This window comes from Urocitellus parryii, chromosome 5 (genome assembly GCF_045843805.1).
Source record: "Urocitellus parryii isolate mUroPar1 chromosome 5, mUroPar1.hap1, whole genome shotgun sequence".
NCBI classification, from domain to species: domain Eukaryota; kingdom Metazoa; phylum Chordata; class Mammalia; order Rodentia; family Sciuridae; genus Urocitellus; species Urocitellus parryii.
In genome coordinates, this window is record NC_135535.1 from 31,940,238 (window position 1) to 32,084,416 (window position 144,179).

The 144,179-nt window shown below is 33.5% G+C and overlaps 1 pseudogene; it reads left to right on the forward strand.

Moving 5' to 3' along the window:
• The first annotated feature begins 118,003 nt into the window (after nucleotides 1-118,003).
• On the forward strand, nucleotides 118,004-119,569 carry LOC113189598 (succinyl-CoA:3-ketoacid coenzyme A transferase 1, mitochondrial pseudogene; annotated as a pseudogene).
• Nucleotides 119,570-144,179: the final 24,610 nt, after the last annotated feature.

The window sequence follows — 144,179 nt, forward strand, 5'->3', positions numbered from 1 at the left end:
CACTATATCTTGTTACTCAGGACAGTGAGTGGTCCATGGTTATAATATGAAAGTATTTATTATCATTATTATTAGAGATGAGGTCTTACCATACGTTTTCAATTAATGTTGAAAATAAATACTAGAAGGGGAAATGTGGAGCCTCTGAAAAGTCATGTGTACCTTCAGTGACACATTTTTTAGAATGTGAATAGGATCTGTTAGAGACTCTGAAATTCTAATTTCAATTGCAGCAAGAATGTTAAACATGATATCTACTCTGTTAACATATTTTTAAATGTATTTTATAGTATAGTGAACTACAGGTGCAATGTATTGATTGATTTTTACCATTTAATTCAAAACACTTTCAAATATGAAGTTATTTCTAAATAAATAAAAAACCCACTTATTCTCAATTAAATTAAACTTAAAACTAAAACTTTGTCTTGATTTTCTGACCATAGCCAGAATAATTATGTACATGTACATATTTTTAATAAGTTCCTTAGCTACCTCTGTCTGTAGGACTTCATCATGGTAATATTTCAAAGAATATGTATTTTAATATGGACTATTATTATTTAAGAAAAAATTCTTGCAACTTTGTTTGAAATATTATTTAATGGTTAGTGGATTTGAAATTGCTACCACCACATTTGATCCTTCTTGAACTATGACAGTGTTTTAAAGGACATTCTTTCTGTCTTGCTGAGGAAGTTCTGCTAAGTGAGTGACATTTTAATTCTATGTTATTATTAACTTTTATAAATAATTAAGCATAATTATCTACTATAAGCCAAATTTTCTAAAGTCCTCATCTTTAGAAGACTTTTAAATATTAAAAAAACATAGATGTTGCAAAATCACAATTTTTTTCAATTTACTTTTAGTTAAGTTCAATTAATAAGTTCATATAATAAGAGTTACTTCGTGCTATAGCTTTAAATATAAAAGACTAATTACAGAATTTTAATTATAGAAACTAAATCTTGCATAATGTATGAATTATCATTATTAATACCTTTAGTTTCATCTTTGTCTTTAAAAGAATACATTTCAATACCTTTCTTGTAAATAATTTCAGTAATTGCAATTCACAAAAAGCTTCAAAATCTGAAATTTTTAGGCTGTTTCATAGATTACTTTGATTAACACTTTTCAACTAATTAAACTGTGATTCAACCAACATTGGGTGGATGCTTTAAAAGTTTACTATCATTGTTATGATACTTGAATTCAAAAGTAGTTCTTCAGGGTTGAGGTTGTAGCTTAGCATGTGAGAGGCACTGGGTTCGATTCTCAGCACTGTGTATAAACAAATAAAATAAAGGTCCATTGACAATAAATTTTTTTAAAAAAAGTAGTTCTTCAGAAGATTAAGCATTTCCTTTTTAAATTTTTTATTAATTTTTTAAATAGATGACAGTGGAATGCATTAGAATTTGTATTACACATATAGAGCACAATTTTCATATCTCTGTATATAAAGTATATTCATGCAAATTCATGTCTTCATGCATGTACTTTGCATAATGATGTTCATTACATTCCACCATCATTTCTAACCCCCTGTCCCCTCCCTTCCCCTACCACACCTCTGCCCTATCTAGAGTTCATCTATTCCTCCCATGCTCTCCCTCCCTACTCCATTATGAGTCAGTCTCCTTATATCAGAGAAAGCATTCAGCATTTGTTTCTTTGGGATTGGCTAACTTCATTTAGCATTTAGAAGATTAAGCATTTCTAAAATTTACTTAAAGGTAGTGCAGTAAATAGAAAAGGCACTTCCCATGTTGTTTTATTTATTTTCTAATTTACAATCAGGTGTATAGCAAAAATTCTATAATGCAATCACTCTGTGACCATATTATAAAACTATAGATTTTCAAAATTTTATCTTTTATTCAGCTTGATAGAATAGCTCCTGTTAGATGATGTTAGCAGTCATATTTATGCATATACCATGGTTGATTCCAAGTACATTTCTGACCTATTTTTTCTAAATTAGTTTAAAAAAATGTTCCATGAAAATAAGTTCAACCAAAATGTGTATTCACAATATTAGAGGAAAACACATAAAATTGTATTCAATGCTGACCTATAAATTGCATTTTGAACACTCATAGAATGTCAAATATTTCTCCATTGAAAGATTGGACTTCAGAATCATTGCTTATATCTCCAAATTGGATGAAAAAAATCAAATCTTTATTGAATTTTTACTAATTTCTCTTTGAAGTATCTAATGACACTGACACAAAATTCCTTTCCAAATACTTCACCTAATGGAACCTACTCATGAATAGATACTGCTTCACTTTTCCTTTTATGTTTTATGTTAAAAATATAAATTAAATTTATTTTTAAGTGTTACACAAAACATACAAATTGTACATACTAATGGGGTACATGATTTTCAATACATGTGTACAATGTATAATATTTAAATCAGATCAAATAGACCTATCTCGTCAAACATTTGTCTTTTATTTATGATGAAGACTTTTAAAATCCTTATAGTTTTTTGCTGTACACAATACACGATTACTATCCATAATCACCCTACTGTGTGCACCAGTCTGTAACTTGTATCAAACCATAACTTTGTATGCATTGATTAACCCTGCCCCAACCCTTTCCCATTCCCCCAGCCTTTAGTAACCACCATTGTATTCTCAACTTCTTTGAGACCAACGTTCCTAGATTCCAAGGATGAGTGAGATCAAGTGGTACTTGTCTCCCTATGCCTGGTTTATTTCACTTAACATAATGATCTTCATTTTTATCCAAGTCATTGCAAATTACAAGATTTAATCAATTTTATGGATAAATAGTATTCCATTCTCATATATATATAACAGTACTTTATCTATTCATCAGTTGATGGACCCTTAGTTTGTTTCCATTTCTTGGCTAGTGAGAAAACAGCTGCAATATATGTGGAATTCAGATGTTTATTCAACATACTGATTTCCTTTCCATTGGATATACAGCCAGTAACATGATGGCAAATTATGTGGTAATTTTATTTTGAATTATTTTGAGGAACTGTTTTCCATAATGTTGTACAAATTTTCATTGCCGCCAACAGTGTATAAGTGTTCCTTTTTTCTCCACATTCTTGCCAGCACTTGTTATGTGATGGCTTCACTTTTTTATGTAAAGGAAATTATAAACAGACACAACTAATTTGGTGAATTTTCTTCACTTTTTACTAAATTCTCAGATATGCATATGTGCACAAAAGAATTTAAATGTTTCATAATGATTTCTATATCAGTCCTGCAAATTTTGAGATGTCATGAAAGTTAAAACTGTTTGTGGATTAAAGCCCACTTAAAATGGCATTAAGCAAGGTGCCTTTCCTTTTTGAGTGTTGATTTGTGAGAGTTACTTGGAACAGTATGCTGGCTAAAAGCCTACTTATCTGCTTGTGGAAACCTCTTCACATATAAGTGAATGCCAAAATTATTGATAGAATTTTGTTTTCTTTTCCTTTTATAGAAATTGGATTGCAGAAGTTTCATACTAAAAGAATCATCCACACTTTCTTTGAAAAAAAAGAAAAAAAAAATATATATATATATCCTCATGTATATAATTATCAATTCATTTGTCCTGGAAGATGGCCATTAAGAAATATTTCCTTATTTAGTTTTACAGAATGCCACAGACTGTTATCTAATCACCTTCTTATCTTTCTCTGAAAAAGGAAAGCACATTTAATCTTTGCAACACCCTGAAACCTATAATCAAATTCAAATGGTAGATGATTCAGCTCAACATTTATTTCTGAATGGCAGCTTTACTTATCTTTTTGTTTTTCTTCCCCTCCTTGGGTTGTCAATTCATTCTTTTCCCTCTGTGTTAATATTAAAATAAGTGTGACATATTTGGTTAAACTCTACGAAATATTTAATTTTGTAGCATCTTTCTATCCTTTCAGGTAGAAATTAGTGTCTCCTTCTACCCTGCCTGGGCAGGTGCCTTTTGACCATTTATTTTGTCTACTGAATGCGTACCTAGAAAATGTATCTATCAGTTCCCATCTGCTGTCTGGGAACCACTGTGGTCAGCTGTGCCATCTGGGTGGGATATTTTAAATCAATTTGGGACTTGTTTGAAACCTAATCCCATTTTTCCCCATAAGAACACTTGATGATCTTCTACTATCTTTCTCCCTGACCAGTCCAATACACGTTTGTTGATCTGATACATCAAAGATCTCAAAGTCTAGTGCCCCTGGGATCTCACAGGCCCTAAAACTGAACCTAAGTTTTGGGAGCAAGACTGGTATGGATGGTTCTTGTCAACTGGAACATATTTTTTTTTTTTTTCACTGACAGAATGGCACTGATTCCTTGACTCAGCATCTGTAATTCTCACTGGACTCAGGATGAATCAGTTTGAGTATGGCTGTCCACATTTTTTCTGTCAATTAGCCAGAACATATTGGGGGTACAATTCAAGTCAAGATGGCACCTGGCACATTGCCAGGAGGAGTGGTTTGTGAAGCAATGCCAGCGAGCCATTAAGATGATGAAGATTACTTATTGGCTGATTGCTGTATCTGGATGATGCAAATTGAGTCAAGCTGTGTGTAATTAGTTAGGTATATATACCCCTGCTGCCCCACAATAAAGCAGTTCCCACTTGAACCTTCAAGTTGCTTGTCACCTCCCGGTTATTTGCCCAGCCAGACTGCGGCAAGAACACTTGGAAATTTTCTTGCTGGTGGTTTGACTATGATGCTACCTGAGTTGTACAACATTCCTGGGCACAATTTTTTTTATCCTGTGTGCCCTCAGTCACTGGTACTCAGTGTTTTCACCCCTGAGACTCTATGGCCTTCACAGCCCCACTGTGTGAGGCAGTGTTCCCGGGATGCAACACTTACTTTGGCTTATAAAATACACCAAAGAACTCTTCCCATAGGTTTTCTGTCTTGACTCTCAGCTATGTGGTAACAACATGCTCTTCTAGGTAGGTCTATAAAATGCCAGACAATGATGAAACATTCATTTGCAAAGGGGAAAACATATTTTGGTTCTACATATAGGCCCTTACTTATTCTCTCTGCTAGTGGTGGTAGGTGGAAATAGAAATATAGTCACTACTGCAAATCATATTCCAAGAATGAAGTGATTACAGCCTAAAATGTTCAAGAGAAGAAGATATGATTGGAGAATTTTTTATACTGTGTATATATTACAAAATTCTCATTGATAAATTTAGCATAATAATGAAATGAATTGTCATTCACATTTTCCTGTACCACATGGGTAAGATTTGCATTTGTAATTATCAAAAATGGACCACAGTTACTATCTTTCAGTAACTGGAATCCAATATTCCTGGAAGCATAATGAATAGAGTAGTCCTTAAAAATGATGCAAGCAGTACTGAATAGATATATTAGGGCATAAAGATCTATTCTCTTTCAACAAAAACTGGACAGAGAATCACATCACTATTGACAATAGCAGCATCACCATCTTTTCTTCATTGCAGAGAAATGAAATTCACTAGAAATGGTACATTTATAAATAAAGTGGGTAAACAGATTTTAATGTGAAGAGTTGGTACCCAAACAGTATGAAGAACTTTCATATATACTTAATAAGTCAAAAAAGCAAATAGATAATTATCTTCTCTCTACCCGGTATGATCTTATTGTAACACATTCTCACTGATAAATTATTTTAGTACAAAAGAGATCATGAATTTTGTAATATTTTAAAATCAGTATTTTATGTGTCAATATTTTTAGAAATGAAATCATATGCATAATAGGAAGATTTATCTACTATGTTTACTATATATTCACTCTGTCTTTAAATATGCTTTATTTATTTATTTAGGATGGACTGGTAGGCTGAAATTTTAGCTGCTACTTAGTTTCATCATGGTCCTACCAATTCCAGTTAATTCTGATTGTTGAGAACAATCATACTAGACCTTACTACAATATCCCTGTTAGGAATCAATATCATTTTAAATTATTATTCATATCACTGGAAGGAAGAGAGCTGGAATTGCATTAGAAACTTCCACTTTCATTCACTTTCTCATATCTAGAAACTGTACCAACAGGCACTAGGAACTCAAAAGAATGGTCATGAATCTTATTGTGAACAAACTAAAAATAAAACTAAATGTGAGTAATGAATGAATTCTATCTTCATTATAATATAATGTTTATGCTGCCTAGTCATTATTTTAAGACACTTCTTTTAATAAAAATCAGAAAAAAATGAATGATTTCAATTCAAGCACGTAGTTATACTACCTAAAATCAGTATTATTCCTCTTCTTCTAATGTGCAAAGACTTAATGCTGAGGGGGTTTCAAGTACAAATTCTTTCTATTTGCTTGTTTTTATTACACCATTAATGGAATATTCATTTAAAAACATGTTTGATGTTAGCACTGTGAGAGAAAAGAGACAGAGAGACACAGGGGGAAGGAAATTGGGGAGCGAGAATTTTGAGATTCAAAATTAAGCTAGTTGTTCATGCATGGAATATAAAGAGGAACAAAGAAAGGTTCTAATGTTTGGTGGTATAAATTATAGTCTTTCAGACTTCAAGCACATGGGTCGATTCAAAGGAACCATCTGGCCCAATGCTCACTGTTAGTGTTGTGAAGAGTCTGAAACGATTGATTTTGTTACATTAATCTGACAACCAAAAGTTACCTTTGTTTTTGTATCTGCAACTCAAGCTATGAATACTTGTAGTGTGCATCCAATTTAAAGTTTGATCATGTTCCTCTTTGCTGCAGTTATCCATAGTACAGTATATACATTATCATCCCCAGAAGTTTGCAGCCTTCATTCTGGGAAGCAAGCAACAAAGGTGGCTGAGATTATTCTGCAGAGAATGAAGAATCACCCCCAAATGAAAATCTGAGAATTAAAAGAATTTGGGAGTAGGGTCTAGGCATAGGTTTTGATCAGCCAAAGCTATGATGCATATGCCATAGAAGGCAGTTTAGTCTAACTAAACTCTGGATTTAATTTTAGGAGACTTGAGTTCTATGCTCCATTCTGCCACTGACTTTGGAAACTTTCTTCATCTTTGCATTTTTTCATCCATAAAATAGGAGAGGGGTGGAAGAGTTGTATGAAATGCTCTTGAAGGTAAATTCCATTTCTAAATGGATTCTATTCTATGTCACCTCTTCAAATCTTAGCCTGACATTTTCCAGACCCATTCTTGTTTACCATTGACTGTCAACAAAAAGACCTGAGACTTTAATATTAAATTTATATAAAACAAGGGACACCATTCCAACTTTCATTAATGGTGAGATCTTGTTTGTACATGCTAATACAAGCAAAGAATGAATAAGGTCTGGGTCCAAACTAAAAGATATTTTTCCATCTTTATAGAAATGTTAAAATTCCATCAAAGTTTATTTATTTCATCTATATGTTATTTCAAAAAAGAAATCAAGAAATTTTGGTGTGCTAAGAAAAATTGAGAGATTGGAAATATTGTGCTCTTTAACAGCCACTGTAGACTCTTTACATATTTCTATATTTAGAGTACACTCTGGTAGATTGTATAATGAATGTACATTGGATACTTTTGATGTACAATGAATACTTTTTAGTTCTAGTATAGTGCATAGGATAGAAAGAGTAAATCAACAGGTAATTGAAACATTGATTTGATAATGTATTCTGAAGACATGGCCAAATGATCTTGAAAATATTTGTAGATTGATATTCTGAATGTAAATTTCAGAATGATTGCTATAAAACTGCTGCTCTTTAGACATTCATTAAGCAAAAGATTCGGCAAATACTTATTTAATAAGAATGTTATAGGCAACGGGGAAATGAAAAAAGTAATGCTCTTTTGCAGTAGAAATAGTATGAACTATGTTCAAGTTCCAGTCCCTAGAAATTATTCTGAGATTAAGAAGCACATCAAGGAAATCATTGGCAAACCCTGCAATTTCTTACTGAAAAGTTTGTCATTATGGACAGACCAAGCCAAGAAACATGAGAGCAGATGGTGAAATGCCAAGTATGAATAAATTCATGTCTCTCTCTAGTATCCTAAGCCTAAGGACTTGGAGATGAACCAACACATACTACTGTGGGCCCAGTGAGGAGCAAAAATTATTCGGCAATCATCACAGTCAGGAATAGAATCCTGGAGAGTAATAACAACACTTCAGCTAGCTCCATTACAAATCCTTCATGGTCTCTAGAAGGCCATTTGCAATGCCTGGGACATGCCAATGCACTTACTTAAAGTTAACTCCAACTACAGAAGAAGTCTCTGGCAAGGCCGCAGCAACTTTCGTTCCTTTTTTTCCTTTTTCAACTTCTTGCTAATCTATCCCCATAGATTATCATGAGGATTAAGTTAGGTTGTTAAATAAGATTACACTGAAAGATGTAAAATGTTATTATTCAAGGATCATTTTTGTACTACATTTATTTTCATAAATTCATCAATTAAACCCCATTTTTTCTTTGAGAAAATATTCCAAAAACTAGTGAAGACTTTCATAATAAAGTCTTTCATAATAAAGATTAGAGTACTGATATTTGCATAAGTGTTATTTGCTCTTTATCTGAAAAATATGGTTATATACATAAATACTTAAAATATTTTAATATAAAATAAAATATTTCACCAGATAACTAAATTAACTTTCAAGTAGATTAAATGTGCAAATTAAAACTATATTATGTGTAATCAGATCCTTGATTTGTTGGATTTCATGAGAGAAATACACGAAAATAACACAGGTTAAGAGGAAGCATAGTTTAAAATGATGCTGTAAATAATGATTATATAATCAGCTTTCACCTCATGAAAACTAGGCCCTTCTGTGCAAATTATATTAATGAAATAATGTTCCAAATTGGACCAATAATTCAATAATTAAATTGAAGCTGTCATATATATGTGAAAATAATAACTTACAAAGGTAGTTTTATCTAAAGAGACAGAGAACGTAGGCCTAAATACTTGTCATTAACTAATAAATTTAGTGATTTTTAGTCACTTAATTAACAAATGATCCATTTTTACTATTTTTCAGGTTCTGTGTTAGGGGACATTGGTACTGTAGCATAAAGGATAATTTCAAATAGGTTTTAAAACATTTGCATATATGAATACATATATGAAAAAATACTACTTTTTAATATTATAAAAGATCAAGAAATTAAATGTAAATAGGAAAATAGTTTCTGTAATCTATTATAGTTTTTAAAAAATATTATTCACAATCTTCAATTGGAAATTAATTTTAAAGATGACTTACTTTGGGGGTAATTTTGACAATATTAATTTTACCTTACCAAAGATAAACAAAACTTTTGAGAATAAACTCTTCATATATCTTTGTCAATTGCTGTACGTGGTTTATATATAAATTGCACTTACTTAGTCAACCCATTGAATAGTGGCATGTTCATTTAACAGCCCTTTATAAAAATACCTAGCATAGGCACTGTGCTTGGCATACACAAAGGTAATATAGTGTCCTCAAGGGGCTTACAGTTTCACTGGTAGATAAAGTTTAATATAGTAAAATGAAAAATTAAAAAAAAGTTAAGGATAGGAATTATGGAATATATAATTAGAGCAATTATTTGCTATTTGTGGTATTAATTCTTTAAATAATATGCTGATGCATCAGTATCTACATCAAATAAAATGTGCTGTGGTTAAAGGTTCTTATTAGGAATGCGTATAACTTAATGCAGAAATGATGGTTGTTTTCATCAGTGATTATATGTCCTGTGTATATTGGTATTTACATTAAGCTTCTTCATTTAATTTGATTTTCCACACAGGATCGGAAATACTTCCCTTAAAAGATCACAAGAAATTATTATTGAAAGATCTCAATTTGTTTTAAAGCACACATTAAATAGGTATTATGGTTTGAATATGAGGTGTTCTCCAAAAGCTTCTGTTAATGTAGAAATATTTAGGGATGAAATGATTAGAATATGAAGCTGTGACCTAATCAGTTAATTCTAGGCAGATAGGGCATGGCTGGAAGAAGTAGATCCCTGGGGCTATATCCTGATCAGGTGCATCTTCCCTATAGCTTCTCCCCACTTTAGGCCCCATCCCCCACCCTCTGCCTCATTCCTTATCTTGGTTAAGGAGAGTGGTTGAGCTATGAGCTGAATCACTTTCCTCCACTTGGCCCTTCCACCATGACTTTCTGCTTTACCTTGAGCTCAGAACAATAGAATCCATCATGTGTGTACTGAGACCTCTGAAACCATGAGCCCCCAATACACTTTTCCTCCTTTACACTGTTCTTGTTGGATATTTTGGTCATTGTATTTTAAAAATTGACTAAAACAACAGGTAATGCTGAATTTCAGAGCCAAATCTACAGTTTCTACTGAAAATATTTTAGCACCAGAAAACTTGTAAATTATGAAGCCAATAATTCCAATCAACAAAAATTTTTAAAAAGAAAATTGAAATAATAAAGACAAAGCAATCAATCAATGAAATAAAAAATGATGCAAAAATAGGGTAGAGTACATCAGATTCATAGAGCAACACTCTGACACAACAAAAACAAAAAGCTGATTCTTTAAAAAAATCCTTCTGAGAGTGACAAACCTTGAATTAAGTCAGTGTTATATATAGTCAAATCACACTCATAAACATAAAAGCAAATATCCTAAGCAAAATACTAGCAAAGTATATTCAAGAATGATTAAGGAATATGAATCATTATTAGAAATGATTTTAGACATAGTGCTCTACATCAGGGTTAAGACTATTTCCTGTTCAAATTTAGAAAATAAAAGCATATTACCAGATTATAATAGAAAATATAGTTGACAAAACCCTGGTTTGACAAGATTTACAAGTCATTAGCCATGAACACATTTAGCAAACTAAAAAGGGGAGTACACCTGAATTTCATAAGAACATGTGTAATAAACATTCAGGGAACTGTGGATTTGCCTCTAAATGATGCTAAATATCATCTCACAAATTATAATAGAATTATCTACTAAACTTCAAAAAAGTGCACCTATAAAAGAAATTGTTTTCATATCTTTGAGTTCTAAACAATAATAACTTCTGATTATATTATATTACTATTAATAATAACTTCTCTCTCTCCCTCTCCACCCCCCTCTGTCTCTTTAACTTTCATCTCTCTCTCTCTCTTTTGTTATACTGGAAATTGAACACAGGGTGCTCTACCACTGAACTACACAGTGAACTACATTCTCACATCCCCATCCTTTTGTAGTTTTTTTCATTTTGAGACAAGTTCTCACTAATTCACTCAAGCTGGCCTCAGACTTGATATCTTCCTGCCTCACCCTCCCAAGTCTCTGGAATTACAGGTTTGAACCACCATTCTTGGCTATTTCTTACTTTCCTCCATGAGCTGTTTTGAAGGTTATTTTTGGATTTTAACTAGAGATCTATTTTTCATCTATTTTGAGTTGAAGTGTATTATCTCATATATCACAGTAGATGGTAGCTATAGCACACCACAGTACATGGTGTTTCTACCTAATGCATCATAAAGGCATTCCACCTATTTGACTTTTAATAAAAAATACAGATAATCAAGAAAAAATAATTTATTATTAATGAACCTGGAATTCAGAAAACTAGGGAAGAAGTAAGTAGTGAGGTCGGTAACTCAATTCAATTTTTGTTACTTTAAATTTAAGATTTCTTCTTTTTTCTTTCCTGTGTGTATAACTTGCTCAGGTATACTCTTCACTCATAGAAGGGTAGATTCATTTTCAAACATGCAGCTTTGTGATGCATATGCCTATAAACATATTCATATTTCTGATCTTATGCTCAATTTTTAGAAATGCTCCCTCCAACTGCCTCATGGTTCTTTAATGTTCCTAGGCAAGAGAGCATGAATCTACATTATTAGAATCTCATGCTATATTGTGCTTATTATGAATTATACTTATTAAAATGTATTGAAGCATGAGAAGAGTTTTTATTTAGAAAACTATAATTGTTTCCAACTTTATAACTGTTAAGGTATTCTAAATACCCTTCAGAGTCTGGACACTTAAAAGTGATAGACTTTTAGGTTTGTTAAGCAGAATCTTTTAGAGCAAAAACATAAAAGCTTGTTTCTATATTATGTGAAAATATTAATGTCAGCGTTTTATTGGTTCTGTAATGTTCTAAAAGTATTAAAGCCAAATCATCTAAGAAAGGTAGAATAGTTTTGAGTTGGGAAAATTTTGTTCTATGGGTGCTGTGGGATTTTAGAAGCAAGAAAGTGTGTTGCAGTGAAATACACATGATTTTATGGTCCAGGTACTGGATTTAGCAGTTGGCTTTGGATGACCTTAGGGTTAACCTCTTTATACATCTTTTTTTTTTTAACAATAGATGATCTAAAGTAAATGAAAATTTAGAAAGCAGTATTAAAATAATAGCCAACAGAATTGATGATGCCTTTTGCTTCACATAGCTGTCATGATCTTGTCATTAGTATCTTGCAATCAAAGTATGGCTTAGGGGATGACAGTGATGAAGCATCACAAGTACCAGGAAATTTCTGATGCCAACCTACATATTCACCAGAGGTCACCCATTATCTGGCACTGATTACAGTTTCATCTTTTTGTGTGGACATGTTTCAGATATAAAATACAATTAAATAGAAAAGAATATGCTGTCTTAAGGCCTTTATGCTATTGTATGAAGGAAAGGAGACATTCTTTATGGGGAGAAAATAAGGAGACAAATTTTGGGATCTTAATGCACCAACTTGGAGAACTGGTGTAGTTTCCTGCCAATGCTGGCACCAAAGACTGTTTTTGGTCTTAAGTTATAAGAAAGAAACTTACTCAGAGAAAAACGTTGACAAGAATCATTACAGCTAATAATGATTCTGTAAGCCATCACTGAAAAATTTAACTTAATTTAAAGTTATTTTCTGTGTGTGTATTTTTCTATTTAAATACTGTCTAGCTGTCTCTCACAAGACTTGAAATTAAATAAATGACTTTATATCTTTCAGTTCTAATCATTTTGTCATTTTTGTGACTACTTCCTGAACTTTTTAGAAGTTTAATTCATTACAGAGAACACTACAACACACACACACACACACACACACACACACACTTATCTTACCATCATGTGGGAAAGGTTCCTCTCAAAGTTACATTTGCATGTCAAATCTCATGAGAGTTATCCTTTGGAATAAAGAATAATTATTACTCACACAGGCATCAGTGAATGGGTGTATTAAAGGTTGGAGGTTGGGTGTCCTGGGGCAAAGTCATGATAGAACAAGAAAACATGAATTATGCAGTCTTTTATAAAGGAAAAATCTTGCCAGTGGGAGATGTAACAGAAACTTCTGCCCAGCTCCAAATTTAAAGAGATAGTAACAGAACATAAATGTCTGTGTGTCTGCATGTGTGGTTGGCAGGAGAGGTGTTTTATCAGAATGTGGGAGAGATAATTGGCAGAAGTGAAAAAAGAGGATTAGAGGTTGTTTGCACTGAATTCAAATGTCATTAGGGGATCCAGATTTTTTTCTTTGATCTCCATATGTGTATTTTAATAATAACAATACTTACCGAATCATATTTATAGCAATAGTTACACGAATATAATAAAAAGAAAGCAAACCTTAATTGTGTCCCATTGAAATTAAGAATCCAATACCTAAGAAATATTGTATTTCGCTATCTAGTAATTAATAACTATTTTGAATTTTGTTGAAAACATTACTTTAGATGTCAACATTTACAATATATGCATATTTTCAATGTACAATGTGTTTATTGTAAATGTACTGTTTACTTTCATTTCTGTGGATTTTACATAATAACATAATACTGAATGAATTTTTGTGTGACTTACTCCTTTTCTTAACATTGTGTTTCCATGGTTCAACCATGTTGACACATGTAGCTATAGTTAATTTATCCTTTACATACTCTGCTGTTGAATTTATACATCACCATTTATTTTCCCATTCTAAACTTGAAAAGCTGGTGTGTACACTTGCACACTTCTGAGCTATTTCCGAAAAATGTACTTTTTATCATCAGTGATGGGAGACATGTTGTGTGAAAGAATTTCTCTGTGTTGTAATCCTAGCTGTGAAATTGCTTGGCATGGTGTATGCATGTTTGCATCTGGGGCTGAGGTGAGGAAAACATTATGGTAGAAGGGCATGGTGGAGGAAAGAAGCTCAGAACGTGGAAACCAAGAAGGAAGGGGGGGGGCTCTTCTCTCCAATGACATAAAAAATAAAAAAATAAACAATAAAATAAAATAAAAAATGCCCCATTTGATCTACTTCCTCAAGCCATACCCTATCTGCCTACAGTGAAAAGTGATATTATTTACTATTTGGGTTCCAGGGACCTTTAGGGTTATATGTACTGGGTAAGGGTAAATAGCTTTCCCTGACCTTCTTGTATAAGAAGCCATCGGTTTTAATTGAGAATCAGTCTCCTCAGGTATGGGGTTACAAATGGCCATAAAGAGTGTTTGAGGTTTGTATCCTCAGTAGATAAGTGCCTCTAGTTTTGCCATCATCTCTCATTCTAACAGTGGAACAAGAGAGCTAGGGATTATTAGAAATTCATTAGTAAAAATCAGATTTTCAAACTGGCAAGGTATGGGACAGTTAAAGTATCTTTTTTTTTTTTCTCTTCCCCTTCAAGTCCTATCACAAAATTGAACTGGAAGAAGGCTTTCCTGTTTTGATGGGATAAATCAAGTAGTAGGCTCCAGAAGTTGAATGTTGCCAGGATCTCTTCAGAGAAACTCACACTGATTCAAATAGAAATCTGGAATTCATCTATTCCTCCCATGTTCCCCCTCTCTACCTCACTATGAGTCAGCCTCCTTATACCAAATAGCCCCCGTATTAACAAGGAGTTGGATTTGCTTACCCATAACATCCCAGGTTATCTGAGGTTCCCCGAGAGAGAGTGATGTCACATGAGAGCTTCTGTGGCCACCTTGTGCACACTGAGTCAGCATTCTCTACCTCTAGGAGGGCCTGTGCAGCTAAAGTCTTGACTAACCTAGTCCTTCTTTTGGAACTGATAAAAACTACTTAGAGGAGGAAATGTTTATTTTGGCTAACAGTTTCAGAGGTTCAGTCCATAGTTGGCCAACTCTACAGTTCTGGGCTAGAGGTGAGGAAGAACATTATCCTGGAAGGATGTGGTGGAGGAAAGCAACTCAGAACAGGGAAGCAAGGGTAGAGAGAGGGAGGGAGAGAGGAGAGGAGAGGAGAGGAGAGGAGAGGAGAGGAGAGGAGAGAGAGAGAGAGAGAGAGAGAGAGAGAGAGAGAGAGAGAGAGAGAAGGAGCAGGAGCACACTCTACTCACCCAGGACAAAATATGAACCCCAAAGTTATGTCCCAAGTGACCTTCTTCCTTTGGCCATACCCTACTAGCCTATAGTGACAGGTGAAATAGAGTCAATCCATATCAGTGAATTAATCCACTGATTAGGCCCCACCTCCCATAATCTAATCATTCATCTCTGAATTTTTGTGCATTATCTCACATATGATCATTTGAGGGATATTTATTTCTAAACCATACAGACTACTTTAGTTAGATGAGGAAAAAAAGTTCAGGCCTATTGTAAAACATGGTGATTACAATCATTGTGATGCATACTCAGAAAATTTCTAAGAGAGATGATTTGAAATGTTCTCAACATGCACACACACAAAGTATGTAAAGTGATGGATATGCTAATTATTTTGATTCAACCACAGTGTATTAAAAATAAAAAAAAATGATGCAAGCATTTTTTGATTCTTATAAAAGGGACTAATGATAAATGGAAAACACAAATGATAAAATGAGAAAGGCAAAATCTGCCTTTTTTCCTAGCTCAGTTCTGAATTATTGGAGGGTACTTTTGGTGATATTGCTAACAACTGCTTGTTTGAAGAAAAAAGTAAAAGGAAATGTTTAAAAAAAGGGCTTATTATTCACAAAAGAGAAGGTAAAATTAATTATTCAGAACTAAACACTAAAATGATTTGCAGAGGAATGAAACACACATACAAATCAATTTGTAAAATGGTAAAATTGAATGTCAGTTTAAAAATTTGGTTATGAATCAGAAAACTCATATGTTGAAATGTAGATGTAAATATCAAATTTCATGGCATTAACCATTGGTAGTTAATATGGAAGATGAAATTAATATGTAACAATTTTCTTCTACCATCTTCCCAAACTCTGTTTTCCCCTGGCTTTAGTGTTGTGCTCCTTCTGTGGTAGCCTTTCTGTGCTTTCTGATTCCAAACTTCTCACTTGATATGGCCTTTGTCTAAAGTTTGTCCTTTCTGTGAATAGCTGGGTCTCCTCTTTTGTGTCTCAGAATAAATATCAATTTCCCATAGAGAACTCTTTTGACCAATATTATCTAAAGGGAATTTGAGCCCCCAATCCAGGTTGTCTCAATGTCCTTTCTTTCACAGCACTTCCTGTAATCAACCTTGTTTAGTTATAAGAACATCAGTTTTGATTGATTATTCCCAATAGAACTTAAAGTTATGATGAGAGTGTATTCATTTCTGTCCAGTAAATTCATGGCCAATGGAAAATATTCATCTCACAGTTGCTGAAAATTGTTTACATATTATTCAAGCATGCAATATGTAATGTTTTGATGGGATAAATCAAGTTGTAGGCTCCTGAAGTTGGATGTTGCCAGGATCTCTTCAGAGAAACTCACACTGATTCAAATAGAAATCTGGAATTCATCTATTCCTCCCATGTTCCCCCTCCCTACCCCACTATGAGTCAGCCTCCTTTTATCACAGAAAACATTCGGCAATTGTTTTTTGTGGATTGTTAATGTAATGGTGAAGTATTTTTTGTGAAGTATTTGTGTTTAAGAAATTATTGTAGGTTTTTTGTTTTTGTCTCTTTTTCTTTTGAGCTATCTCTAATATCATTCAATAAAATTGTGGATGTGTAACCAACGTGATTCTGCAATCTGCATTTGGGGTAAAAATTGGGAGTTCATAACCCACTTCAATCTAATGTATGAAATATGATATGTCAAGAGCTTTGTAATGTTGTGAACAACCAATAAAAAAAGGAAAAATAAATAAAGTTCCTTTTTTTCTGTAAGTTTTGTTAAAGTACATTTGTGTTGCTTTCAAATAAGAGTGTCATACAAAAACAAATGATTTGAAAATCTCTATATAGAAGTTTTATATAAATCTTTAAGTGAAGAATATTTCGAGATAAAGTAAATTCTGTAGCTAGCCCAAAAGGAGAAAGTAACTTAATATTTATGAATATTTAATACTGTTTTGAATATATTAAGTTTTATGAGAATAAAAGTATCAAAGGAGACAAGCTAAATGAATTTATAAATGTTTCTGAACTCCATTTGGAAGTGTTCTAGATGAAGTCTTTGAATTAGATGCTAGCCAATTTTTTGAACTTTTTATTAATTATTTAAAATGCTCCAATGCAATTTCATTGGGAATTCTTGCTAAGAAAGTTGGGAATCTAAAATATAGAGAAACTGAAGAAAATTTGATTAACTTGTGCAAATACAGGTTAATATGTCTAGGGCATTATAATGTTGAAGAGATTGCATGAAAGAGAATTGTTCAGCAAACAGTAATCCCCAAAGAGTTTCCCTCAAGGATGACAAGTAATAGGAACCTCTATACCTAAACATATTAGAATTTGTGCCATTAGTTGAAGAAATAGCAAAATAAATCATATCAAAGAGAACAGGGATACAGGTTGGTGTTTATGAAATAAGCAAGCAGTAGCAAATAAGAGAATTACTTGTTTTAATTTATATGGCATAATTCTCTGAGGTCATAAAAACAATCCATATTGTCTATTATAAGAAAACAGTGATCAGCTTCTTTGGTGTATATGAAAACTGAGTTTTCACATTTGTAAAAACACAAATGTGGTCTCTCATGTGCTAACAAAGTTAAATATATTAAATTACTTCCAACAACAATGTGCCAAACACCTACCAATAACAACTGTGAAATGGAAACATAAGCAAGTATTAAGTATGAAGTTAACCAAATTATGCATGTATGAATATATCAGAATGCACTACAATTTTATATATAATAATAATGCACCAATAGAAAAAAATAAGTAGAGGAAGACTAATAGATTAGAGGAAGGGAATCAGGGAGAGAAGAGGGAGGAAAAGAAGTACTGAGGATTGAAATGGAGTAAACTATGTTACATACATATATGAATATGTCAAAATGAACCCTACTATTGTGTATAACTATAATGCACTATAATGAATATTAGTAACAACAACAAAATCACAGAATCACTGTTTACTTGTGCATTATATAAGATCAAGAAAACAATTCGGGCTGGGGATGTGGCTCAAGCGGTAGTGCACTCGCCTGGCATGCGTGCGGCCCGGGTTCAATCCTCAGCACCACATACCAACAAAGATGTTGTGTCCCCCGAGAACTAAAAAAAAAATAAATATTAAAAAAAATTTAAAAGAAAACAATTCAATAATAAAATATAAAATGTAAATAGCAATTTGAGTCAAAGTGAAAATTCAAATGTGATATCTTCATTGCAAACAAAGATCTCTTAGCTATATTAAATTGCTTCCAATGACAACATGGCAAACGCCTCCTCATGTATCTGTATTGGTATAAATAAATACATAGTGTAATAGTATATTTGGGGAATATCTTTATATATAAATAATACAAGGGAAAATATTACTAAACTACTAGAGTAGCAACAGAAAGCTTAAGAGGTCTTTACCAGTAGAAACCTAAGGCTTTATGGGTAGAATGAGTATGCCTGAACCATGAACCTGATCTGTAAACAGTGGGTAAAAGGAATGAATAAATTTAATTTGATTCATATATGTATTTTTGAAACCCTTCACAAATTTGGGTGTCATCCTTGTTCAGCAGCCTGGCTAATCTCCTTGTCCTTCCAGTATTTAGTACATGTGCTACCGAAACAAGCACAGGAATTAATACATTTTAAAGAACTGGAAATATCTTTTGTTACAGACCTTGCTTGGCAGATCCTCCTGTGCCATGTTACTGGTGCCAAGAGAAAGAGCTAGGCTTTGGCAAAGCAGAGCAAAAACTTTATTCATCGATCCAACAATGAAAAAGGTATGGCTCATGATCCAAAGACACCTTCTCTCCAAGGTGAGTTGGCAAGGCATACAACCTGCGTTTAGGCACAGTGGGGATGCGGGAGGCGTGTGTAGATTCTCTCCTGAGCTGGTGCCTTGTGAAGCACCACCTTATCGCCATCTTGTCTTAGATATTCCTAGTTTGTGCTGGGTTTGCGGTTTGGTCTTTTTTCTCTTGAGTCCTGTTGAGCAAGCACAGCTGCTATCAAGTGAGGCATATGTGAAGATAGTAGAGAGGGTGTTGTCAGGGACTTTCTAGAGGCTCCTTAGGTGATACTTTCTGCTGAAAAGTAACAGTTTGTGAGCCATAAACATTGAGTTAAATACATTTTTTTTTAAATTTTGAGACAGACCCTCAATAAATTGCTGAGACAGACCTGGAACTTGTGATCTTCCTTCCTAAGCCTCTGGAGTTGTTGGTATTACAAAGCACACTTCCTCCTAGCTAAATGACTTTTAACAATTGAATGCTTTGCAGTTAAAAACAATAGGAAGTGTTTCTGAAATACCGATATAGACATTTGTAGATGTTTCATTCTCTCCCAGATGCCATGATATCAGGACTGTTTCCATGTCTGATATCCTCGTTTATTCTGACAACAGACCTATGTCTTTGTTTCTCTAGCAATTTAAAGAAGTTGTCTTGGCTCAGAATAGGGTTCAATAATTGCTGGTTTCCTGAATATAATTTTGTGCCTTCCTAACTAATTTTGTGTTAACATGTATATTCTTTCTTTGGTGTCATTTCTTCAATTGATTTTATATTGAGAGGTATTTCTCTACAAAAACATTTTCGTTTCTTTTTTCCTTTGGTATATTGTCTTACTCCAATTGGAATTTTGTTGTTGTTGTTGTATACAAACTAAAGTGAAGGTGCAGTGTGGCCCTGCTCTCCATCTCCTAATGCACCTGTCTACATTACTGTACTGCTTGCCTGGGCTGCCTCATCTCTGAATGTAGCCACAGTCATCACCATCTTGAGATGTGGCAGCCTCCATCTTGGGATACCAACCAGGGCTTGGAAGTCCACCATCAAAGTGCCTGCAGGATTCATTACACCTGAGGTCATCCTGCTAGGTGTACTCATAGCCACCATATTGTTGCTGAGGGTGGGGAGAGCCAGGTTTTCCCCAGCTCCTCAAGTTATGAAGTGCAGAGAGAGGGACAGGACTGGCTTCAGAGGGCAGGGATATTGAAAGAGGATGTGAAGGCATCTTGCTCTCAGCTTGCCCAGCCAAACAGTCTGGCACCCACCAGGTTCCTGGGGCCCACTTGGGCCAGCACTTGCTAGGACCCAACACCAGCCCCATCCCTGACTCCCTCCCCAGTCCTGCATCCCCCTAACTCCTGGTTCTACCTTCCAGCTTCAGAAATCAACAGGGCCCCTCTGGCTTGCCAATTCCCATTGTTGTAACCCTGCCTTAGCCACCAACCTAGCCCAGAGTGCTTGCATGTGTGTGGCTGGCCCACAGTTCTCGGCACCTGGTCCTGATTGACCCAATACAGAACAGCTCTCTGGGACAGGCGCACAGGTCACGGCACTCAGCCCTGGGTACCGCTGGGGATAAAGGTGTCTGACAGGGAAGTTGAAATGGCAGGGATGGGAGAAATTGAATTTTTAAAACTAAATCAGAGACCAGGAATTGGGCAGTCCACAGGCAACATAAGGGACTAAGATTAGGCTTTTACATCACATGAGTGGAACCAAAAGGAAATTCCTGGGCTGTAGTCTTCCATCATAAACAAGCAATTGCTATATCTCACCTTAGGTAGTTCCACCTCCCAGACCAACCCTCTACCCCAATAACCTTCACCTTGCTGAGGGTGGAGCTACCAAAATACTCCAGAAAACCTCATCTATCAGCTAAGAAGGGAGCTGATAAGCTTTTGAAGAGAAATAATTGTTTATTTTCCTCCAAGTTCTTTTTATTTTTCTTTTCTTTTCGTGCTCTCGAATCCCCACAAACTTTGAAACCTAGTATTATTTATGCATCATTGTTATTAAGGACTTGAAGGTCTGAATAGTATATTTCATTACTGTGTATTCTTTAATTTTTACTTTTTTAAAAATTTTATTTAACTTTGTATAATTTATATATTTTCCCTCTTATGTGTCTCTTTCCCTGGATTTTCCTTCTCTCTTTTCTCCTGATAACAGCCAACTTCTATTGATTCCTCTTTCATTCTTCCTATGTTATACTTCTACCTTCTCTCCTCCTTCCTCAGAAACATCACATCCTACACAATCCTGTTCTCCATTAAACCCTACTGTTTATATTGTAGACAATAATTGAACATATAATTTCTGTTTATCACAACTATAAATGACATAGTAGGAGCTATGAGGTTTAAGGCTGTGTATTATTTGTATACAGTTCTATTATTATTGACCTCCCCCTTAAAGATGAGGTATTGGAAACCTTCAGGGACACTATGGGTCTACAGGTTAGAAACTCTAAAACCTCAAATTTATTAGGATAGAGGAAGAAACAGAGATACAAACCAAAGGAATGCATAATCTTTTCAGTGAAATAATATCTGAATGTTTCCCAAACATGATGAATTAAATGGTTAATCATATAGGACACCAAATGTACAAAATTACAATAGACCCACACCAAGGCACATTATAATGAAAATGCCTAGCATACAGAATAAGGACGGAATTTTAAAGGCTACAAAAGAAAACTATCAGATTACATTTAGGGGGAAAACCAATCCGATTTCTGCTGATTTTTCAACCCAGAACCTCAAAGCTAGGAGGTCTTGGCACAACACCTACAAAACTACGAAAGAAAATTATGTTGACCAAGAATTTTATATCCTGAAAAATTAAGGTTCAGGTTTGAAAATGAAATATAATTTTTTTATGATGAAAAGAGATAAAAAACATACATTACAGAACATTCTCAGCAAAACATTCCATGTGGAGGAAATGGGAGGGGAAAAAAAGGTGAAAACCATCAAAGGTAAGAACTACAATAAAGAAAAATTCCATTGAAGAAGAAACTAAGAGTGGGGGCTGGAGCTCAGTAGCAGAGCGCTTGCCTAGCATGTGTGAGGCACTGGGTTCAATCCTTAGCACCACATAAAACTGAATAAAATAAAGGCATTTAAAAAAATTTAAAGAAGGAGAAACTAAGTCAAGTTAAAAAACAGAAATAAACCAAAATGACTGAGAATACAAATCATATCTCAATAATATCCCTAAATGTTAATGGCATAAAATCATCAATCAAAAGACATAGACTGGCAGATTGGATTAAATAAAAAGTTCCCACAATATTCTGTCTCCTAGAGACTCACCTCATAGGAAAAGACATCCAGAGACTTAAGGTGAAAGAATAGAGAAACAGATATCATGCACATGGACTGCATAAACAAGCAGAGGTTTCCATCCTCATATCAGATAAGGTAGTCAGAAGGATCAAAGAAGGACATTTCATGCTACTTAAGGAAAACATACATCAATAAGACCTAACAATCGTAAATATTTTTGCCCCAAACAATGAAGCATCTATATTTAAAAAATTTAAAGAATCAAATAGATCACAACACAATAATACCGGGAGACTTTAACACACCCCTCTCACTACTGGATAGATCTTTCAGACAAAATTTAAGCAAAGAAAATATAGACCTAAATAACACAATTAATAATTTAGACTTACTGGACATTTAATAAAATATTTCATCCTTCAATGAGCAAATTCATTTTTTTCTCAGCAGCACATGCATCCTTCTCTAAAATATACCATAGATTATGCCACAAAACAACTCTTTGCAAATACAAAAGGAGATAGAGAGAGAGAGAGAGAGGGAGAGACAGAGAGAGATATTACCCTGCATTCTATCATATTATAATAGAATGAAATTACAAATCAATGATAAAATAAAAAATAGAAGCTACTCCAACTCCTGGAGATTAAATAATACACTAGGAATGGATAGCAGAACAAATCAGGGATGAAATTAAAAAAATACTTAGAGGTAAATGAGAACACCAAAACAACATATCAAATTCTTAGGGCACCAAGAAGGCAGTGCTACGAGGAAAGTTCATTACATTGAGCTCATTTATTAATAGAATAAAAAGTCAACAAATGACCTAACATTATATCTCAAAGACCTTGAAAAATAAGAACAATTCAACACCAAAATCAGTAGAAGATAGGAAATAATTAAAATGAGAGTTGAAATCAATGAAATTGAAACAAAAGAAACAATTCAAAAAATTAACAAAATCAAAAGATAGTTCTTTGAGAAAGTCAATAAAATTGAAAAGCTCTTAGCCATTTAATGAAGCCAAAGAGAAAACTCACATCAATAAAATTCATGATGAAAGAGGGAATATCAAAATGGACCCTACTGAAACACAAAAAATAGTTAGAAACTATTTTGAAAATTTACACTCAAATAAATTTAAAAATCTTGAATACATCAACAAATTTCTAGAGACATATGATCTACCCAAACTGAATCAGGAGAACATAAACAATTTAAATAGATCAATTTCAAGCAATGAAATAGAAGATGCCATCAAAAGCCTACCAATGAAGAAAAACTCAGGCCCAAACAGATTCTCAGCAGAGTTCTACAAGAACTTCAAAGAATAATTAACACTAATATCCCTCAAATTATTTCGTGAAATATAAAAGGAGGGAACATTTCTAAAATCCTTCTATGAGGCTAGTATGACCCTGATATCAAAACCAGACAAGGAGACATTAAGGAAATAAAACTTGAGACCAACATGAACATAAACACAAAGACTTTCAATAAAATTCTGAAAAAAAATGCATAAAAAATATTAAAAAGATAGTGCATCATGATCAAGTAGGGTTCATTTCAGCAATGCAAAGTTGGATCAACATATTGATATCAATAAATGTAATTTATCACATCAATAGACTTAAAGACAAGTATCATATGATTATCTAAATAGATACAGAAAAAGCATTTGACCAAATATAGCACTCCTTCATGTTGAAAACACTAGAAAAACTAGGGACAGTAAGAACAAACCTCAACATTGTAAAATATATCGATACTAAGCCCAAAGCCAACATCATTCTAAATGGAGAAAAATTGGAAGCATTGCCTCTAAGAACTTGAACAAAATAGGATACCCTCTTTTTCTTCTTTCAACATAGCCCTGGACACTCTAACCAGAGCAATTAGAGATGAAAGAAATTAAAAGGATATGAATTGGAAAAGAAGAACTCAAACTATCACTATTTGGTGATGACATGATTCTATATTTAGAAGAGCCAAAAAAAAGTTTCTGAGAAAACTTCTGGAACAAATAAATGAATTTAGCAAAGTATCTGGTTGTAAAATCAACACCCATAAGTCAAGTCATTCTTATACATCAATGATGAATACACTGAAAGAGAAATTAGGAAAACTGTCCCATTCACAATAGCCTCAAAAACAAAACAACAAACAAACAAACAAAAACAGCTTAGAAGTCAATCTACAAAAGAGGTGAAAATCCTCGACAATGAAAACTACAGAACACTAATAGAAGAAATTGAAGAAGAACTTAGAAGATAAAAAGATCTCCCATTTTCTTGGATAGGCAGAATTAATATTGTCAAAAGGGCCACACTACCAAAAACATAATACAGATGTAATGTGATTCCTATTAAAATTCAAATGACATTCCTCATATAAAGAGAAAAAACAATCATAAAATTTATTTGAAAAATAGAGGACCACAATAGTCAAAGCAATCCGTAGCAAGAAGAATAAAGCAGGAGGCATCATAATACCAGACCTTTAAGTATACTAGAGCCATAGTAATAAAAATCGCATGGTATTGACCCCAAAGCAGACACCTAGACCAACGGTACAGAAGAGAAGACACAGAGACAAACCCACATAAATATAGTTATCTTATACTAGACAAAGGCGCCCAAAACATTCATTGAAGAAAAGATAGCCTCTTCAATAAATTGTGCTGGGAAAACTGGAAATCCATATGAGGCAAATTGAAATTAAATGCCTCTCACCCTTCAAAAGACTCAACTCAAAGTGGTTCAAAGACTTAGGCACTAAAATAGAGATCCTGCCCCAAATATACGAAAAAGTAGGCTCAAATCTTCACAAAGTTGGCACAAGACTCCTGAAACACAAGAAGTAAAATTAAGAATTAATATAAGGAATGAATTTAAACTAAAAAGCTGCTTCTCAGCAAAGGAAGCAATAACATGAAAAGAGAGCCTACAGAATGGGAGAAATCTTAACGACACACACCTCAGATAGAGCACTAACCTCTAATTTATATAGGAACTCAAAAACTTAACACCAAAAAAACAAATAACCCAATCAATCAATGGGCTACCGATCCGAACAGACACTTTCCAAAAGAGGAAACACAAATAGTCAACATATGAAAAAAGGTTCAACAGGGCTGGGATTGTGGCTCAGAGGTAGAGCGCTCGCCTAGCACAGGCGGTACCCATGTTGGGATCCTCAGCACCACATAAAAATAAAGGCATTGTGTTACAAAAACATATTTGTTTGTTTGTTTTTTAAAGTTCAACATTGCCAGCAACTGGATAAAAGCAAATCAAAACTACTCCAGAATTCATCTCTCTCCTATCAGAATGACAATTATCAAAAATACAAGCAACATAAAATGTTGGCAAGGAGGGGGTAAAAGATACACTCATTCATTGCTGACGGGCCTGCAAATTGGTGCAACCACTCAGGAAAGCACTAGATAGGGGATTCCTCAGGAAACTTGGAATGGTACCACCATTTGAGCCAGCTATCCCACTACTTGGCTTACACACAAAGGATATAAAATCAGCATAAGACAGTGACACAGCCACATCAATGTTTATAACAGCTCAATTCACAATAGCTAAACTATGGAACCAACCTCAAAGCTCTTCAACAGATGAATGGATAAAGAAAATGTGGAACACTACTTAGATTTAAAGAAGAATTAAATTATGGCATTTGCAGGTAAATGGATGGAACTTGAGAATATGGTGCTAAGTGAAATAAGCCAATCTCAAAGAAATAAAGGCTAATGTTTTCTCTGATATGTGGATGCTCATTTACAATGAAGGGTGGAGGGCTAGGGAAGAATGGAGGTACTTTGTATTAGGCAGAGGGTAGTGAGGGAAGGTGGTATGGATAGTAGAATGAATCGGACATTATTATTCTATTTAGATATATAGTTGGTTACACAACCAGTCTGATTCTACACCATGTACAACCAGAAGAATGAGAAGTTATACTCTATTTATATATGATATTCAAAATGTATTCTACTCTCATGTGTGACTAATTAGAACAAACAAAAAAATTAAAGTGAAGATCCTCATTTCTTTTTCAAATCTGATAGTATGAAAAGATACTCTACTGCCAAAATCATTAATTTGATGCATTCTCCATAAGTCTATTGCAGTAAGTAAAACAAAGATTAAAATGTTGACCTACAGGGAAAATGCTAAAACTGCAGTTTACTTAGTCACATGAGAGTCATTATCTCTTTTCTCACTTGCAACTTTCTCAGAATGCTTCCTTAGATTTGTAGATTGTCACTTCCTGTTCACTGACATTTCAGTTTAGCAGAATTGATCTTTAATTAATGGGGGAAAAAGTCTTTGAAATTTTGAAGAGGATAAAAATAGGAAAGTCATTTAAAAGAATGGAATATAATCCTGTTGGTGGGATATTTAATTCAATAGAAAGAGCTATGAGCACATATATTAAGTAGCTTGGTTTCAAGGACCTGAGCTTTAGAAATGGCTTTAGGAAATGTGACTATGAATCTCACACTATTGAGAGTAAAAGCTACTGTAATTTTAAACCTGAGCAATTTGTACTGAGGAAACTGCAAGATTTGGTTACTCTTCCTTTAAGAAATGGCCTTGGCCTTGTGAGGAGTCAGAGATCAATTGGGAAGGCAGTCACTTAAAAGAAATCTTAAAGAAATGAGTAGTGTGGGTCATACAGGTTTGAGGTTGAAACAGTGTATAGAGGATAGAAGATTCCAAGAAGCTGTCTTGTTTAGTGCTGGTTCTTAAGACACCACACAATGCCTGTTGTGTAGGAAGTACCTAAACATTGATTTAAAAATGAAAGGGAGTGGGGAGGAGAAAAGGAAAGGCCATAGAACTAATTGGACACAACTTTCCTATGTTCATATATGAATACACTACCAATGTAATTCAACATCATGTAAAAGCACAAGAATGAAATCCTAATTAGAATAAATTATACTCCATGTATGTATAGTATGTCAAAATATACTCTACTATCATGTGTGTCTAAAAAGAAGAAATAAAAATTTTTTTTTTAAATACAAATGAATATTGCCATATGACCAATTCCATTTCTGGGTAGATAGTCAGTCAACAAAATGAAAGCAGGGACTCAAATGGATATTTATAAAATAATGTTCACCACAGCATTATTCACAACAATCAAGCAATAGAATAAAACCAAGCTTATGGAGTAACTGTTTGTATTCCCTCAAAATTAATAAACTGAACACCTAATCCCCAATGTGGTTGTTCTTAGAGATAGAACTTTTGAGGAAGTTAGATTAAATGAGGTCATAAGGGTAGGGCTTTACTCTTGTGAGAAGCCACAGGCTTGTGTACTTTCACTCTTTGGGCAGGTGCTTGCTGAAGACTGTGTGAGGGCAGAGTAAGAGGGCAAACCAAGAAAAGATCCCTCACCAGAAACCAAATTGTCCAAAACCATGGTGATCTTGGACTTCTTGCCTCCTGAATTTGGGAGAATAACATTTGGTTTTGTAGTGACTTAATCTATATTTTGTTATATGAATTTGTGTATAACTGTTCAAGCTACCCAACTTTGGGTACTTTTAAAGTGGATGCTGCTACAAAAACTAAAAATGTGGAAATGGATTTGAACTAGATAATAAGTCGAAGTTGGAACAGTTTTTCATGGTAGTAAAAAACCTAGATTTCCATAAAGGGACTTTTGGTACAAATATGGATATTCAAGGAAATTGTGGCAAGGGTGCAAAAAGAAAAGAGAAAAGCTAGGGAGAAAGCTTCTTTTTGTCTTAAAGATGAACAGCATTTTGATAGAAATAGAGTTCAAAAAGAATTATGGTGAGATCTCACAGAGAAATTGGAGTGGGTTATTGGAAACATTGAGGAAAGGTGATCCTTTTGATAAAGCAGCAAAGAATTGAAAGAACAAATTGAGAGAACAAATCTGAATTGTGTTCTCGTGTTTTGTGATAGGAAGAACCTTCAAATATTAAGAATTGCTATTTAGCTGAGGAGATTTCAAGGAAAATATTAAGGAAATGACTCAGTTCCTCAGCAAAGTGTGACAGGAGGCAGAAAAATTGAAGAGATCAGTATGCAGAAAGGGAACAGAACTTGATTTGAAAAATTTTCAGCCAATCAACATTACAAAAAAAAAATCACTTGTTCTGAAGAAAATACTAAACATGGGGCTGAGCAACCATTTGATATAAGATCATGTATATGGCTTTTTTTTTTTTAAACCTTACTTGGGATTAAAAGCAGGACCTTGCCCATGCTAGGCACGTGTTCTACCATCACGCTGCATTCCCAAGCCTTTTTAAAACATACTTATATTTTGAGGCAGAGTCTCACTAAGTTACCCAGAGTGGCCCTGAATTTGCATTCTCCTTCCTTATCTTCCTGAATAGTAGAAATTTAAGGCCTGCACCCTCTAGTCCTGCTAGTGTGCCGCAGTTTCATAATTAGTCATCTCAGCAGAAGTCATAAATAGATATAGTATTATACAGCAGAGACATTGTCCTTTTGAATTAAAGGGTACAGGGAAAGCAGGGCAAGTGAAGAAAAGCTTGATTCCAATGGAGGGGATAACATAGCTATTTGCTTGGGAACACTGTTTACTCTTCAAGAAAAGAGAAGAGTGCACCAGGAATAAGCTCAGAGATCATCAGTTGTGACTTCCATCACAGGCACAGAGGCAAGGCTATTTTTTCCTAATTTTTGTAGAGTGGTAGCCTCTCTTCAGTTTAAGCTGGTCTGACATCTGCAGGAACAGGGCAACCCTACTGAACCAAATGAATAGAGTTAACTCCATTAGGGCTGGAGAGTAGAGCTTCAAACCAAAGAAGATTATTTGTGAGCCTTAAGATTAATGAAATTTGTCCTACTTCATTTTACACTTGCTTGGGACCCATAATCCCTTCCTTCCTTGATATTTCTTTCTTTTAGAATGGAAATGTCTATCCTATGTGTGTCTTACCCTTGTATTTTGGAATCCTTGACTGGTTTTATAGGTTCACAGAAAGGAATCTTACCATAGAATGAATTGTAATTTGAATCTCACCAGCATCTGTTTAAAATTTACATTAAACTTTGGACTTTAGACTTGAGTTAATGATGGATTGAGTTAAAAGTTTGCAACTAAATGAACATATTTTGTATGACAGAAGGAGATGAACTGCACAAGGGTGGGATTGTGTTCTCTTTTCATTAGTCAGCTTTATCTTACTCTAATGAAAGACCTAAGGCCATTGACTTATATAGCAAAAACAAACAAACAAAAAAAAAGTTTTCTTTTTCTCATGATTCTGGAGGTTCCTGTCCAAGATCACCTGTCCCCATCTGCTTTAGGCCCCTGGTGAGAGCCCTGAATGGCATTGTAGAATATGCATGGTGTAGTCAAATATTTATGTTAAGAGCCAGGAATTAGAGACAGGGGTCCACAATCCCCTTCAAAAACATGCTACCATGACCTAAAGACCTCCTACTACTCCCTCTTATCCAGAGTTTTTATCATTTCCTAATAGTGCCACCCTGGTGACCCATCCTATAACACACGGACCTTTGGAATACACTTACTTTCGACATTCATAGATTGAAGACTTAACTCTCAACATTTGAGACGAGGCCCTTATGAGAACATGGAGATGAGGTGAGATCCTGAACATAGGCCTGTAATCAACCACTTCCTAAAAGAAAGAGAGAGATTGTCTAAGATCACAGAAAGAAAAGGTCATATGGCCATGCAGTGAAAATAGCAACTTCTTACAAGCCAAGTGAGAAAGTTTTAGAATGAAACCTACCTTGCCAGCAACTTAATCTCAGATTTCCAGCTTCCAAAACTGTAAGAAAATAAATTTCTGTTGTTTCAGTCACTTGGTCTATGGTATTTTTGTTATAACAGCCTGAGTAGACAAAGATACCATTTAATTCGTAGAGTTCTATAGCCTAAATCACTTTTTTTTTTGCAATTTTATTTGTATTTTATATTAGATAGGTAATTGATAGAACTTAGTATAGGACAAGGGCTTTACTTATACAGCTGAGTATTTGTTCCTTTGGTGTGACTCATTCTTGCTCTTTTAATGCCTCTTTAATCATTCTGCCTTAGGCAAAGTGTAGAGATTTCCTAGGATTTGTAAATTCAGGAAAAACAAACTGAGGATGCTCAGTGGTGCTTCTACCTTGTTTTAAAAGTTGGAAGCAGTTTTCTGGTGCTTGTGGGCATGGTAGCTCTTTTCTCTGCTTTGCTGTCTATCATATCCGGAAAAGGGCCTGTACTATATGAAGTGGGGAGGCTTGCACACATCTATTGATGTTTAAATTGGGATTGTCTGCCTGTGTACGGGGTTCAGTGAGCAGGACATTGACTCTAAAGTAGCCTTTGAGTCTTCAACATTGATAGCCTTTTTCAATGATAAAAGTCGATCGAAGGTGATTAAACTGCCATTCAATATCTGAAATTAAAAAGAGCTAAATCTATTGCTGAGAGAGAGGTGCGAGGAAGAGAAAGAGAGAGAGAGAGAGAGAGAGAGAGAGAGAGAGAGAGAGAGAGAGAGAGAGAGAGAGCCCACCCATGTGCAAAGGCTCTTGATTACAAACAGCCCTTGGGAGAGCAGAAAACTGATCTTACCAGCATTTGGGACAGCGTGGAGCTCTGAGATCAGTGAATATTAGAAAGCTTAAGGGCTTGATGAGTGTTTTAGAAAGGTTTACCCATTTAAGACTGATGTGGATTGTTTGTCAGAGCTTTACATGAGAGGTGAGTCCTTTCCTAATTGGCTCAAAATTCAGAAAGGCAAGTCCAACACTGACTGTAAAACCTAGTTGTTTGAAGTGAATCTTCTTTGAAATATTGAAAAGATATAAAATTGTTCTGATGAAACCGTTCTGATGACTATTTGTGATCATGACTACAGAATAATCGTTTGGTTCCCATACTGTGGGAACATTTTTTTTTTTAATTAATCAGGTTTTCATCTTCCATTTTTATTTTTTCTCTTAAAGTTTTAATTTGTTCTGAACCTGGAGCAGAAGAGAGGTGTTGTTTATTAGGCTCCTGTAGACCAATAGAAAATTCCCTTAATGCATGTGAAATGATTTCCAGGTATCATCATGATGTAGGCCAAATTCAGGACTATGGCTGTAAGAAAAGAGAGGACTTTGGCTATACCAAGAATCATTTGAAAACAAACTTTTGCATGGAAATTAACCACTAGGCTTTTCCAACTCTTTGTAATTTCTTATAACTTTTTCTTGAACTCTTGATGTTGCTTTTTATCTTCCATCAGTCTGAGCAAAGTTAATTGAGGCAATAGCTTTCTCAGGGTTTTGTAATCTTCTCCTCTTTCATATTCCTTCTACTTTGATTGTGGAAAACTCATTTTCTTTTATGAGGAGAGGAGATGTTTCCTAACAAAGACAACAAAAATCTTGCATTCTGCTATGTTGCCCAGAAGCTTCAGGCTTTTTCTTTCTTTAAGTTACTCAATTTTGTTAATTTAGAATTCAATTTCTTTCAGGTTTTTTTTTCTTTTCTTTTTTAAATTTAACAGCCAAAATGTTTGCTTTCATGATAACACATTTGAAAGTCTTAATTCCCAGTGATTTCTCATTTCTGAGTTTTTATGATATGTTTTATATGTATTCATATTCTCAGGCTCGTTCTCAATTTTATACTCCTGATACTCAATAGCGGATCCACACTTTTTACTTTATAGTTTCTCCCACCCAGAAATTTTCAGAACACCCACCGTGCATTTACTTACATTAATTCTTCCATCTAATAAATGCCATCTCACATTTCAAAAATAAACACAAAATTTGTGACTGTCTTTGCATCTTTCTTGAGTTTTCTTGGACCACTGCACCATATCTCCAAGTAAGAAGGTAGAACTTCATACCAGTTAAAATGAGCTTTACTGCCTTTATCTTATGAGAACAATATGACCCTTGAACTAATTGTTTTAACATCTCTGTTCCTCAGTTTCCTCGCTGTTTCAATGGGAATATATCATAGAAGTATCTATCTTCCTTAAAGAGTTGTTATGAAATTATTTTGATAAATATACAGTATTTAAAACAGCATTCAGTACAGAATGCATGCTTGATAAATGTTAATTTTTTTAATTTCAAATGCCCCCAAAGTAGGCTGTGCCTCACACATTGCAATTTCTACATTTTAGTATATTTTTAGAATTTATTGTTAATGTTTTTCAATGTCTATGTCCTTATGTAGTAATCTTTTTTTTGGATGTTATATTTTTGCTCCTCTGCATCAAAAATTATTATTAATACTTTGGTTCAGGACACATTTATGAACATGATGAACACTAAAATCTAAATTTAACCAGTTTCCATCTGTTTGAGTCAGTTTTGTGACCCTTTAATAAAATAACTGAGAAAAGGTTTGTTTTCGCTCATGGTTTTGAAGAATCCAGTACGTGGTCAATTGGCCCCATTTGTCTTTGCCCGTGGAATCGGCACATCATGGCAGGTGTGCAGGATGCAGCTAAACTGCTTACTTACATCCAGAGCAAGGAAGCAACAGGGAGAGAGAGGAAGAAACATGATCCCACTAATCCCCTGGAGGATATACACTCAGTGACTTAAGGATCTAATAGACTACAGCACCTCCCAAAGTGCCATATTGGGGACCAAGACTATAACACATGGGCTTTTTAAAAATATTTTTAAAATTTATTGTAATTGGTTTTACATGACAATAGAATGAATGCATTTTGACACATTGTACACAAATAGAGCAAAACTTCTCATTCTTTTGGTTGTACATGGTGCAGAGTCACACCGGAAATTTAATTATATATGTATATAAGGTAATAATGTCTGTCTCATTCTACCATCCTTACCATCCCTGTCACCCCATTTCTCCCCTCACTCTCCTCTGCACAATCCAAAGTTCCTTCATTCTTCTTTCCCCACTCCCCCACTACAGATCAGCATCCGCTTATCAGAGAAAACATTTGGCCTTTGGTTTTTTGGGATTGGCTTATTTCACTTAGCTTGATATTATCTAGTTTCATCCATTTACCTGCAAATACCATAATTTTGTTATTCCTTAAGGCCGAGTAACATCCCATTGTGTATATATACTGCATTTTCTTTGTCCATTCATCTGTTGAAGGGCATCCAGTTTGGTTCCATAGTTTAGCTATTGTGATAAGAGCTGCTATAAACATTGATGTGGCTGTGTCTCTGTAGTATGCGATTTTAAGTACTTAGTATAAACCCAGGAGTGGGATAATTGAGTCAAATGGTGGTATCATTTCAAGTTTTCTGAGGACTCTCCATACTGCTTTCGAGAGTGGTTGCACCAATTTGTAGTCCCACCAGCAATGTATGAGTGTACCTTTTCCTCATATTCTTGCCAACATTTAATGTTGCTTATATTTTTGATAATTGCCGTTATGACTGGAGTGAGATGAAATCTCAGTGTTTTTTTTTTTTTTGTGTGTGTGTGTGTGTGCTTTCTAACAGACTTTATTTATATTTATTTCTTCCAAGAACCATTTTAGTGCCAAATACAATTTTAAAAATCAAAATGCCAGGAAATGAAAACAAATAAAGAAGGAAGATAGGAAAATAAAGTAAGACTAGAGGGAGATTAGCATAAACAATCTTCCCCACGGCATTGTATATATTTGCAGAGGTGGGAATGAGTAGATTACATTTCTAATCTTTCTAAAGAAGCAATTTGAAAAGTGAGCACAATTTGAAAAAACAACACATTGTACAATGGTATTAAGATGAAAGCAAGAAAAATACAAGTACTCTTAGTGCTAAGTTCAGGCAAATTTTCTCCTTACACACTCCTTCATGTTTTTTTTTTTTAATTTGTTCTAATTAGTTATATATGACAGTAGAATGAATTGCAATTCATTGTATACAGACGGAACATAACTTTTCATTTTTCTGGTTGTACATGTTGTAGAGCTACACCATTTGTGCAATCGTACACGTACCGGATAATGATGTCCATCTCATTCTACCATCTTTCCTACCTCTGTCCCTTCTCCTCCCCACACTCCCCTTTGCCCTATCCAAATTATTCCCATGCCTTTCACCCTCAATTATGGATCATCCACTTATCAGAGCAAACATTTGGCTTTTGTTTTTTGGGGGATTGGCTTACTTCACTTAGCATGACATTCTCCATCTGTTGATTTGCCTTTTTCTAATTGCTAAAAATGTGAAACATTTTTTCCTATGTTTATTGATCAATTATATTTCTTCTTTGAAGTGTCTGTTCAGATCCTTAGCACATTTATTAATTGTGTTACTTGTTTTTTTTTTTTGGTGTTAAATTTTTTGGGTTTTTTATATATCCTGGAGATTAGTGCTCTATCTGAGATGTGTGTGGTAAAGATTTTTTCCCATTCTGTAGGCTCTCTCTCATGTTATTGATTGTTTCCTTTGCTGAGAAGAAGCTTTTTAGTTTGAATCCCTCCCATTTATTGATTCTTGATTTTATTTCTTGTGCTTTAGTAGTCTTGTGAAGAAAGTCAGGTCCTGAGACTCCATGATGAAGATTTGGGTCTACTTTTTCTTCTGTTAGGCGCAGGGTTAATACCATGTCTCTTTAACCTAAGCCTTTGGGAGGACATCTGTTATGGTTTGGATATGAAGTGTCCCTCAAAAGTTCCTGTATTAATGCAGGAATAATTAGAAGTGAAATCATTGGATTGTGAGAGCTATAGCAAAATCATTCCATCCTAGTGTGAATATACAGGCATACTACTCACTCAAGGCAGGAGTGAGAGGCTGAAGGACAGGGGTCACAGAGGGCATGCCCAAGAAGGGTTCAATTTCCCTGTGGCCCTTTCCCTCATCTCTTTCTCTGTGTTTTTAGCCACCATGAGGTGAGTATCACTTCTCTGCCACACCCTTCTACCATGATGTGCTGGCTTCCCCTTGGGCCCAGAACAATGGACCTGGCCCAGGAAAACCCCAAACCTTCTGAACTATTAGCCAGAAGAGACTTTCCCTCCTATGAGTTGTTCTTGTCATGTATTTTGGTGACAGTGTCAACACGCTGACCAAACCAACGTTCAGCATCCAAACTGTAATAATATCTTACTGTAATTCAAATCAACTTAATTCAATGGACATTTAAAAATATCTGTCCTTAGATCCTTGGCAAGTGATTAAAAATGAAACTTCATATAAGAAATTTAGAATGTAGTAGGTAAAATAGGAGTATAATCATTAAAAATACAAAGTCAAGTATTCAAAGCCTTAAGTTCAGACATGGAATGTAGAGGAATAAAACTAGTATATAAAATTTAAAAAAATTGTGGAAATATTGACATTTCACTAGAAAATCAGAAGATTAAAATATTTTTGTAACCACAGTACTGGTTAGAGTTTGCTGGGGTCTGGGAAGCAGTCAATTCTAGTCCAAAAAAATAAACAAATGGATACATAAATAAAACAGCCCCAAAACCAATATTTGGATGCATTAAATGATGTATCCAGTGCCATCAATGCCAGAGAAAACTCTGCAATGGGCAGACCACAGACTCCAAATAAAAGCATAATAATAAGTAAAAGCAAATACATAGGATAAGGTGGTACTCTTTTGACCATCAAATTATTAGAAGTGGTGAGACAAAGAATAACTTGCAAATTAATGCCAAAAACAGATATCTGGAATCAACATACTTGATGCAAAATAGGAGCTGAGTAATGGCTGCTCCAACTAACTGACCAAAGACAGACCCCAGCTTGCTGCAGGCAGCCAACATAAACCCTTTTATGCTTTGACATTAAGAAGAAATTTTAGTAGCTATTTCATCTTGCATGATTATTTGCTTTTATGTCAGTATGCTTTGCGCTTTTACTTATTCTTTTTTATTCTTGAAGGTAGTAGAGATTATGACCCTGTTATAGTGTAATCAATGGAAGATGAATTTCAAAAGAGTATTGAGGATTATGAATTACTTTGTTTATCTCTCATGAGCCTTTAAAAATATTAGAAATACTGTGCTTGTCCAACACATCAGTGTTTTTTCAATACATTTAAAATTGTTTCCATTAATGTTAAAAGAACAACATATTTTTAATTTATTTTTGGAATTAAAATATAATGCTACCTTACATTTCTTGTAAAACTGTGTAACTTTAGAGATTATTACAAATAAAAATTTAATCTCACTCATGATTTCTTTTTTTTTTTTTTAAAGGATAAACAACCAAGTGGAAGAAGATTTGGTAGATTACTATCCATACTTTTTTTTTAGAGAGAGAGAGAGAGAGAGAGAGGGAGAGAATTTTTTTTAATATTTATTTTTCAGTTTTCGGCAGACACAACATCTTTGTTTGTATGTGGTGCTGATGATCTAACCCTGGCTGCACGCATGCCAGGCGAGCGCACTACCGCTTGAGCCACATCTCCAGCCCCACTCATGATTTCTCATTAAGAAATTTACTCAATCTTTTACAATACTATTCAATATTGACTATAAGGAAGAATGATATAAACTCCTTTGCAAAGCTTACGTGTATTAAAAGTTAATATTAGTGAAGTACTAGTCAAATCAAAGGAAATAAGTTTTAAAATATTCATATTTTGAAGAAATAATTTATTTTGTTAATAGAAATTCTAAAGAGAAACAATTGATCGATAATATTTATATTTATTATAAGTACTATAATCATAATAAATATATAAGCATATATAATACATTAACTTTTTTCTCACAAAGTCCAAGCAAAAGAATTTGAGACAAATGAATATAACTTACCTCTTTAGAGTTTATATTTTTCATAACAATTTTACCTGGATTGTCTGACTTAGTGGAACAATTTTCATATTACTACCCTATTATTAAAAGGAGAATGTTTATATTAAAAATCATGAAATTTTGTTCAAGAAAAGAAAGATAATAGTGAATTGATAATAGAAAAACATTTGCTGTTCAAATCATAGAGCTCTCTGTATTTATCCAATTAATTTATAATTACTCAAATATTTCATAACAATGATCTTGCCTTATGGCTTTCTTGTTTTTAAAACCATAAGGTAAGTAGTTAACTATATTATTCTACATATTTACATACACATTTATGTGATCATAAAAATAATTTGTGACTTAATTAAATTATATCAATTTTGGTTATTCTGAAACTTGATTTCTGATTATGAACAACTGGATTCTTATTTCTTTAGTTTAAGATTTATCTAATTTCCCTAAGTTTTAAAATCTTTCAGGTTTTTCATTGATGTCTCTGTGTGTGTGTGTGTGTGTATGTGTGTGTGTGCGTGTGTGTGTGTGTTTCTTGGATCACATTTATTCAAAACACTTACCTATTTCATTAATTTTTAATTTTAAAAAATGCATTCTAGTGTTCTTCCTTTTTCTTTCATGTGCTTTAATGTGTTTTCTTCCAATATGTCTCTTGATTTGTAGCATGTGTGTGTGTACATGTGTGTATGTGTTTGTGTGCTTGTATGGAATTTGTATTATCAAATATCCAACATAGATTATTTTTTTTCTTTTTAAATTTCATTTAGAAGATCTTTCCTATCAAAGGGCATGATTGTTTAGTTTTCTATTATTTTTATAATGCAATTTTTAATATTTTAAGTTGTATGAACTTATTGTAGATTAACTATTTTACATTGTGTGGTATGTAAATTTTATGGAGGACATCTATGTCTTTAATTTTTGGTTAAAAACTTATTTTCCAGGCACCGTTCATTTAATTAGTTCAACCTTTTCCTACTAATTTATATTGAATTCTGCAGCATTCTAAAACACTGGCTGTGGATGTCTCTGGGGTTTTCATTTGTTCCATTAATTTATTTTAAACTCTATATAATTATGCTATTTTGGTTACGTTAGCCTCAAGTAAGTTTAAAACCACTTTAAAAATGTTCTCTCCCTTTTTTTTTTATTTTGGAATCCAGTTGGAAATGCTATAGCAAAAATTTCAGTTCATAATTTTGGAAAATTTTTACCATTTTTGTCAGACCCTTTTTCCAACCTTTTCTAGGAAAGAAATTTATAATTAGATTATAAAATCCACTTGAATTACCACATATTTAAAGGGCAGTCCCATGATCCCTCTCCCCAGTCTTGTTATTAGCCCATGCAAGTCACAAATTCATTGCCTCCTTCCAGTAAGGCAGGGAAGGGCAAGCTGCCATGTGCCTGGAGAGTGGAGTGATACAGTCATGGGGTGGGCAGTGACTAACATGGCGTTTGGAGAAAGAGGAGATAAACTTATAAAGCATTTACTGATCAATCTATCAATTTATCATATTTAAGTTAATAATAGTTATGATTTCATCTAGAAAGCAATGCCTTTTCTTAAAGTTCATATACTTGGAAAGGTCAAGGTGCAGTCAGCTATTTGTTATACACTGTTAGATACTCGTTTCCGTTGGCTGATTATGATTATGAACTGCTCCCAGTTCACTCTAAATATTCTTTCTTTAGAGCAAAACATAGTAGCCTCTAAGCCAGATTTATTAGCAGCACTGTGTATATCTTGTACTCTACAGTCATAGTATTCTTTTCAAAAAACTCATATTGCTACATAAGTTTATGGCCATTCAGTGGCTTTCCAGTATTTTAGGACCCAGAGCGATGCCCTGTAGCTTGTATTCAGCTTCATGTCCTGTAACTGATGTCTCTTTTCGCTGGTTGTCATCTGTTTGTTTTTTAAAGCAGGTCATGCATTCTCATGGAATGGAGTACTCACATGCATTGTGTATATGCTGGGGCCTCCCTGTCCCCTTCCTTTTCTTAATTAACTCTTCTTCCTTCAAATTTCATGTTAAGTGTTTTCCAGGTGTATCAAATGAACCTCTCCCCAAGCTAGGTCAGATTCCACTATATCTCCTTGGTTTTTCAGTTTGTTTGTTTTGTTTTTTCTTTCTTCCTGCCACTGTTTGATAAATCCCTCTCCCACAAACTAGACAGTACTCTTTGAGATTGTGCATGAGATGTTGCTTATGGTGTGGCAGGCCACTCAGTAACTTTATTCACTGAGTGAGCCAGAAAGAGAAAGTACTTTAAAAGTTTATGTTTATACTGAGTCTGGTATAGAACTGTACCAAAGAATAATAAAAATAAAGGGAAATCGTAAGCTAATGAAATACTGTACCAATTCAGTATTAAATTTTGGAATAAAAATATCATATTTTCATTCTTGCAGTTTTATCATTTTGATATATTTTCATATATTATTGTTATAAATCTATATGAACAAGATCCCATTGAAGCTACATGACATGATAATGTGATTTCCAGAAATATATAATTATAATTTCTTGGACCACAGAATATTTTTATTAACTAAAATACTTTGCCTATGAATTGATTGATTGGTTATATTTTTGCTGCACCTGAAAGGAATTGGCATTGAAACGACCCTGTCTTTTGGGTTGTATTATAGTGCTCTCTTGACATGCAGCATTTAAGGGGCTCATAAAATCTCTCTGGTGTTCAAACAAGCCTCAGTGAGATAGAGAAGGAGGACATCATTATGAATTACTTTGCACACAGCTCTTTTCTGTTTTCATTGCCTCATTATTAAAGCATGATGAGTGTTTAGGTTTCTTTTTGATATTAGGAAAACCCTGCAGGAAAAAGGATAATAATGTTGTGTTTAAAAAAAAGCTAAACTAAACTAAACTAATTTCATCAAAGGCCAGAACATGACAACACCATTCACTTGTTTTATGTCAAAACAAGGATTGTTTTTATATAAACTGAATGGTGTGAAAAATAAATATAGTGACTACCAGTAAGATTAGAGCTGTGTAGTTTTTAAGTCTAGCAATAAAATATGCTACCTGTTTGAAAACTGTGTAATTTTTATAATGAGTTTGCATCAGTACAAGGTGTCAGATGAGTAGCTCCAGGGTGAGAAGCTCTGTTTGTCCACCTACTTTGCATCCTATTTTTGATCTTTAAAAACAGACCGAGGTGATATGTGCTTGTTATGATTCCATGGTTCCACTCTCTCTCACACCTTGTCTCAGAGGCTTCTTGAAAACAGAAGGATGATAGAAACAAAAACTTCTTTTCATCATCAACAGCATCAGTACCACTACAAATACTGTGGGTGAAAAAAAAAATATATAGACTTCTCACACAAAGCTCTTATTTCCCAGACATTTACATTTTCTTCTGCTTTGCCTAGAGATAACAGATGGCTGGGTGGTGATTTGGGATGCTAATTAGGCTGCTGTGTTTTTCAGCTAACCTTAGGTAGACACAGTCCTTTGAGGGCTGATTACCACCATGCCATTTTAAAATGCTAGCAGATAACCATTAAATACCCTTTAGTAATGAACTTTTTATAAACAATAAAACCATGATTAACTCTAGTATAATAATAATAAAAAAATCTCTATAGCAGCAAGACAGTAATTAAATGCTCTATAGCATTTTGGAAGAATGATTTTCAACTTTTAACTGGGGTAGGAACTAGTAAGCATGTAACAAATAAAAACTAGTAGTGTTATTATGTGATTGTTTAACTCTATAATACTGTGATACAAAGGGAAAATCTAGAAAAGAGATTGTCCAGGGGAAGAGGTAGGAGAAGGGAAAACTGAGTTCAACTAGTCATCTTAGATAAAACATTGAAAACTGGAGGAAAGAAAGTGCATTGTTTTGTTTTGTTTTGTGATAGAGTATGCCGGAAAGAACTATGATTAGATTTATAAACAGGTCATGAGAATTCTATAAAAAAAGAACCTTTTTATCCAATTTAAGTTTGCATGTTCTCAAAGAATTATAAATGCTATTTACATCGGATGTATTAAATAACGTCTATAAACTGCTAAAGAATGATTCATGTCTTATGGGAAAATATACTTAGATTTTTAAAAAATAACTATATTTTGAAGTGTAGTACATGTTCCCAAGTTCAAAACAATATTTTTTAGTAAATATGAACAAATTATTTCAAGAATTGAAATGAGATTTTTTAAAAATGTTTGATCTGAGATCTGGGCTAACATTCAGATATGCACAGTTGTTCTAAATTGGACATTAATATGTATGTGACTAACTATTGAACATTGTGGTAGGATGAAAGAGCCCAAGTGTGCCATAAAATATATCTGTCTGTCCTATAGTTAAAACTCCCTGGGTCTCTTTCTGTTTCTACCATTTATTGTCCTTGTGAAATTGGATGAGTAACCCTCTTTTTGTTCAGTTTCCTCCAGGCACTTGATTCAACAGAGCTCCTCTGTAAACCAACTAGGAGGAGTCGCATTAAATACTGAGTGGATAGTCTAGAACAGGGTAGATATTCTACATGAGAGAAAATGAAAGAGAACACAAAAACAAAAAGGAAAAAGAAATGGAGACAGAACTTAACACTTTATTAAGTAGAATTAGGGACACATTTTCCAGTGGAAAATGGCAACTGGCTGCAATGAGGGTCTGAGTTTTGTAGGGTTAGCAGAGCCTCATCATGAAAGGAGTTTGTCATTTTTGGAAGGCTTACATTTGGTGGGCAGGGGGATTTCAGTGGGTAGAGGAATTGTGAAAGGTCAATTTTCTTTTTCCCAAGGAGTTGTAAGTTTCAACTTCCTTCAGTACAGATGATGCTGGATGTTATTGTCAGCATTGTCATCAGAAGGCTTTGAGAGAAATAAAATTATGAATAAATATGATATGTATTTCAGTAGTTAACAGACTAGAAAGAAAGTTTCCTAAGGATCTTATAAAAATCATGCCTTATTGATACAGTTTTGTTTTCTGTGTTAATTGCTGGTATTCCATGAGAATTCAGAATAATTTGAAATTTTTGAATATGCATCAATCAGATTTTGGTTCGTAAGGATCTTTCTTGTCTCCAAATCACCATGAAAACAGGCTACTTTTCAGCAGGGTTATGCTGGACATATTGTGTTTCATTGCCAATATGCAGAGGATTTCAGTGATAAAAAGAATGTATTAATTAATTTCTCCCATTTATGTTAATATACTTTCCCTTTAAAAATTTATGAGTCTCTTTATCAAACATAGTTTGAGCAATATTCACTGAAGTCCAAGCTCATGGAATCTTACAGAGTCAATGTGGAGCTTATCTTTTACATAGATTTGGAGTAAATTCATTGAAATTAGAAAATACTCTGCATTGGCACAAGCATTTTGTTTGCAGAGTCTATAAGAGAGTTTGAGTTTGCCTTCCAGGGTGTCATCTTTAATTTATAACTATAATGCGATTCTTATTTTAAATTAGTTTATGTTAGCATAGAATTTCATCATTTCAATTAAAATTTCACAATGATTATTTCATTTTATTTTCAAGACTGTTTTCCCTGTTTCTTTTTTTATTTTTTATTTTAAATTTTTATTGTTGGTTGTTCAAAACATTACATAGTTCTTGACGTATCATATTTCACACTTTGATTCAAGTGGGTTATGAACTCCCATTTTTACCCCGTATACAGATTGCAGAATCACATTGGTTACACATCCACTGTTTTACATATTGCCATACTAGTGTCTGTTGTATTCTGCTGCCTTTCCTATCCTCTACTATCCCCCCTTCCCTCCCCTCCCCTCCCCTCTTCTCTCTCTACCCCATCTACTGTAATTCATTTCTCCCCACCCTTTTTTTTTTTTCCCCGCTTTCCCCTCACTTCCTCTTGTATGTAATTTTGTATAACCCTGAGGGTCTCCTTCCATTTCCATGCAATTTCCCTTCTCTCTCCCTTTCCCTCCCACCTCTCATCCCTGTTTAATGTTAATCTTCTTCTCATGCTCTTCCTCCCTATTCTGTTCTTAGTTACTCTCCTTAGACACCTGACCTCCAACCCCTCTCCTTATATCAAAGAAGACATTTGGCATTTGTTTTTTAGGGATTAGCTAGCTTCACTTAGCACAATCTGCTCTAATGCCATCCATTTCCCTGCAAATTCTATGATTTTTGTCATTTTTTAATGCAGAGTAATACTCCATTGTGTATAAATGCCACATTTTTTTATCCATTCATCTATTGAAGGGCATCTAGGTTGGTTCCACAGTCTTGCTATTGTGAATTGTGCTGCTATGAACATCAATGTAGCAGTGTCCTTGTAGTATGCTCTTTGTTTTCCCTATTTCAAGATAGGATTTATTTAAGAAATTCTATTCCCATTTTGTAGATTTTGTTCCTCTAATAAATACATATTTTTCTAACTTTTAGGATCATTAAATCTCAAACAAGCTAAATTACTAGTAAAAAACAGTAAATTAGGAGGAGACCCATAATTGTAATCCAGGTATTTTTATTTCATTGCAATGTACTTTCCATTGGATGTCGCTTCTTCATTGTGTATGTGTATTAGTGTGTCTGTGTGTGTGGCCTTTAGGGATTTATTGGCCTTCAACTGTGTATTATTTTGTCATGCTTTTTTTGTACTTTAGAACTTGAGAAAATCATTAACCTCTTTATGTGACTTGCTTGTTCTATGCTCATCTACTCTTCAAGATATTTTTCAGTAATTCTGAAGTTTAATCAAAAGGATCATAAGAAATCTACTAATTTACTTCTCTACAAAGGACAAAATAAAAAGAATATCAAAGAAAAAACAATAACAGAGTAAAAGAATAGGCTTAGTTTTGTGGTTTATCCACTCCAGGATTCTTAATTGATAGTAATAACAAGGAGCAACAAATTGAAGAGTAAGACATTTTTCTATGAAGTCAGTCTCCATCACTCTTTAAACCTTATTTTTTCTATTAATTTCACACAATACAAATGCTGTTTTTCTGTGCTTTGTATTGGTCTTGTATATTTAATAAGGATACATTAAATATCCCTAAATAAATGACTTCTTGCTTTATGTAGCTGCTAGTTAAATGATTATCATTTTAACAAATCTGCCAGTTAGAACCTCAGTTTGGGTGTGTATGGCAATTAATAAGACTCAGTCTCTAACTTTCAGGCACTTAAACATAGTGAGAGTGTTAGGACATAGAAATATTCCTGGGATGCAATTACTTAGGAAAATTAATGGGGAGTGTAGTGGATTTGGCAGCAGGAATACCAATTAAGAGACTGCTGCAGCAATCCAGATAAGATGTCAGGATTTGAAGGAGAGAAGTGTGATAAACAAAGAAGGATCATATAAGGGTCATTTTAGATTGTGTGTGTGTGTGTGTGTGTGTGTATGTGTGTGTGTGTGTGTGTGTGTGTGTTGCCAGAGAATGAACCCAGGTCTTTGTGAATATCAGGCAAATACTCTCCTACTGAATACATCCCTGGTCCTCCCTTTTAGATAAATTTTAATCTGTCTCATTTATTTTTAATTAATGCTTACTGTTTTTTTTTATCTGTTCCCTAAGGGGACACATATTCTGCTTTTTTTTTCCTCCTCATATATTAATAAAAATAACCTCAAATAAAAACATCAGCTAACTTCAAATTGCTTTAACTTTGTAACATTTTATTTTGGCAATTTCAGATTTACATTAAAATTGTAGGAGTGGTACAGAGTCTTAATACTTCCCAGATGTTTCCACCTTATCAAAATATGTTAAAACTTGCACACATGCTAAGACATATGCATCATACATATACTCACAGGGATTCACATGTTGTAATTATTTTCTGAACTCTGAGAGTAAGTCATAGACATGGTATCTCTTTAATCCCTGAATTCTTCTAGGTATATTCACTTATAAGTGGAACACCATCCTGAAAATTACCAGAATCCCTGATTCACTTCAATATCTCCATTTATTCTTCAGCCACTCTTTGCTTTTCCTCATTTTTAAACCAATTTATTTATTTAGTTTGGATTTTTATCCATAATCTTCTAGATTATTTTCAATCATGCCCGGCTGTTATGGTTCACATATGGTCTATTTTTTTTTTCCTAAGGGTTCATGTGTTGAGAGCTTGGTCCTCCAGAGCAGCAATGTGAAGTGAAGTCCAATAAGAAGTCCTTGAGTCATATGGAGTAGGTAGTTTTTATGGGACTCTGAGTTAGTTCTAATGGCACTGAATTTTTATAAGAATGAGCTTGACTTTTGAATCACTCTCTCTGGCTTCCTGAATGTCTTATTCTTGCGGTTGTGATGCCATCTACCATAAGGCTTTCCCCAGACCTGAGCTTGTATAGCATAATGACCTTGAATCTTCAGAACTGTGAGCTAAGTAAGTCTTTTTTCTCTATAAAATTACTTATTATGCCTCAGGGATTTTGTTATAGTGACGAAAAATGGCCAAAAACACTGACACTAAGTAATTGTATGACAATTACTTACATGTTCCACAGAAAAATCTACCCTAACAAGTAAATACCCCAAGTTCTCCTTTCAAGCCTGTAAAATTATAGTATAGTCATCTAGCCAGAATTGATGCTACAAATATCCATGGAATGTCCCTGTCTTAGGGAGAAACTCACTTCCTATGGCAATGTTCATGAGATTAAACTATGCTATAGACTGTGCTCTGGGATTATAAAGGGGAAGTAAGGAAGGTAATTTACTCAATCAAAGTCCAACTTCTCCCATAAGAAAAAGTTTAATGTGGGAGAGAGTATTACAAAAGTTCGTTCCTTCTTCCCTTAGGAATTCTGCCTTAATAAAGCCAAAATATATTGCAAATTCAAGTAAAATTTCTATTTTAAAGAAATTTTATTCAAAAATGCAAACACACATCATAACTATGTATTTATACAGCACAACATTACATGAATAATTGTACTTTAAACATATTCTTTGTATAAATGTATTTTTTAATACTAAAATATATATATATTTCTGTACTTAAACATGATATGATCATTCACATATTTCTACAGAATGTATTCTAAACACTGTAACTTAAATATTGGTACATTATATACTTTACATAAATGTTTTACTCTGGCAAACCATATCTTTCTTATATAAAAGTAAATGTAATACTGTTTTTCAGAAAATTATCATGAGTTCTTCCTTGGTTTTGTTTGTTTTTCAGGGGCATAAAGAGAGAACCTATGAAAATAATTATAACCAGAAATAAGTTCATGCAAAATGTCTGTTGTGCTAAGTATCTGAACCTATTAACATGATTCTAATATCTGACTTGGAATGTCTTAGAAACCAGTCTTCTCACTTCTAATTTGTGTGTAAATGGTTGTTGGTTACATTTCATTGCATGATATAGAATAAAGATATCAAGTGTGGTGCTTCTTCTGATGTTTCTAATGTTTGAGTTCAGAAAAATTTTAGTTCTGTTTATGATTAGATGGTCTTATAATGCCAGTATATAAATGAGTTCTTTTTAAAATTGTTTTCTTAGGCACAAAAAGTTCATATAGTTTCATTTTAAATAGACCTTATATGTGTAGTGTTAAAATTCTTCAGCAATTGGACTAGGGTGATAGATAACATAAATATACACAGGTGACACATGTATATAGAAACTAACCATATTGCACACAAAGACACACATACAAATGAGTACAACTAAAATTGATTAAATCTTAACAAGATCAGAATATTGTATCAATGTCAATATCTTGGTAATGATATTACACTATAATATAGCAAAGTGTTACCATTGGGGGCAAAGTATACAAGGACTGTTTCTGTATTATGGTTTACAGTTCATGTGAGTCTATGATTAGCTAATAATTTTTCAAGTAAAAAAGTTCATGCCATATTAAAAAAAAGTCCCTGTTGAATGTAATTAAGAAAGAAATTTGACTTCACATGCATATTCATTTTGCATCATTTTGAAGTTCATCTCAAGGAATTTTATTAAACTAAGTCAGTTTGTTGTGAGACTCTAGGCAAATGAATAGCATAAAATATTTATATGCAATGTCTGATTATTTAAAATATTGCATGACGGTTATTTATTATGTTTTTAAAAAGAATGAAAATTCTCATTTGCCTTTGACAACCAAGGAATTCATTATGTGGTTAATTGGGCTTGATTTTGTGGGGATGAAGCTGAATGGTAAAAAACATAGCAGTAAGAAAACTGACAACATATTTAAAAATGGAGACAAAGACCTTGACAACACCTCACCAAGGAAATCCCATGGATAGCAAATAAACATGTATAAAGATGTACCCCATCATATATCTTCAGGGAAATGCAAATTAAAATAACAATGAGATACTACTATCCACTTATTAAAATAGTCAAACTCTGGAACACTGATCAAACCAAATACTGGTGAGAATGTGCAAGAATAGACACTTTATTTTGTTACTGTTGGGAATTTTAAATGCTACAGCCACACTGAATTACAGTTTGTTTTTTTCTTTTAAAACTAGATGTACTCTTAGCACATGAGCTAGCAATTCATTCCATGGTATTTACCCAAAGGATTTGAAAACTTACATTCACACAAAAATGTGCTTTATTTATAACTGTCCAAACTTAGAAGCTAGCAAGATGCCTTTCAGTAGGTGAATGGGTAAATATACTGTAGTTCTTTTAGCATAGAAAGTTATTTATTGCTTCATTGAAAAAAAAGAGCTACAAGGATATAAAAACATAAAAATACATGGAAGAATCATAAATGTATATCACTAATTGCAAGAAACCAATCTGAAAATACTATATGTTTCTTGCTTCCAAATATACAACGTTCTAGAAAAGCGAAACTATGAAGTTAGTAAAAGACCAATAACTGCCAGGGTTTGAATATGTCAGAGGGATGAATAGGTCAGTACACAATTTTAGGGCAATGAAATTCTGTATGATAATGTAACAGTAAGAGTTGCATGCCATGATTTGTCTGAATCCATTGATTGTACAATACCAAGAGTGCACTCTTAATATAAATTATGGACTTTGGTTGATTGTGATGTGTCAATATACCTTTATCAATAGGTCTATCAATATTGTTAATCATGAAATGTACCACTCTGGTTAGGGATTTTGATAATGTTGGAGGTTAGGCATGTAGATATCTTTGATAAGGATTTTGACAATGAGGGAGGCTAAATAGGTGAATGCCTTTCATAGGGTGGAGTCAGGGGCATATGAAAAATTTCTGTAAATTCCTCCAATTTTGCTGTGAACTTCAAAATTGCTATAAATATTTAACATCTTTTTTATTTCTTTCTGTTATTTTGTTTACTTCCTGGCTTCCACACTTTATTTCCATTTCATTCTCGATGGCACAGTTACAACTATCTTTTTTAAAAAGCAAAAAAAAATTCCTTCCTTCCCACTCTGTGCCAACTTGCTGGGTACTTCTTGTGGTGAGAAACAGACTTATAATGAAGAATAAGAAGTTCAAGCTTAAAGGTTCCTCACATGCACAGATCCCTCCTAAGGCCTTATGCTTATTGTTTTGCTTATAATTTTTCTCTTCTTTAAGAAAGAGAAAAATATGATTAAAACTTCAGACCCTATAATGCTATATTTGAAACTCCTGTCATTTTAATTCTCTAGCTACTTCTATTTTATTCTTTCTCTCTCTTGCTAGTGGTACTGTCCAACTTCCTCATCCTGGATTATTTCAATAACCAAATAATCTTGCTTCTTAGGCTAAATAGACAAAAAAAATTTCCTTACATTTCTAGTTCTATACCTATAATCTTATTTGTACTCAAAGCATTTTCCACTCCCTCTTCCTTAAAGAATGAGACTCTTCCTACTATCTAAAAGTAATCACCTAGAGTGTCCCACTTCTTCAGTCAGTTGCCTCTGTTCTTACCTGTGCTCAGTTTGTTTGTAAATATGTAAGTATGTATGTAGTTAGTGGTATTAGAGGTTGAACCCAGGGCCTTGCACATGAAGTCATCTATCACTCAGCTATGTCCCTAGACCCCACTTTTTTTTTTAATTGAGATGGGGTCTAGCTAACTTGCCTAGACTGGCCTCAAACTTGTGATCCTCTGCCACCACCAGCATGGCCAAACTGGCAGGTTACAGGGAGGGGCAATGGGAGATTGGAAGAAAAAAATTCACACACGCAGATCTAGAAGACAAAGAGCTGGGGTCAGGTGGAGCACTGCTCTCTGATGGGGAATCAGGTTTAAAGAATTACACCAGCAATCTTTATTATTTATGTCTCTAAATGAGATTAAAGACTATGCAAGCATTATTCTTTGTATCCATGAAAGTTACAGAGTTAGCAACAGTATGCAGCTATTACCTCAGTTACATTTTACAGTTGCAATATGCAACATCTTATAGTTTTGATGTGAGATATCCACCAAAAGCTCTTGTGTGAGACAATGTAAGAACAATTAAATGATTATTTTATGAGAGTTGAAAGATAGTGAGTGGATTAATCAGTAATAGAAATGAACTGGGTGACAACTAAAGGCAAGTATGGTGTGGCTAGAGGAAATAGATCACTGGGCCATGCCTTTATTTATTATTTATTTATTTATTTAGTCAGTCTTTCTCTCTGTTTCCTGGTGGCTTTGTCTTGAGCTATTTTCTTTTCTACACCCTTTACCATGATGTTCTGCCTTACCTTGGGCACAAAGAAATGGAATTGGCAGCCTATGGACTGAGACCTCTGAAGCCATGAGCCAAATAAACTTTTCCTCCTCTAAAATTGTTCATGTTTCATCTTTTGATCAAAGCAGCAAGAAAGCTGACTAAAGCAGGCTATTCACATGCTTTTTCCTTGAACGTGAATTTTGAACAGAATTATAAAAACAGAAAATTGGAGCTCATTCATTACTGTAAGGTTACTGACATGAATCTTTTGAATTGATCTTGCTGTCCTAAAATCCAAAGAAAACTTATTTTTATTTTTTTTCCATGCATGTTTCTTTCCTCTTTCTGTCATTTTTATAATCTATATAGTTTGTGATAAGTTCCCTTTCAGTCCAATTCAGTTTGAATTTCTCACATTGAAAGATCCCAGTTTAATATATGTGTATATGTATGTATATATATATATATATATATATATATATAGAGAGAGAGAGAGAGAGAGAGAGAGAGATTGTTTTTTAATGAAAATGATTCTTGTGGGTGAAATGAGATAAAATTAGGTCATGAGAAGGGAATTTTTGTGCTAATTTGCAGTCTAGTTAGGTCTTTATCCTAACATCACTGGAGAACAATTATTATAGAATTTAAGTAATAAGAGTTACGTGATCATATTAATATTGTAAAAACATAGCTTCAGGTTCAGTCAGAAAAATACAATACAAGCAGAAGGAGTAAATGTGGGACCATTTAGGAAGCAATTATATTAATAAGGAGGTGAACCTTATGATGGAGAAAGCAGATGGATTTCAAAGGGACTTACATGGCAAAACTGACAGAATGGTCTCTGAAGAGCTTCTCTATGTTGACTCTTGGGTTTCTTGAAAGTCCTAAATGTGAAAGATGGCTTTTAGGAAAGAGTTGCTTAGGCTTCTGGCTTATAAAATTGTATGGGTGAAAAGCCACTTAATAATGAAATTGGAAAAATGAATGATAGATTTAGATAAGCCATATTTTAGGTTAGGCATTGAACATACTGAATTAGTGATTCTTTTGTGACATCAAAGAAATACATACAATAAACATTGGCTATTTGTGTCTCAGGCCTGGCAAATAGCTTTTTAAAGTTATACTAGGCACAGAATTTTTTAAACTCCACAACCAAATAGAAAAGTTCCTATCCATTGAGGATTCCGCCTCAAACTCCCTATGCTAAAAAGTTGAACTCTGCCTTTACTTGCCCTCCTTTTCCTTTATTGCTGATGTCAGTGAAATTCATCCCTATGCACATAATTGTCAGGGATAGTAACCTATGGATCATAATTATGTGTTGTGTCTTCCCTACTTTCTATTTCGAAAACAATCAAAAGGATCTCCCTTTTCATTTGAAAATTGCTCTCAAGTTGTTTGATTTTATTATAGCCTCATGTCATCCCATGGTCCTCTTTGCATTTATTATGCAATTGTGAATATGAGACTTTGAATTTCATCTGGAAATTGACTATATGCCAAAGAGTGATGTGTGCTCCGTTAATATCAGTTGTTATTCTCTGTGGCTTTACTATTGTTATTAGGTTGCTATATTTAAATTTAATGAAGCATTTATTCTCAATCAAGAAGACCATTGAGATGATACAATTCTATAAGTCTGTGATATAAAATCAGAGTAATAAACTTTATTTGGTGTGAGAAGAGAAATGAGTGACTTCACCATGCTTTCTATTTATTAATAGTCTTTTATTTCTCCCTTATGATATTTATAAGTGAAGCAAATAATGAAAGACATTTGATTTTTTCCTATTCAGTGATAGTGTTAGACAAAACTTCCTGGACAAGGACAATCACTTTTCTTTTTAAGAATTTACTTCTGAGATTGTGTGTTCAAGTTAATCTTCTTTATATGTCAGCCTTTCCTCAATGTATCAATTTTTTTTCAGGGTAACTGGACAGCAGTTATACAAATTAGCATATGTTGCTTAATAATACCCAGAATTTGCCATAATTATTTTGAATGTCAAATAGGAAATTCAGATATATTTTACCCACAAAAATTAAATTAGTATATGGATTCATTATACTATGTACAAAACCTAGGTGACATTTTTTTCCCTATTATTTCTGGATTATCTAGAAAAAATAAAAACAAGAAAGCAAAAACAGTTCATTTCTTATACAACTATTTTTCAGTTTTTTCTAAGGAAACAAAACCACATGAAATTAAGTAAAATTTAAACTAAATGTTGCCAAACTAAATTTTTGGTTTGCATCTTTTTATACTTTCATATATTGAGTCTGTTTAGGATTTGATTGATGACCACTGTAGTTACTACAAAAAGGAAAAAAAAAATGTAAGGTTTCTTCCATTTGGCCCAAACATATTATAGTAGAATCCATCATCTGGGTCTAATGATGACTTAAATAGCACGTTTAATGACAATTATACTGTTTAAAATTTAGAACTAGTGGTGAGTAGACTTGAGATGGTGATTTTACTCTGGTCATTCATAGAGTAATAGAGTAACAACAAGTAAACAAAAGACATGAGGAAGCTTACTGTGCTAAGTGAACCTGAAGATGTTGAAGGTACCATGTTTGGACTTAGAATCCACTGGTCCTCCAAGGGAACACAGTTCTCAGAGTGAATATGATCTTTCCAAAGGCAGGGAGAAAACCTGCCAAAATTATTGCCAACTTTTGTCTTTCCAACATATATACATCCTAGTGACTTTCATAGCTGTTAAGTATTTCAAACTTAATTTCAAAAACTATCCTAAAAATTTTAAATAAATTTCAGCCATTTAAATTCTTCTGTTTTTAAATATGAAGTACATTTAAATAAATAAATTTGGATGGATAAATTCAGCTTTTGTCCTACTGTAGTGAATTGAAGTTGACCAACCTAGTGTTTTATTTAAATACATTTTTAATATCATCATATGTAAGTTATCCTTGAATATATATTTTATGTCATTTGGATTGAAAGCCTGATTGAGTAATACACTCTTGGGAAGACAATCTAGACAGCTGACTATTCTAATTCTGAGAAAAGAAATATATAATCACTTTCTAGAAAAAGTACTGAAGTATTTAGTGATCTGCCCCACCCTCACTCTCCCTGGTTACCTTTTTGGTAATTAAACAATTTCAAGAAAATTACTTATAAAGTCTTTACTTATGAGTACATATGTAGGACTCATATTCTAGAGCAAAGTATAGCCAACTATGACCAAAATGCCAAATTCAGCTTGCTGTCTGTTTTTGTAAATAATATTTTATTGGAAAGCAACCCAACCATTTGTTTATATATTATCTTCTGCTGGTTTCATGCTATAATATCAGAAATCAATAGTTGTCATAGAGACAATCCAACCTATAAACCCTAAAATATTTATTATCAAGCCTAAAAGTGTGGAATACACCTAGTATATTAGATAACTGGAGTGTATCACTTTTAATTTCTTCCCATTATAGTTAATTTATGTTTAGTAATAACTATGAAATGAACTGAATGAAATAGCCAGGAAAGACATGTAGTCAGTGAAAAATTTTTTTTGGTTTGAACTTATTTTTATATTCATAGAGAAAAAAATTTTAAAATGAAAAAGTACAAAAAGTAAAACAAGAATACCCTTTAATTTTTCTTAAATTTTAATTTATTTTTAAATTATAAAATGGGTCCATTCAATTAATCCATTAGTCAGCAATAATAATTTTAAAATAAAATAAAAGTGAATTTAATCAACCTGAAATATGTATGAAAGATATAATTTAGGTAGATAGCAATGGTACTGTTTTCTTAATATTATCAAATACAAAGAAGAAAAAAATTCCACTGTTGGAGACATTAAAGATATTATTAAGATATCATTAGCCAAGAAAAATATCCCACCTATAGTTTCAACTTACTGCTTTAGATTTTTTTGTTTATTTGTTTGTTTTTTGTTTTGGTACTAGGGATTGAACTCAGGGGCACTCAACCATTGAGGCACACCTCTAGGCCTATTTTATATTTTATTTAGAGACAGGGTCTCACTGAATTGCTCAGCACCTTGCTTTTGGTGAGGCTGGCTTTGAACTCGTGATCCTCTGGCCTCAGTCTCCTCAGCCGCTGGGATTACAGGCACAAACATACACTAAGTACTGGGTTCTATCCCCAGTACTGGGAAGTGTGTGTGTGTGTGTGTGTGTGTGTGTGTGTGAATACAAGTGAAAACTGTAAGTGGTCTTAGAATAAAAATGAAGTAACATAATCTTTTTCTTGTAGTTACAATCACTGTGTGATATCTCATCCATTATTTAAACCCAGGAATATGAAGTACCACAGGAGCTGGAGACAGAAACCGTGCCTGGAGCAAGCCTGAATGATTGAACTGCTGTGAATTGTGAATTTAATCTTGAATGAGTCAGTGTATTCTTCCAGGTAGAATACAAAGTTTATTAAAGTATAAGTAATAAAAATGTGCTACGTTGAAGGTTACATTATTTTGAAACTCAGCAGTAACTGCAGCAATTATGTAGCAATTATTTTAGCAATTATTTATTTTTATGTATTTTGCACAGTGCTGCTTTGTATTGCCTACACTGCAGCAGGCATCTATTGCCCTGTGCTTGTTCTGCACTGTGCATTCTCAATTTAATCTTTGCAATTGTATTTACTTATTTGTGATTTACCTTTTTGGCTTTGTAATATTTGTTCTTTTTTTCACCTACAAAATAAGTAGATTTGCCATAAAGCCTAAACAGTTTCCCTTTTCATTCAACTTGTAAAAAACGTTCCTTTCCAAGTTTCACTCCCCAATATGTGTCACAACATTTATTGGTCTTTTTAAACCCTTACAAGCAGAACTAGAGGCTTTATTCTAAACCCTGCAACACTTGTTTCATACTCCCAACATAACAGTTCACAATGTTAAAATCAGACCCCCTCCTCTCAACTGGCTCTCTGGGGCTAGATGATGTGCTGACATTGGATGTGCATTACCATATCAGCAGAGCTATTGCATTGCTCCCAATATGAAGCTGGCATTTGGAGACATTTCTGAAGGTAAATTAATCAAATCAATATAAAGATTCTAGGATTCTAGGCCTAGATGTCCCTAAAAGTTTCATCAGAAAACTTCTAGAACTAGTAAATAAATTCAGCAAAAGAGCAGGATATAAAATCAACACCCATAAATCAAAGATATTTCTGTAAATCAGTGACAAATCCTCAGAAAGGGAAATGAGGAAAACTACCCCATTCTCAATAGTAATAAATAAATAAATAAATAAATAAATAAATAAATAAATAAATAAATAAATAAAATACTTGGGAATCAAATTAATGAAAGATGTGAAAGGTCTATATAATGAAAATTACAGAACCTTAAAGAAAGAATCAAAGAAGACCTTAGAAGATGGAAAGATCTACCTTGCTCTTGGATAGGCAGAATCAGTATTATCAAATGACCACACTACCAAAATCCCTATACAGATTTAATGCAATTATGATCAAAATTCCAAAGACATTTCTCAAATAAATAGAAAAATCAATCATGAAATTCATCTGGAAAAATAAGAGACCCAGAATAACTAAAGCAATCTTTAGGAGGAAGAGTGGAGCAGGAGGCATCACTATACAAGAGCTCAAACTATATTACAAAGCAAGAGAAACAAAAACAGTATGGTATTGGCACCAAAATAGATTGGTAGACCAATGGTACAGAATAGAGGACACAGAGATTAACTCACAAAACTACAATTATCTTATATTAGACAATGTGCCTAGAATATGCATTGGAGAAAAGATAGCCTCTTCAACAAACAGTGCTGGGAAAACTAGAAATCCATATGCAACAAAATCAAATTAAACCCCTATCTCTCACCATGTGCAAAACTCAACTCAAAATGGATCAAAGACTTAGAAATATGACCAGAGACCCTGTGTAGGCCCTAAACTCCATCATGTGAGATTAGGCCCCAACTTCCTTAATAAGACTCCTGTGGCACAAGAATTAAAATCAATAATCAATAAATCGGATGGATTCAAACTAAAAAATTTCTTCTCAGCAAAAGAAACAATCTGTGAGGTGAATAGAGAGCCTACATCTTGGGAGCAAATCTTTACCCCTCACAAATCATATAAAGCACCAATCACTAGGGTATATAAAGAACTCAAAAAGCTATACACCAAAACAACAACAACAACAACAAAAACAAAACAAAACAAAAAAACCAACAACAGCAACAAAAGAGACAAATAACCAACCAATAAATGGGTCAAGGACCTGAAGAGACACTTCTCAGAAGATGATGTACAATCAATCAACAAATACATGGAAAAATGTCCATCATTACTAGCAATAAGAGAAATGCAAATCAAAACCACTCTAAGATTTCATCTCACTCCTGTCAAAATGGCAGCTATTATGCATTCAAACAATAATAAGTGTTGACAAGGATGCAGGGAAAAAAGGTACACTCATACACTGCTGGTGGGACTGCAAATTGGTGCAGCCAATATGGAAAGTGGTATGGATATTTCTTGGAAAATTGGGAATGAAACCAACATTTGACCCAGCTATCCCTCTCCTCATTCAGTACCCAAAGGATGTAAAAACAGCATACTACAAAGACACAGCCACATCAATGTTTATAGCAGCATAATTCACAATAGCTAAACCATGGAACCAACCTAGATGCCTTTCAATAGATGAATGGACTAAAAATATGTGGCATATATACACAATGCAATATTACTCAGCAATAAAAGAGAATAAAATCATGGCATTTGCAGGTAAATGGATAGAGTTAGAGAAGATAATGCTAAGTGAAGTTAGCCAATCCCAAAAAACCAAATGCCAGATGTTTTCTTGGATATAAGGAGGCTGATTCATAGTGGGGTAGGGAGGGGGAGCATGGGTGGAATAGATGAACTCTAGATAGGGCAGAGGGGTTGGAGGGGAAGGGAGGGGGCATGGGGTAATTAATGATGGTGGAATGTGATGATCATTATTATCTAAAGTACAGGTATCAAGAGATGAATTGGTGTGAATATACTACATATACAACCAGAGATATGAAAAATTGTGCTTTATATGTGTAATAAGAATTGTAATTCATTCTACTATCATATATAAATAATAAAAAAAGATTACCAATGGATTTATGGTGGCAATTGCACTGGTGTGCTTCACAATATTGAGTCTTTAATTTCTAACAGTAAAGCTTGCTGTACATTTGAAAGAATAATGTGCCTTTTGAATGTAATTCTAGAGTAAAACAAGCAACAATTTCCTAGTTTGTTTTGTTCATTCAGTGTCCCTTGATTTCCTCTCTCCTTCCCTCCATCTCTCACTCTTTTCATCTTTCTCTTCTTACCTTTGTTTATTCTTTCCTTTGTTTCTTCCTTCTCCATCTAGGAAACGTCTATACAAGCTTTTGCCATACCATTGCTATTAGGTTGTTGATCGATGAGTTCTATAACTTATTTTTTTCACCATTTTACTATTATTTTTAATAATGTGTATATGTGGCCACAGTAATTTTTTAAAAAACAATTTTACCCAAGAAACTTTAGCTGATACCTACATAGACATACTAATAATCATCTTCCTATCTCTGTTTATTGATAGTATAAAAAACAATTTTGTCATTCTTCTCCACTAAATACATAATCATGCATTTTATATACTTCTAATTTTACCTTATGTTGCCACTCACTTTGCAACTCAAGTTTTTGTAATGCATATATTTAAAATTTCTTATTAGTATTATTTCATACAATTTTAAATACTATTCACAATTATGAAGAACACATTTAAACGGAAAGCTACATAGCATACAACCTAAGAGATTTGTTTAGATTTCAGACATTGACAGGAAGTTTTCACATTCTCATATGTGTGGCAGAAATGAATTATTTTAAGATTTTTATTTTGAAAACCTTGACAAAAAAAATCTGTAGGGAGTTAGAATTCATGTTACGTAATTAATACATCTTCCTGAGTACACTTTTAATTTCTTCCTAAGATGTTGGTATGTATAACCTAGGGAAGTGTAATTTGGATATAATGTACAACAGTTGAAAACTAGTAACAACAGTACCCCTTATTTAATGAATATGGCTTTGGGTCAGGCTATGTTAAGTACCTTACCTGAAGTTTTGTTTTACAGTGGTCTTTCCTTTTCTGAGGGGATTATGTTCCAAGACAGCAGTAAATGCCTAAAACCATGGATAGCACTGAGACATTTGTTCCTAGACATACATACCTATGATGAAAAGTAATTTAAAAATTAATCATAGTAAGAAATTAATAGCAATAGCTAACAAAAATATGAAAGCAATTATAACAACATATACTATATTAAAATTTTCAGCAGCATCATTCTTGGTTTGCGTGGGGCCATTATTAAATAAAATAAAGGTTAGTTGAAAGCAAACACTGGGATACTACGACACCTGATCTGATAACTAAGACAGGACAAAGGGATGATGGGGCAAAGCCAATCGGTAAAATTTCACCATGCGACACAGGCCACAATTAAAAACTTATGAACTGTTTTTTCTGGAGTGTTCCATTTAATATTTTCTGACCGTGGTTAACATGGGTAACTGAGACCTTGGCAAGTGAAACCGTGAAGAAGAATGGACTGGCATAATAGAAGTATTAATATATAACATCGGAGTTCACATATATGAGGTTAAGTTGCATAAACTTTTAATATATTTTTGCAGTATTTCAATTAGAAAATTATAACTTTGAATTTACTAATAAGGGAGTTTTCTTATGGAAAGAATTCCACACAGTTGTTTTTTTTTTTTGAAAGTGTCAAGGTTGTCCAGATGATTTCATTTAAAGTAGATTGTACAACATGAAAACCTTGATATCTAGCTCACAACAGCAATGCATTCATCATACTATGTTCTTATTAAACATATTTTCCTAGCAAGACAAATGTATCACTTATATGACAAATAACAAAATTAATCTTTGCTCTCAAACACAGTCCACTTGTCTGTAAAGTAGCATGTGAGTAACTGGAAAATAAAAATGAAACTATGAGAGAAAAAGCAAAACAAACACCTTCTAGAATATTTGTTTTTGAACATTTAAAATAAATGCTATTAAATGCTGTTTAAATTTGCCTAAATTCTGTTTAACAACCCTAAAAAATCATATATGCTTTGATAAGAAATTATAGTAATTTCTAAATGAAACTGATGTATTATATCTCTGTTTAATTCAAAATTATATATTTAAATCAGATGTATGTTGCCAATAAAAAATACCTAGGTCCATGAAAGTTACCTGTTATGGGGCAAGGAAATGCTTAAAAAGTGTTTCTGTACTTGCCTTCTTCGTGCACTAGGTTTAAATTTTTGTAATAGTATAAAATGCTCTGCATACTTCATGGAGTAATATAGCCTATAGAAATTATTTTTCAAACTCTAAACTTCTATAGTTCATCAGTGTTCAAAAGTGAATGTTTCTTTGTCTCTTTCTTTCATTCAAATAAATAAAACATGTTGTATATAAAATTAAAATTTAAATGCCATCATATTTTAAAATTAGAAATATTTTTCATGCTCTGTGCTATGTTATGGCCTGCAGTCATCCAACATATACCAAAACACTGCTCTAAATAGCTTGCAAAGAAAAAACAAGAAAAGAAAACATGAAAGCAGATAAAGATGGCCAGGAACCCTCCATCCCATCAATAGCAATTACCAAAATAAATCAGAATGATGCAATTTATCTCTTTTACAACCTATTCTTAAGCAACTGGCTAGCTCATATGCTTCGCAGATGAATCAGTATTGGCTCACTTACAGAAAACATATCTATTAGTGGGACCAGGTCTATTCCCTTTACCTGCAACATTCAATTATTTGAGAAATAGTACTTTAGAAATTAAATTCTCACATGCACATATACCTACTCAATTTCTCATAGTCTGTATTTTAAAATTATCAATTGTTTTGCTAAATAAGTTAAAAAGACTCTTCTTTAAAATAGATAATTGTATGGAACCACCATTTGACCCAGCTCTCCCTCTCCTTGGTCTATACCCAAAGGACTTAAAAACAGCATACTACAGGGACACAGCCACATCAATGTTTATAGCAGCACAATTCACAATAGCTAAACTGTGGAACCAACCTAGATGTTCCTCAGTAGATGAATGGATTAAAAAATGTGGCATACATATATACACAATGGAATATTACTCAGCAATGAAAGAGAATAAAATCATGGCATTTGCATGGAGTTAGAGAAGATAATGCTATGTGAAGTTAACCAATCCCCCAAAACCAAATGCCAAATGTTTTCTTGGATATAAGGAGGCTGATTCATAGTGGGATAAGGAGGGGGACCATGAGTAGAATAGACAAACTCTAGATAGGGCAGAGGGTTTGGAGAGGAAGGGAGGGGGCATGGGATAATTAATGTGATGATTATTATTATCCAAAGTACATGTATGAAATCACAAATTGTTGTGAATATACTTTGTACACAACAATCAGAGATATGAAAAACTGTGCTCTATATATGTAATAAAAATTGCAATGCATTCAGCTGTTGTATATAATTTTTAAAAATTTGTGAAGTAGATAATTGTACCAGTTTAAGGGGGAAATGTTATGGCAAAATAAAAATTTGGGCCAGTTGATCTCAGAAAAAAAATAACTTTAAAAACAAAATGTTAAAAAATATTTTTAAAAATTCTGTAGTGTGTGTGTGTGTGTGTGTGTGTTTGTGAGAGACAGTGGGGAAGAGGGAGAGGGAAAGAGAAAGAATACATACGAAGATGCATGTGCAGTTATTTATCTTGTTTTCTACCCGTGTGCAGGTTATCATTTTCTAGCCCTACAATCTTTTTCCACAATGGCATTTTCAAATGAACACCCCCCCCTTTGTACTTGAAACTTTGATGCACATCTTCTAGCTTCATGTCTTTTTCATTCCTCATTCTAATGACAACCAAATTCTTCACTTGGTTCCATGATTGGCTTGAGAACAATTTGGACTGAAATCAGATGAGCAACACAGATGGTATCTAATATTGCATCTCTGTTTTTGGCTTGACTCTGTCTGCTACTTACTCAGTGGCAGAGAAAAAGGGAAGAATTGCTGACAGATGACAATGTTAGGACCATCACAGCCAAGATAGACTGGCACCATTAGGATGTTCAACAATCTGTTTTATATCTTCATGTTTCTACATTTGTATTATTTAACAAAGGTGTCCTTTGGATGTGTAACACAGCACCTGAAACAAAGGCCATTTATAAAACACACCTTTCAATCTTTAAATGGCTTATTAAGCAAAAGGATTTTAATTGGTTTCTTTATTGAATGAGAGGCTTTATATAATACAAGTTAACACTATATAGTGACAACTTCTATGAACTCAGTTAAATTGTTTAACTTTTTTCTTCGAAGGGGGGAAAAAACCTTGTGTTTTATTATAATCTCAAGAAACTTAAGGAAGAATATAAAATATAAATTCAGGACTGGACTACTTTTTAATAGTTACACATTTTGACTCACTATTGATGATATTTTAGAAAAATAATATATATTTCTTTTTAATTTTTTCTAGTTATACACAACAGTAGAATTCCTTTTTTCACATCATAAAAATATGGAGTATAACTTTTTATTCTTCTGGTTGTACCTGATGTAGAAGTACACCAGTCATGTAATCATATGTGCACATAGGGTAATAATGTTTGATTCATTCTCCTATCCTTTCTACTCTCATACCCCCTTCTCTCCCTTCACTCCCCTCTGCCTAATCCAAAGAACCTCTATTCTTCCTTAGCCAGCCCCCAACCTTACTGTAAATTAGCTCCTACACATCAAAGGAAACATTCAACCTTTGGTTTTGGGGATTGGCTTATTTGGCTTAACATTTTATTCTCCAGCTCCATCCATTTAACTGCAAATACCATAATTTTATTTTTCTTTAAGGATGAGTAATATTCCATTGTGTGTATACCAAATATTCTTTTATTATTATTATTTATTATTATTATTATTATTATTGTTATTATTATTGGTGAAAACAATATCTTTATTTTACTTTATGTGGTGCTGAGGATCAAACCCAGTGCCTCATGCATGCTAGGCGAGCACTCTACTACTGAGCCACAACCCCAGCCCACCACATTTTCTTTATTCATTAATCTGTTGAAGGCTATCTAGGTTGGTTTCATAGTTTAGCTTTTGTGAATTGAGCTTCTATAAGCATTGATGGGGTTGCATCACTATAATATGCTGATTTTAAGATTTTGGGGTATAAACTGAGGAGTGGGAGAGCTGGGTCCAAATGGTGGTTCCATTCCAAGTTTTCCAAGGATTTAGCGCTTTTCCCAAGTGGTTGCACCAATTTGCAATTCCATCAGTAATTCAGGAGTGTACATTTCCCCCAACATCCTCTCTAGTGTTTAATATTATTTGAATTTTTAATAATTGCCATTCTAACTGGAGTGAGATGAAATATTAGAGTAGTTTTGATTTGCATTTCTGTAATTGCTAGAAATGTTGGACATTTTTTCATAAACTTGTTGATCAATTAATTGCATTTCTTCTTCTGTGAAGTGTCTGTTCACGTCCTTAGCCCATTTACTGAATGGTTTATTTGTTTTCTTTTAATGTTGAGTTTTTGAGTTCTTTATATATCTTGGAGATTTGTGCTCTATCTGAGGTGGCATGTGGTAAAGATTTTCTCCCATTCTGTAGGCTCTCTTTTCATTATTCTTTTCCTTTGCTGAGAAGAAGATTTTTAGTTCAAATTCATCCCATTTATTGATTCTTGATTTTACTTCTTGGACTTTAGGAGTCTTGTTAAGGAAGTCAGGTCCTAAGTGGATATGGTGAAGATTTAAGCCTACATTTTTTTCTATTATGTGCAGTCTACAAAAAATGTTATATAGATTTAATGAAATGCCTATTAAAATCCCAGTGACATTCTTCATAGAACTAGAAAAAGCAACCTTGAAATTTATTTGGAAAAATAAGAGACCCAGAATAGCTAAACCAATCCTTAGCAAGAAGAGTGAAGCAGGAGACATCACAATACTAGACCTTAAACTATATTACAGAACAATAGCAACAAAACTGGCATGGTATTATCACCAAAACAGACATGTAGACCAATGGTATAAAATAGAAGACCCAGAGACAAACCAACATAAATACAATTGTCTTATACTAGACAAAGACACCAAAAACATTCATTGGAGAAAAGATAGACTCTTCAACAAATCATGCTGGGAAAACTGGAAATCTGTATGTAGCAAAATGAAATTAAACCCCTATGTCTCACCATGCACAAACTCAACTCACAGTGGACCAAAGACTTAGGAAAATGATATAGATTCTTAAAGGGTAAGTATTTCTTTAAAATAAATTAGGGATAGTATGCATTTTTCTGTAGATAAGATAGATTTATTGCATATTTGTAAAACAATATCAAAAGTATAAAGAAGAAAGTATGTAGGGGTTCTTTGTTTGGGATCGGGGTCCCTGATGACTTCATGGCTGAATTATGCTTGGTGCCTGGGAAAGTTTATGTGCAATGGCATAGGATGCCTGGTCGCTATGGTAATGTCCTCCATGCTAGAGATTTATCAGCTTCGACCTTAATCTTAGGCACATAACTTCTGGGAATAAAGGAACTTGCTTACTTGATAACTACAATGTTTCACCAAGCTCTGGTGCTCCAGGTGCTACACCCCTAACAGTAATTTTAGACAATGGACCTTTTTGAGAGCTGCATAAAACTCCTAACATTGCATATTGTAACTATGAAATGTAACTGCAGAATAAGCAACTTTACTGATACTCTAAACAATAATGTGGTTATGGCATTAATGATCTAATGTAACCTATTGAGATAAATAAACTTGGCCACTTGGACAAAGAGCCAGCCTGGCAGCTTCTCTGCCCCTACACCTTGTCTCTGTGTCTCCTTTCTTTGAGTTTCTTTACAAAAGTATAAGTCAAATGTATCATTCTTACATAGAGAACATCCTTAACATATGGATACATTTCTTTTCTCCTTTCTCTATGCCCACAAGTCTTAGTAGCTTTTCTATAACAGAATGTAATAGATTGGGTAAATTGTGAGAAATAGAAGTTTTTGTGGCTCTTGATTCTGCTGGCTGGGTCCAAGATCAAGGGGCCACCTCTGTCACGAGCCTTCTTACTACAAAATAACATGGCAGATGGTATCACGTGGTAAGAGAGCTTGTGCAGAGAGGTGAAGAAATAGGAGCCAAAGTCCTGCAACAGGTAATCAGTTTCTGTGATAATAGCATAATCTACTCATGGAAACAGAGCCCTCATGATTTAATCATTGTTAACATGCTACCTCTTAATTCTGTTACAATGGCAATTATATTTCAACATGAGTTTGGAGGAGACATGTAAACCATAGTATTATGTCACAATATTTATGGCACATTATATATGGTTGTTTACAAAATTCTTTTTATTTTCATTAGCAAAGTACATTGAAAGATTAGATAAATGGGTCTTGAAAATATAGAAATTAATATATAATATAGTGATGATTCTAACCAGCATTGAAAATAAAGTCTGAACTATCAACATTTGTGTTTATCATTCACTAACCACTGTATTGTTTAAATCTAATTTAATTTGTGATGCAGTACTTTTCGGGACAAGAATCTTATTTTTGATCTTTCATTGAGAACACTTTTCTGAGAAGATGGAGAATTTAACAAAGTCTATGTAGCTTGTGAATAATGGACTTAGGATATGATATTGGTTTTTACAAATCTAAATGCTACATTTTATCTCTACATGTTCTTTTGTGGAAATAAATATGTAAAGCCATGTGTACTCTGAAGAACATAGCAACAAAATTAACTAGTAGGTTAAATATATTAAGGAGAGAATTAAAGAAAAAAATGAAATGCTTCTAAATTTGAATCTGGAATGTGTAAAGTTGGTTAAAATAATGAAGATAATTAGCTTTTTTCATTTTTGTGGGCAGACCTATCAAAATATTAATTTCTGTTTCATAGAAGAGACTCTACTAATTTTTCTGCAGCTTGATTATTATAATTACTAATAGTATATTTCTGTCTCAGGGCAAGTTTTTAAAATTTATTTTTATTATTTCATCTTAGTTATATATAATATTAGGGTTCATTTTGACATAATTATACAAGCATTGAATATTATTTGCTCCAATATCCAGTCCTCAGTACTACCCCCTTTTTCTCTCCCTGTTCCCTTTCCTCTGTTCTACTGATATTTCTTTTTCTATTCAAGGTGTTCAAATTAATGAAGTATGGACATTCATGAAGGTAAATTTTCTGTGGTATATTCATATATGTGCATAGAAAAGTTTTGGTCAGATTTATTCCACCATAACTCCCATTTCTTATTCCTTCTTCTTCCCCATCAATTTCCTTTCTCTACACCACTGATCTATCTGCCATTTTCATGGAATCCCCCCACACCTTTTTCTTATTTTGGTCTAGCTTACACATATTAGAGAAAACATTAAATCCTTGACTTTCTGGATCTGGTTTCTTTCACTTAGCATGCTTTTCTCCAGTTCCATCCCTTAACCAGCAAATATCATTATTTTTCTTCTCCACTGTATATGAGAAGAAAAATGATATTTGCTGGTTAAGAGATGGAACTGGAGAAAAGCATGCTCTACATTTTCTTTATCCATTCTTTATCCATTCTTTATCCATTCTTCTGTTGATGGCACATAGACTGGTTCTACAGAGATGGGGGAAAAAAAAGGTACACCCCTGTTTGTGGAACAGAAGATTAGTTCAGCCATTCTGAAAAGCAGTATGAATATTCCTTAAAAAATAAGAATGAAACCACCATATGACCCAGGCTTCTCCATCCTTGGTATAGTTCCCAAAGTTTTTAAACCAGCATAGCATACGTAAGGATGCAGCCACATCAATGTTAATAGCAGCACCATTCACATTCATTGTAGTCAAACTATGAACTAGTCCTGGGAGTTGTTTTAATGGGCCCTTTTCAACATGAAAATGGTGAAAAGAGAAATTGACCAGTTTGTCATGGAAAATTTATTCTTCCTGAATGCTGAGATTAAATGTTTTCATTGTATATAGGAAATTTTATAAAAACTTGATAATATCTGATGCCTCAGTTTCTGTATATTTTGATGCTTAAAGTTTTATTTTCCTGTTTAAGAACATTTTAATATTATCTTAAAGAATATTTTAAAGTAATTTTCAGTTTCAAATCACATAAAACCTACCTCTCATATAAAAGCTATTTTTTCCAGATATATTGGTCTATCTTAATAGTGTTTTCCATTTTCTTTTTTTATTCAAAATATTGTCATGAAATTATAAAGAGAATATCTGGAGTAGATATGTATATAAGAGATAAATTTTTCTTTTATCTTAACATTACATATTGTTTTGTTTTGTGACACATTTGTATAAGTAGAATTAAAGGAGTATCTTTCAAAATTATTAACTATGAAACTGAATATATTATCAGGTTTATTCAAGATTTTGTTTCATTGATTCCAAATGAGAAAATGTGAAGTATTTTATTAAAACAATAGAAAAATCTCCCCAAAAAATTATTTTGTGGCCATTGGCAGACTAATTCCAAAATTTAAAGAGAAAGGCAATAAAATTATAATAAAAACAGTATTGAAAAAGAATAAATTTAGAGGACTGACACTACTTGACTTGAAACTTACTATAAATCTACAGTAATCAAAAAAGTAATCAAGGCTGGTGCTGGTAAAAGAATAGACAGATTGATTAACAAATAGACAAAAAAGTTCAATGTAGAGTCAAGAAATAATTCAACACACATATAGTCAACTGATTTTTTTTTTAAACAAAGGAACTCATCCAGGAAAAGATATTCTTGGTCCTGTACCAACTGGATGTCCACAAACAGTTGACATGACTCTAAATAGAGGCATCAACATTTTGTGTGAAAAAATTGAAAATGGATCAACAATCAAAATGTTAATAAAGAACTCTAAAACTACTAAGAGAGCACACAGGAGAAAATATCAAATTTTTCATAAAATAACCTAAAAATTTAGGAGAAACAGTAATTTACTTTATATTTTAGTAATAACATTAGTGACTTACAAGTTTTATAAAATCTTTTGACTATATTCTGTTTCATATACCCCTCAAATCTCCTATTTTTCTTAATAGCAAAATTTTCCTGGAAAGAATTATCAAATATTTGCTCTCTCTTTTTCTCTTTCTCTAACCCATTCTATTCAGAACACTCAGCCAAAACTGAAACCAAAATGATTTTTTTTTAATATTTAGTTTTTAGCTTTAGATGGACACAATATCTTCATTTATTTATTGTTTTATGTGGTGCTGAGGATCAAACCCAGTGCCTCACACATGCCAGGTGTGCGCTCTACCACTTGAGCCACATCCCCAGCCCCAAAATGATTTTTAATAATATATCTATTGATCAGTTTTAAGACTTCTGAAAAATCTGGCACAGACCATCACCACCAATTCCCTGAAATACTTCCTTACTTGCTGTTAGTCAGATTTCCATTGGTGTGACAAAGTGCCAGCGATGACTTCAAGGAGGCAAGATTTGTCTTTGTCCATGGTTTCTGAGGTTTCCATCCATGGGAGACTAGCTACATTGCTTTTAAGCCTTATCATGATAGGGAAGATGGGCTTGAGTAGAGGTGCTTCCCTCATGGAAGTTTGGAAGGAGTCGGGGTGGGGAGGAAGAGGCTGGGGAAAAGGTACATCCATCCAAGTTACCTCACCAACTTTCTTCCTCTGACTAGGTCCTACCTCCTAAAATTACCACTACCTCCCAATAGCTTAAAATATGACTCCAGAGATGGAATGATCCATAATGAGGTTAGATGCCTCATGATCTGATCACCTTCCAAGGGCCCCACCTCTGAACACTGTTGCCTTGTGGACCAAGACTTTAATGCACAGGTATTTGGGAGATGTTGTAGATCCAAACCATAACACTTTATTTCAAACTTCTGTTTTCTTATTTCTCACTGGGATGTTCTAAATTCCATTTTTTCTGGTATTTACTAATTTATTTGAACTCTCAATGTTAATAGTGCTGTGGAATCTACCTTTATACTTTTCCCCTTCTCTGCACTCACACACATACACTCATTCTTAGTATGAGCTTTAGATTCTGCCTAAAAGCTGATGAGTCAAAAAAACTTATATCCCAGCCTGGATTTCCATTCTGTAATACAAGATTATTCATCCAAATTTTACTCAGCATTTTCAGCCTAACTGAATCCTTTTTATCCCAAGTATGTTCCTCCTCAAGTCCACTTCATCTCAGTTATCAGTATTCCTTCAGTTGTTTGTACCCAAACCATAGATTCATTCTGATTCTACCTTCAAAGAATATCCAAATCTCAAAACTTCTCACCACCTCTGTTTGTGGCCCTTGTTCTGTTCCAACTCCTTATCTTTTCCTGTTCAGCATAATGAAGCATCATCAAAACTGGTCTTTCTGTTTTTACAACTGTCTCATTACAAAGTATTCTCAATGACAGCTTAACTTACTCAGAGTAAAAGCCAGAGTGCTGACATTAAACTTTTTTTTTTTTTTTTTAAGAGAGAGTGAGAGAGGAGAGAAAGAGAGAGAATTTTTTTTAATATTTATTTTTTAGTTTTCGGCAGACACCATCTTTGTCGGTATGTGGTGCTGAGGATAGAACCCCAGCCGCACGCATGCCAGGCAAGCGCGCTATTGCTTGAGCCACATCCGCAGCCCCTGACATTAAACTTTAAATCTATCCTGGAGTGTGATCCAATAGAAACATTACGCGATATAACATTAAAAATTACATGTTCTAGAAGCCACACTTTTAAAAAAGTAGAAAGAAAAAGGTACAAAATATTGTAATATATTTTACTTAGCACGTAGAAAATATCAGTTCAGCTTGAAATCACTATAAAAATCATGTAAATATTTAACATTCCTTTTTTTACTACTTAGTTTTCAAAGGTTGGTATGTATTTTCCTTTACATGGCATCTGATTTTGAGTGCACAATAGTGACTAATGCACAATTTACTTACTAGGTCAATACATAGTGCCTCTCTGATTTCAGCATCTACTACAAATCTTTTTTTTTTTTTTTTTTTTTTTTACTTTTTATTTGTTTCAATTAGTAATGAATGACAACAGAATGCATTTATGCACTTTGATATATCACATATAGTTGGGATATAATTTCTCATTTTTCTGAGTGTACATGTTGCAGAATCATATTGGTCATGTAGTCACATATATACATACAGTACTAATGTCTGTTTCATTCTACTATCTTTTCTATTCCCACATCCTCTCCTCTCCACTCCCATCACCTCCCTCTACCTAATCTAAGGTAATGCTATTCTTCCCTAGTGCCCCCACCTTATTGTGAATTGGCATCTGCATATTAGAGAAAACATTTGACCTTTATTTTGTGGGATTGGCTTATTTCACTTAGCATGATATTCTCTAACACCAACCATTTACTGGCAAATGCCATAATTTTACTCTTCTTTAAAGTTGAGTAATATTCAATTGAGTATATAAATCACATTTTCTTTATCCATTCATCTATTGAAGGACACCTAGCTGGGTCCATAGTCTAGCTATTGTGAATTGATCTACTACAAACACTGATTTGGCTGTGTCATAGTATGCTGATTTTAAGCCCTATTGGTATAACCAAGGAGTGGGATAGCTGGGTCAAATGGTGGTTCCATTCCCAATATTCTGAGGAATCTCATGCTACTTTCCATAGTGATTGCAATGATTTGCAGTCCCACCAGCAATGTCTGAGTGTAACTTTTTCACCACATCCTTGCCAGCATTTATTGTTGCCTGGCCTATATGCTTGATGGTTGCCATTCTGAAAGGAGTGAGATGAAATCTTAGTTTTGATTTACTTCTCTAATTGCTAGAGATGTTGAACACTTTTTCATAAATTGCTGATCAATTATATTTCTTCTTCTGTGAAGTGTCTTTTCAGTTCTTTAGCCCCTTTATTGATTGGGTTATTTGGTCTTTTTGTGTTAATCTTTTTGAGATCTTTATATATCCTAGATTGATGCTTTATTGGAGATGCATGTGGTAAAGATTTTCTCCCAATCTGTAGGCTCTTTCCTCACGTTATTATTTCCTTTTCTGAGAAGAAGCTTTTTAATTTGAATCTATCCCATGTATTGATTCTTTATTTTACTCCTTGTGTTTTAGGTGTCTTGTTAAGGAAGTCAGATCCTAGGCTAACAAGATAAAGATTTGGGCATATTTTTCCTTCTATTAGGTACAGGATCTCTGTTCTAATGCCTAAGTCTTTGACCCACTTTGAGTTGATTTTTGTGGAGGTCAAGAGATAGATGTTTAATTTAATTTTGCTACATATGGATTTCCAGTTTTGCCAGAACCATTAGTTGAATAGGTTATCTTTTCTCCAGTGATTGTATTTGACACCCTTGTCTAGTATGAGATAACAATATTTAGGTGGGTTTGTCTCTGTGTCCTTTATTCTGTACCATTAGTCTACAAGTCTATTTTGGTACCAATACAATGCCATTTTTGTTACTGTAGCTCTGTAATATAGTTGAAGGTCTGGTATTATGATGCCTCCTGCTTCACTTTTCTTGCTTGCTCTAGCTATTCTCGGTCTCTTATTTTTCCAAATAAATTTCAAGATTGATTTTTCTATTTCTATGAAGAATGTCACTGGGATTTTAATAGGAATTGCATTAAATCTGTATAATGCTTTTGGTAGTATGGCCATTTTGACAATATTAATTCTGCTTTTCCAGGATCATGGGAGATCTTTCCATCTTCTAAAGTTTTCTTCAATTTATTTCTTTAGTGTTCTGTAGTTTTCATTGTAGAAGTCTTTCACCTCTTTTGTTAGATTGAATCCCAGTTATTTCTTTCTCTTTTTTTTTGAGTCTATTATGAATGGAGTAATTTTCCTAGTTTATCTTTCAGTGGATTTGTCGCTGGTGTGTAGAAATGTGTTTGATTTATGGGTGTTGATTTTATATCCCTCTACTTTGGTTAATTCATTTATTAATTCTAGAAATTTTCTAGTGGATTTTTTTTGGATCTTCTAGATATAGAATCATGTTAACAGCAAATAATGATAGTTTGAGTTTTTATTTACCTCTTTGTATCTCTTTCTTTCTTTTTTCTAATTGCTCTGGCTAGAGTTTCAAGGATGATGTTGAATAGAAGTGGTGAAAGAGTACATTCTTGTATTGTTCCAGTTTTTAGCAGGAATACTTTCAATTTTTCTTCATGGAGAATGATGCTGGCCTTGGGTTTAGCATATATAGCTTTTTACACTATTGAAGTTTGTTCCTACTATCCCTAGTTTTTCTAGTGTTTTGAACATGAAATTGTGCTGTATTTTGTCAAATGATTTTTCTGCATCCATTGAGATGATCATGTGATTCTCTTTTTTAAGTCTATTAATAGGATGAATTGTGTTTATTGATTTTCATATGTTGAACCAACCCTGCACCCCTAGGATGAATTCCACATGATTGTGTTGTACTATTTTTTTAGTATGTTTGTATGTGTTTTTCCAGAATTTTGTTGAGAATTTTTGCATTTATGTTTATCAGGGATATTGGGCTGAAGTTTTCTTTCCTTGATGTGCCCTTATCTGGTTTTGGTATCAGGGTGACATTATCCTCAGAATGAGTTTGGAAAAGTACCTCTTTTTCTATTTCATGTAATACTTTGAGGAGTATTTGTGTTAATTCTTCTTTGAAAGTCTTGTAGAACTCAGCTGAGAATCCATCTGGTCCTGGGCCTTTGTTGTTTGATAGGCTTTTGATGGCATTTTCTGTTTCATTACTTGAAATTGATCTGCTTATAGCAGTAGTGAGAGAGGTGTGTTAAAGTCACCCAGTATTATTGTATTGTGGTCTATTTGACTCCTGAAATTTTGAAGGCTTTGATGTACGTAGATGCTCCATTGTTTGGGGCATAAATATTTATAATTGCTATGTCCTGCTTATATATACTTCCCTTAAAAAGTATGAAATGTTCTTCTTTATCTATTCTTATTGACTTTGGTTTGAAGACTATTTTACCAGAAATAAGAATGGAAACCCCTAATTGTTTATGCAATCCATATGAGTGATAAGTTTTTTCCCATCCTTTCATCTTCAGCCTGTGGATTTCTTTGCCCATGAGGTGAGTCTCTTGAAAACCATATATTGTTGGGTATATTATTGGGTCTTGCTTTTTAATTCAATCTGCCAGTCTATGTCTTTTGATTGATGAGTTTAGGTCATTAACATTCAAGGTTATTATTGAGATATGATTTGTATTCCCTGTCATTTTGATTTATTTCTGGTTTTTGTTTTGTTTTAATTTCTCATTTGGTTGAATGTTCCTTTAGTGCAGATCCTCCCTTTGCTGGTTTTCACTTTTTTCCCATTTCATCTTCATGGAATATTTTGTTGAGAATTATCTGTACTGTAGGCTTTCTATTTGCAAATTCTCTTAATTTTTGTTTATCATGGAATGTTTTAATTTCATCTTCAAATCTGAAACTTAACTTTGCTGGATATAAAATTTTTCTTGGTATTCATTTTCTTTCTGAGATTTAAATATATTATTCCAGAACCTCCTAGCTTTGAGGGTCTGGGCTGAGAAGTCAGTTGAGATCCAAATTGGTTCCCCCTATATGTAATTTGATTTTTTTCTCTCATAGCCTTTAAGATTTTTTCTTTATTATCTGTGTTAGCCATTCTCATTATAATGTGCCTTGTTTTGAGTCTGCTGTAATCTTATACATTTAGGGTCCTGTAGGCTTCTTATATTTGATTTTCCATTCCATTTTTTAGGTTTGGGAAATTTTCTGCTATCATATTATTGAAAAGATTGTGCATTCTTTTGGTTTGTATCTCTGCTCCTTCATCTATTCTGATAACTTAAAATTCTTAGATATTCTGTTCATGGTTTCTTACCATTTTCTCTACATGTTCAACTTTACTGTCAAGATTATATATTTTGTTTTCATTGTCAGAGGTTCAGTCTTCCAAGTGATCTAGTCTGTTGGTGATGCTTTCTATTGAATTTATTATTTAGCTTACTGATTCCTTCATTTTGAGGATTTTTGCTTGTTTTTTAATGATTTCTAACTCTTTATTGAAGTGGTCTTTCACTTCCTGTATTTTTTCTTTAATTTCACTCCTTATACCAGCCTTTACTTCACCTCAATATGTATCGATTTAACTATATACTATCTGAACTCCTTCTTTAACATTTCTTATACTGTGTTATCAGTGGCTTCTGTTGTTGAAGCATCTTGGTTTGTTTGTGGTGCTTTATTCTATTGGTTTTTTGTTTGTTTTGTTTTGTTTTTGGTTAGTATGCTTTTTATCTAAAATTATGAATCTAAAGCAGGATAAATTCTACCCTGTAAACCTATAGTGTTCCTGAAGGTTTCCAGGGCTTCACATTTACTGTGTTATCAGTGGCTTCTGTTGTTGAAGCATCTTGGTTTGTTTGTGGTGCTTTATTCTATTGGTTTTTTGTTTGTTTTGTTTTGTTTTTGGTTAGTATGCTTTTTATCTAAAATTATGAATCTAAAGCAGGATAAATTCTACCCTGTAAACCTATAGTGTTCCTGAAGGTTTCCAGGGCTTCACATTTACTGATGAGACCAATATCAACAGCACACAGTATATACAATATATAGTCTTAAACTTAGTATCTCACACTAAGGCGTCTACTGTTCTCTCACATTAAACCAAAATGATGAGTTCAATAACTATCTACAGTACAAATAGAACATTTGTTAAAATGATTTATGATTTCAAATGGTGGAGAAGAGAACAGAGGTAGTGTAATATACAATATTCATGAGGGAGGAAGAGAGAAGTTAGAAGTAAAAATTCACAGGAAGAGTGGAAGGGGAGCTGACAGAAATTGGCTGTTAGTTGGAGAAAAGTTGACAGGAAAATAGACAAGAGTTAGGAAGAATACAAACAAAGAGAAAAAAAATAAATACATAAGAATATAACATAAATGCAAAATACTGTTCATATATCATTGCCCTCCACATACTGATGCATAAAAAACATCCTGTTCCAAATATATAGAGATTAGTGAATATATAAAGAGAGATTCGTGAATCAAAAAATAAAATAAATCTTGCTGGAAAGTCAAACTGTCTCTTTCAGTGTTCAACAGTTTCTCAGAAATCTCTGAAATCTCTCGGGATCTTCTTTCTCTTTTTTCCAGTTTGAAGTTCAGACCTCTTTCAACTCCTGGACCACTGCATTCACTGTTCCTTTTCTTTGGTATTTTCTTCTCCTAGATATAGTTAAACTCTACCATTTTTATCTCCTTTAAGTATTTGCTCAGATAACAATTCTCCTACCTTCTTATTTTCCCTCATTACTTCAATTGCATCTATGTCCATCTGGAATAAGACTACTTATACCTATATTGAATTATTAACATTTAGTAATATTTCTTTCAAACATGTTTTTTCATGGTTGGTGTGTGTGTGTGTGTGTGTGTGTGTGTGTGTGTGTGTGAGAGAGAGAGAGAGAGAGAGAGAGAGAGAGAGAGAGAGAGAGATCTGCCTCTACATCCTGGACTATAGGCTTTATTAAGGCAGATCTTTGTGCACTTCTACACTGCCAGTACATGATACAGTGATGGTTTATATTAGATACTAAACAAGGGGATATTTTTCTTAATTATAAAACTTAGAGGGTATAGAAATTATTATACATTAGAAACAAAAATCTAGTCTGATACTATATGTAATGAAGGCAAACAACATTGGAAATATTTGGCTATATGTAAATGTTTACCTATTCTGGGTGACATGCCACCTCAAAATGTATTGATTTGAAATGGAGTTCAGTATTTTTTTTCCAAAAACAATAAATGGAAACTATTTAGTTATTGTAGGTCATAAGCTCTCCATTGCAATTACTTGACTCTACTACTGCAGTGTGCAAGCAGCTGTAGACAATATAAAGGGTGTGGCTTCGTTCTAGCTGAACTTCATTTAGAAAAACAGGGAGCCAAACTCTGGGTCCTAGATTTCCAAGGCTTAAAATAACAGTCAATGATATAATTCATGAGTGGGTAAACCAGGTGTGTGGCTCTGTTGATCCAGTCCAGGCTTTGCTAATTATGGTTAGGCTCTCTTATATGTTCGAGGTCAGCTGGCAAGTTGACTGAGATGACTGTCTAATCTGATTTCACTCACAAGCCTGGTGTTTTACTGGCTGTTGGCTAAGGCAACATGAGTAACTGGGCCAAGTGTCTTTCATCATCCAACAGGCTAGACTGGGAAAATTCATGTGGAGGCCGGCAGTATTCCAGGGAAGACAGTGAAAGCAAACAAAGCTTCTTGAGGCCACATTGTACTGGCTAAAGGAGCACACAAAGTCATCCCAGATTTAACCAGAGATATTATTAGACTTATTCTTGTAGGGAGGAACTGTAGAGTCCTAGCAACAAAATCACGGATATAGAGAAGAGGAAAATAGCATCTGTTTTGCACATAATGTATCATATTTGAATTTCATACACTAAGCCAGGTAAATCTCTTAATGAAATGGTTCATTATTAGAAATGTTCTGTATCCATTTCAAATAAATAAATATGAGCCCATGACCTTCCCTACTAAAAATATTTACCAATGACCTAGCTTACATGACCATGACTGTCTGAATTTGGTGACTATGAATCTTTGACAATACCTGGAAGTATTTGCATACTGTTTCAATCCACACTGGTCCCGTTGTAACTGATACATTAAAAGCATCTGGACCTGTACTCTGTCTTTCAATTTGTAATTTTGGCTAAAGATTATGATGTTTTGTTATTTACATTTTGATGTCTGATACACATCTCCTATCAAGGTATATTAGTTAAGTCCCTTATATTGGTAGAGACTATTGAAGCTTCAATCTCTGAAAACAAACAATTTTAGATTTTAATCTCGAGTGTTACATATCGCCATGAAGTCTTTTATTTTGGTGGTACCCTAGAGGTAGTGATTCAGTCAAATATTTTATTACCTGCTTATCTCTGCTTGCTTCACCAGGCTGTTTGGAAAATGAAAGCAGATGGAGCTGGCCAGAAATGCAGTTCACAGAGACAGTTACTTACCCATTAAAGTTTGTGATAGATCTAAACAGGCAGTGCAGAAAGAGCTTGTTTTTTATGGTAGCAATTGATTTTTTTTCTATATACTCTTTAAAATCATATTATTTTTCAGAGTATTCTTTAGAAAATATGTTTAAAATTTATATAATGTAGCACATGTTCTAACAAATTTGTATTCTTTTGAAAAAATTTAATAATTTCTTATATTAAATATGTTAAATTAATTAAGAGAAAGATGTCTATACTATTCACTCAAGCTGTGTAGGAAATAGGTGAAGTGGAATTAGAAATTAATTATACAAATAATTCCAGCTCATCAAGGTAAATTTTCTCAATTATCAGAATATTTTTAATAACTTATCTAGAAAACTGTCACATTTCTCCTCATGATTTTATTTGAACTAAATTGATATATCACCACTGGGTGAATTAATATTAATATTGAGATGTACTTCAGTATTATTGCCTGAGTGTCTTCAAATAGATTGAAGAGTGTTACAGCTATTCATGGAAATATGTGAAATTAATGTGATCTGCAGACATTTTTGGTTAAAGGGAGCCAATGTAGGGAGAAATACTGATTGGAACTGAATATGCCATTAAAATGCTTTCATTAGAAAAAAAAAGAGTTTGTAAAGATCTATTCTAAAAGTATGTATGGACTGGAGTATTATTCAAATTTTCTCATGTGAAATGCATTATTAGTACATAGAGAAATTTCATATTAGAGAAATTTCTTAAGAAATAAATGGTTAAAAACTCTTAAGACACAAATTCCCAAATTATTCTTCACTTAGAAGCAGTGTTATTAGCTTCAAAAATCCTTAAGTACTCAAAAATCACACACATACACACACACACACACACACACACATATACACACACACACATACACACAAATACTTTATACCCACACACTAAGATGATATCTGGCATAAACTGTATTCATTAGTTACTTTAGCAGTTTGGGGTTTGAAAGGAGAGTGTTCCTAAGACTGATAAATACTATTGGGTTTTGTCTTGTAATTAATTTATATCACAAATGAATCATGACTCTAATTTTCTTGTATTATGCAAGATAACAATATATATTTACTGAGAAACAGCTCATTGTCATGTTTGATACATAATATTATAGCAATATCTAAAGTGATAAAATCAGGAAGAGCTCACTATCACATGAAAATCTTCATTCTCATTTGCTTTATTTCTTATTCCTTCATAAGCTTAAAGGAACATAATTTTAATTTCTCTTAACTGCTTTTCCAATGTTTAAAACCCTCTTGGCTCCAGATAGCTTTGTGAATTACACTTAGACCTTTTTCATCTTCATATTTTTAGACTTCCACAAATTTTTATTTTCATTTTAGTGTGTTTTATTCATACATAATAGTAGGGTTCATTTTGACATTATCACAAATGCAATCTAACATAGTTTTCTCCATTTCAATCCTAGGCCTATGCCTTTTTTATATTCGTTAGCTTAGGATAGTGTGCTATTTCCAGACAATGGTGGAAACAAAGTAAAACAAACAAAAGATCTTAGGTTAAAAGAGAGAAACAAAAGAGAAATTCACCATCAGATCTCAAACCAGAGACCACCCTATTGCATTCTGATGGTAGTGAGCCAGATGAGATTATGGCTGTATATTATTTCTGCTTATCAACTATTAGAATCACAGTCTTTGCCACTAGTAGTCAGGCAATTTTGCTTCACAGTGCAGAAAACTTGCAGTTCTTGTTTGATATCTCTATTTCATTTTATTCAGTGTTCACTGTTACTGATCAGACTGATTTTCAGATTAGGACCTTTCAGATTTATTCATGTGAAAAACAAATGTCTTTCAGTGGAAAATGATTTACTATCAAAAAGTAAGACAAAAGAACCTAGGTTGAACTCAAAGAATCATCCTAAGTGAATCAGTCCTTATATAGAAATATCTATGATTGGTCTCATAAGTGACAGCACAGAATGTATTAAAGCATCTCTTTTGAACACTCAGAAACTAAACTTTTAAAACCGGTGTTTTAGTCAGCTTTTTTCACAGCTGGGACTAAAGGAGCTGGGCAGCACAGCTATAAAGAAGAAACATTTATTTGAGGGCTCAAGGTTTCAAAGGTCTTAGTTTGTAGAAGGCTGGCTCCATTCCTCTGGGCTTCAGGTGAGGCAGAACATCATAGTGGAAGATATGGCAGAAGAAAGCAGTTCACAGTTGAACAGAAAGGAGAGAGAGAGAGAAACAAATTCCACTGTACAGATACAAATATACTCCCAAGCCATGCCCCAATTCCCACCTTCTCCAGCCACACTGTACACTTCAGTTATCACTATCAGGGGATTAATTCACTGATTGGCTTAAGACTCTTACAACATAATAATTTCTCCTCTGAACCTTCTTGCATTTCTTACAGGGAGCTTTTGGAGGACACAACATTTAAATCATAACACCCTGCTTCATTTTACTCTGTCATTTAATAATTTCTATTAGCTTGTGTCTTAAAATTTAAAGGTCAGCATGTGTGAACTGTCATGCAATCATTTAAATTGTAAATGTACTACTCGAAATTAATGAAGAGTACAGGAATAAAGATTCTTCTGCACCACTTGTAAGGAAAAAACAGCCACTGGAGAGGAAATGTGCCACAACAGTAATCAGGAGAACAGGGTTGCCAACAGGATCACAGCAGAAATCTTATTGTGTAGTCACTATATTCCAGGGATAGCCTCAACAGAATATAACCTAACACCATTTATAACTATGCCAGGCGGAAGCCATGAACCTTGGTGGGTGTTCAAATGAAAGGTGGAACACTGCTGTGCACTGAATTAGTTTTATTATCTTAATAAAAAAAGAAAAAAAAAATGAATTAGTACATAATATGGGAGAGAGAGATGAGACATGATGTAAATATTAGTGAATATTGTATCATATTCCTGGGGCATTGCTGTTATCTTGTATACATTCATAATTTTACATACTTGCAATATTTTGCATGCACATGGTACAAACTTCTATTTATATGTTGGTATTTCATAATGAGTTTTAAAGGGTCCTTAACAGTGGAATATTCCTTGCAGAAAGATAGACAATAGCACTTTATGGCTATGGTATTATAAAACATAAGCGATTATTCTTTCCAGGAAGGTGGAATTTAATTAACCTGACAAAATAGAGCTTGAAGAAATATAGAACAAAGGAGAAGGGGAGTAGAATAGAAAAATAAATGAGGAGTATCCGGAGACATTATGATTAACTATCAAAAATGAATATGAATCCAATGGCTACTCATTTAGCACAATTTTGCCTATGTCAAATGAAGAAAAGATATTCAAGGAGAATTTGGGAAACAAACACTAAAGAAGAACTAGGTCCCGAGCCTCAGGGCTCTGTCTTTGTTCCTAGGAAGTCACTAAAACATGGGCATAGCAGTTGCTTTGTGTTTTCTTTTTTCCTGCTCATATCATTAATTCCTTCCTTTTTTAATTTTCTATTTTGAATCATGTATTGAATGCCTCTGTTCTGACCCAAAGGTGTTTGAGTTTTAAAATATTTTCATATATCATTTTTTTGTTTTCCTTTTCCACCTTTAAATATCATCTATTTCTTTTCTTTTTCATTTCTCTCATGAAGTGCAATATAAATTGGCAAAATCTATTGTTTTATAAAAATTTCCCAAAGCATATATATAAAGAATTTCATTAAAAGTTTCTGCAGGGATGTAGCATGAACAATTTTAGAAACCTAGCATGTAACAAAATATAGTTAATGAAAGTGTATTGGATTTGGGTTTTTGTAAAATAAGTAAATTTTAACTATCCTTGTCAAAAAAAATGTAAAAATGAAGAAAGAGAGATACGTAAATTTGCTTCTCTATAGTGACCATTTTATTATGCAAATGTACCTCATAACATAAGGGAACAATAAGAACTATAAAGGTTTTTTTAAAAAAAGTAAAATAGTTTTTTCTAGTTATAGGTTATAGTTCCCATCAAAGTGAATATTATGAGTCTAAATCATCTGAAATTGCAAGCTAGTTAGAACTCCCAGTAAAAAAAAAAAAAAAAAAAAAAAAAAAAACATGTTCCTTACACATTTTTTTTTGTTTAATTGTAACCTATCAACCACCATTTGTAGAGTAATAGATAAATTCTCTGGGCAATTTAATATTTTTTCTCATAAACTTAACTTTTCATAGTAAAAACAGGATAGAAGATAACTTAAATAGATGTTTAATGAAGAAAGTATACCATTTATATCAGATTTTAAGCATAGTAATTTGTTACTGTCTTAACTTTTTATATAAATTTTTTTTTTAAAAATTGAGTGCAACTTTTTACCCTTTAATTTTTTTCAATATCATTTTGAACAGTAAGTTCATTTCAGTAAATTCCTATTTTATATGGTTTTGCCTCACAAGGTTTATAAAATTAGACTGAATTACAATAAAAACAGCAACAATGATAATAAGAAGCACATAATTCAACATAAAATTAAGTTCATGTAGATATCAAGTGCTTAATAAATACATCTAATATTACCATGGTTGGTAGGCACTTCACAAATGTTGACCAGTAATAATAGTTATGAAGCTCATAATGTTGACGATCAAAGAGACATCATTAATGTTCAAGTTAATCACCCTTAAAGGTACTACTCAAGTTATAAAAGAGGTCCAAGTGGAAAATAGAATCTAAATAAGAGTCATGTCTTATGAAATGGAATTAGGTCAATTTAACATAGTCCTGAATTGCATTTTTCTGTTGCTATTTCACTTTCTAGGTGGTTCACTTTAAATTTATTGTGATTTAAAGATATGTCTATGTATGTATGTCTGTAATTTTGTTTATGGGTTCCATATATCTTTAGCCAAATTTTTGTTTTAGAATAATAGAACAGAGACTTTCAAAATTTGTACAACTGCTTAAGTTAATATGAATCAAATAAAGGACAAGAAATATTGCTAATTATCATGTTTCTGTGAAGGTTTAAAAATCTAATACTCATAAATAATTTCAGATAGTAATTCTCTATTGCTTCTTCAAATGGCAGGTATCCAATTTAATTGTTTCATAAACTAATCTTTATTTTTTTCAAATAAGGAAACCAAAGAGTTGTCTATAACTGCTTCATGTTTAAAACCTTAATCTGCTTTCTATTGACCAGTTGTTATCATTTATTACTGAGCAAATTGGTATTATTTGTCTTTTCCAATTAGCTTTAATACACTAAATAGCCAGGGAAATATATTTGCGTAGATTTTTGAAGTCAGATTTATAGAGAAGATTGATGAGCACTGAATCAAAACTATATAATGCCTCAGAGTGAATATTTCATTCTAGTATATATAATACAATATCAAAGCATTCCTTGAAACAATTACTACTGATGGAATAAAATATTTGATTGATAAAGACTATTATAATAATACGGTCACTTTTAAATGATGCTCAGAGTGTTTGTTTTTCTTTTATCATGGCAAATATCTTTCTAATTTACTTTTAAAACTTAAATGTGCTACTTAAAAAATGGATCATAACACAAAAAAAGTGGATTACTCTGAATATATCAATTTAGGAAATAAAAGTCTAATTCGGATTCAGATTACATCCTTTTGAATCTCAAAGTATTCCCAAATTAATATTATTGAATTTTATACTAAGCATGTATTCACTAATGATGGTGTTCATACCTAAATATTAGTGATAAGATGATTATCACACAAGAGACCCAACATGGCTGCCAGCAAAGAGGCAGCACATACAATGCCTCCGTGGTAAGGGGATCAGAGAGACTCATTAATACACCCACATACGTCCTGCTGAGAAACTTCAAGCAAAATTCCACTGAAAGGAGACCTACCGGGAACTAGTAAGTTTAATTGGAGGTGTCAGCTTGTCACAGACTACTGAATCTCGGCAACGCAGAGCAGGGGCACAGTCCCGCCGGGGCCGCCAAATGGCTGCTGCCTACACGTTGCAGTGAACATAGGAGCGGACACTGACCGCCTGGGCCCCCGCAGGCAGGCTCTGTGAACTGCAGGCGGCCGCCGCCCACACGGTGCAGTGAACTTGGGAGCGGGCGCTGCCTACCTGGGCCCTCGCAAGCCAGGCTCTGCGAGTGGCCATCGGCTGCAGCCAAACGCCCGCTGCCCACACGTTGCAGCAAACGAGGGGACAGGCACTGCCTGCCTGGGCCCCGCCCGTCCGGCTCTGTGAACCGCCACCGGCCGCCACCAAGCGGCCGCTGCCTATACCCTTGCAGTGAGTGGGGGAGCGGGCACTGCCTGCCCGGCCCCCGGCGGCCCGACTCTGTGAACCTCCTCTGGCGGTTTGGAGCTGCAGACGACCACCCTCCACCTGCCAGCCCAGTGCTGCAAAGGACCCCAGACCAGCTCTGCGAAAGGCCCCGCCCACCCCGCGAACAGCAGGAGTGGAGACCCCCCAATCCGGGAGGAAGAACTGCTGCAGTGATTGACTCCCGCCTACTGAGAGGAGAAATTTGGCCCGGTGGGCATAGCTCCATCTACTGAAAGAGCAGTTAATCGAACTCTAGGACTGCATTTATAATTTTTTTTTGCTGTCTTTTTAAATGTTTTTTTAATCCATCTTATTTTATTTTATTCTATTTTTAAATTTCATTTTCCATTTCTACTATTATTATTTTTCTTTAAATTCTTTTTAATTTTCTATTTTTTTCTTTCTTTCTTTTCTCCTGTCTTTACATTTCTTTTCAATTTTCTTATTCCCCCTTCCTTGAATTCTACCTGCTTACTCTCATTCTCTTTAGTGACTTCTTCCCATCCCTTCTAATACCTTTCCTCCCAAGCATCAAATATATTTATAGGAGTAAACAGTAACTCAGCAGTCAAACAGAACAAGAAACAATATGAACAGCATGAAAAAGCAAGGAAGAAAAGGAGTGCAAACAATGCAGGGCAGCCTAAATATTCAGGAGAATATAGAGTCACCAGAAAAATGGTTATATAAAGAACTCATGGAACACCTGAGACAGATGGAACGGAACCTTAAAGAGGATACGAGACAGCAAATTCAAGCAACGAAAGAACACATTGAGAATGAATTACATAAACAGATAAAAGAAGAAGTTAAGCATCTTTATCAGGAGATAGAGATTATAAAAAAGAATCAAACAATAATCTTAGAAATGAAGGAAATTATAAACCAAATTAAAAACTCAAATGAGAGTATCATTAATAGAGTGGAGCAAGTAGAATCCAGAACGTCAGATAATGAAGACAAAATATATCATCTGGAAAAGAGTCTAGCCAACTCAGATAGGCTGGTTAAAAATCATGAGAGAAACATACAAGAGATATGTGATAATATAAAAAAAAAAACAAATTTAAGAATTTGTTAAATTTAAAACAAATTTAATTGGGATAGAGGAAGGGATAGAGATTCAAACCAGGGGAATGAGTAATGTACTAGATGAAATAATTACAGAAAACTTTCCAGAAATAAAAAAGGAAACAGATATACAAATTGTAGATGCATTCAGGACACCGAGCATACAAAATCACAGTAGACCAATGCCAAGACACATTGTTATGAAGATATCCAATATACAGAACAAAGAGAAAATATTAAAAGCTACAAAAGAAAAGAGAAAGATTACATTCAGGGGTAAACCAATAAGGTTAACAACGGACTTCTCAACTCAGACGCTGAAAGCGAGAAGATCCTGGAACAACGTATTTCAAACACTGAAAGACAATGGATGCCAACCAAGAATTCTGTACCCAGCAAAATTAAGCTTCAGATACGACAACGAAATAAAAATCTTTCACGAAAAACAAAAACTAAAAGAATTTGCAGCCAGAAAACCAGCGTTGCAAAGCATCTTGAGCAAAACACTTCACGAGGAAGAAATGGAAAACAATAACCAAAGCCAACAGTGGGAAGTACCTCAGTAAAGACAGACAGAGGGGGGAAAGCTAATCATGGTGAAACAAACGCAATTTTTTAAAAAAAGACATAAATAATCAAACATGGCTGGAAGTACAAACCATATATCAATAGTAACTCTAAACATTAATGGTTTAAACACCCCAATAAAGTGACATAGGCTGGTAACATGGATCAAAAAAACAAATCCAACAATATGCTGCCTCCAGGAGACACACCTGACTGGAAAAGACATACACAGGCTGAAGGTGAAAGGTTGGGAAAAAATATACCACGCACACGGTCCTTGCAAGCAAGCAGGGGTGGCCATCCTCATATCAAATAAAATCAACTTCAAGACTAAGTTAATCCAAAGGGATAAGGAAGGACATTATATACTGTTAAAAGGAACCATTAAACAACAAGACATAACAATTATCAATATTTATGCACCAAATAATGGTGCTTCGAAGTTTATAAAACAAATTCTCCTCAAGTTCAAGAATCAAACAATAATTATGGGTGACTTCAACACACCTCTCTCACCATTGGACAGATCCTCCAAGCAAAAGTTGAATAAAGAAACTATAGACCTCAATACCACAATCAATAACCTAGACTTAACTGACATATATAGAATATACCAACCATCATCGAATGGATATACTTTTTTCTCAGCAGCACATGGATCATTCTCAAAAATAGACCATATATTATGCCATAGGGCAACCCTCAATAAATATAAAGGGGTGGAGATTATACCATGCATTTTATCTGATCATAATGGATTGAAACTGGAAATTAATGATAAAAGAAGGAAGGGAAAATCCAATACCACATGGAAAATGAACAATATGTTACTGAATGATCAAAGGGTTACAGAAGACATATAGGAGGAAATCAAAAAATTCTTAGAGATAAATGAAAATTCAGACACAACCTATCGGAATCTATGGGACACAATGAAAGCAGTTTTAAGAGGGAAATTCATCGCCTGGAGGTCATTCCTCAAAAAAAGGAAAAACCAACAAATAAATGAGCTCACACTTCATCTCAAAGCCCTAGAAAAGGAAGAGCAAAACAATAGCAAATGCAGCAGAAAGCAAGAAATAATTAAAATCAGAGAGGAAATCAATGAAATTGAAACAAAAGAAACTATTGAAAAAATTAACAAAACTAAAAGTTGGTTCTTTGAAAAAATAAACAAGATTGACAGACCTTTAGCAATGCTAATGAAGAGAAGAAGAGAGAGAACTCAAATTACTAACATAAGGGATGAAAAAGGCAATATCACAACAGACGCCACAGAAATACAGAAGACAATTAGAAATTATTTTGAAAACCTATATTCCAATAAAATAGAAGATAGTGAAGACATCAATAAATTTCTTAAGACATATGATTTGCCCAGACTGAGTCAGGAGGACACACACGATTTGAACAGACCAATATCAATGGATGAAATTGAAGAGGTAATCAAAAGACTACCAACCAAGAAAAAAAAAAGCCCAGGACCAGATGGGTATACAGCGGAGTTTTACAAAACCTTTAAAGAAGAATTAATACCAATACTTTTCAAGTTATTCCAGGAAATAGAAAAAAAGAGAGTTCTTCCAAATTCATCTATGAGGCCAACATCACATTGATTCCGAAACCAGACAAAACACATCAAAGAAAGAAAACTACAGACCAATATCTCTGATGAACCTAGATGCAAAAATCCTCAATAAAATTCTGGCGAATCGGATACAAAGACACATCAAAAAAATTGTGCACCATAATCAAGTAGGATTCATCCCTGGGATGCAGGGATGGTTCAATATACGGAAATCAATAAATGTTATTCACCATAACAATAGACTTAAAGATAAGAACCATATTATCAAGATAACAAATAACCCAATCAATAAATGGGCCAAGGAACTGAACAGACACTTCTCAGAGGAGGACATACAATCAATCAATAAGTACATGAAAAAATGCTCACCATCACTAGCAGTCAGAGAAATGCAAATCAAAACTACTCTAAGATACCATCTCACTCCAGTAAGATTGGCAGCCATTAGAAAGTCAAACAACAATAAGTGCTGGAGAGGATGAGGGGAAAAGGGCACTCTTGTTCATTGCTGGTGGGACTGCAAATTGGTGCAGCCAATTTGGAAAGCAGTATGGAGATTTCTTGGAAAACTGGGAATGGAACCACCATTTGACCCAGCTATTCCCCTTCTCGGTCTATTCCCTAAAGACCTAATAAGAGCATGCTACAGGGACACTGCTACATCGATGTTCATAGCAGCACAATTCATGATAGCAAGATTGTGGAATCAGCCTAGATGCCCTTCAATAGATGAATGGATAAAAAAAAATGTGGCATTTATACACAATGGAGTATTACTCTGCATTAAAAAATGACAAAATCATAGAATTTGGAGGGAAATGGATGGCATTAGAGCAGATTATGCTAAGTGAAGCTAGTCAATCCTTAAAAAACAAATACCAAATGACCCCTTTGATATAAGGGGAGTAAACAAGGGCAGGGTAGGGACGAAGAGCTTGAGAAGAAGATTTACATTAAACAGGGATGAGAGGTGGGAGGGAAAGGGAATGAGAAGGGAAATCGCATGGAAATGGGAGGCGATCCTCAGGGTTATACAAAATGACATATAAGAGGAAAGGAGGGGTAAGACAAGATAATACAAATGGAAGAAATGATTTACAGTAGAAGGGGTAGAGAGAGAAAAGGGGAAGGGAGGGGAGGGGAGGGGAGGGGGGATAGTAGAGAATAGGACAGACAGCAGAATACATCAGACACTAGAAAGGCAATTTGTCAATCAATGGAAGGGTAACTGATGTGATACAGCAATCTCTATACGGGGTAAAATTGGGAGTTCATAACCCACTTGAATCAAACTGTGAAATATGATGTATTAAGAACTATGTAATGTTTTGAACGACCAACAATAAAAAAAATAAAATAAAACAAAAAAAAAGAAAAAAAAAACAAAAGTGGAAAGCAATTCTATTACTTTAAAATTTTTCTGGAAGATAATTTAGTTATAATTAATAAAGGCATATAAAAGTGCAAAAAAAATCTTTAAAATAAAAAAAGAACCATATTATCATCTCGATAGACACAGAAAAAGCATTCTACAAAGTACAGCATCCCTTTATGTTCAAAACATTAGAAAAACTAGGGATAACAGGAACTTACCTTGATATTGTAAAAGCTATCTACACTAAGCCCCAGGCTAGCATCATTCTGAACGGAGAAAAATTGAAGGCATTCCCTCTAAAATCAGGAACAAGACAGGGATGCCCTCTATCATCACTTCTATTCAATATAGTTCTGGAAACAATGGCCAGAGCAAATAGACAAAGGAAAGAAATTAAAGGCATAAAAATTGGAAAGGAAGAACTTAAATTATCACTATTTGCAGATGACATGATTCTATACCTAGAAGACCCAAAAGGGTCTACAAAAAAACTACTAGAACTAATAAATGAATTCAGCAAAGTGGCAGGATATAAAATCAACACGCACAAATCAAAGGCATTTCTGTATATCAGCTACAAAACTTCTGAAATGGAAATAAAGAAAAACATCCATTCACAATATCCTCAAAAAAAAAAATACTTGGGAATCAACCTAACAAAAGAGGTGAAAGATTTATACAATGAAAACTACAGAACCCTAAAAAGAGAAGTAGAAGAAGATCTTGGAAGATGGAAAGATACACCCTGTTCATGGATAGGCAGAACTAACATCATCAAAATGGCGATATTACCAAAAGTCCTCTATAGGTTTAATGCAATGCCAATCAAAATCCCAATGGCATTGCTTGTAGAAATAGATAAAGCAATCATGAAATTCATATGGAAAAATAAAAGACCCAGAATAGCAAAAGCAATTCTAAGCAGGAAGTGTGAATCAGGTGGTATAGCAATACCAGATTTCAAACTATATTACAGAGCAATAGTAACAAAAACAGCATGGTACTGGTACCAAAACAGGCGGGTGGACCAATGGTACAGAATAGAGGATACAGAGACTAATCCACAAAGTTACAACTATCTTATATTCGATAAAGGGGCTAAAAGCATCCAATGGAGGAAGGATAGCATCTTCAATAAATGGTGTTGGGAAAACTGGAAATCCATATGCAACAAAATGAAACTGAATCCCCTCCTCTCACCATACACAAAAATTAGCTCAAAATGGATCAAGGACCTCGATATCAAATCAGAGACTCTGCGTATGATAGAAGAAAATGTTGGCTACGATATACATATTGTGGGATCAGGCTCCAAATTCCTTAACAGGACACCCATAGCACAAGAGTTAATAGCATGAGTCAACAAATGGGACTTACTTAAACTAAAATGTTTTTTCACAGCAAGAGAAACAATAAGAGAGGTAAATAGGGAGTCTACATCATGGGAACAAATTTTTACTCCTCACACTTCAGATAGAGCCTTAATATCCAGAGTTTACAAAGAACTCAAAAAATTAGACAATAAGACAACAAATAACCAAATCAACAAATGGGCCAAGGACCTGAACAGACACTTCTCAGAGGAGGATATACAATCAATCAACAAATACATGAAAAAATGCTCACCATCTCTAGCAGTCAGAGAAATGTAAATCAAAACTACCCTAAGATACCATCTCAGTCCAGTAAGATTGGCAGCCACTATGAAGTCAAACAATAACAAGTGCTGGCGAGGATGTGGGGAAAAGGGCACTCTTGTACATTGCTGGTGGGACTGCAAATTGGTGCAGCCAATTTGGAAAGCAGTATGGAGATTCCTGGGAAAGCTAGGAATGGAACCACCATTTGACCCAGTTATTGCCCTTCTTGGTCTATTCCCTGAAGACCTTTAAAGAGCGTACTACAGGGATACTGCCACATCGATGTTCACAGCAGCACAATTCACAATAGCTAGACTGTGGAACCAACCCAGATGCCCTTCAATGGATGAATGGATTAAAAAATGTGGCATTTATACACCATGGAGTATTACGCAGCACTAAAAAATGACAAAATCATGGAATTTGCAGGGAAATGGATGGCACTAGAGCAGATTATGCTTAGTGAAGCTAGCCAATCCCTAAAAAACAAATACCAAATGTCTTCTTTGATATAATGAGAGCCACTAAGAATAGAGCAGGGAGGAAGAGCAGGAAGAAAAGATTGACATTAAACAGAGGCACGAGATGGGAGGGAAAGAGAGAGAGAAAAGGGGAATTGCATGGAAATGGAAAGAGACCCTCATTGTTATAAAAAACTACATAAAAGAGGTTGTGAGGGGAATTGGAAGAAAAAATAAGGAGAGAAATGAATTACAGTAGATGGGATAGAAAGAGAAGATTGGGGGGAGGGGGATAGTAGAGGATAGGAAAGGTAGCAGAATACAACAGTCACTAGTATGGCATTATGTAAAAATGTGAATGTGTAACCGATGTGATTCTGCAATCTGTATTTGGGGTAAAAATGGGAGTTCATAACTCACTTGAAACTAATGTTTGAAATATGATATGTCAAGAGCTTTATAAGGTTTTGAACAACCAATAAAAAATAAATAAATAAAAAAGATGATTATCACACAAACTGGTGGTTCTTCAGGTATAACACCTACTTTCCTTCCTTGGTGCACACTCATTATTGTTTTTGCTCAGTGTCTTCTCCAGGTAAGCCTATCCTTGAAGACTCACTCCAACCTTAGCATTTTTATTAGTCTTTCTATGATTTGATTTGCTTTCCTGGAATTAATTGCTTCTGTTATTTGGCTTTTATAAAACCTTGTACTTAACCTTTATTACAATAAATTTCAAAAGATATTATAATTTATTTTTTCCTTAGGTGTTTGCCTCTCTGTAAGACTTTATATTTTTTTAAGGAGAAATTGTAATGCTGAGAGGTTTGTATCCCCAACACAAAGCATATAACTTGACTCACCTGGATTAGCTGATACATAATTTGCTGAATAAAAAAACACCCTATTGTCTAAAGAGTCATCCAATTCCAGTTTTGAGGTCATAATGAATGATCATGCTCTGACCTAGAAAAGTTTTAAGCGAGGTACTTAAGGTACTGAAAAGCTACATGGGATTGTTCTGTGGGATGATGACTCTTATCTGGCTGTTCATGGATGTTGGCTATGTAGACCAATTGATCCAGACTGCAAATAACGTACTTGCTGCTGTTTTCCTAGGTATCAAAGTCTCTTCCTGCCTAACAAGCACACTGAAATATCAGGCCTGACACCTTCTCCAACTTAATGAAGATAATTCAGTGTATAGGTTCATGCATTTTATGGTTCTAAGGTCATTGATTTAAAACCCAGAATGAAATAGCAGTTAAAACTGTAACTGATATAGCACATAGTCATCTGTGTGAGATCCTGGGGAATAAACTTTTCAGAGGAAGCTGTCAAATGCATGTTATTTTATTAGTTTTTCTCTGATATGTTTTAATTCCTGTAAATTTACCAAAGAACATTTCCTAAATTAACATTATAACTGTTATTGTGCATTAATATGCTTCCTAATGTCCTCATTATATTCTGACCCTCTAATATCTTTATGCAGTGTGGGACTTAAATGTTTTCACCCTTAAGGTTTCTGTTTATTGGGATAGATGTGAATTTAGTCAAGAACAACTTCACAAAGCCACTTGGATTTAGAACACATAGGGTTTTACATTTCTGGCAGTCACCACGTAGCTCCAGGTGTCTTACATAACTTCTGTGTACTTACATTTATTCTATATTGAATGAGTAGCATAGTATAAAAAATGTCTTTGGGTTCATAAAATAAAAGGTTACAGAGGAAATCTTTCTTAGGTCATTTTCATTCATCAGAAAGATAGAGTGTGCTAATAAGATTTGAGCCAGTTGTATGGTCTTGCCAGCATTCTCAAATCAAGGCTATTCAAGGGTGCTCCTGGCCAGCTTTGCATGTTCTATTCCAGTTAATGGTCTTTCTTTGTGTCTCTAGCATGAACAAAAAGCAGAAACATAATAAAGATTTTCTAAACTTAAGTAATCATCACTCACCCATCCATTTAAAAGATAAAAAGCATTTACATGTGCCAAATATCAGCCCATTGATATGAGAGTCTTACCATCTATTAATTCCAAGGCCTACTTTCCCACACTGTGTAGGGAAATTTAATAAGTGGCTTTTCAGCTAATGATGAATGCCAGTTGACAAACACTTGAGAAAATGTTGTCATGATTACAAAAATGATATGTAAATACTAGTAGCATAATAATAATGTGTCCATTGACCACTTACTGTATATAAATGTATATATACTGTATATATATGGTATATATAAATATATACCGTATATATAAATTATGCTGTATATAAATTGTAATAGAAATGTGCTAAAATTTCTGCACAAGCTGCTTTTATGAGATGATTCTAGGTAAAGGAACAGGGTCAAAGGTTTTAGGTAATACTAAGTTCACAAAATACATAATGATGTTAGGGTTGGATGACATGTACTCTAAACATAGTTTTAAGATCCTAATAATCACAGCTGTGACAATACTGCATCCCTAGAAATTTTGAAAATATTCATTTCTGTATGTATAAGTAACTTTCTTCAACTGCTGAGAAATTTCAGACAATTTACGGAATATATAGTTCATATGCCAAAGCTCTCTTCTTACCCAACCTCTTCAAACTTTGCCCTTTGGAAGGAAAATTATAATAGTAGTTAATTGGAGGAAAAAATTTTCAAGATTGAAAAAGAAGAATTTAATAAAGCATTAACAATTTAAGTTGAATGAAGAAATGAGGCACTATAAAAGGGCAAATTAAATTTTTAGAAATTTTGGAGAATGGAATGAAATGTTTTTTTAAAAAAATCCTATATTAAAAGCTCCTAATTATATATCAGATAAAACTAAGAGAGAAATTGTGTCTTGCCTCAGTTGGTTACAATAGAGGCAAAAATCAAAGCTGTGACTTACTTTAGTACTGCTGGTCAATGAAATTCCTCCAAGTGTAGCTTTTCTATACTTTAATAATAGCACCATTCTTGGATTCTTTAATCAATATTATCCTTTTTAGAGTCTGTGCTTGTACTTCTTACCCAAATATTGAAAAAAGTGCTAAAATTGAACTTTTGTTCTCAGTTATGTGGTGTATTATGGGACACATTTTTAAAAATCTGTATATTTTAATAGTGTTAAAACAAATTGAGTTAAAATGACAGTACTCCCCCTTCTCCTGAACACCTCCTTGGTACAGGATTTACATATTACAATGTCATCCATTAGTGTGGTAAGTTTGTTATAATCAATGGATCAATATTGATACACTATCTATTACTGCAGATGTTAGCTTCTATTTGAATTTATTTGTAGAATTTTATGATAGATGTGTAATGCCATGTCTCTATCACTAGTATCATTTACCTATGATGCTCCAATTATTCCTTGTGTATCCAACTCCTTGCCCCTGAACTTTTAGAAACCACTGATATATATTCTATCTCCATAGTATAATCATTTCCAGAAAGTCATTAGTTGAAATCTATAGGACATAGGGTTTTCAGATTTCTGGTCATGCATCCATCTTCTTGGATTCCTCAAAATTTCATATCACCAATTAGTATTCCATCGTATAAGTGTGCCATAGTTCATTGATCCATTCACAACTTGATGATACCTTGTTTGTCTTCATTCATGCTGGTTATAAATAACATTGCCATAAGCATGTGTGTGTAGTTTATTTGTATGGAGATAATACCTAAGATAATATTGTACAGTAAGAGTATGCCTAGCTTTGTAGGACACTGCCAGACTCTTTCAAAATAACTAAGATTTTATGTTCTCATCAAGATTAGGTAAGAAACTCTATTAATAAGCAAGAATGGTATTCTCACTTTATTATTATATCTTAAATTTGTATCTATTTCAGTCAACATTTGTTACTATATCAAAATACCTAAGAATAACAATTTAATTAAGGAAAGATTTATTTTGGTTCATGGTTTCAGTCCATGGGAGGCTAGGTTCATTATTTCTGAGCCTATGATGAGGCAGTATATCATGATAGAAACGTGTGGTGGAACAAAGTTCCTCACCCCAGACTGTTCATGAAGCAGAGAGAGAGAAAGAAAGGGCAAGGGACAATATAATCTCTAAGGGCATGTCCTCAAGGACCTACTCCATAATCTTAGGTTCCATCTTCTACAGTTTTTGCCACTTCCCAATAGTCTATTCATAACCATAAACCAATCAATGGATTAATCTACTGAGTAAAACAGAGTTCTTATGATCCAATCACTTCCCAAAGCCTCACCTCTAAACATTGCACCATTAGGGATCAAGCATTCAACACATGAACCTGTGGACATTCCAGATACAAATCATAACAGTATCTCATTTTTCTTTTAAAATGTTTATACAAAAAGTTTGGTATAATATCTTTATAGGAAATTGATCCATTAATTTTTGGAAGGAAGTTTGTCTTATTTTATTCACTTCTAGTAGTTCTATGTGTATTTAGGATAAAAGTCATTTAGTATGCATTATGGCAATATATTTTTTTCAGTCTGAGGCTTGTATTTAACTGTCTTAACCATGTCTTCCACAGAACAGATTTTAATTTTAATTTTAGTCCAACTACAAGTTCAGCAGAAAGATCTTGCTATTCTGTGAAAAATTAACCTGTGTAAATCAGGTCCATAATTATAATTTTCCTTATAATTCACACAGAATTGATTAATTAGGAATGTCCACTACATCTGTAACCTCTTTCCTCATAATATAACAATCATAGGATTGATCTACCATTATTTTTGCAGGTCCTATTCTCACTGAGTGGGAGGATATTACTCAGGATACAAACAGAGGGTTGAAATCTTGGGGATGCTCTTAGATTTTGTTGTTGTTGTTGTTTGTGTATGTATTTGTTTGTGTTGGGGGGGGTACTGTAGTTTGAACCCAGGGACATTCTACCACTGAACTACATTCCTAGCCTTCTTTATTAGTCTCAATAATTGCTCAGGTTGGCCTCAAACTTACAATACTCTTGCCTCAGTCTCCTGAGTCCCTGGGATTACAAGCATACACCACTGAACCTGACCCATTTTAGAATTTAGTTTATCAACCCCTTCACCCCGTTCTTTGATTACTCAAAGTGCAAAGTATATTCATCCTTTCTCCAGTTTCCCCAGAGGCACATCCCTTTAGCACATCTAGTCCAAGTACAAAGTGTTTTCACTTAAATCTAAATCTTAGTGTATTGAAATATCAGAGTTTAAAATTTCATCACCTAAAAGATATGTGGATAAATCTCTTGGGCATACACAATTAAATGCACCAATTTGTAACACAACTCTTCTCTATCTGTAAGTATATCAAAAGAGACACATTATCTTTTATTCGTGGTAGCATTTCAACTTGTGTAATGTTTACCAAGTTTCAAAAGACATACATGAATGTGAAACTGACTTCAGGGTATTGTAGAACTGGTGTTGTTTAGATTTGTAGTGTCCTCTGAAGTTCATATGTGAGACAATGCAAGAAAGTTTAGAGGTGAAATGATTGGATTATGAGAGTTTTAAGCTCATCAGTGCATTAATTCTCTGATAAGGAGTAACCTAACTGGGTAACTATAGGCAGGTATGGTGTGGCTAGAATAGGTGGGTCACTGGGTGTGTGCTTTTGGAGTTTATATTTGGTCAGTGGTGAATGGAATTCTTTCTCTGCTTTCTCATTGTCATGTCCTGAAATGCTTTCCTCTGTTATGACCTTTCACCTCGATATTCTGTCTCACCTCAGACACAAAACAATGAACTTGGTTGTCTATAACTAAGACCTCTGAAACTGAGTGCCGAATAAACTTTTCCTCCTCTAAGACTGTTCTTGTTAAACCTTTTGGTCATGTCAGTGAAACAGCTGACTAACCAAGGTTTCACAAGAAAAAACATTGGAATGCCAGTTCATCAAATACCAATGTATAAACTTGTGTATTTTAAATAAAAGTAAAACCTCATGATGAAATAGTATTTTAAAACATACGACAGCAAACATTGACTATAACTTGCCATAAGTATACCTTTTTAAAATCTTGATTCAAGATAAATGAAAAGAAGAAATAAAAATATAGAAATGAAAACAGGCAGTATTTATATGAAAGAAAAAAAGATAAAACAAAGGACCTTGTTGTGGTTAACTTTCTGTATTAACTTGACTGGGTTGAGGCATACTCATGTTGTTGGTACCCATTTCTGGGTGGGCATTTCTGTGAAGAGATTAGCATTTGAATCTGTAGATAGAGTAGAAAATAATCCACCCTGACTAATATGGGTGAGCATCATTCAATCTTAAATGCACTAAGAATATGAATAGAACAAAAAGGTGAAGAAAGGGATAATTCTGTCTCTTTCCTTGAGATGAACTATCCGTTTTCTCCTGCCCTTGTACATCAGACCTCCTGGTTCTTAGCCCTTGTGTCTGAGACTTATATCAGTGTCCCCCATCTCTCCAGTTCTCAGCCATGTGGACTTGTACTGAGTGAATTACATCCCTGGCTTTCCTGGTTCTCCAGCTTGCACACAGTATATCTTGGAATTACTTGACTTTCAAAACCATGTGACCCAATTCTCTTATTAAATCTATAAATTTCCCTTTGTGTGTGTTTTCGTGCACATGTCCATATACTATTGGTTCTTTCTCTAGGAAACTTCAATATATAACCTGATTCACAAGTGAAATAACTTGCCTTATAATTTAATATTTTAAAATGTTTCTCTAAATGATATGTATGATGAATAATTTGTATTCTCATAATACATTATTGGACAGAACATAAATTAGCTCACATTTTCAGGATTGTAATTTAGTTATATATAAATTTTTTTCATGTGTGTGTGTATATACATCTTTAAAAATATGTATATACATATTTTGGGGGTTGTAGCTCAGCAGTAGAGCACTCGCTTCGCATGTGTGAGATCCTGGGTTCGATCCTCAGCACCACATAAAAATAAATGAATAAAATAAAGATATTGTGTCCAACTACAACTAAAAAATAAATATTTTTTAAAATATTATATGCATTAGTCCAGTACAGCTTTATATTCCTTTTAGAAGTGTATTTATAAAAAAAAAGGTAGACAAAGATTTATTTGTATTTTTTCTTATTTTCATTGTCAAATATGTAGGACTGTGTGAAATTAAATCTTGTAACAATGTAGTGTCATAAAACCACCTTAAAAAAGTTTCTTGAGATTTTTTAAAATTGATCAAAAGAAGATGTTTGATTAATAATAAATAATAAAGGGGAAATTTTACATACAATATTACCTTATTTTTGATCATATATTCACAAAATATTATTTAATAAAAATCAATAAAATACTTTCCTTATAATTGATAGCATATGAATAAAAATGTGAAGGCTTGAGAATACACAAAAATTTTATGTGATTACTATTGGGTGGTAGAATTACTATTGCTTTCAGATTTTTCTCCTCATAACTTCTAAATGTTTCCTTTTATGTAACTTTGTTAAAAACCTTAAAACTAACATTATAGTAGAAATTTTATGGTATTATGATTATAAAAAGCATTATACCTGGTAAGAGTCTAGAATATGAATAATTCAGTTATTTAGGGAACAATATTAGTTTTAATATATCATCAGTATTTATAATGGTTAAATAAGTTATCAATATCATTCAAAAGTCACCATTATCCTGTATATTCATATACTTATTGTTCATTGACTAGAGTTGATTTAATTTGGAATTTTATAAATTTCATTTTACACAAAATTAGAGTAGTTGGACAGCAATTCAATTTGGATAATCTTCCTCTCATATATGAAAGTACAGTAAAGCTTCTTTTGGGTCAGGCATATATCAGATCAATTTCCAGAATTTTTTACTTGCTATACAGCCTTGCCAAACTACTCAGATCTCCTGTATAAATGAGAGTCTTATCTTAATCAAGGTTTTGTTTAGAACCACCTGAAATATAGAAGCCCTATGACTTCTGATTACAATGAACATTTAAATGTTCATTAACTTCCCCTTTTATGAAAAACTCCTCTTTTCAGAAGTAAAATAGGAAGGTTGACATCTAAGGAACATAATTTTATCCCTGGAAGAATGCTTGAATCTTCCTAAAGACCAGAAAAATATAAAAGCTAAATAAAACAAAGGAAAGGGGAGGATACTATGTTTTTGCCATAATAAAAGTTATATAAAAATTCCCCTTTACACTGCTAAGGCCAAGTTGTTGAAGTGATTGCTTTGTGTTGATTGATAACCAGTCAATGAATCTTCTAGGATAGTGCTAAGAATAATACAGGGGAAAGGGATAAAGACTGCTATACTGGGATTAGAGTCAAGTTGGATTTTTGTTTCTAGCTCACCAATAAATTTGGCTTTGTAAATTTGCAATTTGTCTCATAAGTTTGTCTGTAAATACATAAACTTTATTTCAAGCAATTACAATGTTTCATCATAAAGTCTAATATGTGTATAAAAGAACATCTATACAAATTAATATTATTTACTTTTAATTGACAGTTTGTGATAATAATATTCTAAATGAAACCTTGATGGTTTAATGGATTCTGAACAAATAGCATTCAATAGTTTCAAACAGGAATTGCAAATATTTTCTACATTTACTGTTAAATCCAGAGGGAAACTAGAAGCCAGAACACTGTAGTAATTATGAGTGGAGAGGGCTTGAAACTTACCTCTGCACCTAGCTAGCTGTCTGACATTGGACATATTATTTAAACTCTCTGATGCTTATTTTTCACAATCTGAGAAATAAGATTAGAATAAAGCACACATCATATCTAAAATGGAAGTAAAATAATTGTTTTTAAAGTTAAGATGCTTACTGACTATAGTATTTATTAATAAATTTTAGTGATTACAGAATATAGCATGCATTGGTTTCTGGAATGTTTTTCTATTTTTATTTATTACAGTGTTTTGATGATATGTGGAGAAAAGATTTATTTGGCTTTTCTGTATATGTTTGTCATTCATCTATTTAACCTATTTATTAAAATTTTCTTATATCTCTGATAATTTTGTGTATTTATATTTACTAGAGCTTTTTTCTATGTGTACATATAATGCTGATTTTTCAGTGTTTCTTATTTCAATTCATTTGTTTCAAAAATATTTAAGTATAAAAAACAAAATGGGAATCTTTGTCATTTCTAATGTTAATTTCAAAATAATGTATAATTTAAATTGTTTTCTTCTGTTTCTTCTATTCATATATTACCTTAATTATGTCTGAAAAAAATTTGGAATGTCTTCTAAATTCCATTTGGCATGGTCTTATTGAATTTCTCTTTGGTTCTTTTGATGAAATAAATTATCATTATAAAGTTTCTTATATTTAACCATCTTCTATATTGTATTATTTTATTTGCAGATTAAAGTCTCTTATTATGAATTCTTTTGGTACATTGCTATACCCCATTAGTTTTTGGTATTTAAAATTATGCTGTGATTCATTACATTAAATAAATTACTCACATTTGATTTCTGCCTTCCTTTCACCCTGGAGTAATGTCAGTTACAAGTTTTATTAAGGATAGGTCCTTGATATTTTCTTTTTTATTGTAGTACACCCAGCATCTCTGTGACTTACACATATAAATGTGCAATAAATATTTGCCATAACAGTTATCGGTGTTTAAAATTATTTGTCAGTTACACTTTGGCTATCATTAAGTTAAAAAAATTTCTAGATCTGTTTTCTTTTTTAAAGTTAGTACTTTGTTGATTGATTGTATATCCTCCTCTGAGAAGTGTCTGTTCAGGTCCTTGGCCCATTTGTTGATTGGATTATTTGTTTTTTGTTGTTTAACTTTTTGAGTTCTTTGTATACCCTAGAGATTAGAGCTCTATCTGATGTGTGAGGGGTAAAAATTTGTTCCCAGGATGTAAGCTCCCTGTTCACCTCACATATTATTTTTCTTGCTGAGAAAAAAAACTTTTTAGTTTGAATTCTTCCCATTTGTTTATTCTTGCTTTTAACTCTTGTGCTATAGATGACTTATTAAGGAATTTGGGGCCTGACCCCATGTGACGCAGATTAGGGCCAACTTTTTCCTTCTATAAGATGCAGAGTCTCTGGTTTGATTCCTAGATCCTTGATCCATTTTGAGTTAACTTTTATGCATGGTGAGAGAAAGGGATTCAATTTAATTTTGTTGTATATGGATTTCCAGTTCTCCCAGCACCATTCGTTGAAGATGCTATCCTCTCTCCATTGCATGCTTTTATCACCTTTGTCTAATATAAGGTGGTTGTAATTTTGTGGGTTCGTCTCTGTGTCCTCTATTCTGCACCATTGGTCCACCTGCCTGTTTTGGTGCCAGTATCATGCTGTTTTTGTTACTATTGCTCTGTAGTATAGTTTAAGATCTGGTAGAGTGATAACACCTGTTTCATTCTTTCTGCTTAGAATTGCTTTAGCTATTCTGGGTCTCTTATTTTTCCAGATGAATTTCATAATTGCTTTTTCTATTTCTGCAAGGAATGCTGTTGGGATTTTGATTGGAATCCCATTAAATCTGTAAAGTGCTTTTGGTAATATGGCCATTTTAATAATATTAATTCTGCCTATCCTTGAGCAAGGTATATCTTTCCATTTTCTAAGATCTTCTTCTATTTCTCTCCTTAGGGATCTGTAGCTTTCATTGTATAGATCTTTCACCTCTTTTGTTAAGTTGATTCCCAAGTATTTTATTTTATTTTTTTGAGGATATTGTGAATGGGGTAGTTTTCCTCATTTCCATTTCAGAGGATTTGTCACTGATATACAAGAATGCCTTTGATTTATGGGTGTTGATTTTATATCCTGCCACTTTGGTGAATCATTTAGTAGTTCTAGAAGTTTCTTGGTAGAACCATTTGGGTCTGCTAGGAGGATCCTGCTGGCGAGGATTCGAGGAAAAAGGTACACTCATACATTGCTGGTGGGACTGCAAATTGGTGCAGCCAATTTGGAAAGCAGTATGGAGATTCCTTGGAAAGCTGGGAATGGAACCACCATTTGACCCAGCTATTCCTCTTCTCAGATTATACCCAAAAGACCTAAAAGCAGCAAACTACAGGGACATTGTCCCATCAATGTTTATAGCAGCACAACTCACAACAGTTGGACTGTGGAATTAACCTAGATGCCCTTCAATGGATGAATGGATAAAAAAAATGTGGCATTTATACACAATGGAATATTACTCAGCACTAAAAAATAACAAGATCATGGCATTTGCAGGGAAATGGATGGCATTAGAGCAGATTATACTAAGTGAAGCTAGCCAGTACCTAAAAAACAAATGCAGAATGTATTCTTTGACATAAGGGGGGTGACTCAAAATGGGATAGGGAGAAAGAGCATGAGAAGAAGATTACCACTAAATAGGGAAGAGAGGTGGGAGGGAAAGGGAGAGAGAAGGGGAATTGCACTGAAGATGGAAGGAGACCCTCATCGTTACACAAAATACATGTATGACGATGTGAGGGGAAAAAAAAAGAAGTGTGTCACATTAAATTTGGTAGAGAGAAGTGATGAGAGGGGAGGTAAGGGGAAGGGGGAAAAGGAAGGACAGCAGAATAAAATAGACATTATTATTAAAAATAATAAAGTTAGTACTTTATCTTTCTAATTTATTTTATGGTAAATGCTCTGTTAATTTTTTCTGTGTGCGTAGGCTTTGGTAATTTATATTTTTCAAGAAATCTCATTCCTCTATGTCTTCATAAAATTACATGTACTCTTGAAATAATTGTCAATCTAAGAGTTTCACTTAAAATAAAAATAAATCATTAATAGACAAGACAGTTATTTATAAATATTGGTTATGTGTTATTTTTATACTTTGACAATATTTCCAAATACTTCATTAAAAAGTTCTTTTGTAATATTCAAACACTGACAAGTAAGTGCCCTGTATCATAGAGTATTAGAAGTATTACAAGATTTGTTTCATTAATATGCTCCAAAATCTAAAATGAAGAACCATGCTGTCAACAATGCTCTAAATGTACTTCTTCACATTTATTACTTTACTTTTTTAAAACATATTTTATGTCAGAAAACAAACAAAAAATGCAACAGAAAACAGTCTACATTTATTGAGTTGTTTTTGTGTGCTGATGTAGAGGTTCTATGAACTGAAAGTTTGTGCCCCCCCCGCCCCCCCCCCCGACAATTCATGTGTTCAATTCCAAATCTCCAGCAAGAGATATTAAGAGGTAGGATCTTTGTGTGGTAATTCAGGTCATGAAGATGGAGCCCATGGATGCAATTAATGCCCTTATTATAGAAACCCTAGAGAATTGCCTAGCCTCTTTCTGCCATGTGGGGTATAATGTTTGTAGCCTGGAAGAGGCCCCTGACCTGAATCAAAACGTTCGGTATTCTGACCTCAGACTTTTATCCTCAAAACTGGAAAAATAAGTTTCTGTTGTTCACAAGCCACCTAGTCTATGATACTTGTTATAGCAACCCATTCTCAATAAAACAGTAAATTACTATTGTTCTTTATTAGTTAAGCATTTATGCTTATTTTCCCTTTTTCTCTCCTGATTCTGCTTATATCATTGAACTCTAGACAATCCATGGGTAGTCATTTGTATGCTTTCAGAAATCATCATCACAGAAATTTAATACTAAATTGGAGTTGGAGTATTTCTGATCTAGAAAAACTACCTGAATGTAAAGATCTCTTTGAAAATATTGAGGATCCACTGAAATAAGAATTCCCCCTTTATGTGACCTTTGGAAAAAAAAATGTTGACAGAAAAAATAGATCACAAATATGAGAGCAGCTATTTTGAAAAACAAAAGTTCTATTCCTATATGTCATTTAGTATTATTAGAAATTATAAGTCCGTTTTAGTAGGATGAAACATGTACCATTTAGTTAAATGTATAATTGGTTTGATAACATAGCCCCAAAATGCATTTGTTCTTAGAGCTTTGTGAAAGGTGAATTTTCATTTTGATGTTATGGTTTATGTACAGGAATTATCCCCATTCCTTCCAGCGAGTTCTAAGTGAGGATCAGTGTATTAGTGTTTGATGCCCTTTGATAAAATTGAAGTGTAAAGCTTTCTCTTCAGATGAAGTTTATTTTATCCCAGCTTATTGGTTTTGTTTCATCAATGTGATGCTATAAATCCACATTATTTTAAAACTGAGTACATAGACTTATAACAATGAAAACAACAGAAAGCTTTCTCGGCTCAGTTGTTTTCCCAGGGACGATTATTTTTTAGTACTTACATTTGTTTTATATGATATTTGCCTTTCTATTTCCATAATAGTTTTATACCTCCTTATTGATTTATCCATTTTGGGTAACTATTGACTTCTGTTTCTTAATCCTTAACCAATAATAACCTGTAAGTTTTTATGGCATATGTTTCCATGTAATCATATGCCCATATTATATTTATATGATTGGTTTCATAATATTGCATAACTCAATTTTTAGCATAAAATATGTTTAAACCTTTTTCTATCTGTGTTAGCTTTTTGTTGCTGTGACCGGAGTACCCAGAAAGAACAACATGAAGAAAAATTTTCTTTTGGCTCACAGTTCCAGAGGTTTCAGTACATGATGTGGGCCGTTGCTGTGGGCCCAAGATGAGGCAGCACATCAAGGCAGAAGTGTCAGGCAGAGGGAAGCTGCTCAGGATATGGCAGGAAGTAGATAGAGAATGATGAAGGAGCTTCAGGGAAGATGAACCCTTCCCAGCCATACCCCCAGTCATCCACGTCCTCTAGCCATACCCCACTACCCACAGTTAACACCCACTCAATCCATTCAAATTAGGATAGACTGATTAGGATACAGATTTCTCAATTCAGTTATTTCACCTCCAAACATTCCTGCACAGGAGCTTTTTGGGGGGATACCTCATATCCAAACAATAACATCATGTGTGGGTAAAATTATTTTAATTGCTGTATAGTATTCTTGCATATATATGTTTCATAATGTACTTAAGTAATATTCTAGTATTGTAAATTTACATTTTATTTTAATAAACTCTTTCAATTAGATGTTGCCTCTCATCTGTTGAATACAGGTCTGGCAAATTTAATTTTTCAGACTATAGCTGAGAAAGTGAGCCAGCTCAGCAAAGACTTATCGTGTGTGTGTGCGCACACACACACACACACACACACACACCACCACACCATAAAATTTGTGTTAGCACACTCATCTTTTTAGAAGATACAGCCAACAGAACTCCATTTAGAGCTTAATACTGCTTATGAGTTAGAACAGGTTTTGGTACACTGTTTAGATAATAACCCCTAGAATTAGCACATAGAAAACAGTCAAATTTAACAACTGGAAGCCTGACATCATAGAAACCAAAAGAAAAGCAAGTTAGCAAATTAGACATCAGAACTTATAGATAGAAGCCATCAATGTATCACCACATTGCAGCATTCAGCGTAAAGCCTTTTTTTTTTCCTGAAGAGAATCACTAAACCAATTAAATAATAAAGGCAAAGTGAAACTGATTTTGATAGCAATTGTCCAGGAATGGAATTATGTAATACATTTTAGGTTGATTTTTGAATTTTGCAATATTTTTGACACTTATCAAAAATAACATCAGTTATCTGACTATTTGATAGGTGACATAAAAAAAGAGCAGACTTTGAACAAGCCACATCTTCATTTGAATCATAGATCAGCTACTGAACATTATCCAAATTAAAAGTATGTCCCTAAATTTAAACCTTGTTTAGTGTATTATTTTGAGGAATATGATTAATATACAAAGATTCCTGGAATACAGTGTCCATGCAGTATATAAAACCTCTCATTATTTTTTTTACTATCATTGAACTCTAATAACAATGGAATGTGAGGTTATTGTAGAAAATAATGTCAAAATTGTCTTTTCTCTTTTTTTTTAGCTGAATGAAGCAAGAAGTTTATTGGCTTCTATCTGCCATCAGTCAGTTTTACCTTTGGTCACCAAATAAAAATAAATTCACAGGCAGGACCTCATCTCCATATGTAGGGAACTCCCAGTCTCTTCAATCAAAATTGCAATATTAGTGAATATTTTAAAAATAATACTATATCATTAACAACTTCAATGGTGCAAGAGGTGGGTGGTTACTTACATTACTGAAATTTTGTTCTTCACCTCCACAAAGTTAAACTCCCATTTGTGTTTATCATTTTGTCCTCCACGTCAGACAACCTTGTAATTGGTACTGAAATGTAGCAATGGGGTTATACTCAAATTTGTGAACTGCTCCTAAGAATAATCTTCCAAACAGCATGCATGCAAATGCAGCTGGCATATTCACGAGAAAGCAGGATCAGGAGGCTTGTGGCTTAATTATATCAAGTACAGAACTTGAGCCACTATCTAATTTATTCTAAAGATGCATCAATTTAATGGGGTTTCAATGAACTGTACACTAAAGGCCTGGTGTTAAAAGCAAAAATGCGCTGCTCTTTTCTTCTGTGTGAAAAAGCAAAGATATTGATCAGCCTCATGATTAAGTGCTATGTGCAGACTATCTTCTATGAGCATAAACCTTCTTTATATTTCTTTCCAATTGCAAAAGAGCATGTACCAAGCCATACAATAAATGTAAGCTTGGTCAGACAGTCTCTACAGGTGCACTGATAAATGTGGGGAGTGGGGTGTGTGTGTGTGTGTGTGTGTGTGTGTGTGTGTAAAAAAGAGAGAGAGAGAGAGAGAGAGAGAGCACACATTTTTTTTTTGTCCTGTAATTATGCAAGGCTTGATATCTATTTGGCCTCAACTAAGTGAATAATCTGGATAACTTTATGAATGTGTATATTGGACAGAAAATTTGTAACACCTTAAATCACTCATTGTTTCATTTATTCAACTATTATGTCCCTATTATATCCCTGGCATTGTACTGGGGGACATAGATTCAGTGTGATCAGATGTGTATACAGGTCTATCTCTCTGAAGTTAAATGTTACAAGACAGAGGGACAACATCAAAGCATCACATACTGTTTGTTTCAATCACCGTGGTAAGGGCTTCTCAAGAGAAAAACATGGTGTTATAAAGCAGTAATATTGATGAGTATACTAACGTCACAGAAAGAGGAAAAGATTGCTTAAGAAAATAACACTTGGCTAAAGGAAATAGTGATCGACCAAGTGGCAAGACATAGGTCTCATGTGTCTACATTTTGGCAACTTCATTTTACTATGTCCTGAGAAAAATTCCATTCCAGGGATGACCAATTGTGAAAGAGAGAACTGTACTATTTGAGGAAAGTCTTACCTAAATATGTCCTTCCTTGTCTTTTTCATATTTTGTCTTCCCTCATTCAAGCATTGGGATAGATGATAACAACTAAAAAAAAAAATATATGGACATTAACTTGCGAATCTCTTAGGAATCTACTGAAACCTAAACTTACAGGTAAAAATATTAAACTTTGAAGTGCTTTTCTTAAAAGATTTATCTGCACTTTGTGCCTCTGAACTCCTGGCCATAATATAGAATAATACATACACACAAATTCAGATCCTTGTAAAGAAAAATTTGAAAGCAATTTTCTCCATAGGTGATAATTAATTGATACTTCAGGGGGAAAAAATGGTCTTCACTTACAATTTTCTCAGTTGGATTTTGCATTAAATTTGTGAGTCTTAGAGAGTTAGAAATATAATTTCAATGAATATCATGAGCTTCCCTAACTCATGGTCTAAATATTATGCAAATTTATCATTGAACCAAATAAATATATGAAAGAATAGCATTTTCCCCCAAACATTCTACTGGATTTAGACTTGTCATCTGGGAGAACATTAGGCTCAGGCGTAATTCATGCTAACATTCCTCTTTCACTTTTAAAGCTATGTTGGCTATATCAACGTATCTCAGTTACCATATGTTTGCTTTGTGTTAACAGCTCAAAATTATGAAGCTATCTAAAGCTATTTGTGAATTTGTATGTGCTTATATTGATTGAAGGAAATAATAAATTTGAAAATACTTCATGAGTTTATGTGGGTCAATTTTTAAACCCTATATTAAATAGTTTCCTTGGTTCTTTCGTTTTTTTAGTAGTTTAAGGTGTAGCACTTCTTTTTAGGCTATAAAACTTATGTTTCTATATTACCAATTCATCGATGCTAATGGATTTATTGGAAATCAGATGGAAATCATTCAAACGTTCTAAGTATGTCTGGAACTCCATGGAGGGCATCACACTCATGTTCACCACTATTGACTCTAGGTATTTTGTAGTGGCAGATAGCGGGGTCCCAAGACATCATGTGAGGAAAAGATGTACCCCTTCTTTGTGTTGCATTATAAATTAGTTCAACCTGGCCTTTTGTTTTGCCATAAGGCAAGGGTTTCAATGAAATTGCTCTTGAAAATATCCTACCATCTCCCTACATTCCATGGTGTTATTTGTCAAAAAGGAGCTAATGAACAGAGCACATCTGAGTGAAAGACAAATATTCAGCCATTGCCTGTCTCTCTATAGGGGTTTTTCCCCTAGGTATAGCTTGCCTGATCCCTTCTTTCCTCAGGAAGAGATTTTTCAAAGAGACTCTGTGCTCTTGCCAATAGAGTAGTTTCTTGTGATATCCCTCTCAACAGTTTATCAGGCAGACCCAAATGTGTTTAAATTCTAGTGTTGCAACTTTAACTACATGCCTACTGTCTTAGTCCTCTTCTGTTGCTATAAATAAACACCAAAGACTAGGTAACTAATAAAGAGCAGAGGTTTAGTTAGCTCATAGATTTGGACGCTGCAAAGTCCAGGAGCATGGTATTTGCAATTGGTAGAGACATCCTTGCTGCATTATAAAGTGGCAGATAGAGTATATATGCCAGATCACCTTTCCTCACCTTATAAAATAATAATGCTATCGGGGGTGACACGCTTTGGACCTTATATAATGTGATATCTCTCAAAGACTCCACCTCCAAATCTCATTAACATATTAATTTGGAAATTAAGTTTCTAACACATGAACTTTTGGGACACACATTCAAACTACAGCAGCTATTATATCTTGGACACCATATTAAAAGCTAAGAGTTTATAGATATGAGACACAGCTTCTATCCTGCAGTAGCTCAAAATCCAGCTGGGAATACAGTTATACAAATAATTTCAATGCAAAGTCACTATAGATACTGTGTGCTGCGGAGGCGCATCATGCCAAAGATCAGCAAGGCAGGACACTAAAGTGGTAATAAAGATTTGAATCAGTAATATGCTGTTGTGGCAGGGAAAAAGGTTCAGCATGAACTGAGCTCAACTTCTGTTTGTAGAGAGGTGACTGGGAGTTTTAAAGTGAGAATGAGGAAATAGGGAGAGAGTGAGCAGGGGTTCAGTAAAGTTAGGGAAGGAAAACCCATTTGTGTTTACTAGCTAGTATTAGTACTTAATTTCAATGTACCTACCCCTGCAGAGGGTGGGAGACAAGAGTTGTATAGTGGGGGCAACAGCCAGAGTCTCATTGGGGGGGTTCTTCTTCCTGCCCAGGAGGATGTAAGCCATTCTAAAACTTAAAGTCTCAAATAATTGGTGAATAATAAAACACAAATAGCCAGAAATATGTTTACCAAAGCGAAGCCCCTGACAGATCTAGTCCACAGGGTTCTGGAACTAGACAAAGAAAAGATGGCTCTGGTGCTTTATTTAAGGGGTATATCAAAGGCAGGAATAAGGTTTCAAGGGCAGAGTCTTGCTTCCTGAGATGTCTACTAGTCAGTAGGTTGATTGGCATCTTCTCAGGTCACACCCATCTCAGGTGCTGTGTGGGATCTTTGGCAGAGCTTGAGGGGGAAATTCACCTGCATCAGGTGGTCAATCCCTGAGGAGGTGCCATGGGAGGTTCCCAATGCCAGACTTATCCCCTCACTAGGCGATGGTGTGCAGCATAGTCCACACAGCCCATAGGTGGCTCCTGACAGTTATGTATTCAGATTTGGGCTAGACTAAATACTAAATTCTTTTGTCAGCCTTGGGGTTCCTCAAGCAGGAATTTTAATGGGGACTAGAGTCATTCTTAAGAAGGTGACCTTCAACTTTTAGAACTTATTGTTTATATTTGTTTTAATTCTTTACAGGTCATGTTGAGACTTTGTCAATAATAGAACTTTATTCTCTATTTAGTCAAAGGAAGAGTCTTTGTCAATAGATACTGATGATTAATTATCTTACAATCATCTAAATTTCAGGTCTAATGGGTTTTTTATACTGTTTTTCTTGAAGTGTGATTTTCTTTAAGGGTAATACACACACACACACACACGTGAAATGAGAGATAATATATAGACATGGACAAAATTTAAGGCTTCCTCTGAGGAAATCTACATATGTATCTCCTGGGTGACTGTCATGATATTGTCCTGTGAAGTTTGGGTCCCTTGGCTTAACTTTATAATTGATAGAAGCAGACCATGAAATATTATGTCTTTATTTTCTCTTCTAAAGTGTTGTTATTTTAGGTTCTCTATTAAGGTGAATTCTCAAGAAAATGTGTATATCAAAGAGAAAAATTCTAGTATTTATTCTCTCATTTTTGACACTTACCTATGTCTTCTCACTATCTGTAAAAAAGAAAGCAGATAATAAATACAGGGCTTTTTTCAGCAAATCTTTTTAATCAGAATAAATTTCTGATTTAGATCTTTTTCTCTGCTCATTCCACTTTGATTGATACCATCTTAATATGATATCGTATCAATATGCCCACGGAATTATTTGAAGAATAATTAGAAATTTATATCTCATGAGAAAAACCTGTATGATTACCTAAACAGAGCACTGACCTTGAATTAAGGACCTATATCAGAACTTGGGCCTGCTAATTAAATTTCTCAGTCTCAATGTTCCTATTCATAATTAGATGTCTTGTTTGTCACATATTTCTCTGAGTAATTATAAAGATATGTCAATAAGTATCTTAAACGTTTAGCTACAGAGAATATATATATATATATTTTTTTCTTTGATTACAGGGATTGATATTTATTTCATTTGCTGCTGCATCCCTGGCACTTTGGACAGTATATTATACACAATACCCCTCAAATATTTGTTGGTAAATGAATGAGTGAATAAATGAATGAATTAACCTGGAGACATTATTTTTGCCTTTTTCTAAGAGTGCTAGGGAAATTATATAAATGATATAGACCCAGATATTTAAACAAAATCCTGAGTAGTAACATTCAAGTAAGATCATATTTTTATAAAACTGAATTTTAGACTGATTTATTATTTGTGGATTGCTTTATACCAGTATTTCTATTTAACTCATTAATTCATCTGTAATTTATCTGTCTAGGTAAAATAGAACCAATTACTATTGTTAGTAAATCTCCAATTACCTAGGTAAATTATTAAGGGTGTGCTACTCTACAGAAATATAATTACACTCATAATTTTTCACTGTCCATTCGACTATACTTAGTTTCATGAGTTATAATTTTTCAGTCTATTACACTAGCCTTTTAGCCTACTGAGTTTACTGGAAACTACTTGTTCTCAATTGCGTTATTTTTTTTTCTTACATCTTGATTACATTTTACTACAAACTGTTAAGAACATGGACATAGTCATTAAACCTTTTTATTAATTAAATTAATTTATAAAGAAAAAAAAAGGTGATATTGATTCACTGTTTTAGAGATCCCATTCCATGAGTGGGCAAACCCATTGTTTTTAAGTCTTTGGTTGGGATGCTGTACACAATAGCATAAAGCCTCATGGACAGGAAGTAAAAAAAGAGCAAAGAGCCAGGGTCCCACATCTGCTTCAATGGCATGTCTACCATGACCTGAGGACCTTCCACAGGCCTCACATTCCAAATATTACACCACCTTTTAATAGTGCTACCATGGAGACCAAGACTTTAACACAGGGGCATCTGGAAAACATTTGAGATCCAAACTATAGCAGCTTTGATGATTTAAACTGCATTTTTTAGATTCAAAGATGCATGTATATTCATGTCAAAAACCCATTTTAACCATTTTTCTTCATATCTGTACATATAGATATATTTTTATAGTGAGCTCTCTTTGATTATGGCCTTCTACAAAGAAATCAAACATGACATTTTTCACATAATTCCCAATTTCTTAACAAGTTATACACTTCTTATATAAAATATAAAGTCATGTTAGAAAATAACTTCCAACTTAAAATCATTGATAATATCTAATATAAAAATTATAGAGCTTACAATGATTTCTGTCATTGTAAGAGATAAATTTATAGATAGATGACTTCCAATGAAGTGGTTTCTAATTAGAGCTGCATTGACATATTCATGATAGATCAGGTGCTAAAAACAAAATTCTAATCTTGACTTTTCAAGGAAAATAAATCATTCAGGAATTACCCCTTTTATACTCAAAACATATGGGCATCTCAAGTCAAAGACACCTGAATTGTTTTTGGACTATTTCCCTGTTGACTGGGTAATAAGGATTGTTGCCTTGGCCTCAGAATGAGTCTGGGAGTCAACAATGCCTCTGGTTACTATAGTCAGTTAACATTTATCAAGGTCTGAGTGCTATGGAGAATAATTAGGCATGGTTTCTGAGCAGGATGTTAATAACCTATGTTAAAGGGAAAAGGTCTAGACACTAAACCAATTTATTTTCTTCATCTTCATGTAATCTGAAGGCATATCAAATTAGATTCTCCGTGAGAAATAAGTCTTGTAGAAAGGTTTTAAATAGTCCTGAGGGATTCAGATTCAGACTTCACAGGATGACCTTCGTCTCCCTTGACATATGCCATTAAAACAAAATGATTGCATGCCCTAGATTAATATTTGATGCTGTTTTAATCACAAGATATTTATTTCTTCATTGGCTCAACTTGTTCCTTTGACATTTGTTGGTGAATGTATAAATGTTTTTCAAAAATATAATGAAAAGTAGCTAATTTTTATTAGCTAATGACTATGAATCATCGTGTTCTTCTAGTGTATCTAGATATAATTGAAAGTAGGGTTGAGAGTGGGGCTGTCATTGGTGAAAAGGGGGTAGTTTTATTGCCATAAGAAGGGTAACTATTTGGAAATAAGTTACTGTTAAATTCTGTTTCCCAAAACGATGTATTAGGAAATAGAGATCTTTGGAAATAGTGTGATTAGTGCCCTTGTAAAACAGACTTCATAGACCTTGTTTGTCTTTCTGAGGTGTGAGGACAAAGCTATCTACATCATAGAAGACATAATTGGCATGCTGATCTTTGACTCCTAGCCTCCAGAACTGAGAGAAATAATTTTTCTGTTGTTTATAAAATTTTCCCTGTCTAAGGTGTTCTGTTGTAGTAGCCTGAATGGACTGAAACACTAATTTTGAAGCTACAAAGGTATTAAATAAAAATTAATTCTTAGAGGATTTTATAGTTTTTTTCTTTATTAAGTATGATTGTCAAGGTATATATAAATGATATGTTCCAGAAGTGTATATATTCCACATGTAATTACATATTATGTTAATACATTTATTATATGATTTATATCCTATATAATTGTCTGGAAAAATCCATAAATATGTTTGATCATATCTGTCTCTCTTTTTCTGTCGTGTATGTGGTCTATCTATCTAGCTATTTATTAATTCCAAAGAAGAGCTTCAGTTATTCATATAGGTGACTGAAAAAATAATATGAAAACTATTGCAGGAAATAACTAGAGTCTAATATGATATTAGATACTATGCATTTTTCAGTTTGGGGCTCTTGGAATCAGCCCCTGATAACCTCTTTGCACAGCTATTAAATATTAAAGGAATATCTAACTTACTGTCTTTTTGTCCTATCTTGAATTTCTACCTAATTTCTTTACATTCTTTATCACAGAATATAATGTACTGATGGTAGATAACAGTTTTAATTACTTTTAAGTTCTGAATTAGGAACATAAATCCCAATGGCAATAGAGTAACAGAAATAATTTAAAGTCAATTAAGTGAAAGCAAGTTTTGGACACTTCAGTGATAATACTTGTTTCCTGTTGGTAATTAGAATTCACCTGGTTATTCTACTAAATCAAAATTCATTTAATGTTTGCTAAAGAGAATTGGTACTTTTACTAAGCTCAGTTTTGACAAAATAGAACAATGACCTGCAATAGTAACAACTGGATAGGGTTTTAGATTTCAAACTTGACAACCTGGTCTACATACAGCTCATTTCACAAGGAGGACAGAAGTATAAATAGGTTTAGAAAATCCTTATCAGGAAGAAATATCAATTGTTACAAATGGCTGAAAATTAGTGAAACATTTAAATAACAGAGTTCTTGCAATAAAGGAAAGAAACGGAAGAAGAAATACCCCCTATTAAAAAGAAAGTATTTTCTTTTAATAAAACATTTCTCATGTGTCAGTATGGAATAGGTGGAAGTATTAATGTGAAAGAGATTACATTATCAATATGACATAACTTCCATTCTCAATCACATGATTTTTTCTTAGTTTCTGTAAATTAAGAAAACTCACACTCATTGGCAATTTCATTTTCTGGATGGTGTTCTCCATACATTCCTTTGAGATTACCATAGTGGTTCTCCTTTTAAACATGCAGTTATAACTAGTAGTGGTAACATTTCTAGATAGTAATTATGAGATCTCTTTTGCTTTAGCTAAGTCTGGATCAAGGGGCGGGACTTCTCAGGAGTTTAAGGAATTGAATAAAGAAAAGGCATACATGGACATATTTTGAGCTTAAATGTCACAGGTTAAGTGGCTCAGAGTCTAGTTTTCTCTGTCAATGAGGGAGTTTTCTTATGAATATGCAAGTGTCATTATCTATTCTTTACTAGAAAATGAGGATACCTTGTAAACAACGTTCATTTCTTTTTATGATGTATTTTAAATATTTCACTCAGCAGTTTCTTTTATCAGCTTTGAGATTATGTACATTTTTCATACCATCTTAGAAGATCTTGAAATGTATTAGATTCTTTGTTTTAGGTGCCAGAATCTTTCCCAGTACTCTGAACCGTTGTGGATGGGATCCCAGGAATTAGGTACTGCAAAATAAATCCTGCTTAAGTTTCTAGATAGAGAACAAAGGAGGAAGAGAAGAAATAATCAAAGTTAAAGGTCATTGGGAAATTATAAAAACAACCCAAACATATAAAATTACGTGGGTCCATTCATAGAAGCTAAGTCAAAGTGAATACTGTTGTCTAGAGCTGCCTAAAGGAATGACAGATTCTGGCTAATGCATCACATTGTGTTTGGTGTTCCCCTTTATAAGAGTCCATTAGCTTAGATTAGCTGCTTTATTGTTTAAAGCACAGTCAAAAATGCAGTTGACTTTATGATTCTTTCAACTTCTAGAAATGTATTTATCCTTTTTTGTTCTGATACATAGTAAGTGTGTGTTCATGGGCAACATATTTAGCTTATGTAAAACTAAAATTCATCTATAAATGGAGATATACAAATTAATATTTTCAAAAGATTCATATAAGTACTTATAAAGTATTCAACATAGTGCCTAGAAAAAACAAACTAAATATTATTTATTAGTAGTAAGTCATACAAAGAAACGTTCCCATTCCATATTTAAAATTGCAAACTGACTTAATTTGCATAACAAGGTTTTATTCTAGACCACTTACTTTCAGTCATGCCGAAGTCCATGCTTACTTTATGAGCATTGTAAATATCATTTGCTTCTCTCCAAATTACAGATTGGATTTATTTTATTTTCCTCTTTTTTAAAGAGTGCATTTATGGAAATGATTGTTAGTATTAACAGGCTCAAATTTGGATACCTTAAAGGAAGAAAGATCAATAACTAAAATATTTACCTGTAATGATATTAATAAGAAATATCATTAAATGTCTGCCAAACACGTGACTTATTAGTAAGCATTTTATGTTAACTAGTATTTTATCATGTGGAAGAAGATTAAAAGAGGAGACAGACTGCCCTGCAGCTGCAATCTTACTTGCTTCTCTAATGTGTTTATACTGTGTATAACTTCCTCCTACTATTGCTGTCATAATTAAGTGAATAATGTATCTAAAACATTTACAGAATACTCAGTACTTGTCAAAGACCATGTACATGCTCAGTAAATCTCAATCTTGACGAGAAAGATGCATGAAATTCAGATATACTTGAGAAATCAGTCATTAAAATGTACATTCAGGAATAACACAGGCTTGACTGGCATCAAAATATCCATGTGATTCCTGTGGTGTGTACAAAGGTCAAGACTGGAGTCAGAATACCTGAATTCTCATGGGAACTATTATTTAAATGCTATGAAATTTTAAGAAATTATGAAGCTGTTTTTACTGTGAAGCAAAGACCACAATGTTACGCCTAAATCATAGGCTTAGAAAAATTAAATGGAATAACTTAAGTAATTTGTTATATGAATTCTGGTCATCCACTCTCAAAGTGAGAGGGTCACCTTCTGCAATGGGATTCTAAAACTAAGGCTGGATGTGGCATGGCCTATTTTGGTCTCGGTATTAAAAACCTGCTTGTATGTCAGGGTCAGCCTGAAGCCACAGATGCAGGGCAGGCAGGTGGAAAGAAAGAACATGATCAGAAAAGAGAGGTCTAAAAAAGGGCAGGCAAGGTGAAATGTACAGGTTCGATAAATAATATGGAGAGATTGAGAAAGGCAAGGTTTTTTAAAGTCCATGAATAGAAAGAGAATGCTTTGGTGTACTATGATGGATCAGCCAATACACTCTAAAGCACGATTTAAATACAAGCCATAAATCTTAAATAGCATCCCTCACCCAGTGATATCTCAGGTAGACATTATTGTTCCCTTTAGAATTTTAGATGAAGCAACCACTGTTTGCCCTCATCGATTCACTTCTATGAAAGACTCAGTATTTACCAGTGAAACTGGATGTAATCTTTTCCACATAGCGAGATTTCTTTAACTCTAGGCTCCGATTCCCTTGTGCCTTAGCGCTAATGTCTCTTCAAGGGACTTAGGTTGTGATAGAATCAGAAGCAGCATTTGGTATGTTCCTTTCAGCTGATTCTGGTACATTTTTCATCATGGTGGCACTATCAGAATCTTTCCATATCCACCATATTTTCAGTTTGTGACTTTCTTTGGTGTCCTATTGCTGATCCTTATATTTTGATATTTTTTTCTTTTTTGGCTAAGTTGCATTTACATAATTTTTTTTTCTATCAGCATCTTGTCACTTAGGAACTTGTGGTAGATGGTCTTTTCCAAAGATTTGCATATGTATATCCCATCATTCCTATGCTTATGATATCATATTGACACCCTTCTCTTGACAGGTGACATTTCTTATTTCTATTCCTGGAACAGGAAGATTTCATAACTGCCTCAATTTATATATTATGATGAAAATGATATTATGTGATTTATGAGCCTTCTATCTACCTCTCTCCTGGACAAATATTTGAGGAACCCTGATTTGACATGTGAAAAACCTGGCTGTACTGAAACTCCCAATCACCTGAAGAGGCAACACAGTAATAGAAATGCCTGAGGAAATCCAGGTGATACATTCTCCATCTGTTCTGATGTATTCAGCATACCTTTAGAGGATTCCAGCTCACTCCCAGAGACACCTTACGTAATGCTGTATACTGTAGAGATAAATTGTCCTGAGCAAAATAAACTTTTTTTTTTAAAGCCACTAAGTTACTCGGCAATTTGTTATACTACCCTAATAAACTGGAAAGCAGTCTTAGAAGTCAATTGCTAGTTCTTCAAGGAGAGAAGATGTGTATGTATCTCAAAATGATACTGTATTTTTCACTCCAATTTTTATCTCTCTTAGGAGTCATAGAGGTAAAAGATCTAACTACTAAGTCTCTTTAAGTTTAATGTCTTACATGGTTGTTGCATTGTCTATCAATCTTACATCTAATCTTTTGCACTCTCTGTTCAATGACAGTCTATGGAGAAGTATCAACTCTGCATATAACAATTTTCCATATGTTTCTTTCAAAGTTAGTATAATTTTTTTTTTCAGTAGCACTGATATATAAAATACTTCCAGGTAAATCATTTTGGCCTGAACATAAAGTCAAATTGTCTAATTATTATAGAAAACGTCATCATAGCTAAAGAATAGCATGCATTTAATGAGATGATATGTTTATCATGACATGCATTTTTTTTTTTTCTGAATAAGAGTCAGTTTGGGGCATTTAATAAGTGGTATTCTTACAAGCTCTATACGCTGCAATTGTATAATTCTGGCCAAATTCCAAAACCCAAATCTGAAATGAATGTTAATTTGGTTGGCAATGTAAATGCCATTTATTAAATAATGAACAATTAAAACAGTTCAAAATTATGTGTTCAATAGTGCTTTTCGTTTTCTCAGTATTTTGTGGTTGTATTACAGCATTATTATTTATGTAAATCTCTAAAATATACTTATATTTTTTTATTTTTTTTTCAGGGGGATACCAGAGATTGGACTTAGGGGCACTCACAGCCACATCCCTAACCCTATTTTGTATTTTATTTAAAGACCAGGTCTCACTCAGTTGCTTAGCACCTCATGGTTGTTGAGGCCGGCTTTGAACTTGAGATCCTCCTGTTTGGGCCTCCTGGACTGCTGGGATTACAGGTGTTTGCCACTGCACAGGGTTATACTTATATATTTTATTTGATAAAATATTCAATTACCGTTCTCTCAGCTAAATATTCTGTGGTATGGAGCTTTGACAAATTGGCCAAATTGAGTGAAGAAATGAAGTAAGATGACTATGGTAATATAATTGTGTACAGTTATCCCAGGTAAACTTTGATTTGGGGTCAGCTATTTGGTGTTAGCTAAACTGAGCATAGAGTCTTAGGATATACTGTATCTTTGTATTTGGACAAAGATAGATTTCTTTGGAGGAAGAAGTCAGCATAAGTTGAACAGATTCATACTACAGAGGAGAAAATCAATTATTTCTCTTATTTAAGCTATGATGAATATGTAATACTGTATTAGACTCTTGAAAATCTACTTGAAGAAAGATACAAATTAAATGCCAGTGTAAAATATTTTTTGTGGTTCAAATTGTTCAAAAACAATTTTCTATGAAATATTTTTTAGTTTCAATGTCAGGAAAAATTATTTGCTATAGTTTCAGTGGTAGTATGGTAGAAATACTATAGTATATTTCTTAACCTTAAAACATGTTTGAGTCTGTTTACCTGTCTTCTATTTATCTATGTATTTGGCTCATCTATGTGTCTACGTACATATGTATGTCTATGCATTCATCTGTCATCTGTCTTTAGCGTTGACGTTAATAAGAGATAATTCCTTTATATACAATTAAACAAGTGGTTTAATCCAATATTTATTCATTTATTTTTAAAGATACGTTTTTTTCCTGGGGAAAATATTTGTAGTACACAGAATTGAAAAAAATGTTTAGTGTCAAGAATGTATCAAGATATTATACAAATCAATAAGAATAATGTAAGCAGCTCAAGAAAAAAGAAATATTGCATAGAGAAGTACCTAAAAATGAAGGAAATATGGCCAATAATAAATGAAGAGATGGTCAACCTTATTGTTTCAATGTCAGGAAAAATCATTTGCTGAAAAAAATCATATGACATTGAAACTAATCATATACACATGGGCTGGTGTTATTATGGCTCAGCAGTAGAGCCCTCATCTAGCAGGTGCAAGACCCTAGGTTCGATTCTCAGCACTACAAAAAATAAATAAATAAATAAAATAAAGGTGTGTCCAACTACAACTAAAAAATAAATATAAAAAGTCATATACACAAAAGGCAAAATATTGTACCATCTTTCGTTGGCAAAAAATATATATATAAACGTGAAAAATGACAGTACTTAGAAGAATGTTGACGACTGGGATCCATATCTTGTGAGTATGAAAATGGTATAGCCACTTGGTGTCTGGGTGCTACACTGTGTCATGACCTCATAATTAAGAATTAACACGTGCTGAGAGGACATAAGCGACACGTGGTGGAGCCCCCAGCCGGCCCCCGTGCGCCTTCCCTTCTTCTCCTCTGTGGCCCTGGCAAGCAGCATTTGCACACTCACCCGCATGCTCCAACCCCACAAGTCCTCCCGCAGCTGGCCCCGAAGATGGCAGCTATCAAACTCCTCTCCTGCGGGCTACGGCTCTACGCCTCCACCCGCAGCAGGTCCGGAGGCGCCTGGTCCAAGGGAAGTGTGAGCTACTTCTCTGTCAGTACTCATCGCCACACCAAATTTTATACAGATCCAGTAGAAGCTGTCAAAGACATCTCTGATGGGGCCACGGTTCTGATTGGTGGCTTTGGGCTCTGCGGAATTCCAGAGAATCTTATAGGAGCTTTATTGAAGACGAGAGCTAAAGGATTAACTGCAGTCAGCAACAGTGCAGGGGTTGAAAACTTTGGCGTGGGTCTGCTGCTTCGATCCAAGCAGATCAAACGCATGGTCTCTTCCTACGTGGGAGAAAATGCCGACTTTGAACGGCAGTTTTTATCTGGTGACTTAGAAGTGGAGCTGACACCTCAGGGCACACTTGCAGAGAAAATCCGTGCCGGTGGTGCTGGAGTTCCTGCGTTTTACACCCGCACAGGGTACGGGACCCTGGTTCAAGAAGGGGGAGCACCCATCAAATACAACAAAGATGGCAGCATCGCTATTGCCAGTAAGCCCAGGGAGGTGAGAAAGTTTAACGGTCAGCACTTTATTTTGGAAGAAGCCATTACAGGGGATTTTGCTTTGGTGAAAGCCTGGAAAGCCGATCGATCAGGAAACGTGATTTTCAGGAAAAGTGCGAGGAACTTCAACCAGCCCATGTGCAAAGCTGCAGAAACCACAGTGGTAGAGGTTGAAGAAATTGTGGATGTTGGATCATTTGCTCCAGAAGACGTCCACGTTCCTAAGATTTATGTCCATCGCATTATAAAGGGAGAAAAATACGAGAAAAGAATTGAGCGTCTAACAATTCGGAAGGAAGGAGATGGAAAAATCAAATCTGGTAAACCTGGAAGCAATGTAAGGGAACGGATCATCAAACGAGCAGCTCTTGAATTTGAGGATGGCATGTTCGCTAATTTGGGTATAGGAATCCCTCTTCTGGCCAGCAACTTCATCAGTCCAAATATAACCGTTCATCTTCACTGTGAAAATGGAGTCCTGGGTTTGGGTCCATATCCATTTGAACATGAAGTTGATGCAGATCTAATCAATGCAGGCAAGGAAACAGTTACTGTTCTTCCGGGAGCCTCTTTTTTCTCCAGCGATGAGTCATTCGCAATGATTAGAGGGGGACATGTCAATCTAACAATGCTAGGAGCAATGCAGGTTTCCAAATATGGTGACCTGGCTAACTGGATGATACCTAGAAAGGTGGTGAAAGGAATGGGAGGTGCTATGGATTTAGTGTCCAGTGCCAAAACCAAAGTGGTGGTCACAATGAAGCATTCTGCAAAGGGAAGTGCCCACAAAATCATGGATAAATGTACATTCCCCCTGACTGGCAAACAGTGTGTCAACCGCATCATTACAGAGAAGGCTGTGTTTGATGTGGACAGTAAGAAAGGGCTGACTCTGATTGAGCTCTGGGAAGGCTTGACAGTGGACGACATACAAAAGTGCACTGGGTGTGATTTTGCTGTTTCACCAAAACTCATGACAATGCAGCAAGTCACAACTTGAAATGTGGAGTAGACATTAAAATTTCAACAATTTTTGACTAGTTTTTGTCTAGTCACTTCAAGATTTATGCAGCCATATAGATTTTGTTCTCTCAAGTGTACTATGATATTTTAATGAAAAACAAAAGGAAAACATTTATGATTATCTTATTTTCTAAGTGCTTAGAAGGTTGTCTTTACCATTGGTGCTCACATTGGATGTATCTTTTTCATGTGTGCTATGCTAAGTTATATGCAGTATTTACTAAGATGGGCCCTAGGAAGAGTTTCATTGATATGCTTTCCCTTATACCTAAATTATGGCTTAGTACTTGTGAAAGAAAAATAATATACATGTGATTAGGGAGAATACCATCTTCATGATTGTTTTCCCTTCAGTCTCCTCTGATTTTTTGCCTCCTGTCTGCCTAGACCATCCTCCTTCCTCCCATCCTTCTTGTAGCTAAATAGATGCCCAAGAAAACAGCCAGGGATGTCTTTGGCAGGAGAAGTAACTTGTTTGTAGGAAAGACCAAAAGGTGTAGGATCTATTGCTGTTGATATACCATCAAGAAGCTGCCGTAATAGACCACCAACCATCCATCTGTGCTTTGCCAAAGGCTAAGCTAACTATGGGAAAAGGGCTAGAAACCTAACTGATCTGCTTGGACAGTTTTCTATGTTTTAAACAGTGTAGTATTCCTTTCTATCTAGTAGAATCCTTAAGATTACTTCCCTGTTACAGAGACCCAGTGGACTACTTGTACAATACCTCCTCCTAGGTCAAGAAGAATTGTGGTAATTTATCATGAGTCCTTAACCACAGTGACAGCAGAATTAAAAAAAAAAAATAGAAGATACATTCTTTTTAGGCTCTGATTTCTGCTCAGAAAAGATTCTAAATATTGAATGACTTTTCTACAGAGCAGTGGCTTTTATGCCTAAGCTACTTCCTTTAATAAAGTACTTTTAATTCAGCCTTAATCAAGCCAGGGAAATAATGATGGACAAACCTGAAATTTGAAGAGTTGGTGAATTTTTAGTGTTAGGGAATAGACATGGCAGATAAATCTTGTAAAGGACATTTCTTCAGAGGTTTCCTCAATACTAGGGGGATTGTTTCAGAAGTATCCTGGGCATCTGAGGGGAGAAAGTCTAGACACCCTGAAACCAGTTCAGATAGCAGGTCTCTGGACAGAGGAAGGCAGAATACCATGCAACAATCATTTCTCTGTCAGGAATTTATGCACGTTTTTAGGTGATGACTGTTATTGGAACTCACTCCTCTTCAAGTATGCCTAGAGTTGTGTCATGTACAATATTCAAGGAAGAAGAAAGATTTTGTGTGTGAGTAGCACACTTTGCACAAAAGACAGCCTTTCTTGCTGACTGCATAGTACTTATAAAAAGAAATCTTAGAATGTACAAGGTCCCCTGAGAGTAATATTTATCTATATTAGAGTTATAATTTGGAAAAGAAAGTTGTTATTGATGGTTGTTATATGTTCAAACTTGCTTATCATTCCAGTCTGTTACTTTAACATGATGTGATTCTAAAAAAGTTCTAAACATTGGCTAAACTTAAATAGATGATTTAATATTCTTGATCAGAGAGTGTACCATGATGTCAAGAACTGCATTAAGAAATACAATAAAGATTCCAAGTTGTTAGAAAAAAAAAGAATTAACACATGCTTTGTATTGTACCTATTTAACTGCTAAGTATATGCTCAAGGAAAATGGTTTACATATGCTCCATGAGACAAGGTAATCACAGTCACTCTCAAAATTAAATTCCTGAGAAAAAATAAACACAAATAATAATTTTAAATAAAAAAGCATATATTCATTCACAATGAAAAAATATTACTCAAAATGAACTAAAATAAAGGGAATTTCTAGCAAATAAAATGAATAATTCTCCCATAAATACATAGGAAATGATACCACCTTTCGTGGCATTTCATACTTTTTCATTTTTACCTAATTCATGTTTGTCAACTGAAACCTGAAATAGATTGGAGGAAATAAAGATTGTATTTATGTATAGGTATATATATCAAAACCATGAAAATAAACCTAATAGATGCTGATATTCTTGCTGCAAGTTACAGTGTCATTTCATCTATCCATAATTTTTATACATATGTAAAAACTACATGGCTTCTTATGTAATCATAGTGCACTATAGTAATTTATAAAATTAGCCTAATTCTTTGAATAAATAAATATCTAATACAATCCAGTACATTTAAAAATGTTTCCATTTATAGAGAATCTATTTTTAACTTTTTAAATTTTTCCCATCTCGATGTAAATAAACTTTCCACATTGTATTTGGTTGTAATATCATTTAAGTGTCCTTTACCCTAGAAAATTATCCCTCTTTTCTTATACATAGGTATAGTTAGAATAGAAGAAAAAATCATAGGAACATTTGAATAAAGGCAGAATAACTTATTTAAAATAGTCCAACAAAAATTCATAATATAAACTGTCAGCAAACTAATAACAGAAGGAAAATTCCTCAAACTGATAATATATCTATGAAAAATCTACTGTTACATCAGAATTAATATAGGGTTCATAAAATCTTGAAGGAGAAACAATATCCACTGTCACAATTTTCATTTAATATAGTTCTGGAGATCCCAGTAGTATAGTAGGCAAGGAAATTAAAATTTGGAATAGGAAAAGTAAAACACTATATACCTACCTGGTATTTTGGGGAAAACCATATACTTTCAAAATTCAATTTTAAATCTACATAGTGAATTTAGCAAGTTACAGAATGGAAAAATAAATATGCGTGTGTGTGTATAATAAATAATTTACAAATGACAAAATTATTTAAACTGACAAGTGCTAAGGGAAAAAAATTAAAAATTCCAACAAAAATGGAGAATTATTAAGATATCAGTTATCCTGAACCTAAACTACAGATTCAAGGCAATCCCAATCAGAAAATCAGCAAATAACTCTTTTTGTAAAGGCAAAGTAGCTTTGGGCACCAAATTTTGCCCCAGGTGAAAGCAATTATAACCCTGGACAAAGATGTAAAGTAACAATTTTTCTAGATATCCACTAGCAGTATTAGAGAACTTTTACCCTGGAAAAAAGGAAAATACATAAGGAGCATTTAATGTAGTCCCTTGATGACTTTTCTTTTCAGGGGATATTTCCATGGAGAACTGAGAATGGAAAGCAAGGGAGTGGTGATTTCACTTCTTACTGTATACAATATGCTTTAGTTATGTCCTTCATCTTAAGAGTAAACTGAACCTCTTGAATCGCATTTATTGAAAACAGTAAATGGGTAATGTTATCACTTCATGGTAAGGTTAAAAAGGATAAGGACCCAACTAAACTTTTCTAGATAACTGTTCCCCAGGAAAGTAACTACGTATTCTTATAATTTTCATGGTAATTTGTATGCAGCAATATATAATATATCCCTCAGGTGTGAATGGGATACTCACTAATACCACTAATACACACACACACACACACACATATAGGTATACACACACATATATGTATACACACACTCTACATACTCATGGGATACTCATTAATATATACATATATATATATACATACACACACACATATATATATATATCCACACACACACACACACTATATATATATATATATATATATATATATATATATATATATATACATATACCATAAAATAAACCTAAAGAAATTTAAAATAATAGAAATAACACAGCATGTGTTCTGGGAACATACTGGAATTAAACTAAAAATCAGTAATACATAATACAGTATTTGAAAATTAAACAAAATATAGGTCAAATAAGTAAATATTCAGGGAAATTAAAACATATTTTGAACTAAATGATAATTTTAAAATTAATGTATAATAATGTGTAGGATACACAGCAGGGCAGGGAGTATGCAGCTGCTGAAGCAGGTATCCAGGATGCCAGTGGGGTTAATTCCCCTTGGTTAAACTCTTACATGCATCCCACCCAGCCCCCCACCATTGCCTCAAGGTGCCTTTCTCTAGCTGTAATTTAAAAATCTTCTATTAAAAAGCAGCAGCAACCAAAAAGAAAACCCTCCAGGACCAAATGGTGTGGCTGATGAATTCTACCAAATGTTTAAAGAGTAATGCCAACTATATATACAAGATGGTTTCCAATAAATGGAAGAGAAGGGGGAAAGGGCCAACTAGTATGAGGCCTGTGTTGCATTAATTACAAAAATAGAGAAAGATATTTCAAGAAAAGGAAACTACAAATCAATATATTTAATTAACAAGGATGTAAAAATCTTGACAAAGCATTATTGATATTGTATGTTTAATCCAGTTGTAAGTAAAGAGGATAATGCATTGTGTGAAAATGATTTTGCAGCAAACTAGGGAATTGGAAACTTCAAAATATTTCTTGAATAATTTAAATAAGACCTAAATAAAGGAAGCTATGAAATAAAAACAGTGTTTTAACTATTTTTATATTATCTTTCCCAAAGTGTTCTATGGATTCAATTCAGTCCTGGTCAAATTTCTAGTGTGACTTTTTTTTTTTTTAATAATTTTAGTTGTAGGTGGACACAATACCTTTTTATTTTATTTATGTGGTGCTGAGGGTTCAAGCCAGGGCCTCACACATGTGAGACAAGGGCTGTATCCCTGAGCCCCACCCCGGACCCAGTTATAGGGTTTTGTTTGTTTGACTGATTTTAAAATAGAAGTGGAATGGCTATTAAAGGAGAATTGTACATGGAATGGCAAAAAGGTTTGAATAGCCAGTATATTCTATTTTTTTATTGGTTATTCAAAACATTACAAAGATTGCAGAATCACATCGGTTACATAGCCACATTTTTACATAATGCCATAATAGTAACTGTTGTATTCTGCTACCTTTCCTATCTTCTACCATCTTCTGTGAAACCTAAATTGTAGTGGGAAACAGACAACAAATAATCCAATAAAATATTATTATGTGACATCAATAAGTATTGTATTTATATATGTGATGCATATGTATTATAAGTATTGAGGAAACAGCACCACATATAAATAAATAAAATAAAGGCCTATCAACAACTATAACATAAAAGAGTAATGACAAGAGCCATTTATATTGTCATCCTCATTTAATTACCTGTTTTCTTTCATCAAAGGTAACAATCAGTCTTAAATATACTCTAAGTGAGGTTTAATTTTCTTAAATTTACAGTGTCAGGCTTCTAGTAAGTGAGATTTTATAACTGTGGCAACATTTTAAATCTACCCCCAAATGCCTCATAAAATCCCAACAGAATACAGTTATCTGAAGAAAGAATGGGGAAACATCTTCTAAAAATGGATGGCTGTGACTCTACATCTCGCCATGCACAAAAGTCAACTCAAAATGGATCAAGGGCCTTGATATCAAATCAGAGACTATGCGCCTGATAGAAGAAAATGTTGGCTCCCATCTACATATTGTGGGGTCGGGCTTCAAATTCCTTAATAGGACACCCATAGCACAAGAGTTAATAACAAGAATCAACAAATGGGACTTACTTAAACTAAAAACTTTTTTCTCAGCAAGAGAAACAATAAGTTGGGTGTGGGAGCTAGCATAACATGATCGAAATTGGAAGGTCTTTATATATATATATATATAGTTGTTGATAGGCCTTTATTTTATTTATTTATATGTGGTGCTGAGAATCAAACCCAGTACTTTACACATACCAGGCAAATGCGCTACCACTGAGACACAGCCACACAGCCCTGGAGGGTCTTGTTAGATAGATTCTTTCTGTGAAATTGATCAGTCTCTGAATAAATATAAGTTAAACAGATTTTATGAATAAAAGTAATTACCACTCAAAAATTTTGGGAAAGAACTTTTTATTAACAAGAGCACCAATTATTAATGGCATGAGTCAGAAATGAACCTGATATTTTAGAAACACAGGAAGAAATGAAAGTTCTGCACAACATATTGAATAAGCAGAGTGTGGTTGGAAAGTTGGCAGAATCAGGCCACTTCTATATTGTATAAGACCTCATTTGGATTTTATTTTGATCTATAACCCTATATTTAGACAACCAGTATGATATTTTAAAAATGAAATTCAGACTCTGTTAAGTGATTTTGTTTTGAAATCAGAATGAAATCCAAACCTGGGATGGAAGAATTAATGGAGAAAACAACGACTTTAAGCTTTAGGCTTGAGAAAATGGCATGATGGAGGTGGCATTTATTGATTTAGGAGAGGAGAGGAACAGTTAAAGGAGGGATAAAAAATAACTGATTTAGTTCATAATTTGTTTCATTTAGCTTAAAATGTTAAATTTGGGCCATTTATTAATCTCTCAAGTATAGTTGGGGAATGACCATTGAATGCAGATGTTAATTTGAAAGAGAGGTAGATTGATGACATTTGAAGCCTAGGGAGCAAAACAGGAAAAACGAAAGACTGAGAAATTAGTCCTTGTCTGAGACGTACTAAACACTCAGAGCCAGAAAAAAGAGACAGGATGGAAGAAGGGAGGGAGCAGTAATGAGAAAGAAGGAAAATGCAGACAGTTTGCTGTCCAGGTAGCTAAAATAAAGTACTTCAAGAAGGAGTGGTCAATTATTTCCAAAGTTAGATTCTCTGTGCTTCACAATTATAGTCTTTTTTTTAAAAAAAAAAAAAGATAAATGTATTTACACATATTCCACAGCTGTTCTCTTTCACTTGTTTATGTTTGTTTTGGTGTTTGTGTTTTATTGTCAGCGGACAATAATTTTCTTCTTTGCTTTGGTTATCATTTAATTAGATGATTATAATAACACTTCTGTTGGATTTCGTGCTGTGGAATAGCCAGAAAATGACTTGTTTGGAAATAGGGATTTGAAAAATCATTGTTTATATGCATGGCTGGATTCCACAAATGCATGTGAATGTGAGAAATGTAGAGAGAGAAACATTATATAAAGATATCATTTGACATCATTCCATCTGAGCAAAAGCATCCATAGGAACTCAGCTTAGGGTAAATGGGCAAATAGGGAAGTGAGAATGCAGTATTTGAAATGGGCAGTAATTTCTCTGTACTTAGTCTTACTGTGCAGAAAAAGCAACCTAGGTTTTGATATATTTCGCAACATGATGGTAGCATGTAAACAAATCTCAATCCTATTTTTTGAAATAGTCATAAATCTTCTATTGGGCATGTATGGAAATACTGGAAATGTAGTTTAAAGTGCCTAAAGAAAAGGTTGTGATAATCACTACAATTTTTTTCTGCATTAATATAAATTTATTAGGTACTTATACAAGGCTTAATTTCATTGAATCATTAATGAAGGGGACTTAATGCAATATAGTTACTTCCAGACATGAGTAAGAGACCTCAACTGCCTACTCACTGAATTAATGAAGAAGTTACTGATTAAAATTGTTGACTGTCTTTAATATATTTTCTATGATTATCTGGCATAAATTAGGAAGCACAGGCAGATTCTAGACAGCTATTTATTGCTGACTAGGGAGACAAAAGACACTTGTTGTAACAAATTTTGGCCCTACTAATGATACTATTTAAGACATTTAGATCTGGTCCTAAGGTATTTAACCTGAAAAGTGCCCAGGATCATAAAAATATTTAAGATTTTTGTTATATTATTGGTTTGCATTCTCAGACTCAGCCAATTGGTTTCTCCTCTGATAGTTTGGCAAGATTAATGTCTCATACTTTATATTTTCTCAGATTTTTTAAAAATTAATCTTTCAACTTATATTAGAGGAGAATAAGAGCTGAGGTTATTGCCCAAAGAATGCAGATGAGCTTAAAATATCGTGCATATTTTCATTTCCACTGTAATATAAAATATTATTCATTCTTATTTACAACCAATTTACAATTGATACTATTGTATGATTTAGGATACAGACTAATCTATGAAAAAGAGTCTCCTATATATAGTGATTTAAACAAATTAGTCTGGTATTTACCTTTCATGAGACAAGATAGCAAATGCAAGCAGCCTCAGTACCTGCTGCAGTCCGGCTGCAGCAAAATAACCAGGCGGTGACGAACAACTTGTGTACATTGATATAGTGGGAGTGGGAGCCAGTTATTGTAGGACTGGAGGGGGTATTTATACATTCCACACAGCTTATCTAATTAACATAAACTAGATACAGCAGTCAACCAATAAGGAATCTCCACACTTAATGGCTCGCTGGCATTACTTCACAAACCACTCCCTCTAGCAAAATGCCAGGCACCACCCTGACTTGTTTACAGACTCTAACAAGTTCCACAATGCCTGACAGAGTTTTCCAAAAGGGTTTGGCCAAGTTTATGAATTGAGGCTTGGGGATGCTAGGCTGACTCTTTTTCTATTTCAGAGTCAGTGAATATTCAAATATTTAATATGGATATAAGAAGAAAAAGATTTTGTGGACAGCAAACAAAAACCTGTTAAAATGGGTTAGGCAGGAAGTCAGCAATTTGGTAACTTTTCAACTTCCAATACACCATCTCTAACACTCCAAAGACTTAAAAAAAAAAAAAAAAAAAAAACTTAAATCACTTCTTCAATATTTGAGGATGTTAACTGTCCATAGACATAGCATGCTAAATTACAGATTACAGAATCTTTTTGTTATTTTAAAAATTTGATTTTGAGAATGCATAATTATTATAAAACAATGATTTTAAACTTCTTACCCTAAATTCTTCACTATTTCTATTTTCATAGAATTTTTCTTCTTAGCAGCACACATCCAAATGTTTCCCATTTCCTAGCACAGTTGAGGATTATTAAAACAGGAAAAAATTTCTTAATATCTAACTTGTATGTAAACATATATAAAAGCAAAATGGTTAATGGATTAGCAAAATTCAATTCATTTATACCTTCTCATCCCCAAAATTCATCTATAAGATTTATTTATGTATATTTCAAGACACGTTCAAATTAAAATATATTCAGACTACTTTATCTGAGTTGAATATATGACAAGCCTTTCCAATTTTGATTTTTGCTATAATTGAACTATCATTATAGTAGATGATTTCAGTTGAGTAAGGACCTAATAGAATTTAAATTAACATTAAGGACCATGTGTAGAATTTTAAATCCTAAATCTCACATAGAACTACTAAATTTGGAAGATCATTTTGTGTCACTTGGGGTCATAACCTCTTAATTCAGCCTTGCAATTATTTTTGTTTCATTGCTAGGTATTTTCTTATTTTTCTCCCTTAGAAACAACCTTTCCTTTCAATAAAGTCCTCTAGAATATCTCTTTGTGGTGTGTACCTGGCTTCTCTCCATTTCTATCATTATTGTACACCAGTAATAGTGATGTAAAATTTAATCAAAATATAAAATATAAGGATTAAAATAAATCAAAATATTTAAAAATCTGAAAGTATAATTGACTATTGTATTTTATCTGTCATTGTATTGATGATTGGTATTTATCCATACATACGGTTTACATATCTGACAAATAGTTATTATCTCTACTGTTAATTATCACTTAATATAATCCCATTCATTCCCCGAACATATGGAAATATCAAACCTGATGGTTCTCATTCCCAATTTTCAGGAAAACTCACTATATAGTCATTCAGTCTGTGGTTTGCTGGAAAGAGGGAATAGCACCATATCTAGTACATTAAGGTATGCAGGAAAATTAAAGCATTAACAGGGTGGGCATGAAAAACTCCAGGAAGGAATTCAAAGATGCTGGCTACATATAAGAGGATAATTCAATCTAATTCTCATTAAATTCTAAAGGGCAAAAATGAATCAAGCAAGCAAATGTGATTGGGGAATATCCAGGGAGCTCACATCAAAGAAAGTCTGTGATGTCGTCCAAGGATGCTTAATTAATTGTGGGTATGTTAAAAATCACCCCTATTTTTGGTATTCTCAGATCACCTAAATGATTATAAGCCTTTTTTTTTAGTAATAAGGAAAATAATTTCTGTGGGGGGATATGATTTTTATAATCTACAAATACTGAATTGAGGAACATATATATTTTTCAGGTTCTTATTACAGCAATTATTATTCAATTTTAAGAATGAGAAAAGTAAGTTTTATGTTAGAGACATAAAGAGAAAAGTCCAATCAAAATTGAAGCAAAGAGAATTTTGAAATCAGCAAATATTTAAAAACTACTTTAACTTGTATTTTCCTTTCCCTTGTTTGTCTTGGTGACTGGCAGGTTGAATCTGCTATGCATTCACAGTCAATTCTTTAGCTCTTTATTGAATTATAATATAAAACAGAGAGCTTAACATACATTCACAACACACTGCATGTTCATAAAATGAGCTGTGTAATCTAGCATCAAATCAAGAAACAACATTAACAGTAATACGGAGTCTCTCTCATATTCCTTTTCAATCACTACCTTTTCAAAGATAACCACTGTCCTCATTTACCATGCGTTATGACTAACATGCAAATAAATTACTAAAACATAAACTCCTGTCTTATTAAATCAATATTATATTTGTGATATCAGTCATATTATTTCGTGCCAAACTGTGCTGTGTTCTTTCCTGTTTTATGGTTCTCTGTTGGGTGAATATTCTTTATCTATTTTATCTCTTCCACAGTGGATAAACATTACGATTTACAAGGTTTGCATTTGGTGCTAACTATAAATAGTGTTGTTCTAAAAACTGACATCATATAATGAATACTTGCATACGTTTCTTTTACATATTCAGTAACATATGTAATTAAGGGATCACAGGGTATATTTATATTAAGGTTTTGTCAACAGCATTAAGTGGTATGGCATCAAATTTAAAAACTTCTGCACAGCAAAAAAAAAAAAAAAAAAAAAGAACTACAACATGAAAAGAGAGCCTACAGAATGGAGACTTTATTACTGCTCCTTAGATAGGGAATTAATGTCCAGAATATTTAAAGAACTCAAGAAACAACAACAGGGGGATGGAAGATGTCAGAATAGAGGACAGGTGCATATCTCAGCATTACATGACTACATAAAAAAATACAGATCCTAGATAAATAAGGTTAGGTTCGACCTCAAGGCCTTAGAAAAAGAACAAATCAATTCCCAAGTCAGTAGAAGGCAGGAAATAATTACAATTACAGCCAAAATTAATGAAATTGAGATTAAAAAGAGAATAATACACAGGATCAATACAACAAAGATTGATAAACCCCTAGCACTAGCCAAAAGAATGAGAGAGAACATCCAAATCAACAAAATTAGAGAATAAAAAGTATATACCACCATAGATACTTCTGAAATACAAATAATTATTGGAAACTATTTTTAAAATTTATACTCCAACTAATTAAAAAATCTAGAAGACATTAACAGATTTCTAGACACATATGACCTGCCCAAATGGAAACAGGTAGATATAGAAAACCTAAATAAAGAAATATCAGGTAGTAAAATTGAAATAGTTAAATGCCTACCAACCCCCACAAAAAAAACAAAAACAAAAACAAAAAAAAATAAGACCAGATGGATTCTCAGCTGAGTTCTACCACAACTTTAAAGAGGAACTAATGCAAGATTTTCTCAAATTATTCCATGAAATTTAAAGGGAAGGAACACTCTCAAATATATTCTATGAAGTCAGTATAAGCCTGATACCAAAACCAGACAAATACATGTCTAGGAAAGAAAACCATAGACCATCTTTGATGAATGTAGTTGTAAAAATCCTTAATAAAATATCAGTAAACCATATTTAAAATATATTAAGAAGATAATACACCATGAACAAGTGGGTTTCATCTCAGGGAAGCAAATTAATAAATGTAATTGACCATATAAATATAATTAAGATAAAGAACCATAGGATCATCTCAATACATGCAGAAACAGCTTTTGATAAAACATCGCAACCATTCTTGTTTAAAGTGCTAGAGAAACAAGGAATAGAAGGAACTTGCCTCAACGTTACAAAAGTTATATATGACCAAACAAAAGCCAAAAAAAATACTAAATAGAGAAAAACTGAAAGCTTTTTTTTTTCTCTAAAATCAGGAACAAAACAAGAATGTCCACCCTTCAACTTGTATTCCATTTAGTTCTCAAAACTCTAGCCAATATAACCAGGCAAGAGAAGAAAGTTAAAGGGATAAAAATAGAAAAAGAAGAATTCAAACTATTACAGCTTGCTGATGACATGATACTACATCTAGAAGACCCAAATAATTCCACCAGAAAACTTCTAGAGCTGATAAATGAGTTTGGAAAAAATAGCAGGATATAAGATCAACACTCATAAATCAATAGCTTCTCTATACAATAGTGACTCAGCTAAGAAATGAAGGAAAATATCGCCTTCAAAATATCCTCTAAAAAACAAAAAATACTTGGGAATTAATCCAACCTAGGAAGTAAAAGATCTCTACAATGAAAACTATAATACATTCAAGAAAGAAAAAGAAGTAAACCTCAGAAGATGAAATACGTTCCAAATTCTTGGATAGGCAGAATTAATTTGTCAAAATGGCCATATTACCAAAAGGAATATATAGATTTCATACAATCCCTATCAAGATATTAATGACATTCATCACAAAACTAGAAAAATAACACTCCTTAAATTAATCTGGAATAATAAGAGTTCCAGAATAGCCAAAGCAATTCTGAATAAAAAAAAAAGTAATGCAGAGAGCATCATAGTACCCAATCTCAAATTATATTACATAGCTATAGTTACAAAAACAACATGGTATGAGCATCAAAGTAGAAATGAATATCAATGGAATAGAATAAAGACACTAAAAGAAACCCACCTAGTTATAGCTATTTGGTGCCTGACAAAGATGCCAAAAATATATATGTTATATGTAAAACAGAACTTTTAACAAATGATGCTGGGAAAACTGAATATTTAAATGTAGAAGAGTGAAATCAGATCCCTATCTTTCACCTTGCACAAAAGTCAACTCAAATGGATGAAAGACTTAGGAATTAGACCAGAAAATTGGCAACATTAGATGAAAACATTCCATCACCTATGTGCAGGCACTGACTTCCTCAACAAGACCTCTAAAGCTCAAGAATAAAACCAAGAATTAGTAGGTTGAATACTATCAGATTAAAAAGCTTCTGCACAGCAAAGAAAATGATTAAGAGGGTGAAGAGAGAGCCTATGGAATGGGAAAAAAATCTTTGGCAGCAACTCCTCTGAAAGGGGATTAATATCCAGAGTATAAAATGTCTTTAAAATGATTGTGTACTATGGCCTTCATTTGCAGCATCCAAACTTATTGCAAGATTTTCAAACTCAGAGCTCCTTTCATTCCCTCTTCATGGAAGATTAAATATTTTGCCAAAGATACATATAGTATTTTTCATAATAAATGTATCAAATTTTACTTACTTGAGCTGGATTTGAAATTTCACTTTATTACAAGTCCAGTGGGCAATACATAGTTTATTATGTCACTTAAACTTTAAAAATCATATTGATTGCTACTCTTCCCACATTTCCCAATCCTTTGTTTGCCCAAGAGTAATAACAAGGGGATTAACTTTTCCTAGATAATTTGTGTATGGCAGAATGGTTGATCTTGTGTATGATTAATGTGATATTTTTTTGAAGTTTTAAATAGAATCCTTTTCAAGAGTAATAAATTTTTCAGTGAGATGATGGTTTTCATTGTTCATATTACCAAAAAGATACCTTGGATTCCATGGTTTGTTGGGCCATTTGGTTAAGATATAGTAGGTACTCAATAAATGCTCAGCCATGGCCAATCCTGTGGGGGGTGGGCAGAGAGACTTACTACACAGAAATAGTTTTGTTTTATCTAATATAAAATTAGGATAGTTTGGGGAAATATTTTATTAAAACTTCAAAATGGTATACAAAAACATTAACATTTCAAACCATCTCATAGCAGAAACTCATGGAGAAAAGATTTTATAAATGACATACCTGTCTTTCAGTTTTTAATATATTTTTCCTTCATAGAGTTATTAGCTGTAGCATGAAGGATATTTGAGTTTTGTTCTATACAAATCTGCATTAGAATATTTGTTTGGAGGGTTTGAGAGGTTTCATTCTTTGCGTTTCCAGTAATAGATCAATAGTTCCTTAGAGGAATTGTGAAATGTATTGTCTTATAAAAAGCATAGAAATTTAATTCCCACTTCAATTTTTCCTCATAGCCTTAGGATAAGTGACTATGAATGGAGGATGTTTAATTATTTTAATATTTAGGATTCATTAAAATAGGAATAACTTTAGGGCATGAAGTTGTTGTTCGTGTGTGATTTATTTAAAACATCAGAGGCACTTTTCAAAATAGCAATAATTTTATAGAACATTGAAGTAGACATAAAGTATAAAATTAATTTCACAAAGATAGCTTTATGAATACCATGGTGTCTTCCTCCACAGTGGGCCTGCTAAAAGGTTTTAAAATATTAGGAAGTATTAATTTAGTGACTATTTTTTTAAAACATCCTGTTCTAAATTGAAAAATCAAGAGGTGATACATGAGTAAAGAATTTTATATTTAAATTTTGACATCCTCTGATTTAACCTTTTAGTCAAATGCAAAATTACAGGAACTTTTGTTTTGTCTTTACTTTTTGTCCAATGTATTTGTTGATATATTATTTTTGTTAAAATCATCAAGGCTTTATGTAAAACATCTGTTCATAAATCAAGTATTTCTAGCAAATACTGAATAAATAAATACATAGTTGATTAATGCTTTTCTTTCTTGTCACATTGATTAGAATCTTTACTAATGCCTATAGTGACCCTTCAAAACTTGAACATAGAATGTAGTAATTTTTCCATAAGTTCTTTATCTGTGTAACATTACATGGCGTTTATTTTTTAGGAACATTTGGTAAATTATGTGCCATATAGGACAGATAATCTAAATAATACCTTGATTTCAAAATGCAAAATACATTATCATCCAAGATGCCAAGGATTTGAAACTTGAATTTTTGTATTTAACTGCATCTGCTTTGTGTTATATGCCACTGGATTTACATTTTCAGCCTGTTTTCATAGAAACTTCATAAATTTGCAATTCTTAAGTTGCAAAACTACTGAAATTATAGACTATATACATTGTTGACTATGCATAATGAATAGTTGCATGGTATTCTAAAATCAAAGATATTTGTGAAATATAGTAGGAAAATGCTACGGTTGAAATGGTCCTGTTTTGAATTTTCATTTTAATATTTGTGTTTTTAAAGTAACAATTTAATTTTAAAAGTTTTATATTTATAAGAAAATCAAGATGAAAAGAATAATTTTTATACCTACTATTAATTAATGTTTTATATATATATATAATATATATATAAAACATATAAAACATATATATATATATATTATATATATATAAAACATCTGTTACAGTTACCAAACCAATATCAATGTAGTACATTATTATTGCTATCTGAATCTATAGTTTACTCATATTTTCTTAGTTTTCAGCCATTGTCCTTCACATGTTTCAGGATCTCCTACAGAAAACCACGTCACATTTGTGAGCCATGTCTCTTTACTGTAGGAGATCCTGAAACACGTGAAGGACATTAAACATTTTCTGTAGCAGTGGTGGAAGCCTATAATCTCAGGTGCTCCAGAGGCTGAGGCAGGAGGACAGTGAGTTCAAAGCAGCCTCGGCAAAAGCAAGGTGCTAAGCAACTCAGTGAGACCCTGTCTCTAAATAAAAAAATACAAAGTAAGGCTTGGGTTGTGGCTTAGTGGTTAAGTGCTCCTGAGTTCAATCCCTTGGTAGCACCTCCCCCCTAATTTTTTTTCTATACAGTAATATTTATATATTTGTATAGAAATCACTGCTGCATAGCTCATACTTTAGAATTTAAGTTATGCTCCCCTTCCTTGAATCTGCATAAATTAATTGGAATTCTTATTCATGAGAGATTTATTTCTTATCTCCCACTTATTTCAAATTTCATATATATATATATATATATATACATATAATCAATATTATGTTACTAATTTTGCTTCTCAAATTGATGGCCATTGGAAATTTTTTTCTCTTGATAGTATGCCCCTTTTAACACATTCCTATTACTGTGTCTTTTCATTTCTTTTTACATAATGTCTTACATTCTGGCACTACATGCTGCTCCAGGCTCATCTTCTACACATCCTGCCTCATGTTAAAATCACCTGTTTCTCCAAGAAGCTTTGTTGCTGTTTTCTATTTGAGAAGAAAAACAGGAGAGCAATGTCAGGGTGCTGTGTACACTTGTGACCACTGAGATTTTTTTGTTTCCAGATGTTCTCATCAAACAGAGCCAGAAAATATATGTGTGTATCCTGAACAGTGTATAGCCACATATCCACAATTATTTCTATATGTAATCATTTGTGTCTTTATGAAGCTAAACTCGATTTAATACTGATGTCTTCAACTTTAATTCATTTCCACAAAGATCATTCTAGTCTCCTCTCCTTGCTTGCCTGCAAACTTCACTTTGTGAAGAAACTATTTTTTCTACCATCCACTTACTTAATCGTCCCATTTTAGTTGCATGTCTTGTAGTGTCAGAATTTTTAATTCTATAAGTGGGATGGGAAATAATTTTATTAGCAATGGTAATTTTGCATAACTTTTTTTACTCAATTTTTTTTGTTGTTTTTGCCTCCAGCCTTCAGATTCTCCTCACTTCTAAAGATGCCTAGCCCAGTACCTACTTCCCCTAACATGGCACAGTTGTTGTTTTGTGTATTCATAAGTTAGTGGAATTGATTTATCATATTATTCATTCTACCCTAGAATCATTTAGTGTACCAATAATTGTTGTTTTATTTGTATACATTAAGGTTTACCCTTTATGCTGTAAAGTTTGTGGCTATAAACGCATATTATCATATAACCACCATGACAATATCAGAAAAAAAAAAGTTCTGCCTCCTTGAAAACATCTCTGGTATCTCACCTAGACAAACCTTTCTATCTTATGACAAACCTCTGACAACTTCAGGTTTGTTTTTAAATCTGTCTATATAGTTTTACCATTTTTTCATAATTTGATACAGTTGGGAACATAGCAAATGTAGCCTTTATAGACTGGTTTCACTTGCGTATATGCATTTAAGATTCATCCATACTGTTTTGTGTCTTTTATAGCTCATTTCTTTTATCTGTGAATGTGTAGTCCATTGCATGGATGTGGCATAGTTTGTTTATCCATTCACCTATTGACCGACATCTTGGTTGCTTCCAGTTTGGGCAGATATTTTGTACAATTATATGCTGATTTCAGATAGCCATAGTTTCAAATCAGTTGAACAGATATATAGAAGAACTATTTCTGATTGTGTAGTAAACTATAACAAACTATTTATCTGACTCCCAAAGTTTCAATACATTTTGCCTTCCAACTAGCAATAAAAAAATTCTGTTATTCTTTATTCTCATTGATGCTTCATATAGTCAATTTTTGAAAAAATTTTAGCCTTTAATAGGTGTGATGATATTTTATTATTGTTTTAATTTGCAATTCCCAATTGTTATCGATGTTGAGTATCTTTCCATGTTTATTTGCCATCTGTATTTCTCCTTTGAGAGGGTTTCTGTTGATATCTTTCACTCATTTCTTTAATTAGATTGCTTGCTTTCTTATTGTTGAGTTATAATTCTTTGTACAGCGTGAAGAAAAAGTCTGCTGTCTATGTGTTTTGCAACTGATTTATCTTAGTGTTTGGTTTGTCTTTATTTACTTGCTAACGTATTTTGCTAAGCAGACATATTTTTTTTGTAATAAAGTCCAGCCCATTAAGTTTTTCTTTATTTTTAGTATTTTACCTATAACTCATAGTAAACTGTAGGCTATCTCATTTTTCTTTATGCTTCATTTTGGAAATATTATAGTTTTTTACATATACATCTATAATCAACATGCATTTAATTTTTGTAGAAAGTATAAAGTCTATATTGGGTTTTTTTGCACACATACAAAACCATTTTAAAGAAATTATCTTTTATCCATAAAATTGTATTTTGCTTTTTGTCAATAATGAGTTAACTATAGTTGTGTAAGTTTTTATGTTGAGCCATTAATGTCTATGTGTATTCTTTAGACAATACCTCTCTCTCTTGATCACTAGAACATTATAGTAAGTCTAGAAATCAGGTTGTGTGAGAACTTAAATTCTTGCTTCTTTTTCTTGACTCTATGCTTTTAAGAGTTATCCATACATTTTTGTGCCTTGATAGTTTAGTTTTTTAAAACTCCTGGATAATAATCAATTGTAAGGGTGTGGCAAAGATTTTTTATTCACCTGATAGGCATCTTAATTTCTTCTAGTTTTTGGAAATCATGAACCAAGCTAATTTGAACATTTATGTGAAACTCTGGGGTAGCCATATTTCTCTGGCACCCTTTTGGTTCACATTAAATATTTGATCAGTAACTAATGTAGTTAATAAAACTTCTCTCTCAGTAACATAAATTTACACAATTCCTAACCTCTCCTTTAGGTATAGAGATATTTTCCCCATTTTAGGATTTGGGCCAGGTTTGGAATGCCCTCTAGGATGTCCTATAAACTATATAGAATAAACTACATCGTCTGAACTCAGGTCTAAATGATTGCTTGGCTGACATTTACCCTTAAATACAACCTAATTTAAAGTACTCTAATTAAATAGAATAAGTGAATCTTTTCCTTTTCTTTGTATATTTGATTCGCACTGTTATTTTAACATATATTTCCAATTTTGTATTCATTTTTAAATCGCTTTTATTAAAACCTTTTATCTTGCTCATGAATTTTTGAGGATGATTTTAAAAGCTGAGAGAGAAAATGTAATAATAGTATGGCTTTCTTATAATGTAAGATATTTGGAAAGATAACATACACTGATGAGTATAAAATGTTGGAATGGTGTGAAATGGACTGGTACCAAATGAAATTGGTACAGGGAGGAGTGAGAGCCACCCTGAGTCATGGAAAGGAAGTGAAGCATGATGGAAGTTGATGGAAGGTAATGGAGAAAAGAAGGGCATTAGCCAAACATTACCAAGGTGATTACCACACTCTGGTGCAAAATCATTCAGTGGAAACACTTTTCCTTATCTATTTCAATTTTCCATGCAATTGGTCATCTGACAGCTGCAGTACAGCTTCTCAAAGTTCCTTACTAAAGAGGGTTTTCTGAGTAATTTCAAAAGTATATTAGTAAGGGTCAGGTTACAAGAAATTAAGATTGCTCTGCTATTAATCTACAAAAATGATGCTTAAACATGCATAATGACCATATAAAACAAATTCAGAGCTGTCTTCTTATTTTAAGGTTCATGTACAGTATTGGGAGTATGTCTGGAGTCCTCTGCTTAAATGCCTCTGCATAAAGTTCTGCAATTTGCAGTGAAATTTAAAATTTTCACAATATACTCACTTTTGTAAAAATCTAAAAAAAAAACTGGGAACAATGCTTCTATGCAAGGGCAACTAATAGACTGATTTTGTAGAAGGGCTGAATTTACCTTTCACATAATACCTTTGATGAAGTGTGAAGTTATATAGGGAACTTTGTACACTAAAGCCATAAATGATGACTGTGCCTCATTACTCCTAGAATTGGCCTCATATGATGAATATGGTTATAGACTAGGCTATGAATAGTGTCATCCACTATTTGGTACATGGCTAGATCAAGTGAAACTTTAAAGGATAATCTTAGAATAATGGTGATAAAAACCAATTCTTACCTTCTATTAGATTTTTAACAAGAACACATACAGGTAAAATGTGAACATTCTCTCTTATTTGCAAATATCATTTCATGTAGAAATAATTTACCCCAGGGGCCATGGGAAGGTCCTAAATATATTTTTTCAAAAAATCCCCAAAATGAGTGTCACAGAGGTAATAAAATATTTTTAATCATAAACATTGTCTTTCTTTTCTAGCCTCCTGAAGCCAGTATGAACTCTACCCTACAGTGCCAATATTCTCCCCTGCCCTCAGATCTTCTGTGTTCTTCTTTTATTGGTTCTTTTTAGTTATACATAACAGTAGAATCCATTTTGACATAATTATACAAACATGGAATATATCTTGTTCTAATTCAGTTCCCGACTTCTCCTTCCCCTTCCTTCTCCCCACTCCTTGCTCTTCTGCTCCCTTCCTATTGATCTGTCTGCTATTTACCCATAGTTATTTTTTTTAATTAATTTCTTGTGGATGCATGGTGCCAACTTTTATTAGACGAAAATCTTGATGGGTTGGTTAAGTGGTGGCTCTGCTGACCTGAGTCTAAATGAAAGGTTGTTTAATATTCCCCTTGAGCATATAGGAATGGGGAGGTTCACGTTAGAATGCTAAACCAAATATTACTTTGCCAATAACTATTGAGGAAAATGCCCAAAGTTTCATAATTATATATAGAATGTACACAAGTTATTGAAATCCATACAAAATTTAGCCTATTTTAATCATTATTTGCTATTGTACCTAAAACTCATAGTGAAGCGGAGTAAACAATTTTCCATCCAACTGATCATTTAATCATTAAGTTTATAAACTGTTTTTTCTTAGATTACTGAAAAAAAATTACAAACATGATTAAAACCCAGAAAATAATGTTTTTACTTATTTTCAAGTTGATAAGTTGATACTGTATAACTATACATGAGAATTTAGAAGATACACATGCATAAATATAAAAATAAAAATTATCTATAAATTTTACCAATTAGTGCTAATAATTTAGAATATTTGCTTATAACAAGAATCAAATGTTACTGAAAATATCAGTAAGTAAATAAATTTACCCCTTTTTAAACTTAAGGCATTTATAATGAATTAAGATATGGTGTGACACTACTGGAAATATTTGTATGTGTCTGCTCAGGACTTTCCTTTTTCTCCAAGAAAATTTTGCTGAAACTTGGGATCTGGGCTGAGATGGACACCTTAGAAGTATACTATTACTGAATCTTTATTCAGTAGGAATTCCATAGAGTTTCACTGATCCAGAGGTATATTTTTATATTTCATGTAGGGAAAGAGACCTGAAATCATTTTGATACCTACTAGGTTGTAAAGTGAGAGACAGTTGTCGTATCTTGCCAAGGTGAATAATACAGATCTATACCAAACTAAATTTGTTTATACTAGGAAGCAAAGGCTTTCTTCCTATTTCTCAGGAAACTCATAGTAATTTTTTCAGTGTTGTTTGCTTATACTTTAAATTCTACTGTGCATATGGTATCATATTGTCTGCTTCTCATTATTTCATCTAAAGGAAATACTGATTCATGGGGAACTGGAAAGGTTATTTGCAGTTAAGTAAATAATAATATGCTTTAGAAACCTATGTTTGCTTTAATATATATTTATATACACATAATATGTTATATATATTTACATATATACATGTATTTTAACAAAGGTAGGTTTTTAATAAAATTTGGAATTCATGACAGGTTTCTGCCAAATAAACTATTTATTTCTAGTATCAATTAATTATAAGAGAATGTGAATGTTTATGATGATAATCATCTTGATTACAAATTTTCTTTTCTACTCTGGACATTTTTTTTGTTTCATAAAAGGATAGGATTACTTACTAAATTGTTAAGGAAAATTTAAATTATATAAGTTCAAATATGATAATTTTTTTATTCTTTCTGAATTTTGCCTAATCAGTCATGTAAATCAGTCAGTATTGTTTCTGGAGAAATTTAGTACTCCTAAATATTTGCAGGTAATTTAAGATTCCCATTAGTACTTTGATGTCTTCAAATTGAATGTGGTTCTGAGGTAAGTTCTATATTTTCTTTGACCAGTGGGGCACAATGAGATACAGCAGAAATAATGCCTTGCCAGTTTCTGGACTGAATGATCAACTTGCTCTTCTTGTTTCCTGGAGCCCTGTATGTCCTTCTTGGAGTGATACTGTGAGGCCTGGAAACCACATGGACAGGGAAAGAGCCCCAGGTGAGCCCAAATACTCTCTGTCATAACCAAACAAGGACTAGATATGTGAGAGAAATCATGTTGGATTATCCAAAACATACCAAACACTACCGAACACTGCTGAGCAGTATAGGTCAATGTCACAAGAAACAAAACAATTCAAGTGAGAACTTCCATATTATTTGACCTACTAAATCATCAGGTATAATAAAATGATATTGTTTTAAGTCATTAAGTTTTGGGGGCAGTTTGTTAGAGAGCAGTTATAAAATGAAAAATGTGCTCTCCATTTTTCTCTCTCTTCAGAAGTTGCTGTGTTAGGAATCTATCAGTAGATTAATATTACCCTTTAACTTGGTGCCTAATAAATAAATGAGTAAATAAAGTCATCTCATGGTGTCTTTAGATCAGGATTCTAGGAATGAGGCTTCAGTGGGTGCTGGGATAGTCTTTTGAATGTGTTAGTAGGGTAGTCAGTCACTCACTCAACTAGTGGTTGTTCTCTTCCAAATTTTCTTAACTTGTGTTTGAAGATGTATTTCTTTGTTGGTTGTTCAACTGGGAGTCTCAGATCCTTTTGAGCTGAATGTTTTGCCAAATAGTTATCTGTCAAATTAGACAATTCATATTGTCCTCACCAGAGCAAGCAAGATAATGTGAAAGAAAGATTTTAAGAGAGGGATCTCTGGAATTATGTGTCAGTCTCTGGTAACTCAATCTCAGCAGTGCCATTTCACAACTTTCCCTATGTTCTAGTCAGTCGAAGTAACTGACTTGGACCAGTCCACATTCAAGAAGATGGTATTATACAAGGCCATGAATACCAAGGGGAATTTCATTGGAGGCAATCTTCAAATTCTTTTTTTTTTCTTTTTTTTTTGTTATTGGTTGTTCAAAACATTACAAAGCTCTTGACATATCATATTTCATACATTTGATTCAAGTGGGTTATGAACTCCCATTTTTACCCCGTATACAGATTACAGAATCACATCGGTTACACATCCACGTTTTTACATATATCCTCAAAAAAAAAAAATACTTGGGAATCAACCTAACAAAAGAGGTGAAAGATTTATACAATGAAAACTACAGAACCCTAAAGAGAGAAATAGAAGAAGATCTTAGAAGATGGAAAAATATACCCTGTTCATGGATAGGCAGAACTAACATCATCAAAATGGTGATATTACCAAAAGTTCTCTACGGGTTTAATGCAATGCCAATCAAAATCCCAAGGCATTTCTTGTAGAAATAGATAAAGCAATCATGAAATTCATATAGAAAAATAAAAGACCCAGAATAGCAAAAGCAATTCTAAGCAAGAAGTGTGAGTCAGGAGGTATAGCGATACCAGATTTCAAACTGTACTACAGAGCAATAGTAACAAAAACAGCATGGTACTGGTACCAAAATAGGCGGGTGGACCAATGGTACAGAATAGAGGACACAGAGGCAATCTTCAAATTCTGTTTGCTACAAGAGCTCAGCATTACAAAAATATACAAAGGGTTTTAGCTCTTCTTAGATCACAGTTATTTATCAAAATTGAGATTCCAAGTAAGTAGGAAAATTTGATGTTTCTTAGATTAAGTATTCAATGTTATATCAATAATCACTCTGGAAAGTATTTTATTTCTGTTGGTAAGATTTTCATTGTTTGGACTTTCTTCACAGTGTTTCTGTTATAGTGTTAATATGGTTTCTTACACATAATAAGTGCCCAATAATTAAATGCATAAAGAAAGAAAAACCCTATTTGGATATATATTGATGGGTATATTTGGAATTAGACACCAAATTTCACCAAAATTAAAATTAGTTACTAAAATTTTGGAATGCATTAACTTTGTTATATATGAATGTTCATTATCTAAACTTGCCCTCCTATTTTGTTTGTACAATTATGATTTAATATCTGCTCTTAAGCAAACCTTCCTGTGTTCCAAAGTAGCTATACATTACACTTGCTTTGGGAATTTGGCAAGTTATTTAAATATGTTATGTCTCTCTTTCCTCATCTGTCCTTCAGACCCCACATTCAATATATTAACTAATCCCACTGTTTTTAGCCCTAAAAATGTTCTAAATGTCCCTGATTCTTCTCCTCACCTCTACCCTCATATTAAGGAAGAAATATGAATTAAAATTTATATGAAATAATGTCAGACTTTTGGTTCAGAAACTCTTAATATTTTCAAATAACATTCAAATTCCTTAACATGGTATATAGCAATTTAAAAAGTCTGGCCCTTTCTTACGCCCATACCTAATTTCTTTTTCTCCTTTCCTCACTTCCTTGCAAGCCATATTGACTTTCCTGCTCTTTGATCACCCTAAGTATTTTTCTACCTTATACTAATCGCAGTTGTCATGTCCTCTTCCCAGAATAGTCTGAAGCATCCTGTGATCCACTCACCTCTTTTGTAAGGTTTCTATTCAGATAATCACTTAACAGATATTACTTGTATGGGTAGATATCCAATTTTATTGCACTCTTGGATTTCTGTATCTTCTTTTTTTTTTATTTTAAGACTGTCTCTTTAATATAATGATTTATCTTGCTTGTTTATTGTTTCTCATTTTTGTTAAGATAGAAGTTTTATAGGGTAAAAAAATTTATTCATTGCCTATAAAGTGTATATTGTGTAAAGGAATTGATTTATTTATCAGAATAAGAACAATAAATATGTATAAAATA